The sequence below is a fragment of the Macrosteles quadrilineatus genome, unplaced genomic scaffold (assembly GCF_028750875.1).
Source record: "Macrosteles quadrilineatus isolate MER2022 unplaced genomic scaffold, UCM_ALF_1.0 Scaffold_5__1_contigs__length_97177068, whole genome shotgun sequence".
In the NCBI taxonomy this organism is placed as follows: Eukaryota; Metazoa; Arthropoda; class Insecta; order Hemiptera; family Cicadellidae; genus Macrosteles; species Macrosteles quadrilineatus.
In genome coordinates, this window is record NW_026542598.1 from 86,024,986 (window position 1) to 86,169,164 (window position 144,179).

The following is a 144,179-nucleotide window of genomic DNA, read 5'->3' on the forward strand; positions in this document are numbered from 1 at the left end:
TAGACAGTGCAATGTGCAGTTGGTGATAATATTTTGTGACGTGACTTTTGGACGCATTGTTGGAACAGGTGAGTTATAATTGTCAGCTGTGAATTAGAGGTGAATATTTAATTAGAATGATACTGCAAAAACGTGTTTCATATTGAAATCTATTGTGAGATTCGATCGTGGGACTAATTGATAAACATTGCGAAAACATAGGAAAGCGTAGTCTTTGTATTGGGGAATGTTGCGGAAGTTTGCATAATAATAGAGAAACTTGTTTCGCTATTTTCAAATATATTTAATGACATTCGATCAAGTAATATTAATTTATGAACATTGGGGAAAATATCAGGAAAATAAGTTTTCGTTGGAAATTTTAAGACATTTTTTATATTGTGATATGCGAAAACATGTTTGGCGGTTTTCGGATCCATTAAAATCTATTCGATCATGTACTGTATTGCAATACACTGTAGGAAAACATAATCTTTGTCTTGTTGGAAATGTTGAGGAAGTTTTTATAAGGTAAAATTAAAAAACGTGTTTCGCAGCTTTCAAAGCCCATTTAGAGAATTGATATTACTGTTCGTTTACATACAATGGATTAATAACAAAAAAAGAGAAACATAGAAACCGTGGTCTTTGTTTTGACGTGCCTAATAAAAGCATACTGTCGTTTGGTTGGAATACTGGAGTGAGGCAAAAGTAAAATGAGTGTGGCAAAAGTAAGTAAATTCAGCAATTAGCTACTTTTTGTGCTATAATCAGTACAAGAAAGCCCACTTTGGCAGGTAACTGTTGGAAAAAACAAATTTACTGTTTAGCGAGTTAGCAGCTGTATCGGAACGGTAATATAATTTGCTCCATGGCGCAACGTTGGCGAAGGAAACATTTCAAGTGCAAAACAAGACAAACATGTGTGTCGATTTGTGGATGTTGTTTTGTAAAAATCGCTTTGGATACAAAAATAATGTAAAAGGTAAAGTCCAAAATGTTCTAGGGGTACAAAAGAAACACTTGAAGATGTACCTTGCAATTCTAGATAATTTTCTGCACGATGTATTGGTTGGAAATCTCAACACTAGTATCTCAAAGTAGAGAACTAACGTATCTATTCAATATTTTTGTCATATAGCTTTGAATAACAGTATAGTAAGCAAATGGCCTTATAGACTTTCTCTTGCAGATACTGTATGTTGATGACAAACTAATGCAAGTTTCCATCAGGTGGCGGTATGTGCAGACGATTTCACCTTTACCATAAACTTTTAATTAATTACTAACCTTTACGTTTAAATAAAAAAATATGTTTGGATTGAAACTAGTATTTAAGCTATTTCCAGTAGTTTTTTTTTTTTTCAATTCGTAGGCTTTGGCTTTATTTTTTTATTCAAGTTCGTTAGCATGATAACTCGTGGTAAATTATTAGATGTTGATTAAATTCTGTACTAACTATTCGAACGAGCTCGCAAACCAGCATGATCAGACTATGGAAACGGGTTGTCATGGGTAGTTTTATGGGGTAAAAATGGGGTTTACCATTTTGAACTCAAAACATAACATTTTTCATATATATGTAATTAAAGATAAATTATTTAAAAAAATAGTATATTGAATCGTTGTACGCCTAATACCATAAAAACGGAACCTTTAAAAATTCCATGTTATTCTTAGGGATAATGAATACAAGTTTGCTTGTTTATGCACGTATTTTGATCAAATTTTGAAATTTATTTATTATTTTATGCTAAACTATTAAGATACGAAAAAAACACGTTATTGCCTTCCCTTTAGCAGCAAACCTAAGTACCCATTAAACTAATGTTATCTATATATATAATTAATATAACATTTTTGAGGAAATATTTGAGTTAAAATCCTATTTGACAAATTGATTGAAATTCACTAAGACGACAGGTTTGCTGCGGCGGGGAATCATTTAAATACCATTCCGTCCCTCCGCTAGCTTTAAAGTTACACCTCAATCGTAAACATAGGTTATGTAGGACAGGAGATATTGGATTTTACTAAGAAAATCCTTATTGCATTGAGTATGTAGATTAAAATAAAAAAAAAAACAAAACCCGCACACATACAACACAGTATACGACAACCACACAGACAAACACTCACACACAAAATACCACCACACTTTTAGTTAAAATATATTACAAATTTCAGCTGACTAAATGACAGAACCACCACACTTTCAGTGAAATATTTTACAAATTTCAGCCGACTAAATGACAGTACCACCACACTTCCAGTGAAATATATTACAAATTTCAACCGACTAAATGACAGTACCACCACACTTTCAGTGAAATATATTACAAATTTCAGCCGACTAAATGACAGAACCACCACACTTTCAGTGAAATATTTTACAAATTTCAGCCGACTAAATGACAGTACCACCACACTTCCAGTGAAATATATTACAAATTTCAACCGACTAAATGACAGTACCACCACACTTTCAGTGAAATATTTTACAAATTTCAGCCGACTAAATGACCCCTTCATTAGTAACTGAACCATTCATATTATCGCTGAACGAGCAACTTTTGCAAATTCTTTTGAAGACTATTCATAGCAGGTTTAAAACATCTGCTATACAGCAGTTTCACCGGGAAAAAGAGAGGTTTTCACCCCCCCTTCTGTCGTCGTGTCGTTAACAGCAAAAGCTCGCAGCCGAGAACTGTAAAAGAATACATTTTCATAATTGTTGTCCACGATTTGAATGTCTCTATAATGATTTATCGGAAACTGATTTTCGTTTTCGAAAATTTCCAGAATCATACAATCGGTAAAAGTTGTCAAGGAAAGTAAAGATTGACTACTGAGGACTAAACACTGATTTTTTTCAAAATCGTTTGGGCTGTTTTCGAGAAAATCGGGTTTTCCGTTATTTTATTGGTTTTTATGGGAAAATCACCATTAAAAATAAAAAAAATTAAAAAAAAACACCTGCATAAAATGGATTAGTACCTACGTACCAAATTTAATAAAATTTGGGCGACGGACCCCACGTTTTTTCGATATGTTGGTCTGTAGCTATCCACAAAAACATCACTGGAAACCGCTTTTTGGGTTCAGGGGGACCCAAAACGTATATATCCACTCAAAACTAAAACTCTAAAACTTTGACTAAAACAATACTTTCCCTATCGCGATACAATACTTTCTTACACCATATACTATGTGTAGGGGGGGGGGGAGTAAAAATGCAATTCCTTTGACATATTCCTTGCACTTTTTTAAAATTTGTTTTGAGCAAACAAAATTCTTTCAATGCTGTATTTTATGTTTCAGGTGAATAGAGATGTTTCATTCGTGCTTTTCTTCAAAACCCTGGTAAGTTTTATATCTCAATGTGCATCCTTACAATCTACTAGGCCTAAATTAAAACAAAACTATCCATACCGAAATCCAACTACTATTACAGAACAAAGAGTAGGTAGAGGCGTCACGCCGGGGGGGCACGGGGGGGCCCGTGCCCCCCCAACTTAAATAGCTATCTTTTTTTATTTTTAGAAAACCAACAATAAAAATCCAAATAAAATTTTTTTTCTAAAGTGGTACTCACAATAAGTTATTCATATAAAGAAAGAGTTAAGTTTTTTACCGTATTAATAGTTGGTTACAATCCTTTCCTTTCTGTTTTTATACTTAATCATTATTACATTAATTTCAATATTTGAAGTTCGGATTAAGTGTTGAAGTTACTTCAACACTTAATCCGAACTTCAAATATTGAAATTGAAGTTGTACATTCGTTGAATAGGCGGCGTCTTTTTATTCTTTGACTGGGCGAAGGTTGGTCAACCTGTGCACTGTGTATCTAATCTGTCATCCCCACCACTCCACACAGTACAGGCAGAGAGAGCAACCGTCAACTTATAGGTTATGCGTTTCGTCACTGCACCTGTTTTGCACAGTTTAACTTGAATGGTGACTGGACGTATCTATCTTTTACTGTTGACATGTCTAAACAATCTTAGGTGCTGTCTTTTTTTAAAAAAAGTGTTAAGTCAAGTGTAACTGTTGAGTCAAGTGAGCAAGGAGATAAACATTTAGCTCAAAGTAGTAGTGCTGATGACTGTGCCGGTAAGTCGCCATCTTTACCGCATAAACACAGCGATGCCAAGTTTCAAGGAGAGAGTAGAGACCCTTCACTAGGTGTTCGAACAGCAGACATTACAAAAGGTCCATTTCAGCCTGTTGATTGCTTCAAGGTAAGCAAAGTTAATTCTAAATCAAGGCAATTCAAAAAAACTTGGTACAATGAATTTTCTTGGGTTGAATACAGCCCTATTTTGGATGCTGCATTTTGTTATCCATGCCGATTGTTTTGCCACCATAAGTCTGGGCGGGGAGAGGAATCATTTACTAAAGTTGGTGTGAACAATTGGAAAAAGGCACTTGAAAAATTCAGAAAACATGAAAAAAGTGAAATGCATCTTAAGGCAGTGCAATTTCTTAATGAATACAGAAAACCAGGTCTAAGTGTTGCAGATGCGTTGTCCTCAGTGCACACTCAAAAAGTTCAGGCCAATCGGAAATATTTGAAATTTATTATTGAAACCATTTTATTTCTTGGCAAACAGAATCTCGCTTTAAGAGGACATGATGAGAGTATTAGGTCATTTAACAGGGGTAACTTCCTTGAACTGCTTGAACTAAGATCGCATGATATGGATGAAGACATTAAAACATTAATTAAATCACCAGTTCACTCATACAAAAGTGCCAAGGTTCAGAATGAGATTATTGAGTGCATAAAAAATGAAATGCTTCAAGACATCGTGCAAGAAGTGGGTGAGGCCTTGGCCTATTCAATAATTTGCGATGAAACAACTGATGTTTCATCACGCGAACAGCTAAGCATTTGCATTCGTTATGTCGCAAAGGTAGACGGCAGCATCCAAATCAAAGAGAGGTTTTTGGGATTCGTTGATGTAGTAGACACTACAGGCGAAAACTTGCATAATGTAATCAGAGGCTATCTACAGCAGTTAGGTATCAACATCAATAAAATGCGAGGCCAGGCATATGATGGTGCTAGTAACATGAGTGGAAAATTAAAAGGCGTAGCTGCAAGATTTCAAGAAGAAGAGCCTAGAGCATTGTATACACACTGTCATGCCCATTTACTTGATCTTGCTGTGATGCGATTTTGCGAGGAAATAAAACAGCTTCGGAATTGTTTGTATACTGTAAATAGTTTGTATAATGTAATAAATGCATCAGTTAGTAGGTTTTCTATTTTTGAGTCAATATGCAAGCAAAATGGAGAGACAAAAATCAAAAGACTGGTGAGCTTGTCACGGACTAGATGGACTGTTCGTCACAGAGCAATTAACTCCATTCTAGATCAGCTCCCACAAGTTTGTGACACTTTAGAGATTGTTGCAAATGACGCCTCTAATGCTAAAATAGCAGCTGATGCAGACGGATTACTAAAACAAGTAAGCACCTTTGAGTTTTTGTTCTGTCTAAAACTATTGTACACTGTTTTGAGTCAGACAGATGTTCTCTCCAAAGAGCTTCAGAGTGAAACACTGGACATCTCTAGGGTTTTTGCAAAGGTCGAAGCAGTGATAGACTGTTTTAAACTTGTAAGGAATGACGATGGATTTTCTCAGATATGGGAAGAAACAGAAGAACTATGCAAGGAATATGCCACCAAAGGACTGTGCATTGAAAGACCTTCACTTCCTCGCAAACGTAAGATTCCCAAAAAGCTTGAAAATAGTAACTTGCCTCAGTCTACATTCCATCATCAAACACCCGAACAATCCTTTAAAACTGAAGTTTACTTTGCTGGGCTAGACACAGTGATCACAAACCTACAATCACGTTTCTCGAAGAATGATTACGACAAAATCAACAGTATTGCTGAACTGCTATTCGATTGGAACACCATTAACAGCAATACTGTTCTACAAGTCCAAAAGTTTTATAACTTATCCTCAAGCTTCACTTCTCAGCTCAAGTTTTTTCACTGCTACACCAAGAATAATTTCGTCAAAACAGACAAAAAAACAGTGGGCATAACTTTTCAAGAACTGGCAGAATTTTTTGTCAAGAATTGCCTTGGAAACAATGCACCAGATGTTATGCAACTGTTAGAAATATCACTTTCGTGGCCTATCACAACCGCAAGCGCCGAAAGGTCATTCTCGACGCTACGAAGACTCAAGACATACCTAAGAAGCACAATGAGGGAAGAACGATTAAGTGGACTTGCACTGATGGCTATTGAACAGGAAATGACATCTAAGTACATGCAAGAAGAAAAACTAAATGCCTTAGTTGAACGATTTTCTAAAGTAACTGAAAGAAGGCTTATGCTCCATTAACTGAATATGCTCCCTTGTTCTTGTTATTAAACAAGCTAATATATATAATCTGTTTATTGTGAAAATATACATTTTTAAAAGTATAAAATATTATTTTATTTTGCAACCATTTAGAAAAAATACTGGTAGAGTATTAATTTTCTTGAAAGATATTATTGGTTTTTAACTTTCAGAATATAGGCTTAGGCCTATATACAAAAAAAACGAAAACAAAAATTACCATGTTAAATTTAAATACACTTATTTTTACGGTAATAACTTAAATAATACATTGTATGTTTTCATACAGTATTACATACATTAACTTTAACTGAACTATTTGTTACTAAATTGTATTCATAAGTTGATATTTTCTATTATAACAGCTGCAAAAGAGTGTGCTTTGTATATTCTCTATTCTCTATGACTACGGCCAATGCTATTTTAAATGCATTAGTTTTGAGGTAAATATAACAAAACGTTCTTTAACAGTCACGTCTCCAAAATAAAAATAAAATTTAATGGTAAAATTTAATGGGTCCTTCAAATTTACATTGAAAGTTGTAAAAAACACTCAGCTGTTTACCATGTGTATTTCATAGGATTTAAGGCTTACAGCAGCACTTTTAAGTACGAAAAATCAAAATTTTTCCGGGGGAGCACCCCCGGACCCCCCTTTTTACTGGGGGGTATTCCATACCCCCAGGCCCCCCGGATGGTGTCATATCAATGTGCCCCCCCAAATCTATGGTTCACGTGACGCCTCTGAGGGTCCAAGATGGACAGGGTCTTCTCTTTATTCTGTGCTACTTAACGGCGACATTTTGTTATAGATTGGCCCCTACATGGTGTTTTTTTTACTCAATCCTAATTACATGTATTGTGAGACACTGTTTACCGACAAAACAAGCTTATGTTGGTAATCCTGTTTTCTCTACTTAGTGCCAATCAGCCGATATTCATTGTTGCTTAGTTATCTATTAGGTTTAGCACTATCGGGAATTTCCTTAGATTTTTGGCAAGTAAATAAAAAGTGTATTTTTTTTGTTACCGGAATCACGCCTGGAAACTTAATTTAAAACTTTACTTGGTATACAATAAATTATTTAGTTTTTAACATTTTTTTCCACAATACACATTCTTTGAGCTTGCGTACCATGTTGAGTGTTATTTACAATAAAATTACCAAAAACAGTAAACCTCGTAAATAAATATGCAACCATGAAAACCAGCTGATTACTAATGAAGTGGAGAAAAAATAGGGATACCAACATGTTTTTTTTTTGTAAAAAGTGTCTAGCTGTTTAGTTGTTCAACAACTATCAGGTGTACATGTTTTAAGCACCCACTCAATAAAAACTATGCAATGATTAAAACTCGTTTACAAAGAGCCATAGGCCCCCTTGGTTAATTCAAATTCAAATTCCACGGGGCCGGGGCCGCAAGGTCGCTTCATATGTAAAACAATCCGCGGGTCAGGTGTCCGGGGCCCCCCGCCCGCCCCTGGTGTTTTTTGGTTCAGCAAGAACTATCAGATAACACCATGGTTGCGTGTTGTCCTCTGCTATTTCCTCTATCAACTAGAACTAGGGTACCAGCTGGGCTAGAATAGTCTGTTTCTCTTAAAATTCTCTTTGAAGTTCACAATTTCCTACGTTATAAAACATTAAATACTTCTATTGAATTATATTTGTGGTGAACGCGAGTTTATGTTTAATGGATTATTACGGACATTTTCATCAGATTGGTAAAACAAAGTTTTTTCGTCATTTCGACATCCCGTCCTAGGGCAATAAAGAATCTCAAATACAATAAATGGATAGATGAATGGATGGAAGATAAAATATTAGGGTTATTCAACTTCATCGTATATACAAATACTAGAAACAAAATTCACCTGCATTAATTGCAAGATAACAAACTACACTATAGTCTGTATGATGGAACATGACGGGTCTACCTGGGATAGCTTGGGTATAAAACCATTGGCCAGTCCTGGTAGATAGGGTCGGGAAACAGGTTCTACCATACAGACTATAGCACCTTAGCTTGCCAATGCAGCCAAGTATCTGAACAATTTAACAGTTGACAGTTCTGATTTATTTCTAGAGTAGTTTGTGGACAGATATTAGTCTACTATTGTTTTAATAGCCTAGATTTACAGTGCTTATGTTTGACTACTGGATAATTATGTTAACGATTTTAAATATGTGGATAAGCAGAAACCGGACGAAAATATCTACTAGTGAAGCAATAATTATATTAAAATTGATTTGCTGAATAATATTTAGTCTTGTCTTAGGCTAGCTAAGCCTTTTGATTTTTAATACGTTTGAGAGATGCAGTATCGGTAGTCTTCCAATAAATTCATAAATAGATATCTCGTCACAGCATACATTGCTCCTGCAGGGTTGTGTTTTATTGAAATATTGATAGCTTATGCAATGAACAAATTGTCAAAATAATTTGATTGAAATATATCCACAAACAAGCAAAATAGCCTACAAATCTTTATTTATCTAAATCTATAAAAGAGGAAGCAAGTATGATGTACCCTATGGACTCTGAAATCAATTAACAGATTGCAATGAAATTTTCAGGCATTATTAAGAATTATTCAAAGATGGTTTGTGTGAAGTTTGATGCAGATCCGTCTAAAGGGCTCCGCCCCAGTGGCTTTGGAGTTTCCCCAGTTAACCTTATGAGTACTCATATTAAAATGGATTTAAAGAATCTTAACAGCTGTTTCAACTAAACAATTTGATTCTGTGATGATCAACAGCATTGAAAGGTTACAAAGTTTACCAACAGGGTGCAGCACTATTAATTGTTTAAATTTATGACAACAGCTGCTAATTTCAACCACGCAGCTGTGATACAAAATTAGAACTGTCAAAGTGGAATTGTTTACAGTTATTTTTCTGTTTTTAATTTAATAAATAACAAGCTGCTATACCCGTGCTTTGCAACGGGAAGAAAATGTGACCTAGAGAGCTATTAAAAGTGGCGCTGATGTGTGTTTTAAAATACAGCAACTCTATGATTAATTTGAAAATAAAGCTGATTCAAAAAGCGTAAACCTACTTACTTTCAAACCCCTACTTTTGATGTTAATAGATCCCTAAGAATATGACAACATACCTCAGTGTTGTAATAGCATCAATTATTGCTTCATATAGATGCTTCATAAATGACATGTTTTACTAAATTTTCTTCAATTTTAGTCCAGCCTCTTCACATGTAGTTTAATATATAAATTAAAAAATGAAACTTTGAGCAATACTTTACAAAACATATACAACCTCACTTTTAAAACCAAACATAACCCTCCTCAATCTACGTAAAGTAAAACAAACATCTTATTCGAGTAAATAAACAAACACCAGTTCATTGTACTGACCAGCTGTTTCATTAACAAAATTAAATTAAATCATTTTAACATTTTGGAAGCCTGCCAGGCGTAGCCCTTTGGAAATCAGCCTGTGGGGCAGAGCCCTTAAGAAATTCGTCCATATCAATACTTTTCGGCATATCTACACACTCTAAGCTTCATTTTGATGTGCCATATGCCTATATTTTTATTTGGTAAATGACCGTAACCGTTTACATAAAATTTGATTGTATCACTTTAATAATATAATAGATGTTAGATAGTGTGTGAATAAGGCGTTGTGCTAAATATAAGTGTCCTTGACATTCTTTCATAAAATCGGTAATTTTTTATTAATTCAAGCTATAAAAATTGAAGTAGCTACCATTCTGAAACATAACAATATTTTATAATAAAATGTTTTCATAAAGACATATTTCATTAAGGTATCTTTGACAGCTTGTAGATACAAATTAAAAAATCGTGAATATGCCTACTTTTATAACAAGACGTTTTTGGGCGAAATGTAATTTGTTATTTTTGTTCTATTTCGTTTGAAAAAAACTTATTCTAAAATTGTTCGTACTTACTTAAGGAACACTCTGTATTACCTGTTTGATTGAGGGGGTGTGGCTGATCGAGTTTTTTTCAGGGGTTTGCGAACTTCAAAGCCCACTTTAAACTTGAGGTATCTGATTGTTATATATTATTATCTAAGAACAGAAGTATTGCGAAAAATTATCCCAGGTCTCTGAGTAACATAGTAGGGGTTTTAGTGAGTAGTCTGATCAGTTCAGGAGTCTCAACATTACAGGCTGGCTGTAGCAACATGTGCGCGTCAAAGCATTTCACCCCCTTTCCCTGCAAAATCTATTATCACCAGAGTTATTCCATTGGCAGGTTTTAGCCAATGGGTTCTTCGTTTTATATCCCCAATCACATCGTCAAACTATTTGAGTGTTTTCTCATTGACCGTGCGCTGTGGAGGCTCCTGTGATCTGTTTTAGTTTTCTCCTGTATAACGCATAATTATTGAGACACGTTTGAGATGGGTATGAAAGAGTTTACTTACTATGAGATGCAGAAGTCCTACTTATCTCCTAATTGCTCATGATATATCAGACACATGAGAGATTTCACTGACAGATTGTGATCCTAAAATGAATAAAGTTGAGATTGCGCTTGCCAATCCGACAGCCACTTCATTTTCTTCCCTTGAGAGCCCAGGAATCCAGCAGAGCATCATCCTTGTAGCATGTTCTAGCACTCATACAGCTGTGAAACAGTCAACTAACAGTCCCAGACCATCTTGAACTGAGAAGAACTCTTCAGCACCGCTTCAAATTATCCTCATTTCGGTAGAATCCTCAGCCACAGGTTCTTTCAAGCACACTTCACAATCGGAGTTATTTCTACGCGGAAATATGTTGAATGAACTTCGGTGGGGTTTCCATAGGTCATGAACTGCCCACCCCAATATACACCATGTACTTCAACATCCAAACTGAAAGAGACCAAGGCCACACTAAAAAAACCAAAATCTTTTGAAGATACCTGAGAACTCACGGTGATTTTTGAAAGTGGATTCTGAATTCTGGAATACTCATGATGAGATATTTTAGGTTCTAAGAGATTGTGTATTATTCCAGCTTCAAGAACGAATTATTAATAAATAGTGTTTTTAGTAATAAATTAGTAATAAATATTTGTAAATAGTGTTTGTGTTAAATAAATAGACTAATGTGACAAACTGTGCTCCTGACGATGCTACACATGTAGCGAAATGTACATCGAGCAAGATATCTACACATTTCAAGAATCTGGCAACCACAAGGTAAACTAGTTCTAAGAGACTCACAACTGTGTTGTATGAGGCATTTATGGATTCTAGAAATTCATTATGTGGTTTGAGAGGTGGTCAAGAGTTTTAAGAGACATGAGGGTAGTTGAAAGATGTTTAGCGTTCTAGAATAGTCATTATGAAGATTGCGATGTGTTGGTATGTTTTTAAGAGCCACAGTGGTAGTATAAAGATGTTTGAGTTTCTAGAAGAGTCGCTATGGCGATTAAGACATGCTTAAGGTTTTAGAAGAACCACATTGATGATAGAGATGTGTTTTTATATTTGAGAAGAAGCACAATCATAGCGGCGAGTTACGAAGATTAGGAGTCCGTAAGCTCTATGACCATGATGGTACACGATGAGTCACTATGGGGTTTTACGGGCTCTTTGCTCTACACAGTCTACGAGACTTACAGGCCACATCTAACCTGTTATCTTGCATACTTGGCAGCATTATGTAAGGTTTGTTGAATGGCAGAGAGGTCTCCTCGCCGTTGTTCTCACTGAAACGCTATCTTGCGGGCAGGAAGCAGACACCTGATCCACCAACACTGGTGTCGTGTTCCTTGCAACTCAAGCCGCACTCCCATGGTTTCTGGCCTCTGTCTAGGACTAACGTCTGGACACTGGAGGTTGGCATTTTAGTTGATTTTCGATATAATTTAGATTGTGAACTTCTGTCACCACTGTGTACAGATGTGCTTAAAGCTACGTACATAAACTGAGTTAAGATCCAATATTCATAAATCGTTTACAATCTCAATCATGCCTCTGGAAAGTCGCTGGATAAATGAGTGGTTATAGTGCTCGACTACGAATCAGAATATCGCCGTGCTACGGAACGGTTCAATGACGGGAAAATTTAGCTTTTGATGGTTCGAAACTATAGAAAGCTGTCTATGATCACTGGGCGTACAATGAAATGTCGTGGCTTACGAACTCAAAAACTGCTTGCCTTAGTCAGTAACAAAGCTCATCTCTCTAAGTTCACCCACTTTACATTCAAGAGTACCTGTTAAGTTTATTTCGATTGTAAAAGCAATGCAAAGGGGACTCACGTTTTATTTACAACCAATTTTGGATGTTATTATTGAACTAGCAGTGGAATTTCAATTTATTATGGACATTTTAAATTGAGTTGACGCCAGTGCATTCAAACGTAACCAACACGACAAATAGAAACACTCATCAACACTTGCTCTATTTTCCCCTATATCGAGTGATTACTGAATCAGATGTACAAGATTTTCAGTGTAATTGTTACTCAATAGTTCAACTAGTAGTACAACTGATGTTTTCCCTTCGTACTGTATTTTGTAATTTGCTAGTTTAGCGTGATTGGCTTGACATAAACAAAAAACACATGTTACAAGTCTTTTGTTTACTTTTTCCTTGTTATCAACATAATTACTTGGCAACTCATAAGGCCAATGTTAAATTTTTAAATTTTCAAATGAGTTGTGTAGCGAAATACGAATCTTTCTGTTGTGTTGATGTAAAAAAAAATGTTTCACTAAAATTTGAGGCCATAGTATATAATTTAAGATTTGTGATCTAAACTTTAAATATATCACCAGAAGACATGCAATAGTTTTCCTGATTCATAAGGGTTTCATATCTAAATATGTTATTCTATGGTGTGGTGTGCGTAAGATGTTCTACAAATATTTCATGAATGTTCAATTCATTTTTACCTTAAGATCTATGATTTATAATGTTAGTAAAAAGAGAAAAGATTAAAATTAGAGGATATTCTGGAAACCTTCTATGAATTATGTGCTGTGTGGATGTAGGAAAAAAAATGGTACTACCTAATATTGGTTGTATTCTGTGTTCAGTCAATGATAGTACTTGTATAATGCTATTGTACGTTGCGTCAAGAATCGTCGTTTGTCGGTAAAGCAGTTCGTAGTTAACTGCGACAACAACAGGTAGCGCTGCCTGTCACCCATAATACACCCACAACCCTACACTACACTGGATGTGTTTGTAATAAATAATTAAACAAAATCTAAACTTTCCTTAACGTCTATCTACAGTTAAAATCAATCCGAACAAGCTATTACTTCTGTCGATGAGCTAGTGTAACAGCTAGCCTTACTATAAACTGAAATATGTTCCAATCATTTGTTAAGTTCTCGCCAGCGTTTGTGCAATGAGATCCGTACTAATATCTCAAGAACACTGTTTACTGTCTAGTCTAGGTCTGCGCTCCAAGTCAATCATTAACGACAATTTTTAAAAAGCCGAAAGTCGTTTCTCTCAACTGAGTTCGACGATTGGCTTATCCACCAACAATGTTAGTAAGATATATCATACCAATACCAACACAACAAATAGAAATACGTCAGCCTTCAGTCAAACTGAAACTACCGGAATCGAATAGGAATCATGAATACAGCAAACACCAGTCAAATGAGATCATCCGGCCATGATAAAGTGGTTATTTACCGTACAATTTTACAAGTTATATTTACGGAGTAAATAGATTTTAATAACACTTGAAATATTTATATTTTCACTTATTGAGCGTAACGAGCTAAGCTCTTACGTAGACTCGTATGTGGCGTCATGAATGAATGAAAAGTGTTTTTATATACGATATACCCCCGCCGCAGCAAATCTGCCGACTAAGCGAATTCTCATTTGTCTGAATTGATTTTCAATCAAATGTATTCAAATAACATTAGGTTAAACGAGTGCCTATGTTTGCTGCTACAAAGACTAGTAAAGTGTGTTTTTTAGTAAAATATTAATAACAATAACTTGGGAATAAAATAAATAAATTAGCCAAGTTTAATCAAAATATATCCATAAACAAGCAAACTACAACATTTTACAATATTCTCCATAATAATAACATTTTTTTCCTAGGACGCTAGACACGAGCCCGGAATTGTTTTACACACTACTTCAGGCTAGACCTAGAGGCTGCGGCATTATCACAGATGCAATCTATTGGTGATTTGGTTTGGCGGGAATAATATACACACTTTAAGTGATAAATCCATCAGCTGTTTGCTATGATACTGCATTGATCTGATATAACCCAATACACTAGTGCCCTCTGGTGAGATAGTTCTGAACTTCATCTATTTTCTTGGCTTAAAATTTTTACATTTACAAAGGAAGTCCAGCAGCACATTTCGCATGTAAGCCAGCTGACGGTGTTTATTATATAATCTATTGCTATAGATTTGCTTAATTGTTTTAGTTTTGTTTTTGACATTTTAGCGAATTGTCCATAAAGGGAATAAGGAATAAGCTCAGTGACGTAGCCAGGGGGGGGTCCTGGGGGTCCGGACCCCCCCTTCCGGTCTTAAATATAATATTTTTTTGTTAAATTAAATGTAAAATTATATAATTATACTGTATTAACGTTGGGGTTGATTATTTTCAATGCCAAGAGAGCTAAAAAAAAAGACCGTTTTAGGGCCTATATTTTTAAAAATTTTCCCGGACCACCCTTTTACCCGGACCCCTGGTTGGTGGACCCCCCCTATTTTGAAATCCTGGCTACGTTACTGATAAGCTATTGCCGTAGGTCTCTTGGTAAGACCTATACCCGGGACCAATTATTTACTTTTTTATTTTAATATCGGCCATCAAGTAGACTGTAGGGATTAAAAATACGAACAATTTTGTGTAGTTGTACACCTAATAATTATGGGGCTACGAGGAAAATTCCAAAGTTATACATTTAAAGCTCCCATGTTATTCTTATAGAGAAAAAGAAAAATATTGTAGCCTACCTAGCTAAACCTAGTGTTATTTAAATGAGTAATAAATATGACTTAACCCAAAAATTGATGTTTGTGTAGTGTGTGTCTATGTGTGGGTGCACGGCCGACTCCAGGCCGCGGCCTTCAAAGTGGCAACGTAGCAAGTAGGGTTGTAAAACCTGTTTTATTTGGAAGCAGCTAGTATTTGTGTATTTACGAAAGCTTGGTTACTGGACTATGAAAATATTGACTCCGCTTTAAATGTAGCCTACAGATTTTAAATTCATATGGGTTTGGTTTTCAATTCTGTATGTTTTATTTTCAATATTTTAATAAATTTATGTTCATAAATTTAAATTTAAATCAATCAAGAGTGAATTAATGAGCTGATGTCACCTGTTTGCCATGTTATCTTATGGGACGTCTATCACTAAACAACCCTACTTTCGATGTTGCCAATTAGGTGGCCGTGGTCGGTGTGTGTGGGTTTATGTAGGTAACAAAAATTACAAGATCCCATCTCCAGATGTTTATTTTTTTGAAATTTGAATTTTTCTGGCGATTTTCAAAATACAGCTCAATTTTGATTAACATTTAAGTATGTTATGCCCCTTTTAACTCCAACCAAATATTACAGCCTCCAATGCTGTAAAAATTACGGTTCAAAAGTAAATTCACACTTTGGTGATTTTCCCCATAGTATAGTTACTTCACCGCTTACCCATTATAACGGGGTTTTTAAAAGCTAATGGGAGAAAGTATATGTCAGATTGCTGATGCCATATATTTTCATTCTTGTATGTAGACCACATATTGCCTTGTTCTACCCTATTGTAATCTTTCCTACCCAAGGAAGGGGCTCTAAATCCACACCTCAACCATAGCTGTTGTGCATAATCTCCACCATAACTCAAAGGCAACGCTTGTTTAGTGTTTACAAACATTGTATTGTTACCCATTGTAACCTGTATCCATTGCAGGGGTGGCTGGTCACCAAGGGGTGTAATGTTACTTGAAGCTGAGCCGCTGGACCATACAACACCTTATCGTGACCCGTGACAACCGCTACTTAAGAGCTACGTTTGTCCACGAAGCATTACTTGACATCCAGCTTCTTCTCCATACAGGTCAGTTGGGCTTAGACACTCATTTTATGGTTTCGAGTTCAAAAAGATTTTATATGGGTTAAGATTTTGAGTATTTTTCCTTTTGGGTAGTCTTTTAGACTTTTTTTTTGTTTGGTATACAAAATAATTTTTCCGAGTTGAGATTTTGGGCATTTCACTACTGTTTAGTAATTTGAACATTTTTTTTATTTCAACATAGTTTTTTAGGGTTGGGATTTTTTTTTGAAACAAGATTTTAAGCATTTTTGTTTTGTGGTATCAAGGCAATTTTCTCCAAATTCAACATTGTACATTTATTTCTTAGTTCTAGAACGTATCAGTTGATAGAAGATTGTTTCTTTGTTCCATAGTTTAAAGATGGTTTATGTTTTTGTGTGGTTTAAGATTTTAGTGAGATTAGATTTTAGTTTATATCCTCAAAGTATAATTTTCAGATATTTTACTGCTGGTTACTAATTCTTGCTTTATTTTGTATGGTTTAGAGTATTTTGTAAAAAAATAAGATTTTAGTCACCTACAAATGATAAGATCTTCATTCTTGGAAGTTCTATAAATTAAATTTTCATAAAATGATTTTGTAGTATTTTGTCATGCAAATGTTGGTAAATAAAAAAAGTCTTTATTTTATTTAGTACTGCAATTGTGATTAAAAAATAATTAGTTTTAAGTTCAAATACTATATTCTACAGTAATTTGTGTATATATCTCAAAAGAGACCGCTTATAACCACTTATGTAAAAGATCAAACTAAATTCAAAAACAAATTGTGTACAAGAGTAGAACCTCAATGGCAAAGCTCTAATGAAGATTATCATTACCTTAAAATAATGTCATAAACATACATAGTTTACAATAACAAGTGATTAGGGGTGATAAGAAATAAAGAGTACTTGAAAATGAAACTTGTTATCAAGGCTCTTGATGGCCTTCTTCTTGATGTTCTTCTTTATTAAAATTCTTTCTTTATATTTTATAATGAAATGGCGACCATTGCCAATCAAAGTAATAGCAAGATTCCTTTGGATATTTTACTCAGCTATGTGATGTCTATAGGTCTTTATAAAGATGATACCGGTAATTTGAATTTTTAATGTTAAAAGATGTTGATTTAGAAGGTGTTACCATTAGTTTTATCTTGAAAGCAACTAAGATGGATAGTATGTATGGAAAACTACTTTATATTATTTATTGTTAAACGCTTAATTTAGGAAATAAATTAGTACTAATAAGTGAAACGTGGAAGAAAAAAGAAGACAGCAGACATTGAAGACACCTAGGAAACCAAAATGGGTACTGATTTCATTTCGGTGAATAGATAAGAAAAGTTTACATTTCTAGCACCATTTGAAATTAGTACTTTAAATGGTTGGGCTCTTCAGAACGAGAATCGTCAACTTGGACTCGCTGATCTTCAATGTTTGTAATATCACTTATTTAACTGGGTGAAGTAAAACCTACTGGAAAATCAAAACCAAAACAACTATGTTGTGCCAAACGGTATAAAGAATTAAAATTGACTTTATAGAAGAACTGGCTAAAATAAATTTTTAGAAAAAGAATGGTAGCAGCAAGACCGCCTTTTGACCGCCTGTCAGCTCAAAATGTAAAATAGTATATTTTTCATCTTTCCCTCCCAACAACTATTTTCATCATACTGTGGAAATAACCTTCCAATCGTTACAAAATTACACCACATAATTTGAGGTTATACAAAGTCGTCATGAATGTTTACATTTCAGTTCTTTAAAAATGTAATTTAAAATATTGTGTGACAAGCAGGGTTTCCATAATGTACTAAAAAAAAATTGAAGTTATCGAACCGAAAAATTGTCCATATGTTTTTTCTGTTCCCTATTTACAGTAATCCGAAAACAATTTTTTTACAACAGTAATCCAAAAAATATTTTATGGACGATTTAGAAATCTAAAAACTGCTATATTCCCTACAGTATGAAGAAAAGTAATATTTTAAAACTCTTAGAGTAAATTTGTGTTTTCATCCATTACAAGCACAACTGGTTATTTATGGACAATTCTACATTAAGTAATTATACATGGTCAATTCTATAACAGTCCTAGGGTAACTAGTTTCAAAAAATTGTAGTTTCATTTTCAAGCCTTGTATTCTCAACACATTGTTGTCAAATGCCTTCAAATAATTGTACAAGAAACTATTATCTTTCAGAACTAGTTGCCTAAGACTGGAATGGAATTGAAGCTACTTAAACCTATGTATTATATGTCATAAATCAGTCCTGCAAGCAATGATGAAAAACAAAATCAAATAATGAGACTAAAAGTCTCTTCAATACTTACATACTTTTAATTGAAATGGTAATCTTACAAGTTAGGTGTTTTAAGCCAAAATGTTGGAATTTTATATGCAATTTAGAGAGATCACTATTAGAATAATCAACATCAAGCTACAAAGAGGTAAATAGTTATTAACAATAATGAATATTGACCATTAGGTGTAAAAAAAAAACAGTTTGAAAATAAACTTACCCTTTGATAGAAAAAAGTTAGCAACTACAAGAACTTTTCACACAATTATGAAGAATCTACGGTATTATCGCTTTTACTTTCACAAATGTTAACATGTTTGTCAAAAGTCTGTTTCCAATTGAAGGACAACCCACATCTGTTACAAATGTACTTGCCAACACTGTTGTGGACTCTACTGTGGGTTTTTAGGGTTACCCTCTGCTTGAAAGCCGCGCCACAAACATCACACTTGAAGGGTTTTTCATCCGAGTGGTTTCGAAGATGTCTCTTATAAATTTCTCTACTCTTGTATGTTTTCCCACAAATCTCACAGAACGCAACCTCAGGTGGCTGTTCCTCCTTCAAGTGCTTTCTCTTGTGATTTAGCAGTTTTGATGCGGTTTCAAATTGCTGGTCGCACCTGGTGCACGTGAACGGTTGTTTGGCATGTTTGTTTCTTGTGTGTCGTTCCATCGCTATTTTCCCTTTAACAGACTCACCACAAACCGTGCAAACGTACTCAGTGTCATCGTGTTTATCTAGAATGTGACGGCTCATGTAAGATTTGTTTGAGAATATTTTACCGCACGTCGGACATGCCATTTTATCCTCCTCTGATGGCTCAATATGAATCTTTTGGATGTGACGTCGCAATTTCATAGGTCCAAGAAATAATCTGTGGCAAGTGCTGCACTCCATGTACTCATAGGCAACGTGACATTTACTCAGGTGTGGCAATAGCAACTGAGAGCTTTTGAAAGTTCTTCGACATACAATGCACACTTCTTTTTTTTCAACGTTCTTATGAGTCCACATATGCAGCTTCAACACCGAGTTCTTCCGGAATCTTCTGCTACAAACTTCACAATCATAATATTTCAACTGGACGAGACACTTATCAGAGTCCCTGTGGCGGTAAAGATCTTTCTTAAAATAAAACACCTCATTGCAGGTCTCGCATGTGTACTGCGAATGATTGAAGAAGTGAATCTCGAGGTCAGAATGAGTATCGAACTTTGAAGTACATCGCCGACAGATGAATCCTATTCTATCTTTGTGTTCTTGCAAGAGTTCAACACTCCCACAGTCGACATAGCAGACTGAACAGAATGATTTATTTGTGGGTTTCTTCACATCTGATGGTCCACTCAAAACTTCTGATTCAGTTTCCATTCTGTCAGGGTCATCTAGTGCTTTAGCATCACTAAACTTTTTTGATTCATCAGAGGGAGCGGTATTTTCATCTTCCGTTCTTAGTTCGTTTTCAGCTTCAGAAACTACAGGTTTTGTTTTGGAGCCTTTATTCTTTTTGTTGACTGAACTACGTGTTTGAATTTTTCTGTTACTACTTAGAACGAAATTTGAATCCATCTTGCAAGCAGAACCCTCTTCATGACTTGAGTGAACTTTGACATTCAGGTTTAATCTAGCATCTCTGGTATGAGCGATATTAGATGGTTTTTGACAATTCATTGCTTCTGAAGTTTTTTCAATTGGTGAGATTATTTCCTCTGAATGGACAGACGATAATGTTTCGAAACTGAAAACAGGAGTAAATGGCAAATCGGTGAGAGGCAATGCTTGACTGATGTGGAACCAGCCTTGTCCCTCAGTCTGACTAGAACTGCCTTCGGGTAAATAAGAGTTTGTTCTTGAAGCTTTCCTTGAGATAACCTACAAACAAAAAACATCGGTTTAGTTGCAATCATTACTAATCATTTACTAAAGTTAAATTAACCTCTCAGCTTTTGCTACAAGCTCGAGCAGGAACTCTTGTTAAGAATGTAGAGAGAAAAATATACAAAACTCCTTCTAATAGTGGGAGAAAGACAAATTTAAAAGTTTAATTTAAAATTATACAGTTATCAATAACTCACTTTCACTTTGGTGTACTAAATGTTCATTCCCAAAATTGATGGATTATATCCATGGAATGATAAACCTTCTTTAAGTGTATAATATTAAAAATATGTACATAACCTAGCAATCGCTTAACTTAACTATGAATCACCCGATGTATTGTATTTTTATCTTAACAATCAATCCTCACAAAACATTTTCTCTTGCATTAATTGTGTCATTGACTAAAGACTGGATAATTTATTCTTACAGCACCATGAAGATGTTACAAACATTTTTCAACATTTTGGTTGTTTGTTTTACACCAAAGGAACTTTTAAAATTTGGTTTTGAGTTACCAGCCTAAATTATTCAGGTACACTTGCATGGTTTGTGCATTTATTCTTTCATTTTTGCCTTGAGCTTGTTTATTTTGCAATTGTTGATTGATTTTGATTTTTGCATGTTTTTATTTTGAATGTGATGAGCCTATTGAACTTATTGTATTTAATGGTAAATAAAGACTTTTGACTTAGCCAAAGCTGTGTTCTTGTGAATGTCTCAAATCAACCTTTAGTTAGATACCATCATTCACACGCCAATGACGAGGAGCATCTGGGTAATAATTAATACCCCTTAGGTTAAACTGGCAGCCTTTAGATCTGAAGGCGAGAACCTTCCAAATCCATTAGTCAATGGTGAGAAATATAACCATTCTGCTCAAACAATATTAAATTGTGATTGTTAATGACATTTTATACATTATTAAGTAAATAGATCTCTTTAATCAATTAATTTTGCAATGTTGTGTACCACAAATTCATAGTACTAGACCAAATTAACAGTAGAATTCAAGTTGACCTTCATATTATTTTCTAAATGGCCTTTGTGTTCATACGTAAGTTATTATAAAGTATTTACTTATGGTTTGATAAGAAATGAAAAATTGCTTAGATGGACCTAAGCTGGGTTAGAACAAAATACTCTCCCAGAACTTTGCCCCATTAGCTTTCAAAGTTCATAAGTTGATCAAAATTTCTCGTTCAAATACAGTAACCATTTTGGCCCCCCCCTGCCCCTGAACCCAAAAATGTTTTGCAAGTGATGAATGTGTCCAAGTTCGATGATTTTTTTTATGTGTGTACTAATCTATAGTATCTCCTGTTTTCCATTTTTTAAATATAGATTTTTAATGGTGGTTATCCTATAAAAACCCCATTAAATAACAGAAAATTGAGGTTTTTACAATACACCTGCAATGATTTTAATCAAAATTTAGTATGTTAATGTCCTCTAAAAAATGTGGTACAACCTCCAATGCTACATTACGGTTCAAAAGTTTTTTTATGGTTTTACCAAAGATTACATATGCTACGCAAAATTTTGCATAGCATATGTAATCTTTGGTTTTACCCATGAAATATCATATTTACTCACACCACTTACCCATTTTAAGGGTTGTTGACAAGCTAATGGAAGAAAATGTGTGTTAGTTGGTGATCTGTTTATTTTAATGTGGTTTATCATAAATAAAAATGTTGATTGTATTAATTTACACAACACCATTCTATAGATGGTTTGCGTTTTCTTCCAAAACAGCTGTAATGATGAAAGATTTCTACAATTTAATCAGCTGTTTTAGCAATTTTCCCATATAGGGAATAAGCTATTTTGTATTTGATTTAGACACATGGGCTAGGTAGACTTCTGTTGTTATCATCCAACCAGAATAAAATGTGTTTATCCAAGTTGCTTTGCTTGTACAAAATAAAAAAAAACAGTTGAACAGGCAATTACAGATACTTAACTAAAAATATTTACCTAACCCGCCATGTTAAACTTCCCTATCCCAAGCGTGATGTATATAACTTCGTTACTTCTCGAGTGATGTAAAGTTGAAAAAAAACTCACTCGGTGATGTAATGAAACCCATTAAAATAACATTGAGTGCTTAACTTAAAAAATATACCTCTATGGAGCCAACGTTGTAAATGAATGTTACTGTTAGAAGATGAGTGAAATGGATAATGAAAAATATTGTTCGTAACCTCCTGTATATTGTCGGGTCAGGTAAAATCTTGTACGTTACACGTTACGCAAGAGCGTGTTTACATCACTTCGGTAAATTATGCAACTCGCTTCCGCTCGTTGCACAACATTCACCTGCGTGATGTAAAAACGCTCTTACTACACTTGTAAGGTAAATAGCTATTAATTGCTAATTATTGAAATTTTTATACAGAGCTATCATTTTGTTAAACAAATTAAGAACTGTATGAGTAGGCTGCAGATTGGAGTAAGAGATGTAGAAAGAAACTACATGAATAAATTTATGTAATGTAGTTTATTTGATCAAAGCTATAAAGTGTATAAATGAAAAAAATATTTAAGTATATAATTTTTATTTACATAATACATTAATTTGAGCTCAAACATGTGATGTAAAATCTTAACTATAACTATAAACATTTGAAGGTTATTTGTAAAAATATAACATTTAACATTTTTTATATATATATACAACTTCTCCTATGATTGGGTGACACAATATGCTTGGAACTTTCAAAATATACAAATTAAAAACTGATTAATTTTACTTTAAAATTTCAAATTAGTTTTAAGTTGCTTAAGAGCTATAAAAATATTTAAAATGTAGTTAAGTAGAATTTTGAATAAACAATCAAATCATTGCGTTTCAAAATTGAATTTAAGTGTTGAATATAATCACACATAGCTTTGTAATCCCAATATCAAAACTAATAGATTTATAACATTTTTAGTTTCACATTATTGGTAGAATAAGTATTCAGAAATATCAGATAATCAATAATGTTTATAAAAATATACAATTTAAATTGCTAAGTAAAATGAAATTGAACAAAAACTATACACTTAATACAAACTGAACTTGGAGTTAAGAAATTACATGGGAGAGATATGCGATGTTGGACAAATTTTATTCATAACAAGGATGATGATGTTAATCAAAAACAAAAGGTAAAGCTTGCAATGGATGGGGATGAATTAATGTTTAACAATTAATAAGAAGCTAGAATCACATTTAAAAAAGACTAATTTACCGATTTTCAAACAGATTTTTTAAATACTTAAAGAAACAATAAATGAAGTTTCAGTTCGTCCAGAGCATGGTTTGGATCTTTTTGAATAATTCTCACTCAATTTCAATTTGATAAAAAATTTAACAATGCCACGAGGTTCTTTTTTGTAAGACCATGTTTACGTTGTAACCAGCCGGTGTTAGCAACAGGGCAATAAAGTAACAGGTGAGTAAACACTTAGTTAAGAAAACTTATTACTCACATGAGGTCAATAAACAATAATTAGAAAAAAATATCAATAAAACTTCTTTTAGCGAATTTCCCATATAGGGAAAAAGCTATTACCGTAGTACTCATGGTAAGACCTGGACGCGGGACTGATTTTTTTTTCGTTTTGAGGTCCCTATAGGCCAAAAACACCATCCGTTCAAATTCATATATATATATATATATATATGTCCGTTAGCACGATAACTCGAGTAAAAATTATCCGATTTTGATAAAATTTGGTACAAACGTGTAAACCTACGTTTATTCGAACAAGTTCGCGATCCAGCATGATCGGACCATGGGAACGGGGGTTTACATGTTTTATGGGGTAAAAAAAGTTTTTTTTTTCCATTTTTGACCCAAAAAACATAAAATTTAGCAATTTCTTTCCAAACCATTTTGTAGAGCTTGAAAAAACAAATAATTTAATATATTGAAGCGTTATTATGCGCCTAATGGTTACGGAGAAAATTCAAAAAAATTGTAAATTTAAAATTCCCATGTTATTCTTATGGAGAATAAGTAAACTGTTGTAGTTTGCTTGTTTATGAACATATTTTGATCAAATTTGGAAAACGTTTTTATTTCTTACTAACTATTAACATTTTACAAAAAAAAAACAGTTTTACCCTCCCTGATGCAGCAAACCTAAGTACTTGTTAAACTAATTCTATTTAAATCGGGAATAAATGTTATATTTTTAAGAAGACATTTCAGTGTAAATCAAATCAGTCAAATGGAAATTTGCTTAGTCTGCAGGTTTGCTGCGGCGGGGGTATTTATATGTTTATGTTCTCTTTGTCTGGATACCTACTGGATAAAATCATGGTGGAAGGAAAAAAACATAGGTGTGCTATTCCCGTAATATGCTGATGTCACCCAGATTGCATACAAAAATCACTTGATTGTATTGCCTTAAGTAATTGTTTTGATTTGATTGTTATTGTTTTTATATTTTTTTCTAAATGGTGAAATGGTGTTTGAAATCTGGGTGACGTCAGCATATGACGGGAATAGCACACCTATGTTTTTTCCTTCCATCATGGAATAACATCTGAGATTATATTGAGATGATAAAACGGAAACGCAATGATATTGTATAGTTGTTAATAGACATTTAACCTTCAGTTAAAGAAGTAGCAAAGCTAAAGTATTCAGGATAGAAGAAATAAAAGAAGATAATTATAAATGATTAAAATAGTTCAAACATCCTTTCCAATGTGCAAAAGGTTTTAGACAAAATATAATTCAATGCCTTACCCATAAACTTTCTTGGTAATTTTATAACTTAACTTAAAACTATAATACTCTTTTACAATAGCTTAAACTACATTTCTTAGGCATAAACTAAAAATACATAAACATTTTTTTAAATCATAATAGGATACAATAAGCTTTGTTGAAGGGCACTTTTCTTTCTAAGTGTATTAGTCAAAATGATGATCAATGAATAGTATTCAGTAGTCTCTTAACTTGTTCATGAGACACTCATAAATTTAGTTGTTAGAACAAATAAGAAATTAATTAATTATAAATCAATTTTAAATAATAAAGCAAGATTCTGGTGATGTTATATTTTGACCAGTTCTTTGTGTAACATTTATACCTTACTTGTTTACTGCAAATAAAACCAAAGATTAAAGAGCAGATTGTAAAATTTGGCTTTAAAAAAAAACCTTTAGTCAACATCAGTACACTCAACATAACCGAACTTGAATCTCTATCAAAACAAGATTCTACTTGCAGTATCCAAGGTTAATACATATGTACATATGTGTTACAATATAACACAGTAAAAAATATATGTGTAGTTTTTTATATAATCATATTAATTGTTCTCAAACATAAAATTGTTTTCAATTGATTCGTGTTCCAGCCTCATTCTGCGAGGACCCGCACTTCACAATATGTTTGTCAAAAGTCTGTTTCCACCTGAATGCCTCTCCACAATTTTTACAAGAGTATTTCCTCAAATCACTGTGCACTCTACTGTGAGTTTTGAGAACTGTTTTGCTTTTGAAAGCGGCGCCACAAAGACTACAAACGTAAGGTTTCTCATCAGAATGTGTCATCATATGATTCTTCAATATCTCCCTCGCCTTGAATTCTTTCCCGCATATTTCACAAATCGCAGGTTTTGGCGCAACATGCTTCTCCCTGTAGTGTCGGTTTTTCTCCAACAACGTGTTGAACACTATGTTGCAAAAGCTACACGAGTGTCGTCGGTTTTCGTGGTAGTAAATGTGCTGCTTGAACGTCGTTTTCCCCTTGATCACGGCTCCGCAGATGTAGCAAACCTTTTCCTCCCCGTTGTGAGTCTCCATGTGCAATTTGAAGGCCGTCTTACTCGCCATGACTTTGTTGCATATCTCGCAAACTTCAGACACAGATTGAATATGTGTACTTTTTACGTGTGTTTTCAAACTAGAAGGCCCTGGTAAAATCTTGTGACAAATGTCACATTCCATACTCTCATAAACCGTGTGACATGCTTTTAAATGATCTCTGAAGGTGCCAAGAATCTTAAAACTACTGTTACAAATATTACAGGCGAAAGGACGGGACTCTGCGTTAGGGTGTTTAGTTTTCATATGGGATTCAAGGTTGCTTTCATGCACGAATCTGTTATGGCAATATTTACATTTCAGCATTTCTGGCCTTTTACAACCCTGCACTGTGCCCTTGTGCCGTATAAGGTCCGACTTGACGTGAAAAACCTTTTTGCACACCTTACAAATGAACTTACGATGGCTGACAAAATGAGCTTCGAGTTCTTCATGGTTGTTGAATATAGTGGTACAAGATCTGCAGATGAATTCCTTTCCTTTCTTATGTTCATCCAGGATGTCTGGGAAGCCAAAATCTATATTGCACACTGGGCAAAAACATTCTTCTTCGGCTTCTACTTCTGCATTGGATGATTGGGGAGGGGATGAAGATTTCAAGGATTTTGTGCTTATAGGCTCTTTTACAGGTTTGTCTTCAAGGTTTCGGGGACCTCTGTTCTTCTTGCCAACCAAATTGGCATCATTTTTTGATGCTGGGCTATTAGGATCATCCGTAAATGGAACTAACAATCCAGCGTCGAATCCCAACTGATGTGGAATCAACACGAAACCTTGATCCGTCTCTTCCTTATTCTCCTTTGTAGGTTTACCATCAGCTTTACTACCTTGTAGTGATAAGTCTGATAAGACTTTTTGGTTCCCAGCAAATCCTATTTGTTGATCCCTTGTGCTGGTTCTTGAAGATCGTCGAATTGGTTCCTTCTGATTCTTTGTCTGAGCTTCTTCAGTTGATGTTGACATTAAGATAGACATTGGTTTTTGTCGTTGAACGGATCTGACCTACAAACAAACAAATCAGTAAGTATTCTACTGGTGGTAATTTGGTGCTGGAACAGAGTTTCAACTGATCCAAACAAACACAATACATTATCGTACTTTACATATCAATTTATGTTAACAAATAATTTCCACAATCTTCTAGATTGTTAAAACATAAAGAATGATTTTAAAAAAATTTTACATTAACATTACATAGTATTCAATTCAAATACATTAAAAATATTCAAACATTTTTATTCCAATGATAAGTTATAACTACCCTATAGATTTTCAAAGTAATTTGGAAATAAATAAAAAAATTATGTGGGTGATCAAGTTGCCCCGGTTAACAATCATAAATACCTTATAATTAGAGATCAATATTTTATTTAAAAGTCCTCTACTTCTATTTTATAACGAGTTACCCCGGAGGAAAAATCACCTGGTAAACAATGTCCTTTATTACCACATAAGAAGAAATCGCACAGTTTGATGGGGAAAAACAAGAAAGCCAATATGTTGACCAATCACATATCTGATAGTCAAAAATATCAATTTTAGGTCTCAATGTTTATTCAGCTGAACAAAACTGGCACCAATTATGAGTAAAAATTAACTTTATCATGTGACCGATCCAACCAACACGCATAGAACATTGTACATCAAAAAATAACAGCAATGTATGGCTTGGGAAATAAATTATTCCAATCTTTAGTGCAGACCCTGTATTTTTACTAGTGCAGGGGTGTACTGAGTGTTGAGTTTTATTGTAGAGATGTCCAATATGGACAAGCGTCTCGGGTTCCTGGTAAAAAACCGATTAAAACCCCTTTTGCGAAGGAGCGGGGGTGTGATGTCACTATCTTCTCTTGAGGGAACACCATTACCGATACGAAGTGCAGCCATCGGTATCGGTGTTCGTGGTGTAGTGGATAGAGTATTTCGCTGATGTCCAAGAGGTAACCAGATCGAATCCCACCGATGACACCTTTTTAAATACCTTTTTTGAATATAATTAAATCCCTTTATTTATTTATCCTGTTATTAAACGTAGCTCATAAACTAACCAAGTGTACTGCCTCAATGAGCTGCTATTACAAAAAGCTCTGGAAAAAGTTTACTCTGCTAGCAACTTCACATGCCACTCAACGGATTTTGAGCAAAATAGATCGTAACACCATTTAAGTCTACTCGCAGATGCTTGTGTACAAGGGAAAATTAGGATTAGTCTTGATATTGTCAGAGGAAGTAGGTTATAGCAGGCTACTTCATACTCACCAACAAGCCTGATTTTTTTGTCTCTAACTATTAGTTTTGACTATTGATACAACTAGACATTCAATTCCCATGTTAAAGTTATTGCCAGTTTTTGGATCAAAGTCTCCGTAGTTTGAGCCACTTGCAGATTGTGCTGATCTAAAGTACTAATTTTTGTCGAATACAAGAACTTTTTCATCAAGTCAACTTATAGAATGACTTGACTATAGCGACTGACCTACCAACTTGGTCAGCATATAAGGTGGAAAATAGACTATAGACACTAGCACATTCTGTGACTGGCTCACATATCTATGTTCTTTTTTAGTAAAAATTGGCAACAGCTGGTCCTTATAGATACAATGTCTACTTCAGGATCCAATAGTCAATGATACTATACTCTCCCAGTGTATCCAGCCTTTAGTTCTGACCTCAACACTCTTGACTTTGTAAACTGCAAGTCGATTTCAAATTCTATTTATAATCTGAAGTCTGTTTAAATTATATTTAATGCCGAGTATGCCTAATTCATGGCAAATTAAATGTTTCCTCTGCCTCAGAAGAAAGCTATACATTTTAGAAATAAATAGTTTTTTGTGGTTTAGATCAATGTAAAGTTAGTGGTTATTGAAGTTAAACTAAGGGAGAACTTCATCATTTACTACTTAATTGTCCTCCCACCAGGAGCTTGAACTCACTCTGAAACTGGGACGGGTGGCGTCGTCCTGTAATCCAGCTACTAGGAGGTCACGAATTGTGGATATTTATAGGCATGCACTGTGGATGCAATACTCCCTAGTGTGGATTAACGTCCGCACGAGTGAGTACTACGGCTATCCGCAGTACTTTCCTGATAAGTAGACCACTTCGAAATAAGACCAAGGCAAAAATGTGGATCGGATTCCACAATAAACTGTAGGTTCCTTAGTTGCCATTAGCTGTATGGGCTATTAATTAACAGCTGTGTCTAAGGGGAAATGTCGGCCTTAGTCACTAACAAGACTACAAGATTGCGCCACTCTTCCTACACTCATCTCCATTCATACTTGGCTTAAAATACCTACTTTGTATGGCCATCATTTAATAATAAAGTATTAAAACCGCCTACATGTTTTTGGCCAGAATACTATTTCCGCTGTATCTCTTTTTTACTTGCTTGAACCTAATATCCTAAAAGCACGGTAAGTTTTTCCATAGCTTTATTGAAAAGTAAAATGTATCGGTAAGTAACATAAATCCTTGCAGTGTTTTATTGTGGTTCTGATAACACTAAAAGTCTGTAAACAGTTACAGGGCGACACAGTATATACGATTTTTTTTCACCAAGCACACATAAGTGGCATTTTCTCAAATCTTCAGTTAAGGATTTTATTTTTACAAATTACACAAGAAATAGCTATCACATCAACTTCCGTAGCAACAATTTCTATAAAAAAATTTAAAATATTCTAGATTCATGGCTTAAATCAAAATCTTCTTACGTTCTAGATAAGTTCTTGTCCTTGGAGGTTTTAGCTATAAGTGTTTAAATAATGTAAGATCTAGGTTGTAAGCTTCTACAAATGTATTGCATCCCTTTGTTAAATATTTGTTTGTTTTAACGATAAAGTGACATGTTTATGAAATTGTTATATTTTGGACAATGCCAATTGCTTTGTGGCAGGAAGACAAAGAAGAGATTATGATTTTGATTAAAACTCAAAATCATGAATTACACTTCAACTGCTAATACTTTTCATAATCCGCCAAAAGCCTGAATTTGAATAATAAAGCAGCATACTTATCTGCACTTGCATGATTGTGACATAGTTATTTGCTTGTATATATAGGGATTGGCAAGGCTGCACTTGTAAACAAATTCTGATCTCCTGCTTCACATACATGAACGCTACTACAAATTGCATGGATCGAAAGAAGCTCTTGAGTTTTGTTTCATATCACTTAAGTTGCTCAAAGTGCTGCCGGTTTGCAGCGAAACATGTTTCCAGTCTATGTTGGAACTCTGCCCAAGCACTGGTAAGCATATTCTGGTTTACTGTCATTACTGCATCATAACCTTCTTGGAGCTTTGACAGGATTTGAGCTAATGGTGAAATGTATACTGTCCTTCACATAGCCAATAAAATCACAGAGTAAGAAATCCCATAGCCTACATTGAGGTTCGAGGAACTCACGCTGGATAGTTAGTAAGAAAAAAAAACTGTTATTCCATCTTAAGAAAAAGAAGGTTCCTTGCTTCAATTGTAGGTATTTTAAAAACAACTCAAGAAAGTAAACAATGAATTATGAACATAATTTGATATGTAATAATTAATAATGGCTGATATGTACATCGTAGTCCTTATGCAGTTCTATGGGCCGTCCCCTATTGGTGTCATACAAGTCTGGGTGTCCTCCCACAGAAAATGTTGAATTTAAAGCCTCCATGACAGTCTGGGGAAAACAACACACTCACAGAGCCCGCCACTCAAACATCAGCACTCATTGGGGAATGAGCTGGTCTAGTGGTAGAGCGCAGGGCTTCAGGGCCCGAGGTCCCTGGTTCAAATACCATCAATCCCAAATGGACTTTACCTTTGTGATAGTGCCACAACCATCTAGGACTGGCCTGAGGTAATGTGTAAAACAGTTCAGGCTAGAACTAGTGTCCTAGGTTGTGAAGGTGAGAAAAAAAGAAAAAAGACCACTCGAACATGCCAACCTGTGTTTAGTTTGAGTTTTCTGGTTTTTTTGTGTACAGTTTCTTTTTTTGTTATTAGGCTATACGTAAAATTTAATATGTAGGTAGGGAAAAATTATTATATTGATAGGTAGGTCTTTGAGTAACTAGGTAAATGTAGGTTTTAGGTCATGTGAAAATTAGACGTTGTGTAGTTAAAACATTTAGCTTAGAAAAACTTATCTTTATCTCAAATTAAAATATTTTAGGTACTTAAGTATTAAGAATTATTTGTGATATGCAATTTTTGTTCACTTTTTCCAGGAACAATAAGCTGATTACCTCTTCCTAGAATTAGAGAACTAGTTGGTACTAGTTCTATTAGAATGTATAGATATTTTGTAAAATTCTTGCAATGTATTTACAAAATACAACATTTTTTTTTTTTTTTTGGTATTTTAAGAACTACTCATGAGTTCTAATATACTCAGTTCGTAAAGTTTAGACGGCTTTAGGGGAAGAAACCTTTCCCCTCCACTTGACTGTAACCTTTGAAATACTGTAAGTGATAAAGTAAAATACATTAAGCACAACAAATAGTGGTAGAGAAACCCCCCCCCCCCCTTCAAACCACCTATACATTGTGAACAGAGTTTTAACCTGTATTGTTGCTATATAATACAAGAATGATTCATGGGTAAGATAAGTCTCAGCCTCATATGGAAAGTATATTATTCAAAAGAAAATAGTATGACATAATATGAAACACATTACTCAACACATTTGAAGTTAAAACATATCAGAGTCCTGCTAATATAAAGCGAGATTACATAAAATATTGAAACTATGCATCCCTAAATAATGTAAGTGTAATGGCCATTTATTGCTCCCCCATCACAACAACATTGGATAGTTTTCCAAGGTCATCATCATATTTATTCCCATCAACTACAAAATCGTGATAGTTTTCTGTAATTGTGTTCTGCTTCTTCACTGCTGTTGATGAATGTATTAGCCTATTTCACTTGACCACAGGCTATTGACAAGTGTTTTAAATTACCTAGTTCCATACAAAATTCAAGGAGAATTAGAATCTTTTTCACAGATGAGATTTCAAGTTTTCTTGCTCATGTCACCCTGGTTAGTATTTAAGAACACAAAGCATGGTTTTAAATTTAACTAAAATAAACTTTTCCCCCAACAGGTAGTTTGGAATAGCAGGACCCTGATGAATTGTTGAGTACTTAAAGAGAGATTTTATTCACTCCTAGAATCAGAACATGCAGCATTTGAAGATTCACACTTCAACATATGTTTATCGAAAGTCTGCTTCCATCTAAAGCCCTTCCCACATTTCTCACAAGAATACTTGTTAACATCACTATGTATCCTGCTATGAGTTCGGAGGGCGACTTCGACTTTGAAAGCGGCTCCACAGATATGACAAACAAAGTTTTTTTCATCAGAATGTACTGACATTTTATGAAACTTCAAAATCCTTGCAGACTTGTAGCTTTTTCCACATTCTTCACAAATGACTGGAGCTGAAGCTGGGTTTAACTTACCAATGTTGTGAACCAACTTGCAATGCTTGTTTCTTTCTGATTTATTTTTAAATGTCATCTTGCAAACACTACAAGTGTACAGCCTGCCTTTATGATTCATTTGATGACTGTAATAAGCATTTTTACCCTTCAAAATCTTTCCACAAGTTTCACATTCAATTTCCTTTCCGAAATGAAGCTCCATATGCACAGGTAGGTGGTTTTCATTGGCAAATGTTTTTGAACAGATAGGACAACATTGAGAACCTTTAACATGTGTATTTTGGACATGATTCTTCAATTGTAATGGTCCAGGTTCAATGATGTGGCAAATTTCACACTCCAAACTGATATAGACCATATGTGTTGCTCTCATATGATTATTGTAGTCACTTGAGGACTTGTAAATCTTTTTGCAAACAATGCAAGGATATGTGGTGGACTCCCCATTGGGATGCATTTGTCTGATATGTTGATCTAAAGATAATTTTTTCACATATTTTCTACTACAAAACCTGCACTTATACCCCTTATGAGTCCGCTGACCTTTACACAATGAATTTGTTTTTTTATGTCGGTGAAGATCAGATTTACAATAGAATGGTTTCTTACAATTTACACAAAGACACGTTTTATGGCTATAGAAGTGGTTTTCAAGTTCATTATGGTTTTTGAATGTCAATGAACAATTCCTGCATACAAAGTAGTTGCCGGCTTTGTGCTCGTCTAGCAATTCAGTCGTTCCACAATCGACACTACAAACTAAACAGAAACCCTCTGGTTCTTTGTCAAGGATTGGCTGAGGTGGAATGTCTTGATTATTGTCAATGCTGTCAGTAGAGGTGTTATTCTCATTCCCAGATCTGAATTTCTTAGTATTTGGAATTGCAGTGTTTTCACTCTCAATATTACCACAAGAGCTTGTGACAGTTGATTGATTGTCTGGAGACGTTGTTTCGATAGCTGAAAGTGTTAAGGTGTTTGGATAGGCTACAGCAGAAGGTAATATTGCACAGTCTAATTGTGTCCTTGTTTGAGGGAATGAATCAAAATTATGAAATGATGAGAAGTATCTTTGTAAAGGATAGATCAGTGATCTACTTTCTGGTGGATTCATAACTTGAGACAAATTAGAATATGTTTGTTCAGTTGGGAACCGTACAGGAAATTCTGATACTTGCTGGTTTGATGAAAAGTATTTTCCCTGAGAAGATATTCTTTCTGGTTGATTAACAGCTTGAGGCAAATGAGAATGTGTTTTTTCTGTTGTAAATTGCTCATAACATCCTGATACTTGCTGGTTCTGTTCTGCCATAACTCCCATTTGGTTATCTATGTTGTGACCTCTTGAGTTTAAATCTGATGTAGGCCTACAGAAAAATGTCCCTGCCAGTACAGGAATTCCAACCTACAAAGAAAATGTGTGTGAGTATTTGAAATGAGTAAGGAGATTGACAAACACAACAATATTGAATACCCAATTAAAATAAGAGAAGAATTCAAACAACCAAACATTTATCTTCTTAGCAGGACTAGGATTCTAACGTATTATTGTACACTTCAAGTGAGATTTTATTCACTCCTAGAATCAGAACATGCAGCATTTGAAGATTCACACTTCAACATATGTTTATCAAAAGTCTGCTTCCATTTAAAGCCCTTTCCACATTTCTCACAAGAATACTTGTTAACATCACTATGTATCCTACTATGAGTTCGGAGGGCGACTTTTAATTTGAAAGCGGCTCCACAGATATGACAAACAAAGTTTTTTTCATCAGAATGCACTGCAGTTCTATGAAACTTCAAAATCGCTTCAGACTTATAGCTTTTTCCACATATTTCACAGATGACTCGAGCTGGATCGGGTTCCAACTTTCTAATATTGTGAACCATTTCCTGATGCTTTTTTCTTTCCAATTTGTTTTGAAATGTAATATTGCAAACCCTACAGTTGAACTTTAAGCCTTTGTGATATATTTGATGTGATTTATAAGCAGTTTTACCCTTAAAAATTTTCCCGCAAATTTCACACGGCATTTCTTTTCCGTTGTGAAGCTCTGTATGAAGTTGTAGTGCGTTTTCAGAGCTAAATGTTTTTTTACACACAGAGCAATAATAACATTGAGAGTTAATATGGTTATTTCTGATATGATTTTTCAATTGTTCTGGTCCAAGTTCAATTTTGTGACATATTTCACAAACAAGACTAACATAGGCTGTATGTGTTTCTCGCATATGACGATAGCAGTTCTTAGAGGATTTCATAACCCTTTTGCAAACGATACAAGGATACGAGGAAGAATCCATGCTGAGATGCTTTTCCTTCATATGTAAAGCTAAAGTCCATTTAAATGCATATTTTTTTTCGCAAAACTTGCACTCGTGCCCTCGATCATGCCGCAGACCTTTACATGATAAATCTGTTTTTTTATGTCGGTAAAGATCAGATTTACAATAGAATGGTTTCTTACAATTTACACAAAGACACGTTTTATGGCTATAGAAGTGGTTTTCAAGATCATCATGGTTTTTAAATGTCAATGAACAATTCCTGCAGACAAAGTAGTTGCCGGCTTTGTGCTCGTCTAGCAATTCAGTCGTTCCACAATCGACACTACAAACTAAACAGAAACCTTCTGGTTCTTTGTCAAGGATTGGCTGAGGTGTAATGTCTTGATTATTGGCAATGCTGTCAGTAGAGGTGTTATTCTCATTCCCACTGAATTGCTTGGCATTAGAAATTGCAGTGTTTTCACTCTCAATATTACCACAAGAGCTTGTGACAGTCGATTGATTGTCTGGAGACGTTGTTTCGATAGCTGAAAGTGTTAAGGTGTTTGGATAAGCTACAACAGAAGGTAATATTCCACAGTTTATTTGTGTCCTTGTTTGAGGTAATGAACCAAAATTATGAAATGATGAGGGGTATCCTTGTAAAGGATAGCCTTGAGAAGATATATTTTGTAGTTGACTTACGACTTGAGGCAAATCAGAATGTGTTTGTTCAGTTGGGAATCGTACAGGAAATTCTGATACTTGCTGGTTTGATCCGTTAAATATAAAGTATTTTCCCTGAGAATATATAATTTCTGGTTTATTTACAACTTGAGGCAAAGGAGAATGTGTTTCTTTAGTTAGGAATTGTCCACAAAATTCCGATGCTTGCTGATTCGGGCCATGTAACCAAAGGTGCGATCCTTGTAAAGACCCATTATCTTGTAGATTCATAACTAGAGGAAAATGAGAATGTTTTTCTTCTGTTGTAAATTGCCCATAACATCCTGATACTTGCTGGTTCATTTCTACTTTAATTTCTATTTGATTATCTACATTGTGACCTCTTGAGTTTAAATCTGATGTAGGCCTACAGAAAAATGTCCCTGCCAGTACAGGAATGCCAACCTACAAAGAAAATGTGTGTAAGTATTTGAAATGAGTGAAGAGATTTACTAACACAAAAATATTTAACAATTAAAATAAAGAGAATTCAAACAACTGATCATTTATCATCTTGGTTTCTTTATTTAAATAGAACTCAAACTGAAGTGAAAATGTGTAAAAACCGGGAACTACTTTTTAAAGAATCCCAACAAAGTATTCAGCATTCAGCTAGAGCAATCAAGAAAGACCAAACAGTCATCAACAATAGGATCCTCATGTAAGATATAGGATTTGACAGAAAAATGATCTTGCAAACGAGAATAAAGAATAAGCTGACATGGTTAATTACAAATCATCAATGCCTACTTAGATGGTAAATAACAAACAGAATATTTTTGGTCAAGAGTTGGTAAAAGTAGAAATAAATAATACATCTCAATTATTGTGATGCTAACGGGATGTGAAGTTTTTTTGTCACCGTCTATTGTGATTAAATGGCTTGAATACAATCCCGAGATTTCAGGATATGAAGAAGCCGAACGTACATCCCATCTGCGATATGCATAGTTTTTCTGTTATATGGGTATGATTACTCTTTCTAAAAACTATGAGTAGATTAACAAGTGTTATTAGAATGTACAGCTGTATTACATAGTTCTAGCTGTTAGAGAATTTCCCATAGCGAATAATCTAATACCGTAGGTCTCATGATAAGACCTGAACCAGACGCGATTTACTTTTTTGTTTCGATGTCCCTAGATGCCAAAAACATCATCTGTTCTATTTCATGTATATAGACCTACATATTTATTTATGACCTATGTGTCAATTAGCAATCAATGTAAAATTATCTGATTTTGACAAAATTTGGTACAAACGTGTAAACCTACTTTTAAACGAGTTAGCGGACTAGTATAATCGGACTATGCAAACATACTTCAAAATGGAATTTCGCCACTATTGACCCTCAAAATTTTTAAACTTTGTAATTTATTTCTAAACCATTTTGAAGAGCTTAAAAAACTATTTAGAATATTTAAGTGTTGTTGTACACTGAATGGTTATGGAGGAAAGTTAAAACAAACCGTAAATTTAAGATTCTCATGTCATAAATGGAGAATAAGTAAACTGTTGTAGTTTGCTCTGTTATGGATATGTTTTGATCAAATTTAGGAAAAAATGCAGCTGAACAGCTGTTTTTAAGGCATACGTTGCAGGTCTAAAATAACATTTTTACTCCCTAGGGTAAAAATCAGCAATTGTCAGTTGTAAATATCAATTTTAAACAATTTATCGAAAGTACCGATATGAATAAATTGTTCAATCTTCTGTAGTTAATTGTTGCCCTATTGTAAATAGTTAGACAGATCAATAGTATAATGTACACTAATACAATCGTAATAGTTGAAACTGTTGAATCATTTAGTAAACAGCTGCTTGATTCTATTAGCAAATTAAATTAAAAACAAGTAAGAAGTAGTTTTAATTGGTTATCTGAAAACTGTTCTAGTTTTGTAACATAGTTTGTTCAAACAATGTGGGTTCACCCACATGATTCATCACATGGGGTAAAAGTGTCTTTTCAACTCTCGCTCATTTTCCGACCTCGGTGTTGATATTGGGTTGAAAAGAGTCACTTTCAGGCCTTAGAGATGAAATATACCATTATTTCATAGTAATTTATTGCCATTTTACTAAAAACACACTTTATTACATTCTCTGAAGCAGCAAAAATAATCCCTCACTAAACCTAATTTGATTTCAGAAGAAAACAAATCTGACATTTTATATTTTTCAAAGCTACTCAAAATTTCTACTACTAAACCACTACTATTTCACGTTTATCAGACAGGATATTATATTATTAAGTTTACATGTATTTTTATAATTATTTATTTTATCCATGCAATAGCAAGTAAGGTGTCTGTTTCACTGGAAGTTTATGTTTATATTTTATTCAGTTGAATAATAAAGTATATTTAGATTTTTTTTATATATTTTTCAGATTGGCGGGTAAAATACTAGGGTTGTTTTTTTTTTCAACCTCCGATAGGCTATGAACAAAAGACAAGTTCATATAAAACATTAAATTTATTACCAAAAGTTTGGTCCATTTATGGTTACTTTTTGACATAATCACCAAAGAGATTGAGACATTTGCTATATCTGTGCACCAGCTTTTTAATACCCTCTTCAAGAAAAGTGGCCGCCAGTACATAAAAAAAAAAAAAAAATTAAAAAAAAATGTCAAAAAAATAAAAAAAAGACTTTAAAATTTCTAGAAATTCAGTAAACAAAGCAATAATGGTGAATCTGTGGTTTATTTAACCATCCTGTCAAACTGTTGAACCAAGTCATCTGAAACGACAGTAATGAGCTGGTTCAACGAGTTGGCAGAATGGTTAAATAAACCACGGATTCACCATTATTGCTTTGTTTACTGAATTTCTAGAAATTTTAAAGTCCTTTTTTATTTTTTCTTGATTTTTTTATTTTTTTTACATTTTTTTGTTTTTTGATTTTTTTTGTGTTTTGGAATGTACTGGCGGCCACTTTTCTTGAAGAGAGTATTAAAAAGCTGGTGCACAGATATAGCAAATGTCTCAATCTCTTTGGTGATTATGTCAAAAAGTAACCATAAATGGACCAAACTTTTGGTAATAAATTTAATGTTTTATATGAACTTGTCTTTTGTTCATAGCCTATCGGAGGTTGAAAAAAAAAACAACCATCGTATTATAAAATTTATTTTTAAGGTTTTTCTAGTAGTTATTTCTAGGCTCAATATTGTAATCATTTTGTAATTACTTTTCTTCAAAGCAAATTTAAATATTTGCATCGGTACATGAAAAAATCCATTTTTTAAAGATTTATGAAAATAAAGTATTTTCCAAACATATCTTAGAAGCTTTTATATGAAAGTTAACTTAATTAGAGGCTTATAAATATTCAATATTTAAAAAAAAAAAAATATTTTTTTAATTTCTCATTTTAGCAACCAGTTAGTAAATAAAACACTAATAGAGTAGAAATTTTGTTTTATTGGTGTATATAATAATAAATACAACAATTAGGAAAAATTATAACTTTATATTAGGTTATGGACAAATAATTTCAAATTAAAACTGAATAAATATAAAAACTAATATAACAAATTCACTGACAAAAAAAGTACAGTACCTACATGAACAAGTTACAATTGATACTTGTTATAAGTACATTTAAATGTGAAGATTTAATTAAACTTCAAAGTAATAAGAGGTAAATACATTACCCTTGACTGTTTTTTAAAACTAGCCTTTTTAATTCAGTTCTTAGAATTGAAAGATTCACTTTACAGTATTGTTTTGTTACTTTATAGTACAATTTTTGACCACTGATGTTCAAGAATTGAGAGAAAAGAAGTAAAATTGTAATCCTCTGAACATCAACTTATCAGCTGTTAAGACAAATTTAATTGATTAAACAATGAGTGAGTGGTTGGGACAATAAGTCGGGGAAATTGTTTCAGTTTGGATTTTTTAGCGGCGTTGAGTCTTTCGCAGGCATTCTCTGCAGACCTTTTTGGCACATTCCAAACAAATTGGGACTCCGCACGTTTGGCATGGAAAACGGGTCTTACGCTTCAGTTTTGACGGACAGAAGGTACAAGTTCTCCGTTTTGTTAGCGTTGAAGGTATTTCTAGATTGTCTGGTAATGGTAACTTTTGAGACTTTCGCAGACATTCTCTGCAGATCTTTTTGGCACATTCCAAGCAAATTGGGATCCCGCACAATTGGCATGGATAACGGGTCTTGCGACTCAGTTTTGTTGGGCAGATAGCACAAGTTCTCCGTTTTGTTAGTGTTGAAGGTATTTCTCTATTGGATGGTAATGGTAACTTTACGATTCGCTTGACAGAGAGCGAAAGCTCTTGAGGAATATACTGGTTCTCAGCTGGCTTTACCTAAAATTAAAATACTTTGTACTAAAGAATTATTTATTGTATGAATAGTTATCCTGCTATAATGGGTAAAATTACTTTTCAAATCAAATCAAAATATACTTTATTAATTACATGCACATGTACATTAAATTGAACCGTCAATAATTTCCAAACTACAATAAAAAATAAAATAAAATAAACAACAAAAATAAAAACAAAATTTTAAAGCCTATTTAATTTGCTTCCTGAAAACTATGAGTTGATTACCATGTGCTATTAGAAAGTTCGTTTGATTATTTTTAGTTGAAAACAGAAATTTCAGCATCCTAGTAGAGTAGACTTTAATAGCAATTAGCAATACTCACCAACGCAACTTGTTATCAAAATACAGCATTGCACTCAAGCTACATTTCTCAAAATAAACGGAGGTCAATAATGAGAAAAATTTCTATATATGACCATTAAGAAAAAAGATAATAAACTTAGCTTCAGTATTAAATTTATAGAAAACCTACTTCAAGCCAAACAATATGCCATGTCATACCATCCTATATTTCAAAAAACTTGCCACTTACAATAGCTTAGTATACAGGCTAATGAAATTCCCGTTTTCAAATTATGATTACGGCAAAGAACGAAATATAAACTAAACATAGTGCAATTTCCAATGGTTAAAAACCATGTACAGAAGATGAAGATAAAATAGTACCAAAATTAAAAAGCCAAATCACAAGAAACTGTATGAATATGATAAGAAATGCATTTGCATAGAATACAACCACAAAGCTCCAAATTGGACTCTACAAAGTTTTAAAGAAACACCGGGTTCAATTAACCCTTAGAACCATAAGACTAAAAATTCCTTAACAAACATATAAAAATTGTGAGGAAAATAAGCTCAAAAAGTCTGACGTTTAAGCTAAAATGCATGGATTGTCCCAATTTTTATATTGAACAAACAGGCAGGACCTTTACCTAACGGCACAAAGAACACCGCCCTGACCCTAGGGCAGACAAACAAAAATCTACCTTTGTCCAGAATTTATTGGATAAAAGTCACACTGTGGATCTAATCAACGACAGCCTGGAAATTCTTTAAATTTGTAATTAAGGAAATTAAGAAATAAAACTGGATTCTCTAGAAAAATTTCAAATCATAAAAGCTTCCAAGACAGCCACACTAAAAACCATAAAATTTTGAATGACCAGCTAAACTTCAAATCACACTCTATTTAGGAACAGTTTGACCTTTGTAGTAGGTCTACAATTGATAACACAGAAGGGGTCGGTGTTCCATAATTCCAGCCAGTCTGGCTCCGTACCGCAACCAGTTAATAGTAGGCCTACTTTAAATGTTAAATTTGTTGTGTGTATGTCATTTGTGTATTTATTTGAAAGTTACTTGACGACTCTTAATGGATGAAGCATTCTTGATAGATCACCTGAAGATGCCTGAATAGGTGAAACATGTCGCAAGTTTGACTACCTACCAAACTTTAACTGTTGACATGAAGGTATGTACCTTATTACAATTAATTGTCTAGTTGCAGTTCAGGGGCTACGTTTTGAATTTTAATAATTTACAAAATTTAAGTGTTCTGGTACGTTAAACAGTTATGGGGAAAAGTAAAAAAAACTGTCATTTTAAATTCTTATGTTATCCTTATGATGAATAAGTGAACTGTTGTAATTTGCTCTGTTATGGAGATTTTGTGTACCTTCAAGGTTATTGCAGAATAATTCAAGGTTGCAGAGAAAATAAATAAAACCATAAATTTAAAATACTTGTTTTATTCTTATGGATGCATAGGAAACTGTTGTTAATTAACCGTTATGAATAAATATGTGATAAAATTTGGCTACTGTATTACGACAATTAAAAAATACACCTACCACAGGAAGCCTGCATACTAAGTGAATTTAATATTTAATACATCTGATTGGATTTGTACAAAATAGGACTAACAAAAAAAAATATTTATTCCCCAAGTGTACTTAATTAAATAACATTAACGGTTTATTCACAATTTACGATTTATCGTCTAACCTAGGTTTGCTGCTACGGTGAAGTTAAAAAGGGTTTTTATGACCAAATGTTATTAGCATAGGACAAAATAGATAAATTTGCCAAACCATTGACAAAACTAAGTAAGCAAACTAACAGTTTTCTTTTGAGATTCTTTTGTGCATTGTTTTATAGAACTTTAACAATGCTTCAATATAAACAATTATTTGTTTTTTTAAACTCCACAGTATGGTTGTTTTGAAAGAGTTCGCGAACCAGCAAGATCAGGTTATTTGTTGGTCTCCTTTCAAAAATTGTTTTTTCATATTTTCCCCTATGATTTAGGGGAAAAATATGAAAAAACAATTGGTTCGGAAACTCATTGGCAAGTACTGGTATTAAAAGTTATTTTAAATAAAATAAAAATACCGATTTTCAATTAGTTTTTGCTTTTGCACCAAGCATGGCCCATCTGAGGTGCAGAACCCTAAGCGGCCACACCTTTCGCACATATTTAAGGCTGGCTCTGAATCTAAGGTTATATAAATAGGGAATTAACCTGACATTTTGAAAAAAAAAAATAGATAAAACATCCAATCAGACAATTGGAAGTTTGTTTGGTCTACAGGTTTGCTATGGCAGGGGTATTAATTTAACTACAATATCTTCATTCTCCAACAGGTGGTTTGGTTTAGCGGAAACCCAATACATCAAGTGAGATTTTATTCACTCTCAGAATCAGAACCTGTATCATTTGAGGATTCACACTTTAGCACATGTTTATCAAAAGTTGGCTTCCATCTAAAGCCCTTTCCACATTTCTCACAAGAATACTTGCTTTCATCACTATGTACCCTACTATGTTTTCGGAGGGCGACTTTTAATTTGAAAGCGGCTCCACAGATTTGACACACAAAGTTCTTATCTTCAGAATGCAGTAGCATATGTTCCTTCAAAATCCTTGCAGACTTGTAGCTTTTTCCACATATTTCGCAAATGACTGGAGCTGAATCTCGCTTTTTCTTACTAATGTTGTGAACCAACTGACAATGATCGTTTTTTTCCGCTCTCTTTTTAAATTGAATCTTGCAAACTTCACAAGTGTACACCCTGCCTCTGTGACATAGTTGATGATGGTTATAAGCATTTCTACCCTTACAAATCTTTCCACAAGTTTCACACTCTATTTCCTTTCCGATATGAAGCTCCATATGCGCTTTTAGCATTCGTTCATTGGCAAATGTTTTCGTACACATTGGGCAACATTGAGAACCTTTAATATGCGTGTTTTGAATATGATTCTTCAACTGTTCTGGCCCATGTTCAATTTTGTGACAAATTTCACACTCAAAACTGATAGAGACAATATGTGTTGTTTTCATATGATAATTGTAGTCAGTTGAGGACTTTGAAATCTTTTTGCAAACGATGCAAGGATATGTGGTAGACTCCCCAGTGGGATGCTTCTGTCTCAAATGTTCATCTAAAGACAACTTTTTCACAAATTTACTTTTACAAAGCCTGCACTTGTACCCGGGATGAGCCCGCTTACCTTTACACAATGAGTTTGTTTTTTTATGTTGGTAAAGATCGTGTTTGCAATAGAATTGTTTCTTACAACTCACGCAAAGAAATGCTTCATGGCTAAAGAAGTGGTTCTCAAGATCATTGTGGTTTTTGAATGTCACTGAACAATTCCTGCAGACAAAGTAGTTGCCGGCTTTGTGCTCGTCTAGCAATTCAGTCGTTCCACAATCGACACTACAAACTAAACAGAAACCCTCTGGTTCTTTGTCAAAGATTGACTGAAATGAAGTGTCTTGATTAATGGCAATGCTGTCAGTAGAGGTGTTATTCTCATTCCCAGATCTGAATTTCTTAGTATTTGGAATTGCAGTGTTTCCACTCTCAATATTACCACTAGAACTCAAGTCAGTTGATTGATTGTCTGGAGACGTAGTTCTGCTCCTCGAAAGTGTTGTGGTGTTTGGATAGGCTACAGCAAAAGGATTCATATATAGAGGCAAATGAGAATAATTTTCTTCTGTTGGATATTCTTCAGAACATTCTGATTCTTCCAGGTTAGGTTCTACTTTAATTTCCATCACTTCTACAAAATGACCTCTTGAGTTGTAATCTGATGAATAATAATTTGTCCTTGCCAGTACAGGACTGCCAACCTATAAAGAAAAAGTGTGTAAGTATTTCAAGTGAAGAGACTGACAAATACAATCACAATAATTGATGACAATGAAGAGATGATTTCGTAATTATAGTCCCTTAGATGAAATATATCCAAAACTTCAGTGTAGATGTCTAAATATTGGGAACTTCTTTTTCAAGAACCCCAACAAAGTACTTAGCCTGATTCAATTGACGTAAAAATCAAAATTTCTAAAACGATTTTGTGCAAGGCACACAGAAATACTTGAAGAGCAGCTCCTCAAGAAATCACTGATGCCATCAATTTCCACTGTTTACAAGAGCCTCTCCCATACAGATATACTTCAATAGTGAACTCATCATGAATTACATAACAGACCTAGAACTGAGAGAGGATACAAATCATCGATGTACAGACAGTACTGTTTCCTGGCTGAAGAGACCTGACTTAACCAGCATGGCCATCAATCAGAAGAGATACAACATTGTTAGATTTTGATTTTATGTCAGTTTCCTATTCGATAAATCAGACCTTACATATCAAAGACTAAAGGTTAGGTGGTTATGTTGTAATCCTCTCACTAAACACTGCACAATAACTGATCTTACTAAGGCCGGGCGCACACCTGATGCGGCACGGCACGGCGCGACGTTTTGCCTTAAGACGCCTTATGCGACTAGATTTCTATTATTTCAAATGGGGGTGCCGCACACATCATCGGGCACGGCAAGGCAAGGCAAAACAGCGCCGTACGGCGCTTTGTTCTGCCTTTTCAATTTTCGTCTTTCGGGCAAAAGGCCTCAACAAAACGATGTGCGCATGCGCGAGGATCAACACCACGTTCAGCGCAGTGATAGCCCCTGTCAAAATCAGTGTGCACTTTCAACGATTAGTATTTAGTAATTATGATTTTTCCCGGATCTGCTCTAAGTTCTGCAATGAATGGTTTCAAGTTCCTTTTTTGGTTGATGGGATGCACCCACGATTCTCTGTTAGGGAGATCATCCATTACATTCATTAGGTACCATCATTGACTATATAAACACAACAGTCAATGGTACCATATAGCAGCGATGGCAGCAGCCTCTTCTTCGCCTTCTGCATCCATTCTCACAAAATGTGTAGTACAAAGTGTCACAAAATGTACAAACAACCTCATAACACACAATATCTCACTTTACTGAAACCATGGGATCGACCATGTGGGTGCTCAAGTCGCCTTGCCGTGCCGTGCCTCAAATCTCCATCGGGCACGGCAAGACGAGGCAAAGACGTCTCGCCTCGCCTTGCCATGCCCTGCTGTATCAGGTGTGCGGCCGGCCTAAACATGCTGGACCCTGGACCAGGTCTTACCATGAGACCTTCAGTAATAGCTTATTAATGGGAAGTTTTCTAAAAAAAGGATAGTAAAAATCAATCAAGGTGCTAAAAAAACTAGGTTACAATTGTAGAGTTTATATTTGAAAATATAAAATGTTTTAACACTTCACAAATATGAACCAGTTGACGTTGTTCCATCTCAATTTGAGATTTAACTCTTAATTTATAAAAAAGGGCTGTGTAATCATTTATTTTTGTGGCAAAGTGAACAAATATGACCAGCACCTCCAGTAATATTGCTGTTGAATAAGTACAATTTTCAATTGAGGATGCACGCAAAATAACCTGTTGAATGAAATGTTAACCAAATTGACCTGTTATAACATAGATTAGATATATAATATTTAGTTATGTTGACATTATAATAGTTACTTATACGATATTTAGTTAACCTATGTAAGAAATCTTTGAATTTAATAGGCTATAAAGGTTAATGAAAATTTGAAATGTCCTTTCACACTCATGAGTCAATTTTAATTTACTAGCTGATTATTTATTTGGCATGTTGTAGCAATTAGTTGTATTCACACTTAACATCTAGACTGTAGTGCGGTTTTGTCAGCTTTATATGCCTTTGGCTAAACATATGACCCCATTACATACTCTTTAGATGAGGCCATTGCGGACGGTCATACTAGGCCTATTGTTCAGTTTTGGTCTGGCAGTAAGTAACATTATGGAAAATATGCTGTACAGACATTTTAATCGATGAAATAAGCGTGTGTATATGAGATGGAACCCTTAAGGATTAAGTATATCCTCTAATGATGCAATAAAAATCCGAAACCTCGTGTATTTTTTAAAAGTAGAGCGTTGTCTTTATTTTATTAGCTCGACAAAGCTATGCTTATTCGTAAATACTACATATAATTTACAATTTTAAAGTACTTTTTCTTAAACAATGTTGTTAGGGTGTGATAAAAACGTTTCAGAGAATTCCCTTCATACCTCTGGTTCCTCATCCTTTTAAATATTAAATAAATAGCAACAGATTGCAGTAGACTGTGATAACATGATTAGATTGGACATCCAAAATTGGTTTAAGAAGAAATATATCCGTACCAAATTTATTCTGATTAGAAATATAAGTGCAATTCACAATGAATTTACTGATTCCGTCAATTGCCACCTGAGTCGTCCACAGACACTATTTGTTGTATACTACTCTTTTTATAGTGAAATTTATGGTTCTTTCCTAAATTTTTATGGATTTTAATAGTTTTTCCAAGTTTCCGCGTGAATATTTAGTAGTTAACTATATCCAATTCAAGGCCTACAGCTTAAGTTTGTTATAATATCACGTTCACAGATCTGTTCCAATGCTTAGTGAGCTAGTGTTGCAAGAATAATCCTTAATATCTTAACACTTTTACTGCTAAAGGAGATTTAAACAATTGAACCGTATTGCTAAAAAATTGTATTGCTGAATAACAATCCTTTATGTGTCCTTATTAAAATACAACATTACATAAAACAATCGGAATTGAATAAGACGTCATGAAGTATACATAGGTGTAATGAACCATCAAAAACCAGAGTCAGAAAAAATGGAAATGGCATTGAATACATTATATGTGTCACTAAAATATTTATTCTAAATATATATGTAAGTACAATATTATATCAAACAATCGGAAGTGAATATGACGTAATGACTCATCAGGAGCCAGAATCAGAAAATATGTAAATGTCACTGACTACATTATATGTCACTAAAATATAGGTTCTAAATATATGAATATGTAGTATTTTTCAACACAATACAGTATATAAATTGATTGGTATTGAATATAACTTAATGTGACGTCATATTCATCGGTCAGTACTGACCCACCATGAACCAGGGTCAGAATAAATGTAAATATGTAACAAAGATGAAAGATATAAATTAATATTACTGAAATAAAATAGTTTCAAAGTGTACTTAATAATATTCATGCTCAGTACCACTGAGTGTTTACCGCACCGTTAAGCATGGAACTTTTCGTAGCATGGTGTGGGGCACAACGCTGGTTCGCCTGGACACTGGGCACAAAAGAACAATGTTTTCTTCTCTCTCCCCTCACGATAACACACCTTGCACCTTCTTCTCTCAACCGGCTTCTTTGGATTTCTTGGTGTAATCTTTGACAAGACATGTTCCGTCGCACATCGCTTTGGTCGCTTGGGTGATGGATCCGTCATAGGGGGCAGAAGAGAATCGATTACCTGAAGTCTGAAATCATACAAACTCATGGTTTCGTTTGGATTAGCAAAATTATACAACTTCAATGAGTTGATTAGGAACATTTGAATGATGTGTATGAAGATTTTCTTATACCACCTAAGGGATTTGTGATCAATCGGATAATATGCCATTAGTTGGTCATATCTATCAACCCCTTTCATCTTCACGGTATGTTGGATTATTGGGACTGGCTTTTCTCTAAGCTGCTTGTTTTTATTTTGTGACATCGCCATTTCATTTCCAAATTCAGTTGACACGTATAGGACTTGGCGTTTGTCCATCCATTTGCCAACAAGCACCCCTTCAGCATATCGTTCGACCGTTTCCCCCTTCTTCAGTTTAGCTGCTGTGACTTCTTCAGGTAAATATTTTCTGTCACTCTTCAAGGTGCCGGTACAATATGTACTTCTTTTCAACAATTCACTGGCCAAGGGGAAAGAATTGTAGTAACTGTCCATATAAATACTGTGACCGGCATCCAACTTTCCCGACATCAAGTGCATCACAACTTTCATTCCGTGGTTTTTTCCCGAAAGTGGTCCATCTTTGCCAGAGAAGACTGTGAATCGAAGTACTAGGCCATCTGTTTCACACAGTGAGTACAATTTCACGCCATACTTATGGCGTTTGCCCTTGATATACTGGCCAAAGTGCAATCGGCCCCGCCATAAAACCATCCCTTCATCCAAGGATAAGTCTTTTCCTGGATAGTATATTCGCATCATTTGGTTGTTGAACCAATCGATAAGTTCCTGCACTTTATACAGTCTGTTGTCGGTCTCTTTTGCGTTGTCACAGAAGTGGAGGCATCTTAAAATTAATAGAAATCTGTCCCGAGCCATTTGCTCATGAAAAACTTTGAGGTCAAATAAACGATTGGTTTTCCAATAATCGTTGATCCGATTGAGCCGAATTGTTCCCATCTGGAGCAGCAAACCAATAAAGGTCTTAAGTTCAGGAACTGTAAGAGGTTTCCACCTATTGATTCTGGATGCAGGCGTCAATTGAGGACCAAAGAAAACCTCTTTAGCATACTTGTTGGTGTATTCCACAAAATTATTTAGTACAATGTCATCGTCAACCACAAGCAAAAACCAATCAATAGGTCTATTGTTACCTGGAATGTCCACCAGTAATTTGTTTTTACGTCTAAAATTAATCCTGCGCATGCCTTGATTTGTTGTGGACCAAATAGGGGCGTATCCTAAGTCTTCTTCTTCAAATACTTCTGCGAACTCATCAGCTGAATCTTCTTCCACTTCCGCTTCAGCGCCACTGGGCTCACTGTCATTGCTATTTTGACTTGTATCATCCTCACTGTCTTCTGTATAATTATAACTGTCCCGAGATGTGGAAGCCATTTTCTGAAATAAGAGCACTAACAATCACAAAGCAGACACACAAGTAGCACAGCGAGGGGTGTAACGTGGGTCAGTACCGACCCAGCCACCTGGAGGGAGCGTGATGCGGGAACCAACTGAACAGTGAATATATAGCAAGTCACACACTACACGCTAACATGGTATAAGTCTGCCTTCGACTGAGCCTAGGCTTGCACTGAGCAACAGATTGATGAACTACAGTATGGGTTAGTACTGAACCGGTTGCGTGAACGCTGCGATCGCTGTGGGTCAGTACTGACCCAACCGCAGTGAACGTGTTTAATATTGTGATCATTTTTACTATCAACACCTAAGGTCACAAACATTGTTTCCTGCAGTAGAGGCAAAATCCTGAATGTATCCATTATCATCAGAAACATTATCATGACATAATCCTGAAATCTGACCCATGGTTATCATCGTCATCAGCGATCACAGGAAAATCCATAATATCTCCCGTGGACACGGATACGTTATCATAGTCTTTCGCCATCACGGCAAAAGCCGAAATATCTCCCGCGGTCATGGAAACTTCATCACAGACTTCCGCGATCGGGGCAAAATCCTGGTCATCTCCCACGGATTATTATAGACATCATCGTCGACACATAACTTAAGTTTGGAAAGAGTCATAATTTTTTTTCTTAGATTAGATTTGTCTCTAGTTCCCTACATTAGCTTTTATTTTTATTTTAATCCAAAACATTTTTTTCATATAAAAAAAAACTCGTGAAAATTAATTTGTTATTTCAAATGTAGTTACATGTAGAGTTTAATGTACTGAAAGTAAAAATACAAGTCTTCTATAGAAATCACTCAAATGTATTAAATAATAAAAAGCTTAACAATTTCACTGTTCATTAGTTAAGTCTCAAGTCAACAATAAAATGACAAATTAATGTTCATGTACGCTTACATCACAATAGTAACCATTGAATATCACAAATAGCTCAGCCTGTGTCGAACTACAAGGAGTGTCGAACTATCGAAGGTTTACTGTATATAAAAATTTGAACAAATTGTGTTTTTGGCCTCTGGGGACATCGAAATGAAAAAGTATATCAGTCCTGGGCCTAGTTCTTACTGTACCACCTACGTTAATAGCTACTTTCCTATAGGAAATTCGCTAAATTGTATTTTTTTACACCCTGTTTACAAGAAGGTATCAAAATAAGTTGAAAACTGCACCATTTAATAAGCTTTCCAACCATATGATCCACTATTGAGGTTTAGATTATATGCTTTGTTTGTGTTAATAGTTTGAATACTAGAAAATAGGGAACTTTTTTACTGGTTCAAACCGAAACAAAAAATACAAGTTTTGCTTAATATATGCCAACTATCTATGTTTAAAATGTTAAAAACACTAAGTTTTGGAGTCTTCAAACCACTAAAGCGTACATAAGCTAACCTAAAGCTCAATAGAGTAGCATTTGTTTGGAAAGTTTATAAAATGGCACAGTTTTCAACATATTTTGCTACCTTATTGTATACAGAGAGTAGAAAAATGCAAGAGAAAAATGTTTTTTTTAATTTTTATCAAAGAAATTAAATTTTTATCTTTGGATCTATTTACAATGGAGTTTTTACTATTGATTCTCTATAATTTTCTATTATTCTTATTCAAAATTTAATGTAGAACACAGAAATTACATTATTTACTCAAATCTTTGAACACGTAATTAAGAGATTGCTATTTAAGATAAAAAACATGTTTTTTCATTCAAATCATTTTTGGGAAGCAAATTTTTAGTCTTGCAACCTTGTATATGCATCATTACACTTCATTTACTTCATGTACTTACACAAAAAAAATTGTGTCACACTGACTACCAATCACCCTGTATAAAATAAACAAAACATAAGAGCATCTGTTAGTGGCCATTTGATCTGCAAGATCCTCTTAGCGGCAATATAATTTTCCCGCTTACATTTTTTTTTGGAGAAATAATACTGGAAGTGAAATTGGAACTGGTTAAGTATAAAAACTGTATTTTATTTAAGATTAATATAACAAATGTGCTTTAATATACATCAAAATAACTGCAAATGATGTTCAAAAGAACATAATTTTTCATATAAATAAAAATACAACAGTGTTTTGGCTTGTATTCTATAGTGTATTAGGCTACAGTTTTTTGCATTTTTCCCTGTTCACTTAAGATTGTCACCCATTTGTCATAAATTCAATTGGTTTAATGTGTTTAAAAAAGGAATCTAAATGCTCCATGAAAACACTTGTTAAAATTAACCAAGCAATAGCTTAGGTGATGTATAAAATATATAAATATAAGACTATACACAAGAACAAGCATCTAACAACTAGAATAAGCAATATCAATCCATTTCCACTGCAGATTAGCTAATCTAATTGTAAATTTACAGTAAATATCTATGAACAATTCTACTAGATTTATTCACCTATAGAAATATTCGTAGAACTTTTAACAAGTATAAAAACAGTTTTCCTGCTCAATATTTCAGAGTCAATTATTTATATGTTACATATAAAGTAAGACACTATGTGCAAAAACTAACGTTTAAGCCTCGTTCACACGGTGCGAGTTTACAAGCTACTCGCCAGCGTGTAAGAAGCCGGCGAGTTGGCGAGTGTGCTTGTATTCGTTCACACGGAGCTTGTCCACTCGCCAACTCGCAGACGTGTGGAAAGACGCCGGCGAGTCGGCGAGTGCGCTTGTAGTTGTTCACACGATGCTTTTTCCACTCGCTCAGTAGCTGGCTTGAACCGAATCCCCCAACATCTTTGAGTAACAAGCGCACAAGCACAAGCAACTGTGTTCACACTGGGCTACTTTACACGCCTACTCGCTCAAAAGCTGGCGAGTTGGCGTGTAAAGTAGCGGCAGCGTCAACTTTTTCCAGAGCTTTTTTACAAGCAGCTTTTGAGCGAGTACGTCGTTCACACTGAGCTATTTTACTAGCTGCGTGTAAAAAAGCCGGCGTGTAGCTTGTAAACTCGCCCCGTGTGAACGGGGCTTTACAAATATAAAACAGAAAATTATTCTATGATCAAAAGTATATTATGTAGCAAAACAAAAAAAAAAAAACACATTGTTCTCAGGTAAAACAGTTTTAAAATAGGCAGATTCTATGCGTCCGGTAACCGAATGTGGATTAGGCGTCCGGCAGTTACTGTCATAACCTAACCTAACTAACCAAACTTACTGATAATTTTAACATGTTTAGCCTCTGGATCACGTAATTTACTAATAAAAAGGTTAAATACTTGTAGTACTTGTCAGTGATCCAGGATTTAGGTCATGACTCGCCTTTTGCCGGCTACACACACACGCAAAAAGTTAGTGTCACCAATGGGATTCGATCCAGATACCTCTTAGTCTTATACATTAGCCGAGCACTCTATCCACTACGAACACCGATGGCTGTACATCGTATCGTTGTTCTAATGGTGTTCCGGGCCCCACAATCCGGTGAGGTCACTACCGGACGAGTAATCCATGTTCGGTTACCACATAGACGCGTATCCTCTGCGTTTAAATAACATTACTAATAATGTTATGAATTAAAAAAAAATAATTAAATTTTCTACACACAAAAAACTGCACAAAATACTAGAAAAACTGCCAAGTATCTAAAAGTAATAGCAAGAAATTGTTTAACAAAAATTAAAAGCTCTAAAAAAATATACTTAATATACTCTTAATGGATCAGATTTAAGTGGTTTGAAATAACCATACAACACAGGCACTAGTAGTTTAACACGTTGACTGCGCGTGCCGACTTTAGTCGGCGTCGCCAACCAGACCAACAGAAATATATTGAGTCAGTGTGAGCTTAGCCTCAGACGGAGACGTTATAATCGTTGCTAGCCTGCCAGCTTGGAATGCGAGCTTTACTTTGGTGTAGGTTGGTACTAAAATTTCCCGTAAAATCCTGTCTGGCAATGCTTTTGTCCCGGTTTCGGGGATTTTTTCTCTTCAACCCACATTACAAAGACACTGGATACGGATCCGTGCAGTGCTGCTACCTTTGGGTGTTTCAGTGAACTACATCCACTCTCGGGGTAAAGCAGCACAGTCACCACTGCTCTTTTGTGATTCGTCAGACTGAAATATTTTTGAATGCCAATTGCGTTCGCTGATTCGGTTTCGCGCCGGGGCTTCGCCCGCCACTGGGGAGCGCCTGTAAAGTCGGCGCCCGCAGCCAACGTGTTAAACAAATTATAGGGGCTTAAATATTCATGAACTTTTTTTAGAACACAATGTATTTAACTCGCTGATAAAAAAACTGAAATAGTTTTTTTAATCTAAGTTTAAGACAAAATTTATAAAAAAAATATTTAACATTTACAGCATTACAGAAGTCATCTGTATAGTCAAAATTATGTTACCACTATTGCGAGATCACACTTATACCATCGTCATGAAAATATAATACGATTCCGTTTCAATTGGAACAGACTATCACTTTGTTGTTATGATATTACAAGAAACGGTAGTGGAATTTATATTTTGTTTGAGAGGGTCATCCTATACTCTAATACGAGCAAAGTCTGTTCGTCTGTAATATATATATCTCGAAATCCAGCGGAAGGAGTTTGACTAAGTTTGAAATAAAGAACTTGTAGCCTTAACGTGATTGACAACAGCCACTACACCTCAGGAAAATTCATATTTCAAAACTCAACATTGGCCTTATGAGTTGCTAAGTAACTATTTTGGTCAACAAAATAAAGTAAAAAGTAAAAAAAGACTTGTAACTGGGGGATATAACAAGCCATCCACAGTATACTATACTAGCAAATTATAAAATACAGTACAAAGTAATAAACATCAGTTTTGTAACTGTTGAGCTAATTAAAGATTACACCGGAGATTTACTCGATATAGGGAAAAATAGAGCAAGTCAGTGTTGATGAGTGTTTCATGTTGGTGCCAATTGAGTACACTGACGTCAAAAAAAAGTTTCACTCTTATTTAAAGGTAGACTTTACAATTTTTATGAACTCTTTTTTTCATAATTTACATAATTTTGGACAGCTGTATTCATAATAAATTGAAATTCCACTGGAGCTTAAATAATAAAAGCCAAAATTAGTTGTAAAAAAGGTGAGTTTCCTTTATATTGCTTTTACAATAGAAATAAACTATAACGAGCCATGGCTTGGTCCCCGGCACTGATTATATAAACCACTAAAAGGTTTGAAACTTGCAGCAAAAGTATAACATTAAGTTGAAGTAGTGCTTCACTGTCAGTTAATAGAAGTTCATTAATCGTGATATTTAGTAAATTTGGGCTTATCTAAAAGGGATGAGGGATAACCCCAAGGACAAACATAATTATGTACATTTTTCATCCATAAAAGCCTATACTGAAGGAATAATGTGCTAATTGTGATTTTTTAAATAGTATACAATACAACCTTAACTAAGCGACAGAGAAACTTTAAGTACTGTGCAAGCTTTTTCCCAATATCTTTGAAAATCATGTATAATTTGCTGCATTATGTTGTGGCTATTGTGCATAACTACAGCTGACATTGAAAAAATGGTTAGTTTACCTACAAATCAATATCAGTTCATAATTCTTAACGCTTTATACACAAAATTATACATTATACCTTATGAATACTAATAGAACTTCAGTACTAAAGTCAACGATTACACATAAACTCTCGTCAATTTGTCTTTTCAAAACAATACAGTTTTTAGGCTCATGCACATTGCATAATAAATGCAAGTAGTTTAAATTTAATTAAAATAACTTCAGTTTATGTGGATATGTTGCCATTCAAATAAGAATGCTGTCACTATTCCAGATTATAAAACAATGAATACATATGTAACATATAACAATATTTTCAAATCAAGAAATTCAAAAAATACCCCCGCCGCAGCAAACCTGCAAACTAAGCGAATTTACATTTGCCTGATTTTATTTTTAATTAAATCTATTCAATTAACATTAGGTTTAACAAGTACCTAGGTTTGCTGCCTATATATGAATTTGAATGGATGGTGTTTTTGGCCTCTGGGGACCTCAAAACAAAAAAGTAAATCGGTCCCGGGTCTAGGTCTTACCATGAGACCTACGGTGATAGCTTATTCCCTAAATGGGAAATTCGCTAAAATACAGTAATAGTAAACAATACAATAGTACGTTATTGTGTTTTTTTTTCAGATGTAGACCTACACACTATGTTAAATAACTATCTCCTGTATAAATAATATACGTATCTGTCCTCAAATCAGTCTATTAAAATAAAAACCTCGTTGAAGAGTTCAAAACCACATGGAACATCTTAAAAGTCCCATTGCTAAGACACTAAATCACAGAACTGTTCTTTACCAAAAATATGTAAAGTCTCAATAAAATATATAATGAATCCCACATCAGTCTTATAAATCACACTAATAATATTAAGACACTAGTTTTGCCTCGTTTAACTGTCAATATCACTAAAGGCTTTTTGAAACTGCTACATTAAACAGTTATATTCGTCGTCTTTGGGATATAGTTATTGCTCGCAACTACCAATATGGTCAAATAAATGTTGAACAAAGTGTTACAACTTTTTCACTCGGACATTGAACCTGGAAGATTCTCAAACTTAAATTGACAGCTTTTAATGTGCTTGTCAAAAGTCTGTTTCCACTTGAATGTCTTTCCGCAACTGATACAACAATATTGGCCGACGTTACTGTGTGTCCGATGATGATTTCTCAGAGAAACCTTCTGTTTAAACGTAGCGCCGCAAATATCACATTTGAACGGTCTCTCGTCAAAATGAATTCTGAGATGATTCTTCAAAACTTGTGTGCTAGTGAATTCCTTGCCGCATATTTCACAAATGGACGGTTTAGGTAGATATCTTCTGTTATGACTTTTCCTGTGTATCACCATTTTTCTTTTAGTATCGAACTTCATGTTGCACAGGTTACAGAAGAACGTCCCAGTCTGGTGCTTGTAGTCTACGTGGTTTTTCATCGCCACTTTCCCTCTGATTGACTCACCGCAGATTTCACACAGGTTTATCGAGAAGTCGTGACTCGGCATGTGACTCCTCAAAAGTGACTTCTTGTTGAAAACTTCTCCGCAATCAGGACACGGGAACTGTGAATCTTCGTTGTGACTTTTAAAGTGTGTCTTAAATCTCTCTGGTCCCAGACATAGAGTGTGACAAATTTTGCACTCTATGTACTCGTGAACAATATGGGAGTGCCTCAAGTGATTGGTCAACAAAAACGAGGTTTTGAATGATTTTCTACAAACAATGCATTCAAAATTGTCCACATTGTCACTGTGATATACAGATTTGTGTGATTTGAGATTCCTCTCGCGTGAAAATTTCTTACTACAAATTTCACACTCATACAAAACTTGCTTGTTGCACATTTCCGATGTTTTCTTGTGTTGGTACAAGTCTGTTTTGCATAAAAACATTTCACCACAGGTCTTACAGTTGTAGGATTGGTGGGTGGTGAAATGATTTTCCAGATCTGTATGACTGTCAAAAAAGGCAGCACAAACTCGACAGATGAACCCTCTTTTACCACGGTGTTCGTTCAGCAGATCGATGCATTCATAACTAACATTACACACGAGACAAAAAGGTTCGGATTTTTTAACATCTTCTGTACTCATAAAAGGCTTTTTAGGAGAGGCTGTTGATGACTGAGAGTCAGACTCTTCCGAGCTATTATAGTGTTCAGCAATTCTACTGTTATCGGCTTGACTCAAACTATCTGAGAACGACTCATAATTACAACTTTGTAAATTCAAAGTTTCAGATTTCTGCACAATCTTTTTCACTTTTGTTTTAGCTTTTGCAGGTTTCAAAACACATCCATTGTCAGTAACGATTTCATTGGACGAGCTTGGAGTGTGAGTCATCTCTTTAACTTCGTCTTTTAAAACTGCACTCGGCAGCATCGAGTCCATCCCGATATTGACGTTCCTCTCGCCAGGAGCTTCAGCCAAACTACGTTCTGATTTTGAACTTGCACCTCTCCTAACCTACAAAAAAACAGATGTGTATCAGCCTCTCGTTAGTGCGTTGTTAAAGTATTTTCACAATTTATATTTCTGTTTCATATGATATTAGATTATTGGATTGATTTTCATCATTGAATAATACTCTTATTGTATTTGATTTCCCTACAACCTTTTTGCCTTTTATCGGTGCTTAGTTTTCTCTGACTGAATCCTCTTCTTTGGTATCTTCAAATTGAGTTGATGCTCAAACCCATTCATTAATACTTTAGGGAGTTGAATACCCAATGGAGTTCCTCAAGGTTCCATTCTTGGACCTTGTTTATTCTTAATTTATGTTGATTTATGTAATGTTACAAAAATGGATACTTTTAAATATGCAGATGATACTGCTTTAATCTGCACCGAAGAAAAAACATTGGATTTCAAGCAAGACTTAATTACTAATGAGTTTCAACTCCTCGGGTACTGGTTCACAGTAAATGGTCTATCTATGAATGTGTCAAAGACACAACTTTTTCAGTTGCTAATGAGAATAGAGACATTGTTGTAAATTCAAACCAAACATCAATATATTCTTAGAACTCAGTCAATTACCTGGAAATTGATATAGACTGGCAACTAAATTGGCGAAAACACATTAATAAATTAATGAAAGAGACTCAGATCAGCTTAATTTGTTCTTCGGGTAAATTGAGATACTACAACTTTAGACACACAATTAGCAGTATACCACGCTTAATTTATTTTCCATCATGAATTACGGTTTAGCAGTATGCGGTTCTTCTAGTCCTGACAAACAAATGTTTATCCTCCAAAAAAGAGCAGTCAGTCTTGGGCAAAGTTTCTCAAATTACTCACTGTAAGGAGTTTTTCATTTAGTTTTAAATTAAATTCTTACTTTGTATTGTTCTTACATCTTCAAACCGGCTTTAATGGTTAAAAGTGATTTTGATACATTCATGGAAGATCAACATGTGCATCCTCATAACACTAGATTTAAAAACAATATAAACCAGTTCAACTCAGACTTAAAATCTTTTATTTATCTCCTCAATACATGGACCCAAAAATATGTATCAAATTGAAATTACCTTCTTCAATTAGGGACACTGATTCATTCCCTAAATTCAAAAAGGAGTTAAAAACTTTCTTTTGGGGAAGGCCTTTTACTCATTGGAGGAAGATGTTTAGGCTAAGCATATGAACTTTATTCTGATTTTAGCATAGAGACTAGAAAATATTTGAACAATGACGAATCACCTGTCTGAATATGATGTTATGTGATTATTGTAAAATAAATAAATAAATACATCACAATTTGATTCCTCTTACAAAATTCGACAATCGGTACAATATTTGGCTTAATCTATTACTATGGAGAATTTTGTTTTGTGTTGGTTAAGAGTTCACCCCACTGAATATTACACCATAATTTAAGGAATTAAAATTAAATTTTGACCAACCAATATTGCTGTACTTGTGAATTAAAACATGTACAAAACATAGACTAATTCTTGTGAAATTTGGCGAATCAATATATCATTTTATAGAGAAACCACGATATCAAATTGCCCTAGTTATATTGTAACGATATAGAAAATAACTAGACACTATTGGGCTCCCTAGTCCCATTTAGTGTAAAAATCGAGTAGCAATGGTAAAGAACCATCTGCCAAATTCCAAATTGATCAATATCTTGCTTAGGACAAGGGCCCAACTCTTGGATCCGTGGTTGCCTGTCTACAACAAAAGCTATTTTGTTTTTAAGCCTATGAACGAAACAAACTCAAGATGGATAAGATAACCTTTGTAGTTTTTTTGCTACCATGACCAGCTACAAAGTAGACACACATTAAGTTTCTTTATGTTTTACAATAGCTATCCTTGGATAAAGGAGAACACAAAATAATCGCTCGGCCACACAACTAATGTATGAAAGAGGACATTAATATATAATATATATAACTATGTCCGTTTTTCCTTTTCTTTTTGTGATGGACTTGCCCATATACTGATTAGGTGGGAAGAACAACAAAAGCAATTATAACTTCTGGGTAAAGTTTCCTTTAAATTCTAACTCTAATAAACAAACCTCCAAATATTCCAAAAACTTCTTTAAAAACATGATTCCAATAAAATACATACCGACGATAACTTTACCTTGAACATCAGTTGAGCAAAGCAAAAGCCTAATAACGATGGTGTCACAAGATGATAGGGGGGAAGATGAACAGTGCAACAATGAAACTAGAAAACATTCATAATATTCCAGTTCATAGATGGTCTATACTTAAGCAGCCAACACGGTAGATCCACCATACTCGACAACAATATTATTGACTTAAATGAGCGAACTACATCTTATCATGATCTCAAATTTACGCTGTTTCATCTTCAAATTTCGTAGGACTTTTAAAAAGTAATGTTTCAAGCTTGCTATAGTAATTGTTAACTTTTGGAATAGGATAGTTGCATAGGGTTGGGAAACATCTACATTAGGAGAGAAAGTCAACGGCGCTGGTCTTGCTTGCACGTCCGCTGGTTAATAATTTACGGTTAGCTTTTGTAAGTGTTTGTTGGATTATTCATTTCTGTTCATTACCTCATAAGTATTCAAACATTCATTTATTAATTCATTCACCAATAAATAAATATTGTATTTAGTACTTTTGGCACAAGTTGTACTAACAATTTCCAAATAAACCACCATGATACTCCATAGCGTAGAATTTGGTTTATGGTCAAAATTATTTTGATCGTTACATTCTATTCTACTCCGTTTCATTTGTGTTGTCCTCTAAATATTTAGGTCTAATATTTGATTGGATCTAAATTATGTACTAAAACAACTTCTTGGATCGAAACTGTCTTCAATACAGAAAGAATATGATAACCTAAATATTTAATTGACACATAAACATACCCTCCGAAAACAATAAATAAAATCTAATGTTGTGTATATTAAAACAAACACTAAACTATTTTTGGAACTGGGGTGTATAAATTAAAATTATTTTGAAAATCCAAAAGAGTGCATTGTTTATTGTAGCTCCAATATTCCTATATATTTTTCATAGCTTTGTATGAAAAACATTTCCACAATAAAAAGCTTCATTATAATGACGGTTATACGCATATGAACGGATAGCCTTTCAAAACACTTACAAAACACAGCTTTTTTTCATTGTTCATTTCAAATTATTGTCTTATGGGAAAGGAGGTTTTTATGGTACTCCATAATTGTATAATTATTTTAAAAATACAGAGATAAAATCTGGCAACATACTTATAAAAAAAAGCCATTGTAACTAATTTTTTTATGTTTTATATCAGAATATCAACAATCAGAACTGCCAAAAATAAAGTATAATGCAATAAAACAAGCAATATTTAAATTTGTAAAAATTAATAATAATAAAGAACCCGAATATTAAAGGCATACACTATTCTGTTAACCACATGTTATTTTTTTGTGAAAACTATTTTCATCGTCATTTGCAAATTTGAACCAAATTTCATTCTCTGTATTTGAATCACCAACGGAAGGTCATTTTGCCAATAACTGTATTTTTCAAAATTAATATTTTTAGTTTCTGGGACTTTAAAGGAACAAATAGTTTTGGAATTTTTAGTCACTATTTTTTTTATGAAGGGTTTGGTTTTGAGGGAATAAATCCATCCTCACTCATTATACTAGTTGCTTTTAATCTAATTTACGAATTTCATAATATTTTACAGATCATAATTCAATGATGTCTAAAAGTATATATTTTGAGTAAATTCGTTTCTAGTCACAAAGCTGGCACACGAGAACCTTTAATAAAAACAATATTTTAATATTTTAAGTCAAATCTGAGATTAAATCAAGTTTTATTTACACACCCCAGTTAGAATTCCGTCAAGTCAATCCAAGAATTACAAAAACAGAGATTAGTCAATGTATAAATACATGTTAAAATTAATCTTTACTCTTTATAGTGTTGTTTTTTTCACTTTGTCAATACTTTACCAAAAGCTGAGATAGAAATCCAAATTCTTTGATATAGGTAGTCTTTTTTACTTTGAAAATAGTATTATTGATTTGATAAACAACTTTGACAATCTCTGGTTTAGTAATTTTGAATTCCAGCGTAGATTAAAAAATGGAAACTTACCGATGAAGAAGGTCCAAAGGGATCAGGTTGATTACAATCAATATCCATTATATCAACCTCGCTTTCTTGCTTCATACATGCCTGAAAAAAACCATTGATTTACAAGAGGCTTAAGGAGCAATACATTTTGTACATAGCTAAATATAACATTATATAACAATAATATTTCGTCCTCAATGGATTTCTTCAAATGGTTTTTTTATACATTTTATCTCTAAAGAAATCTTGCTATACTGGGACGAGTTTTCAAGTGGTCTTTTTGTACTACGGTAAAAGCTCTGTAATCCGGCACTTTCAATAATCTGGCATCAGTCTAAACGTTTAACAAGTTTTCGTAATGCTGTTTTAAGCCATATTAACAAGTTCGACAGTCAAAAGCCATCAGCAGATGTCGATAGGAAAAAAATAATCTGGTAGCGATTGGCAAAAGCTTTAAAATTCATATTGTGTTCATTGGTGCTCTAAGTATGTTGTTTGACCATGTTGAGCAATTGAGAAGTTTTAATTCCTGATGGATGATGACTTTGAAGAAACTTATCGAGTCATTCACAACAAAGAAATTTAATATGTGTGTTTTATCCAGAACTATTTATTTAAAACCAATAAAGGCAGCTGGGTCCAGTTTTAAATTGTCACAAAGCTACTGACATTACTAAGGACCTCCAGTAGTTTGGCTCTTCTACCCGACCGATTTTCATAATGTTGGTCTTAAATAAAAGGTATGCACGTACAGATTTGCCATTAAGCATCATAATTCATTTATCTACAGTATTAGTAAAAAAAAAGATTTTGTTTTCCTTACTTTAATTAAAGATGTGTTTCGCCAGTTCTAAACATTATCCTATATGATTTGGTCTAAGAACCTTTAGTAAAATACCAGCTTTTATTTGAGATTTATTATTAAGATCAGAAGTACCTGGAGCACGCAGCTGAATCAGGAACCAACAATAATTATAATTATTTAAGGACTTACCTTTTTAATAATTATTTAAGTTCGAATGATATGCAACTTCATTTTTATTTGAGTTATTTAATATGTCTTGATCTGTAATATAAATACTCCTAGAAATCAAGGATTTCATTTGAGATATTGTTTGTATTACTAACAACCCAAATCTACAAAAAATTTAGTTATTTATCATCAATTGATAGTTTGAATTTATTTTGCTTGAAACCTTAACGGTAACAGTCGATTTCAAAGGGATTCACGTAGTTAAAACATTGGAATTAAACGGTAGTACAATCTACTTTTAAAAATCATCCAGAAAAATTTACCATTTTTCCATTTTGTACCATTTTTCCAATAATAATATATGAAAATATTTTTTTTAAATGTTATCTCGAGTTGAGAAAATCCCGAATCAAATGGCCTCGATGATCGGGGATATATTTTTACCAAAGATTTCCTGAGACTTCGGGACCCGTCCATCTCTAGTGTAATAAAATAAAATGTTTGTTAGTTAAACTTAAATTTGTTGCCCTCCATCTACGTATTGTGATATTAAAAGTATACTCACAAATTGATCCACGGACACTTCTTCAATTTTTGGCAGCGTTATTTGTGGCTGTTTGACCATAAGGTCTGTGTGGGCCTGGAATAAAAATAACAGTGTTATCAGGTATACAAATACAGAAAAATAATATTACAGGTTAATGATACAAATAGACAGTGCACCAAAATTGTGTACAAAAATTATGAAAGCATTGCCAGCTAAAATATTATGTAAATAATATAGGTACCTAGTGATTTTTAATAACTAGGACCTAAAGTTATGAAAACCAGTTGCTCTGCTCGTGCTTCGCTACGGGGTGAGAGTAATAATGCGATTTTTTATATCTAATATAAGTATCTGTTACCCCACACTTACACCCGGGATTAGAGGCAAAGCTTATTTGTACTTAATGCTTAAAATTCACACACAATTCCCCGATTTCCCGGAATTCCCGGTCACTGACAACCCTTTTTTTTAATGAATTTGAGACAGCTGATAATGAGATTGTTTTGTGAGCCAATGAGAGTACCGTATTTAGTACTACGATTCGTTTCCACTTGTCAGTTCTGCAGCAAAGTGCAGTTTAACATTGAATATGATTGATAACTGTTCCTTCTATACAATAGTTGTATGGAAAGTACAGTAGTGTAATGTGTGTACTTTAATAAAGAACAAAATATATTGTGCTAACACTTTGTAACGATGTATTCTACACCCGTTACAGTTTTACGTTTCCGAAGGTCGGTACGTCAAATCAGGAACGTACAGTAGTACCAGACACTCGCGCTCTCTATCTCTCCTCGGCGCTCTCACTCTAATGCACAACCAAACTCTGTCCTTACCGCCAGAGTAGGGACGACAGGAGAGGTAGGGGATTCGCGCATGCACACTGGCCACGGTCTGGACGAGGTCCACTGCAGTGGTTTGTAGTTTTATTCGACTCAATACCTCCGAACCGTGCAGTCGTCTCGAGCACGGTAACCTCGCTGGCTTAATAACGGAGCCATAAACCATCTCTGATCTCACGGTAGGCCTAATTAACTAGCACTGAGTGTGACTTTTGCTTTGGTTTCCATTCGAAGCTTCGATTCCTAGTATCGTTTTGTTGCCGCTGAGACAACCTGGGTGTATTTTATTGTGTGTTGTTTAACGTTGATATTTTATTTTTATTAAATCGTTCAATCCCAGTATCGTTTTTGCCGCTGAGGCAGCCTGGGAGTATTTTCTTTTGTGTGTTGTTTAACGTTGATATTATTAACTATTAACTCGTTCAATCCCAGAATCGTTTTGTTTTGTGTTGTTTCACGTCCATATTTTTATTTTATTAACTCGTTCCCTCCCAGTATTGTTTTGTTGCTGCTGAAGCAACCTGGGTGTGTTTTGTTGTGTGTTGTTTAACGTTGATATTATTAACTATTAACTCGTTCCATCCCAGTACCGTTTTGTTGCAGCTGAGGCAACCTGGGTGTATTTTGTTGTGTGTTGTTTAACGTTAATATTATTATTTTTATAACTAGTTCAAACCCAGTATCGTTTTGTTGCTGCTGAAGCAACCTGGGTGTGTTTTGTTGTGTGTTGTTTAACGTCGATATTTTTATTTTATTAACTCGTTCCATCCCAGTATCGTTTTGTTGCCGCTGAGGCAACCTGGGTGTATTTTATTGTGTGTTGTTTAACGTCCATATTTTATTTTATTAAATCCTTAAATCCCAGTATCGTTTTGTTGCTGCTGAAGCAACCTGGGTGTATTTTGTTTTGTGTGGTGTTTAACATTGATATTATTAACTATTAACTCTAGTGATGTAAAATACCCAGGTATTTAAAACTCAGGGTACCCTGGGTATTTACCCGGGTAAATACCCAAAATCCATAAATACCCGGGTATTTTGGTTATTTATGAAATCAATTGAAATTCATTTTATCCACCCCTAAATATGTTATTGTTATCATTACATGATAAATTAGGATAGTCTATAACACCTTTTACAGTAACTTGAAGCTTTGCTAGTACCTTTTATTTAAAGATTTAGCACTTTTTTTATGAAATCAAGACAACACCTCATCAAAAAATAGTGAACCTAAACCTACTTCTACTGTTATTAAATTATGATAGTTAACAAAATTTGTATTTTGTTAAATGGCTTGGAAGGCTAGACAGACCCAAGGCCTGATTGATATAGGCAGAATGGCAGAATACTGAAAGTACAGTAGACTCCCTCTTATCCAGACTCCTCGGGACCGAGGCTAGTCCAGATAACGGTTTTTCTGGTTAAACCGACGTCCCCAAAAACTTGTTAAAACGGAAACCGTGTACCGGTACTGTCCTATTCGACTTTAATTTAGGAGAGCATTGTATTTAGATACGTGATCACTGGTCTCAAATCTTTCCCACGAGAACAGTCGTTTCAGTACCGCTCACTTCTTGCCAATCTAGTCAGGTTAAACCAATGGGCTGGTAAAAATTGTCCAGTTAAAAGGTGTCTGGATAAGAGGGAGTCTACATTAAACTCTTCTGTGTTACCGCTTAGTTGGGAACAATAATATATTTGGATAAACCTACTAAAAAATTTATCTCCTGTTTTTTGGTCTAACTTTGATATATCTTTTTGAAAGATTTATTGTGCTATAGATTCAAATTTGTTGTATCACAAGTTTATGAAATTAGTTTTATTTTTATTTTGATACCAACAAAAGATCTAGAACAAAAATATTATTAAATCCTGCCATCCTACAGTTTGAATTTTAATTATTTTCTTAAGTTGTTTACACATAGGCCACTACTAGGTTAAATTTTCCTGTCTTTCTAAATAATAATTATTATTTTACAAATTATTTTTCTTCACTTTAAATAAAATAAATTCATCTATCTATCATAGAAATTAAAAAATCATAAGTAGTCAGGACCAGTGCAACCATGCGACAAGGGTATTTATGCCGATTATGCTTTATGCTCAGACCTGGGTATTTATGGTGATCATACCGAGAAGTAAAATGCTAGTAGTGACCATATTAAATTTTGTTTAACACATTTTATTATCATTTTGCTATCTTTACAAGGTAATAATTGCAAAAAAACATCTCAATCTTCTCTAACTTTAATACAAATGATAAATACCCAGTTTTTGGGTATTTACCCGGGCCTGGGGTAAATACCCAGGTAAATACCCAATTTATATTTACCTACCCACTGGGTATTTACCCGGCCCACATCACTAATTAACTCATTTCCTCCCAGTATCGTTTTGTTGCTGCTGAAGCAACCTGGATGTATTTTGTTTTGTGCGTTGTTTAGCGATAATATTATTATTTTATTAACTCGTTTCCTCCCAGTATCGTTTTGTTGCTGCTGAAGCAACCTGGGTGTATTTTATTGTGTGTTGTTTAACGTTGTTATTATTTTATTAACTCGTTACATTCCAGTATCGTTTTGTTGCTGCTGAATTAACCTGGATGTATTGTATTGTGTGTTGTTTAACGCCGATTTTATTAACTATTAACTCGTTTCCTCCCAGTATCATTTTGTTTTGTGTTGTGTTTAACGTCCATATTTTTATTTTATTAACTCGTTACATCCCAGTATCGTTTTGTTGCTGCTGAAACAACCTGGGTGTATTGTGTTTTGTGAGTTGTTTAACGCCGATATTATTAACTATTAACTCGTTCCATCCCAGTATCGTTTTGTTGGTGCTGAGGCAATTTGGGTGTGTTTTATTGTGTGTTGTTTAACGTCGATATTTTTATTTTATTAACTCGTTCCATCCCAGTATCGTTTTGTTGCCGCTGAGGCAACCTGGGTGTATTTTATTGTGTGTTGTTTAACGTCGATATTTTATTGTATTAACTCTTTCAATCCCAGTATCGTTTTGTTGCTGCTGAAGCAACCTGGGCTTTCGTGTTAATAATGTTTGTATTTAGTGTTTTATGAGTAGGTCCTTCAATACTTAGAATCGTTTTGTTACCGAATGAAAAGCATTGGTCTCTAATTAGACAAATATCTACCCCGTATTATTTCGACAGGATACAGACAATCCAGTAAATATTCTAAATTCACCCATGGCCGAACCTAAATTTCGTGTACCGAACATTTTGTAAGTAAACACGTCCCTTCCAGTATTCGTGTGTTGCTGTATAAGGCAACCTGGAAGAGCTCAATTGGCAATCTAAAACAGTGACAATGATGATAGTGAGATATTACCGAAATTAGGTATCTTGTCCGAGTCACTCAAAATTATTTTCGTATCTGCGATGACGAACCCTGGCATCCACTGAGCCATCCGAAAACCTAAATTAATATGTTGACTATTTTTCAATAAACCGAAAAACACGTCACAACTTTAATCTATAATTTATTCTTTTGATTGAGGTGATTGAGCTAGTTTACTGGAGAGTACAAGTGTTATTGAGGGCCGAGTATTCAAGGGACTACAGTATATAACCATCTAATACTTTCATAAATAGAAAATAGATTCTAGCTCAATAAGTTGACACATTTCAAAGGAATTTCCCTAAAGGGATTTAAATTTTCAAACAGGCATTTGGAGATGAAGAGCATATGATTAGTCTGTAATCAAACTTACAATAGGATCCTCAGCCATTTCAACAGCTTTCTCGTTTTCTTGAACAACTTGAACGTGGTTCTGAAAATAAAATTAGAAACAATATAGTCCAAATAATATATTTGTCATTATACTACACAATACTCTGTAGCCTTATTTAATGAGTTTATAAGCCTCTACTATGTACTTTCAGACATGATGGCTAAATTATACTCCATAATCAGTTATATATCTCGACCTTGAAATACTAACAATGAAGTAGGCCTATACTACTCATTGTACCTAGATTTGTGATCTTCGGGCGTCAACTGTGTCCAAATCAACGAAAACATTATTCTTTACACTTCTGTAAAACGTCAGCCCCACCAAACGTTTCTATTATGTCCAATTCCCAACCACTCAGATATACCATGCGACCTTGCCCAGCCAACACTAGATTTGTCAACTGTGCGGAAGTAAAGTAACCCTGGGCATGGCGCTCTGCATTGAGCCCATTGGTGAAGTAAATAGCGTTTTGTCGAGGTTGACACATGGCCATTGCCCGAAGACCACAGTTCTAAGATAAGTGTCTGTGGAAGCCTATTCAAGATAATGCTTCTCGTTGTAAACTGATACAATAATATTAGTACATTGTGGATAGTAGCCTCCGGATTGTCAAATAATATTAAACAGGTTTAAATAGGTAAGTTTAAATACCTGCTATCAAGCGATCCATTTTATTTTAAGTCCAAACTTACTGAGTCAGAGGTCTGGACTTAAACTCCGCCGGGTTAGCGTCGTCTGTTGTCGTATAACTGATCAGTAAATGTTACGTGTCCGTAACGTGTTTTGTGTCGTGTGTAAATTTTTATTTATTTTTACGTGTTAAATATGACGCTCTTCATGTGAAGAAAGAAGAAGTCCTTGTACCGCCTGATGATAACACCACATAGGAGTCTAAACTAGTTGTGACTGCAATTAATGGATTGCTTGATAGGAGGTATTTAAACCTTTTTAATAATATTAGCATTTTGGTGTCAATGCTTACCAGTGGATCAGGTGTGGCCTCTTCAGTTTCTTCGCTTATCCTCTGGGAGTCTTCAGGTTCCTAAAAAACAAAAACAAAGAGATACAGATGTTTGGATATTGAAACTAATGATTTAGGCTGAAGTAGACCAATAGCTCAAAAGTCAATAACAATGCTAAGGAATCTTGCAGGACATTAGCCACAAGGATGTTTCTGTCTCAATGATGAAATGATTGAATGTTTGCTTCTTTGGTTCTGTAAGGTTAAACTTAAAATCTAGTAAAGAAGTAACTGTATGTAAAAAACAATTTCTATTGGATATGAGTTAATGCCCAAAACACCTACTTTGTTTGAGGAATTTGGTTATGCCTTTGGTTGTTAACAAAAGTCACCTAAACCAACTTGATATAATTTCACTTGCCGCTTTATCCATAGCCTTAAAAATAACACATTTTTATGTAGCCCTGTTTCAATAGTAGAGATGTTATTAATGTATCCTAGGGTCAAGTATTGTCCTGTAGTTTACTAATTCTCCTCACATAACCTTATTGCGTGGTTGATGATTCAAACTTTTAAAATCAAACTTCCAATCTTAAGGCGATTTGTGCAAAAAGCTTAACATTTATTTACATGTAATGTTTCCTACAACTTCCACTTACATGTTCATTCTCTTCGTCCATACAAACAGAGTGTGTGTCATCTTCATTATCAGAACTATCCTCGTTAATGTAATTTTCCTCTTTGATTTTGTGTTCTTCTAAGTCAACCTGAAACATAGAGAACATTGAGCAAGTTCACTAACCATTGAACCATTGATTGATGGGAACAGAGTTTGTAATGTCAAAAATTTTAATGTCAGAAATTTCTTATAAATCAAAAACACTGTCATAGGTGTTCAGGAGGAAAGTTTTTAACAATTTTACTAAACCTTGCGCTTGATTTAACTACAAAAACTCAAGTTTAAAAGCACTAGGGGTAAAAAAGTATGTTTCATATGTTAACAAGTTTTTAGTAAATTGTGTGTGGTATTGTATTATCCTGTGATTGTATATAAATTCCTATATAGGAACTAAACTCGTATCAAAAATACTTCTTTTATTACATGGTGGGATGGCCTCTGGATCATCTGAATTAACTATATAGTGGTTTAAATTACCTTGTTACTGTCAAAACGATCCTTTGTAGTTAGTAAGACTACAGCTGTTTCATGCTTCGAATGGAGCACATCATCAGGTCAGAACTTGATGAGAGCAGGTGAGAGCACCTGATGATGTGCTCCATTTGAAGCATGAAACAGCTGTAGTCTTACTAACTACAAAGGATCGTTTTGACAGTAACAAGGTAATTTAAACCACTATATAGTTCTTTTATTATTTTAGCGTTTGTTTTATTTATTTACAACGTAAGAAATATGCCAGATTAAAAGAGATTAATGTGTTGGTACTTACAAATAATTTAACTATGTATTGGGTAAAACAGAGTCACTAAAATTACACTAATTTTCATACACAATACCTGAGCAAATTTGAGGCCTAAGCACTTTCGAAATTTCTTATCCGCAACTTGCACTTTAAGTCGAAACTCGTAGCACTTTTCAAGTTCTTTTTCACATTCTGCACAAATATTTTCAGGCAAACCATCTTCTTTCTCAACCTAAAAAAATTAAAATGGAACTGAAATCATGGTTTAGGCCTATAACAAAACATGAGTGTAAATATGTGTAAACCAAGCTGTTCTCCTAACTTCTTACTATGCAATTTTTATATTTGATACTGTTATAAGGAGTGCTATTATGGGGAGAAAAGCACCATCTTCGTCCTCAGCATTCAAATGGTAGAAGAAGGCTGTAAGATTAATAAATAGTCTGGAAAGTTTACTCAAACTTGTAAACAATTAAAAATAATGATAATAGGCCTACCATCTATTTTTATAATCAAGTTACATAAACTTTTTGCATGTAAATTAAAACCAACTCTCTTTTATGGACGGATCTTCAATACATAATACCTGTGATAACCAGAATCTAAATTTACCTCAAGTTAGGCTTAATAGATCAATTTAATAGCCATCATTACAAGAAGATTAATTTTTTCAATAAACTCCAACCTTGTTGAGAGCTTCAAAATTCACCTCACTTTAAAGAGAACTCTTAAAAGATTTTTCCAAGACAATATTTTTTACTCCCCCAAAGAATTCATGAGATTTGCTTTCCAGCTATACTTAGAAATCAGATACATTTTAGCGAATTTCCCATATAAGGAATAAGCTATTACTGTAGTACCACAGAAAACGTACTACTATAACCCAGAATGCCAACCGCATGGTAAAAAGCATTAAGCGTTTTGAGAGAGCTTTGCCTGTCAATCCGTAGGCAGCGCCACCAGCGTTGCCATGCACTCAGCATAGCAACGCTGGTGGCGCTGCCTACGGATTGACAGGCAAAGCTCTCTCAAAACGCTTAATGCTTTTTACCATGCAGTTGGCATTCTGGGTTATAGTAGTGTTTTCTGTGGTAGTACTCAGGTAGGACCTAGACCCGGGACCGATTTACTTTTTTGTTTTGAGGTCCCTGGAGGCCAAAAACACAATCCGTTCAATTCATATATACATTTATATGTGTCATTTACATTTTATGTGTGTGTTTCATATGGGTCCATTAGCATGATAACTCAAACTAAAATTGTCACGACTTTGATGAAACTTGGAACAAATGTGTAAACCTATGTTTGTTCAAACGAGTTCGCAAATCAGCGATATTAGACTATGAAATAGGGGTTTATGGGGGTTTTATGGGGTAAAAATTGGTTTTTCCCATTTTGACCCAAAAAACATAAAATTTAGCAACTTCTTTCCAAACAATTTTGTAGAGCTTAAAAAAAATAAAAAATAATTTAGTATATTGAAGTGTTATTACGCACCTAATGGTTAGGCTACAGAGAAAATTCAAAAAATTTGAAATTTGAAATTCCTATGTTAATCTTTATTGAGAAAATTTTAAACTGCTGTAGTTTGCTTGTTCATTGATCATATTTTGATCAAATTTGGAAAATGCATTCATTTCATACTAAACTATTAAAATTTTACAAAAAAAAACACCTTTTTACCCTCCCTGTTGCAGCAAACCTAAGTACTCGTTAAGCTAATGCTATTTAAATAGGGAATAAATGTGATATTTTTAAGGAGACATTTTAGTGTAAATCCAATCAGGCAATCAGAAATTCGCTTAGTCTGCAGGTTTGCTGCGGCGGGGGTATTTGTGTGTACCACTAGTTTGGCCTATTAACCTATTGGTATTGGTAAAGACAAAACTAATGTTATTGTTTTATTTCCCTGTTCAATTATTTCCTTAATATCAATTTGTATTTGTTTTATTTGCTCTTGGAATGGTTATAGCTTTGCGCGTCTGATATTGACATACAGTGGACTTCCTCTTATCTGGTCTCCTCGGGACCGAGGCCAGTCCGGATAGTGGGTTTTCCGGTTAAGCCGACGTCCCCAAAAACTCGTTAAAACGGACTGTTTACTGTGATATTCGACTTAAATTTAGGAGAGCATTGTATTTAGACACGTGATCACTGGTCTCAAATCTTTCCTATGAGAACAGTCATTTCAGTACCACCCACTTCCTGCCGATCTAGTCCATTTAACCCTTTGGGTGCTAGAAATTCATTTTGGTACTTTACGAAGGATGCCAGAGTTTTTTTACTGGGTATGTCCGAAAAGTGCCAGGCTTTCCATAGGGACGAAGCTTAGTGCGCAAGAATAAAAATCAGTAAAAGTATAAATTTTCATCCCAAAAGTGCCAAGGAACGATATATCATGCCTTGATCGTATGAGAAATCGATTCAAATCATCGTTGTTTTAAAATAACAACCAAGTCAACCAATATGCCCATTAAAACTCACATGATCGAAAGTAGCGCCGGCCAGATATATCGTTGAAATGTATTTTTCGGTAAGACTACCGACGACAATATATCGTTGTGAAGTATTTTTCAAATGTGTTGTGCAAAACGATATCTCGTTGCATGGCACTCAAAGGGTTAAACCAATGTGCTAATAAAAGCTATAAGTGAGGCTGCTAGCTCTGCCTCCTGATTGGATGTTGCCGAGGGACTTACAGTACATAACAAACCTAGGTTAGATGACTCAAAAGGTCGGTTAAAACGGGCAATCCCTACAAGGTAAAAAAAATGATGTGCTTATCATTCGGAATTATATTGAATTATTATTCTTAAGCCATGAATACATTTTACAAAATAAACTACACTTTCTTAACCTAAAACACGGTAAAGTCAAATATTTTCAGTAGAATAAATTATGGTTGTAGGGAAGAGCCAATACAAATTCTTCCAAATCTAACGTAATACAATACCGTACAGAACTTATTGTCGAAATTAAAGATACAAGCAAACATTTTGTTACGAGACATCCTGTAGAGTTTAGCGTATTGTTCACATTGCCGAGAGGTGTTTTTGGCCTCTAGGGACCTCAAAACGAAAAATTGAATCGGTCCCGGGTCCAGGTCTTACCATGAGTACTACGGTAATAGCTTATTCCCTATATGGAAAATTTGCTAAAATGGAATTTATTCTCGTAAATTTCAAGAAATAGAGTCTATGCCACTTCCACTTTAATAATAACATGACTGCCCTCACCTTAATCCTCAACGTCTGCTAACTAATGTACTAATAGTGCTTAATCTCACAGTGTCTTAAAGCAAAAAACGTGCTATAGTGCTTTCATGTATCAGCAACTAATTAATTATATTATAATAAGGAAACCCCAACAGTAAGAGATTCCATGCTTAGCCTAGTAAAACTATTTATTTTCTATAGGCCTAAGGCATATTGCAGCATGGAAGTTATTTACTGAATCCATTTTATATTAAGTCAGGCTCAGCTTAGCTAATATAACCTAACCTAACCTAACCCAACCCAACCTCACTCTTAATTTAATTGTCTTTATTCTTATATTTTTTTACAAAAATAAGGTAATTTTTGTGAAAATGTTTCACACAAACACGAGAATTGTTTGAAGGTATCCAATCTGACCGAAGAATAGCATGAAGCCATTGTTGCTTAAGCGGCGGATCATTTGGAATCATAATAAAACACTGAATGTATCCTTCAGTTTTAATTGAGCTTTCGTAATTACTCTTGCACCCAGGCACAATATTATTTACGACAGATCTGGCATGATGTAGTAACAAGTTCAATGTTATAACTAATTATTTAATGTAGTAGATCCTAAAGCGTGAATAAATAAGTCTGTACGGGACTCCTCCATTCATTGTAATGGTAATGCAATCATGCACTAAGACTCAGATGCGACGTTGGCAGTTCTCGCTCGCTGCGGCCTTGTGTACCAGAAAAGGCTATGGTTTCACCCACTATTTCAGTTGTGCTTGAGTCCAGCACCTCTTGGAGGATTGGTGCAAATTCTTCAATCTTCATTTTTCCCCCACTGTTCTCAATCCTCCACTGATCAACCCTCTTCTTCCATGATGTCTTGAGAGGGTGGAACACCGCCACATCCATAGGTTGGAGGATGTGAATCACATTCGGATATAGGGCAATCAGTTCTATCGAGTTCTTCCGACAGAACTCACTGAGGTGGAAAGTGATGTGAGATGTATGCCTGTCAATTAATAAAATGAAAGGGAGCTGAATTTGGTTGGTGATCAATCATGGGTGGAAAACATTCAAGATGTATTCGAAAAAGGCTTGCATCATTCAGCCAGAGTCGTGTTTTTCCCAAGAAGCTCCAGGTTGGTGGAATGGTTTTGGGAATGGCTGGTGGCATTCTCTGTACAGAATAGTAAATAGTTGTAATGATGACTTAGCCAATACAAATTGTACAATATTTTGTTAATTCTGGCTTAATTAACGATTTGATTTGATTTGATTTGAGAATATACAAGCATAGGTGGCCGAACTTGTCCTGCTGCATTGGCTGTAACCAATACCGTTGCACATTCCTTCTCGTCGTTTCCTGTCCTTTTGTAAACGGTTTGCGCTCCTTTTGCTACAAGAACTTTGCCACCTTTAGGGCTTCGATGAAATGCTGTTTTATCAGCATTATACACCCTGCTAGGTGTTTTTATGGCATCCATCAGGCCTTTAGCATCCAGATATTCACTAACTTCGTCAAACCATGCTGATATTTGGTTTTCTGTTATGTTCCCTCTTGATGCTACGACAGCTTGGGGTGCTCTCAAGCTTATGTCCGGATGCCTCTTAAGGAAGAGGGCCAACCACCTCTCTCCTGGAGCTTTATCGCAAAAGGTATTGGCTGTTGAGCTCTGCAAAAAGTTTGTCAGAACTGGCTAGAAGATGTTCCTTATTAACAGGAAACTTAGCCTTAGCCAAGTCTCTCACCCAGTTAACTAGACGATTTTCTTATTCTGGGCTGAGCATTGATTCCCCCCCCCCCCCCCCCCTAAAGAGCAAAGTTCCGCCGTTTTCCCCAAAATCTTGTCATGGAGCGTCATCTGGGGCACGCCAAATTCTTTTGCCGCTGTGCGGACAGATTTCCCGTTCTTTATGGCTTCAATTACCATAAGAAGTATCTTCCTTATATCGTCGTCTCTTCGGCGGCAGTGGTGTTGAAGGCATGACCTGCAAAGAAGTTCATAATTGAAATAAATGGTAGGTACTTTAAAACTTTAATTCATCACATTAGGATTAATTTTTGTAGGATTGATAAATCAGATCAGCGAGATGATTTTTAGTTATGATATCAGACATATCTATCTTATTATAAATCAACAAAGTTAGCCTAGAGAATTATAATGAATAAGGTTGAGAATAAGTGATATAGCCTATTCCAATTTAGCTGATAGGTAAAGACTAAATTTTGGCCGCCCATGACTCGAGGACTTTCGTGCTAAAATCCGGACACTTAAAAAAGTATTTTATTAGTATGTTAGAAATGTTCAGTTTTGGTTTTACTTTGTTTTATACGATTAGGCCTGATATAGGGCCTATATAAAGTATTAAGTATGGTACTGAAAAACATTAACTTAACCATGTTACCGGTACTTTTAACAGTTAACCCTAGCAGGGGCCAATGTTAGAAGTGGGGAATGGCCAACCCACTTTGGCGATTTTGCAGACATTTTTTAAAAAATCTGTCAAAATTACAAATATGGACTCAACCTATCAATGTTTGTAGGCCTATTCATTTTATTCAGAAAAAGCAGGAGAATCTGAATATATAAATAAAAACTGAATCTGAGTTGGTAACTTTTTTGCAAAATAAAAAAAAATCATAAAAAATTCAAAAATTCTGATTGAAATTTCAAAAGTAAAGTCTTGTTATTATTACAGTATAATTTTTAGACCAAAACCATTATATACATTTTGTAGTAAACTCAATTCCCTACATAGAAATGTATAACACATGGGGGAAATATTTTTTTTACAAATGTTATATGTAAGAAAATGAAGAAAAATCAAATTTTGTCGCATAAGACGAGTAATTGGTAACTCGGAGATAACTCATGTAAGGTAATTAGTGATAATAATACAGTACACATATTCTTGTAGGTCATAAACTAAGGAATACAAATATGTCACATTGTAGGCAGTAAAAAAATGTTGATTACCCGTTTATAATACAAAAAGCCAAAAATTTACCGTTTACATAGAAAAAAATTCAAAGACATTTTTGTAAAATTTTTTTACAGATTTTTGTAGGCCAAACAAATTATAACAATGTTATAGTACATTCAATTTTCTTTATATAAATGTATAACACATGGGGGAAATATTTTTATTTACATGAGTTATGTAAGAAAATACGAAAAATCGCAAGGTTTGTCACGTGAGACGAATAATTAGTAACTAGGAGATAAGATAACTCATGTAAGGTAATTAGTGATAATAATATAGTACACATATTCTTGTAAGTTATAAACTAAGGAATACAAATATGTCACATTGTAGGCAGTAACAAATTTTTTATTACCCGTTTATGATACAAAAAAACTAAAAATTTACCGTTTATGTACAAAGAAATTCAGATATTAGACTTTCCAGTTTATATTCATGCATAAAGATTAGGCCTACTGTTAGGCCTAAAACACATAGACATTACTAACAAAAAACACTACATAACTACAATATCCGAAATGAGAATGATTCCCCATGATTCCCAAGATATTCGCCGATCAATATTTACTTTCAAAACGAGTCAGCTGATCCGCACAAAACAAACAGAGTAACTTGGTCAGATGGCAATTTTCTTTTGTTGCTGACAGAACACGGAAATTACAGTGAGCAGGGCTGCCATTTCTCAACACTAAATTATTCTACGTTTCCTACGCTACAAAAGGATATTATATTTGAATAGTTATAAATATTCCATTATATATATATTTCGACTTTAGAAATGGTCCTTGCGGGACCATTGGCCATTTGTTAATTTTTGTAAAATTACGTGTTTTCTAAAAATCATATATGTTCTTTGCTATCAATGTAGGTATTGATAAAATAATCTATGCCAAAATATTCAGCAACCCTACTGCTATCTAGTGGTATAACTCGCATCCAGATAGGGAACAAACTAACCTAGCTATGATTTTCTAAACTTTATGTGTTTAGCGCTTACCGTACGCAACACTACAAGTGGAAGTAGATTCGCGCGTAAATTTTCATTCAAATTTAAATTGCAATTACGTTGACATATTGACGCTAGAAGGTTCGTTTATATAATAAAATGAAAGTTTAGAATGTCATCTTTCGAATGGTATATGAATTATCCACTTTAGAGATAGTTATCAATTAGTTTTTAGCGTTAAAAAATGTTTGGACATAAATGGTCTCGGCGGGACCATGGCCATTCTAAGGGTGCACGGTGAAATGGTCCCGCCAGGACCATTGGCCACTGCTAGGGTTAACTAGGCCTACACATTTTATCATTAGGGCACTTACCTTCGGTTCTTAGCAGAAATAATATCAGGCATAACAGTTAGCGGCCAAACTAGCGAGACGTGTAGATGGATCTGACGATCTACTTACAACTGCCGGTTTTATTTGGCCTAACGGTCGTTGCTTTTTCCGCCAAAAAACTTACCGTAGCTAAATGCTGAGACATAGATTAAACATCCATAGAGTAACAACAATGGGTAACCTTACTCAATATTTACGGTAGGCTTACCGGTACTGTTGAAGATTAAATGTCAGATTTTTAGTTAGTGGAAAAAGTTTGGTGGATTTACCGTAGGCCTACCTTAAATTATTGAATGAAATAACTTCATCTTAGGCTATCAAACAATATATTCATTAAGTTGTTTTTGGCCCCACTTGATATTCTAACCCCAATAAAGTATCACTTGATTCAATACAGAGACCGATAGCAATAAGTTAGGCTAGTAGGCCTATCGCAACGTCCCTATCCGCTCCAATGGTGCCAAGTTTCGGCGGGATTAGAACTCCCGCTTCGCGGACCAAACAAGTCAATAAATAATAGTTATGCTTATAGCCTAGAGGGTAATCTTAGGCTACGTCAAGGCCTAGGCTCAACCAAAAACTTACCTGAACATCAGCTAGTTCCATAACTTTCCTTGACAGGTCATTGAGAAATAAAGATACATATTGGTCTTTAGGGTTCATGCATATTCGACAAGCAACATTATTTTCAGCGGAATCCGGCATCACGAAAAACAAGAAAATTTGTGCTTACGCACTTGGTAGGTACAGGCTAACTCCTGTTTGGCCACCTTTGTATACAGCACTTAAGTTATGTTAACTTATACTTCCATTTCGAGGATGACAGTAGGCCTACAATCTAATTTAAATTCTATGATCAAGATTAAGGACTACTTTAATTTAAATTGTAATAACGACTAAATAATAAAGCAACATGATGGTTTTGAAGTACGAGCACAGGCACAAAAAGTAAAAACATAAAGAACCGTCTTCATTGCATTCTTTGATTCTTCACGCCTCCATTTTGATTTTGATTAATGTGTTAGTTAAAGTGTATGTGTATTCTTATTCTTTATTTCTTTCTTCTTTGGTAGGATTAGTTTGGTTTGGTATTTGTCTTTTTTAGTTCCTTTTTTTGTAGTCTCGTCTAGCGGTCCGAACACGATAACTTGAGTAATTTTTATCCGATTCTGATGAAATTTGGTTTTCCTACAGTCATCCGACAAAGTTGGCTTCCCTGTACTGTTTATAGTACAGAAAGCTGCTAATTGCTGCATATTTATACTTTGCCGTACGGTTTATACTTTGCCGCACGGTTTATACTTTGCCGCACATCAGGATTCCAACCAAACAACACAAAACAGCGTGGTTTTATTATGCACGTAATCCGTGTACGCTTGGAAATAGGTTGGCAACACTTAAAGATAATAATACTATGAACAGCTGATTGACTATTATAACTACGATTTAACCTGTCATTTCGTGTTTATAGTTTTGGTATTTCTGAACTTTCTGGACTTTTCTTTTAAACGTTTTTAAAACATTCCTACGGTCTTAATAAACAAGAAAATACCTTTAAAGCATTTTTTTTAGGCGCGGAAACCACTTCAAATTACAAAAACATACGGAACTATATTCTCAAAAGATGAAGCACATTTCTTGCCGAGGAAAAATAGCGGAGTGATACGGACCACGGGTACTACTTTCTCCAGGGCACCATTTGTGTAATTGTGTTGCTAGCTGAACCTAAAAACGTGTTGTATAGTGTTTGAAAGACTAATTATTTATGTTTTATAGTGACTGTAGGAAAAATATAATGTGTAACACGAGTGAAAAAGGCCTTTGCTGCGCTCGAGATCATTCGTAAACATTGCTCTCGTGTGCAGCAAAGTGCCACTTTCACCACTAGTTACACAAATAACTATTGAAAGTGTAAAGCTGGGTTTTCCTAGGCGCGGAGTCGGCTAGCGGGGCTAGCGGAGAGAGGAACGCGGAGAGCGGAATTGAAATTAACATGGCATTCCGCTCCGCTTCTAGGAAAATAGTAACATTAAATTGCCTAAAGCACGGGTCACACTAGGCTGGTATCAGCGGCGAATTGAAAGAAGCCGCGGCTGTCAGCTTAATGTGACCACAAAATTCGCAGCTGACACTGAGCTGACTCAGCCTGGATTGGTGAACCGGTGATGCTGGTGCCAGCTGCTGACCACCAGCGGCTGGTGAACAGCCTATAGTCCTCGCCACCCTAAGTTGAGGCAGCCAAAGGCCGCACTAGATATACACCGTGCGGCCTTTGGCTGCCTCAACTTAGGGTGGCGAGGACTATAGTGTGACCCGTGCTTTAGACAAGTGGAGTCCGCTCTCCGCGTTCCTCTCTCCGCTCGCCGATTCCGCGCCTAGGAAACCCCGGCTTAATTAAGGCGGGATAAACTTGAATGAGTTCACGATCCAGCATGATCGGACTATGGGAACAGGGTTTTATGGGGTAAAAATTGGGTTTTCTCACTTTTGACCCTCAAAACACAAAATTTCCCAATTTTTCTCTTAACCTTCTTAAAGAGCTTAAAAAACAAACAATTCAGTATATCAAAGTGTTGTTGTACGTTTATTGATTACGGAGAAAACTAAAAAAAAAATTGTAAATTTAAAATTCTCATGTTATTCTTATATAGAATATTGTAAAATGTTGTAGTTTGCTGGTTTATGGATATCTTTTGATCAAACTTGGCAAATATATTCATTAATACCATAGATAAAACATACTAATACCATAGACTAACCAACACAAGTTTTAGACTAAGGGAGTATGTTTTATCTATGCTAATACTAAGCAATAATTATTTTACTTAAAACACACACTTTATTAGATTCCTTGTAGCAGCAAACCTAGGTACTCGTTAAACCTAATGTTATTTAAATTTGATCAATTGAAAATCAATTCAGCCAAATGGAAATTCGCTTAGACGGCAGGTTTGCTGCGGTGGGGGTATTTTAATAATAATTCTGTACAAAACAACGAAACCTTCCCTGGAGGACTAAAACCCCCCACCATGGCGCTGTGCCGGGACAGCGGAAAAAAAATCGGAACGGAACGCCCGAACTGAGTGAGTGCCAGTGAAGCAGTGGAGTGGAGTGGAGTGAACTCAACTACGAACGACTACGAAACGAAACGAAGTCTACGAACGAACGACTGTCGACTACGGTGGTGGGTGGGTACCACGAATACGATTACTAGAAAAATACCGTGACCGTGACTGACTGGGTACCGTCGGTCAAGGTGGTAGGTGGTTGGGTAATTAACCCTTGCCGACAGACCGCCACCGTCCACCACTGCTCGAGCGAACACCATTACCGCAACGATACTGTCATTAGCCCTAGCCGTGTGTCTCGGTGGTCTAGTGGATAGCGCACCGGGCTGATGTTTTGGAGGTAGCCGGTTCGAAACCCACAGGAGGCATTAACTTTTTGACTCGATTTTTTCATTATCAGCAAGTTTGGTTGGTTTGGTTAGGTTATGATAGTTAAATTTTATATTTAAAAAATTATATAATTGATTTTGAGACATTTATAATTTTATTTCATGAACAGAGCTATTTTTGTTTTTAGTAAACTTTCTTTCATTCAAAATTTTCATTATCAGCAAGTTTGGTTAGTTTGGTTAGGTTATGACAGTTAAAATTAATTTAAATTTAACCTACAAACGACACGTTTTTACAGCGACAGTGATAGAGATAACAATTTCCCACGATCAGTTCGGCTAAGCACGGTGTTATGCGTTCTGCACGGCGCGGTGGTGGGCGGTGACGGTCTGACGGTAAGGTCTCGTGTAGGGTAGGTCACTTTTAAACTAAACCTAACCTAGACCTATCTATGGTGGTGCTTTCGAAGATAACGAGTTAACAAAACATTTAACATTTTAAAACAAGTAAAAAGCTACTCAATGAAAGGTAAACGTAAACAGATCGTGTTAATTGGGAGGAGGGCATAATAACCTTAAGGTGGGTTTATTGTTTATTTATATTAGGCCTAACTTAGTGTACCTAGATAATTCGACTTGTCTGCAACAACAAATCGCAAAATCTTGCCGGATATTGATTGAGCCGTGCTGCTAGTTAGATATTCCGTATTTTGAAACATCTCCGCATCGACATTAATTTGAGGTTTTCCATATTATTTGTACTCTAGTCTATAAGTTAATTGTATTAACCTTAACTTAATAGGTACCGGTAGATGAGTTAGGCTACTTATTGTGGTAGACTACTGGTCTATGTAAACTTATATTATGTGTTAAGCCTTTCAACAAGTGTGAAAACGAAAAGAAAACCTTAAGCACAAGAAGCTCTTGTATCAAGTTTAAAATTAGGGCTGCACTTTACTTTAGGTCCTAAACTCATTTGAATGAAAATAAATAAGGCTGCACTTTACTTGACGTCCTACACTCATTCGATTTTTTTTTTCGATTTGATATTTTCATTTGATATATTGTTTGGTTAGTTAGGTTAGGTTAACCTTACCTAACTAACCAAACGATATATCGAATGAAGCAATCAATATATCGATCGATATTTTCATTCAAATGAGTGTAGGATGTCAAGTAAAGTGCAGCCATAGATAATATCGAAATAATATATTAGGCTGCACTTTACTACACTAACACTAGGACTACTAGACGTCCTACACTCATTCGAATGAAAATATCGATCGATATATCGATTAATTGATTGCTTCATTCGATATATCGTTTGTTTAGTTAGGTAAGGTTAACCTAACCTAACTAACCAAACGATATATCGAATGAAACAATCGAATGAAAATATCGAATCGAAAAAACAATCGAATGAGTGTAGGACGTCAAGTAAAGTGTAGCCATAAATAACTTAACCCTAGATCTGGCGGTCATTTTATTTACCAGTGGCGGGTATATTTTGGCGCTTTTGTAGTGGTATCATATATTTTGCCACAGAACATTTATTTGTGAATATAAGTACACACATATATATATATACTGTTTCAGTGATAAATTTAGAATATAATAATATAAAAATATTTTTTTCTTAGCAATGCGTTTAGGCGTAGTAGCAAAAGGTTTGCAAATTTTTGGATTATGCAAATTTGAAATTTCAAAAGAAACCCACAAGAAAACTACAAAATAATTTTTTTACACATTTTATCTAAATGTAAAGGTTGCGTGAAATATGGTTCCCTACGTAGAAATACCAATGTTTTTTTTAGCGAATTTCCCATATAGGGAATAAGCTATTACCGTAGTACTCATGGTAAGACCTGGACACGAGACCGATTTTTTTTTTCGTTTTGAGGTCCCTAGAGGCCAAAAACACCATCCGTTCAAATTCATATATATATATATATATATATATATATGTCCGTCAGCACGATAACTCGAGCAAAAATGATCCGATTTTGATGAAATTTGGTACAAACGTGTAAACCTACGTTTATTCGAACGAGTTCGCGATCCAGCATGATCGGACCATGGGAACGGGGGTTTACGGGGGGTTTTATGGGGTAAAAATAGGTTTTTCCCATTTTTGACCCAAAAAACATAAAATTTAGCAATTTCTTTCCAAACCATTTTGTAGAGCTTAAAAAAACAAATAATTTAGAATATTGAAGCGTTATTATGCGCCTAATGGTTACGGAGAAATTTCTAAAAAATAGTAAATTTAAAATTCCCATGTTATTCTTATGGAGAATAAGTAAACTGTTGTAGTTTGCTTGTTTATGAACATATTTTGATCAAATTTGGAAAATGTTTTTATTTCTTACTAACTATTAAAATTTTACAAAAAAAAAAAACAGTTTTACCCTCCCTGATGCAGCAAACCTAAGTACTTGTTAAAATAATTATATTTAAATAGGGAATAAATGTTATATTTTTAAGTAGACATTTCAGTGTAAATCCAATCAGTCAAATGGAAATTCGCTTAGTCTGCAGGTTTGCTGCGGCGGGGGTATTTAAATACTCATAAAAATAAAATTATAAAAAAATAAATTCTACATACATATTTTCTTTTTTGAAAAACTACCAAATTTCTTTTAGTCACGTAGGAATTAATAGAATTCATCAAGAAAAAATAAAATGATACTGTATAATAGGTAATAAATGATCTTTTTGAAAATATATAGTTATATTTAGTTGAATTCTAAAATTTCAGAGAAATTTACGTTGAAATGTAAAATTTTGAAGATTTTTTTACAAAAACATAGTTTTTATGACATTTTTAAAAACAAATAAAATTTTTACAATCAACCTTATAGATTCAGAGGGAATTGTAGGGAATTTATTTTAGTTCCAGAATATGTACTAATAATATTGTATACAATTCAATTGACTAATATTGTATACAATTCAATTGACAATCACCAAAAACAGCTGTTTTTGTAGTCAGGTGACCAAAACTTTCCACCACCAAAATCTATTTTGAACTCTCTAGTTTTTCAAACTATGTTTCTTGTTACATAATACTCACTCAATAATGTTTTATGCATGAAAATGAATCCTCAGAATCTCATCTTTCTAATGGTATCAGATTTATTGTGTTTTAAAACGGCTTTCATATTTTAATAATAGAAAAACCCGACCCATGTCCTCTTGGTCTATAATAGACCAGCGCCACTGAGAACTCACGTTTTAGTGGTCGAAAATCGACCAGCGCCAGATAGAGGGTTAATATGAAAATAATATTGATCGATATTTTCATTCGAATGAGTGTAGGACCTAAAGTAAAGTGCAGCCAAAATTAGCTCTGAGAGAAACTCACGAGAAGCTTGACAGAGGTCTGACTGTTTTCTTATTAAAACCAAATTGCACATTGATACCAGTAACTTAAGGCACCCAGAACAACAAACACAAAGAAGACTAAAATCAGTCCAACTGCACAAAGTAATCTTCACATAACACTGCATGAAGCGAATATAAAAAACTAAAGTCCTATAGGCTGGAACAGGTGTCGATTTGTCTGACAGCCGTTTACACACACCAAACAGTCAGTACAACCTCAAAAAATTTATGGCGTTTTGCACCAACCTTTTAATCCACGACTCCAACACCAACAAGATAAAATGTCTTGTTGTTTAAACGATTTGTTGTTGCAGAAAAGTCATTGTTTTTCATCGTAGGTAGTGTGTTTAAACCGGCCTTAATGGTTTGTACTCGTTCACAGCCTCACAGGAGCAGTGTGAACTTTTTGTTCTTTACTGCCACTTTGCCACCCAACTGCACTCACACCTGTGAGCCCAACATGCTAATAGTGACAACTAATGATTAAGACTTAAACATTTAAACTAAAACAATGTGACAATGTTGTTTCACAAATTAGGTTAGTCAACGATTAGGCCTATATACATTCAATCCCGAGCACTTGTTGCGTTTAAATAGGCTTTGGTGTAAAAGATCCAACTTTAGGCTATCATTGGCTAGCCTAGTTTCATAACTGGGAAGGGTGGTGTCATCCTGTAATCCAGCTACTAGGAGATTACGAATCGTGGATATTTAAATAGGCATGCACTGTGGATGCGATACTCCCTGGTGTGGATAAATGTCCGCACGAGTGAATGCTACGACTACCCGCAGTACAATTAGACCAATTCGTATATAAGTTACCAAGGCTAAAATGTGGTTCGGATTCCACTAAAAACTGAAGGTCACTTAGTTGCCATTAGCTGTATGAGCTATTAATAAACAGCTGTGTCCAAGGAATAAGTCGGCCTTTAGTCACTAACAAGACTACAAGATCGCGCCACTCATCTCCATTCATACTTGGCTTAAAATACCTACTTTGTATGGTCGCCATTTCATTGAAAGTATTAAAGTATTAAGTTAACATGGTTTACAGACGAATTTGTAAGGCTTATTATATTATTAATATTATATCCCTATAATATTTCGCCATTTATCTTAACCTTACACCTAGATTCTGATATGCTTGATTTTGATAAGTTTATTAATTTTTGGGGTATTCCATACTTTTCCATAATCTTCCAGAGTCATCTTCTACTAATATGCTTTGGAGAAATCGATAAAAAGGCAGAGAAAGGTTTTATTGAATTCATAGTATTTGGCAATTGCCTCCTTCAGTATGAATATTTGATCGGTAGTTGATCTACCTCTTGTGAAGCCTGCTTGATGTTCACCTATTATATTTGATGTATACTCCTCCAATCTTTTTTGTAAAATCTTTGATAGTATTATTTAGGTGCAGAATATAAGTGTTTATTATTATGTAACTTATTATTTCCATAATGGAAGCAGGGATATTTTTACTGTGCTGGACTGTTATGGCCGATCAATGTATGGTCTTAAAAGTCCTTGGAGCCTAGACGTTCTAACTCATATAACAATTAAATAACTAGGCCTACAAATAAAATTTCTAATCTCACAGTAAACTAGATATTTAAATTACAATCACTTATAAAAAACATTTGACTAAATAACTCATCAGCAGCTGTTTGAAATTAACAAAATTAACATTGCTCTTATGGCGGGCAAATCAAAGATGCCTGTTAGCTTCCTTGAACTCCATTGAAGAACAATTCAAACAAAAATATTAAATCTCGCAGTATACTAGATATTTAAATTATATTTTTTTTATGTTTGAAAAAATACTTTTGGACAATAAATAACTTTTCAGCAGCTGTTTGAAATCATCCAAAATGGCCGCTAGCCTCCAAGGACTCTTAACTGTTAAATCAAAATATCTCTCTCGCTAGGTCGTGTGTGGGAAGTTTATCTGTTTGTGGCAGAGTTTTGTGGGAAAGGCTTACCTAAAGTACCAATTTGGACCTCTTAAATAAAAGGAGACAATCTTGAAATAGTTCTGCTTACCGGTACCTTACCATTTTTTTAATAAAGTTGAAAAGCATTCAACTTGCTTTCTTTTATTTACTCTAGCGGAATACCTTCAATACCACCTTTAGTGGTAGTCAGGTAGTGTGCATAAATCCCAATCATTCCAATGATATTGCTATTTATTCACATGAACTTAAATTCAAAACATATTATAACAAAATAATTTCTTTCTTCAAGGATAAAATACTTTAAATAATAGTTGGCTATATTCTACTCCAAAACAAAATAAATGGGTGGATCTTACTTTTACAAAACACTGCAATTCAATCAGTGGTTAGGCAGACCTGGGCTGTTCTTACTACTACTCATACTTGTTAACACCTCGCCATGGCAGTACATAAGACAATTATTACACCTTGAATCTTGTCTGAAACATTACCCAATATACAAATAAATTGTCTAAACAAGGTCTAACCTGAAAATAACACATGACTAGGTATTTAAATATTCACTCTTTAAACATTATTAAACATTAGTAAAATATTAATCGTTTGTAATACATTCAGACATCAAATAATTACAGTGATTCAGGAATTAATATAGCCACTTATTTAAATATTTCTCAAACAAAATAAAATCAGCAAAATTTAGAGTAAAATCGCTTGAGAACTCAACTGAATTAGGCCTATCACAATACGTTATAAGCCATTCATTGAGAACTAAAACTAAAATCTTTCTTTGACAGAACATAGTGGACCTGTAAAACAGAATTACAAAACATAATTTTCAGCAATACTTAAATATAAAATAAATTAAAATAATTTCGTACCTTGTCGACGAGTTCTCAACAAACTTAGCCCAGTGTTGACCTTCCACTGACCTATCTAAAGGCTAATTTTTAAATTATCAGTGGTACCACAATATAAGGCAAAATACTCTGCAATTCCCCCTCAGTCAACACTGCACTAATAAACTAAGTAAGAAATTAGTACAATATTTCCCTCTTGTGCATAAACAGTATATTGCTTCATTTTTATTTACTATATTTATTCCATGAATAGTACAACAGATTTTTGACTCCTCAGTATTCAAGCACATATAGCCGAGAAGGCTAGGGTGTGTGTCACTTGGCCAGTGGCATTCGTCTGCTCGGGTTCGATTCCCATCCTGTGTGGGAAATAATTGGTGACCTGTGTGTTTGTAGCGATATACTACAACCACTGAACCATAGTGAGGTGTTCATAATCCTTGGCTTAGACATACACCTCGAATCATTGGATTGGGCGAATCTTTTAGCTAAGTGGTTGTTAGTGTATCCAATGAACATGTAGGTCACCAATTGCTGTTATGCTACTTTTTGTTCAAATAACCTTCCTCTCTATATCCCTTAGAGATTTTTAAAAAGAAAGATATATCGTTGCATAGCACTAAAAGGATTAATCGCATGAAAACAAATTAAGATCGATGTTCAGGCATATCCAGATAATCCGAGATGTAATATGTGAAGAACAGTTCTAAACGGTTTCATAACCCTACAAAAAATTAACTAGCGGTAATTAATTTTTTGAAACCAGAATTTAAATTATGTTGAATATTTTTGTTGTAGGTTGAAACATTCAAAGGAATCAAAACAACAGAATATATTTATTTAAGAATTTATATAATACAATAAAATAATACAAAAAGACGAGAGAAAAAGACTTATCACTCAAGTATATTGAAAATAAGCACAGGCAAAGCAAGATTTGACTACGAGAAGATTTAATGTTGAATGAGAGAGGTATCATGTATCCTACAAACAATGTTACTATTTAAAATACATACAAACCACTCTGATTTGTTGAGTTTATTGATTAGTTACTAGATTTATGTGACAAACTACATGGAAATAAAAAGTGCAAGAGTAATAATGTTAACTCACACTAAACATTTTCCCAACTATTTCAAGTGTCCAATATGTGAGCAATACTGTTCAACTCTATCCGCAATGAAGGTTCATATATTATATCACACAGGAGAGCGGCCCTTTAAATGTTTAATATGTGAACAAACGTTTTTGAAACAATATCAAGTAAAGGAACATTCATTGATTCATACAGGAGAGAGACCTTACAAGTGCTCTACATGTGGAAAATCCTTTGCACAAATAAGCAGTATGAAGACACATTCATTGATTCATACAGGAGAGAGACCTTACAAGTGCTCTACATGTGGAAAATCCTTTGCACAAATAAGCAGTATGAAGACACATTCATTGATTCATACAGGAGAGAGACCTTACAAGTGCTCTACATGTGGGAAATCCTTTGCAGAAAAAGTCAATATGAAGACACATACATTGCTTCATACAGGAGAGAGACCTTACAAGTGCTCTACATGTGGAAAATCCTTTGCAGACAAAGGCAATATGAAGAGACATTTATTGCTTCATACAGGAGAGAGACCTTACAAGTGCTCTACATGTGGAAAATCCTTTGCAGACAAAGGCAATATGAAGACACATACATTGCTTCATACAGGAGAGAGACCTTACAAGTGCTCTACATGTGGAAAATCCTTTGCAGACAAAGGCAATATGAAGAGACATTTATTGGTTCATACAGGAGAGAGACCTTATAAGTGCTCTACTTGTGGAAAATCCTTTGCAGATAAAGGCAATATGAAGACACATACATTGGTTCATACAGGAGAGAGACCTTACAAGTGCTCTACATGTGGAAAATCCTTTGCAGATAAAGGCAGTATGAAGACACATACATTGGTTCATACAGGAGAGAGACATTACAAGTGCTCTACATGTGGAAAATCCTTTACAGATAAAGGCAGTATGAAGAGACATTCATTGGTTCATACAGTAGATGGACCTTACAACTGCTCTACATGTGGTAAAACCTTTGCAAACAAAGGCAATATGAAGAGACATTTATTGCTTCATACAGGAGAGAGACCTTACAAGTGCTCTACATGTGGTAAAACCTTTGCAAACAAAAATAATATGAAGAGACATTCATTGGTTCATACAGGAGAGAGGTTCCTTACAAGTGCTCTACATGTGGAAAATCGTTTACAAACAAACGCGATATGAAGAGACATACATTGGTTCATACAGTAGATAGACCTTACAAGTGCTCTACATGTGGTAAAACCTTTGCAACCAAACGCAATATGAAGAGACATTCATTGGTCCATACAGGAGAGAGCCCTTAAAAAGGTGCACTTCATGCAAAAAATCCTTTACAACCAAAAGCGATATGAAGTCACATTCATTGGTTCATACAGGAGAGATTACAAGTGCTCTACATGTGGAAAATCCTTTGCAGACAAAGGCAGTATGAAGACTCATACATTGGTTCATACAGGGGAGAGACCTTATAAGTTTACTAAATGTGAAATATCCTTTACATATAATGCTGTTTTAAAGAACCATATTGCAAGGGTCCATACAGGAGAGATACCTTATAAGTGCACCACATATAGAAAATCCTTTGCTACCAAAAACAAAACGAAGACACATTCATTAGTTCATACAAGGGAGAGACCTTATAAGTGCAATAATTGAATTAAATGAAAAATCCTTTACAACAAACGGCGAAATGAAGATGTGGATCTGGATTGCAATACTAAATATTGTTTTGTATGTTCATTAGAAAATGTACATATACATTGTGAATTCTTTCTGTTGCTCTGGGCTAGTAATTATATAATTTTACTATAGGATATATTGTTTATTTACAGGCTTTATACCTTATTGTAAAGAGGTATTACCATGGAAATCATCGAGTTATTTGGAAAAGTAAAGAAAATCATCAGAGTTGTTTGTTTTACATACCATAATTCACCTGCCAAAGAGGTGAATTGTGTTTTTTATAAGCATTAAGAAATGATAAAGGGACTTAAAAAATTAGTGTGCGGGGATATCAATTTAAATCTAATGAATAATCATTCTCTGTCGCTGACTAAGCTAATTTCCATTTGTAAACTACTGTAAATACTGTAAATACTGTAAACTACTTAAGAAATCATTTTATTAATATGTTAATACTATAGTACGGTATGAAATAAATATATTTTCCAAATTTAATCAAAACCGTCCATAAAAAACTTATCAGCACATATGTTATTCGGCCTGATGACGATTTGAGTAACAAAACGAAATCAATCACTACTACCATCTTTCATGTAATTACCATCTTGTAAAACGGTATTTAAGAATAAATATACATATTTCAAGTGTTATCATGTGTATTTTTATTTACTTTCCATATCCCTAAACAAGCAAATGGTAACAGTTTAATTTCTCTACATAATAACATTTTAAATAAACAGGTTATTTTTTAAATTTCTCTGTAGCCTGTGACTGGTAGAATATTTTAAAGAATAAGTAACAAGCTCTTACTGATCAGATTATGGTATAAATAATATAAAATTGTATAAACAAATAGGTAGAAAACGTAGATAGACCTTCTTCATTTGGGGGGGGGGGGGGGGTATCAGGGGGTCTGGAATAGCCTTCAGGAAATACCCGTCCAGGGGTCCTCCCCCAGAAAAATTAACTTCTCTAAACACTATCTTTAGTCATTTATACATACAATTCATATCTGGTATACTAATAAGCAATGCAATTGTTTAAATTTTTTATTTATGAAATTAGGTTGAGTGTTTCAGTTGTAGGAAGCTTAGTTTTTTATTACATTTGTTTACAAAATACAGTACATAGGCCTTCGATTTATAATCAAATTAATCTTTACGTTTTTTAATCCTTGGGTAAGCCGAGGAATGACCTCTACTGCCATAGCACAAAGACACCCACAATTATCCTGAGTCGCAAACAAGGGAGTCTAAAAATTCAGACAATCTAAATATCGGAACATATTCCTCAAGTTCTGCGGTCGCTGATCGAACCTAATCATCTAAAAATTACCTAAACTCAATTGCTTAGGAAATGTATTATAATGTTGTATTAATAGTCAAAGCTAATATTCGAACCTCAAGCTTTACCCCCTTTAAAGAGGTAAAAAAATCATTTTTCAGGCTAAGTCTAGTGGTTAAAAAAGTGATGTTTTCTCCGCAACGGGGGGTTCGGATTTAAAGGGGTTTGTATTTTTTAGCGGAATTTAATTTTCAATGTTGTGCATGCCGGCAAATCCCTGATTTTGAATGGTTATGATTTTCTTGAGCTTGTAGAAATGATTAAAGTACAGTAGAACTCCAATTATCCAAACTCCAATTAACCGAATCTCCAATTATCCGAATCGCTTATTTCAACAATTTTAAAAACGAAAAGCTACAGTAATAAGTTTTGCAAAATATCAAAGAATTGTCATTAAACACATTTAGCCAATTTTGGACTTTGATGGAACATTATTGACTTAATAACATGTATAGAACACTAGTACTATGAGCATTGTAAACTGTAAAATGTTCTGATTTAAATTATTACTAATTAAAAGTTCACTTAGTACCAAAAATCAGGATTTTCTTTAAAATTCCCGGAATTCCGGTAAAACTCCGATTATCCGAATTTTTGATTATCCGAATGGGGTCTGGTCCCTCATTGATTCGGATAATCGGAGTTCTACTGTATTGTAAATTAATTGTTTAACCCATGCGAACGGATAAATACATGTTTTTAATTAGGTATGATCTTTTCTTAAAAAAAATCTATTTTAATCGCATGAAAACAAATTAAGATTGATGTTTAGGCATAGCCAAATAATCCTAGATATGATACTTTGAAGAACCGTTCTAAATCGTTTCTTTCCCCTACGCAAAATTTATTAGTGGTAATTAATTTGTTCAAAAGTAGAATTTAAATTATATTGAATATTTTTGTTGTAGGTTGAGACAGTCAAAGGAATCAAAACAACAGAATATATTTATTTAAAAATCTATATAATACAATAGAAGAATACAAACACACGAGGGAAAAAGGATTATCACTCAAGTATATTGAAAATAAGCACAGACACAGCAAGATTTGACTACGAGAAGATTTAATGTTGAATGAGACAGGTAGCCTATCATGTATCCTACAGACAATGTTACTATTTAAAATACAACCAACCACTCTGATTTGTTGAGTTTATTGATTAGTTACTAGATTTATGTGATAAGTTACACGGAAATAAAAAGTGCAAGAGTAGAAATGTTAACGCACACTAAACTTTTTCCCAACTATTACAATTGTCCAATATGTGGGCAATGCTGTTCAACTCTATCCGTAATGAAGGTTCATATATTATATCACACGGGAGAGCGTCCCTTCAAATGTTTGATATGTGAAAAAACCTTTTTCAAACAATATCAAGTAAAGACACATTTATTGGTTCATACAGGAGAGAGACCTTACAAGTGCTCTACATGTGGAAAATCCTTTAAAACAAAATTTAAAATGAAGAGACATTCATTGGTTCATACAGAAGAGAGACCTTACGAGTGCCATACATGTGGCAAAACCTTTGCAACCAAAAGCTATAAGAATACACATTCATTAATTCATACAGAAAAGAGACCCTATAAGTGCCGTACATGTGGAAAATCCTTTCGTTGTAATGCAGTTATGAAGGAACATATTGCAATGGTTCATACCGAAGTGAGACCTTATAAGTGCACTACATGTGAAAAATGCTTTAAATCTAAAAGCAATATGAAGAGACATACATTTGTTCATACAGGAGGGAGATCATATAAGTGCTCTGAATGTGAAAAATCCTTTGCAGCTAAAGAAGAAATGAAGGTACATTCTTTTGTTCATACTGGAGAGAGACCTTACAAGTGCTTTTCATGTGAAAAATCCTTCAGATCAAAAACCAGTGTGAAGAGACATTCATTGGTTCATAGTGAAGAGAATCCTTTTAAGTGCACTACATGTGGAAAATGCTTTACATCTAATACAGGAATGAATAGACATGCATTGGTGCATACAGGGGAGAGACCTTACAAGTGTGCTACATGTGGAAAAACTTCTACAAACAAATACAATATGAAGAGGCATTTATTGCTTCATACATGAGATAGATCATATAAGTTCACCACTACTATTTTTTATATTTTAGAATAAATCTGTGAAATAATGTAATGAGGTCAACCCACACAATCTTAACCCAAAAGACAGTTACGTTTCATCGACTTTCCTCGCTAGTTTTACAAATATAAAGGTTATACTTCAACAATGCACTTCATGGGAAATATGGCTGTAGCCTGCCGAATGAGTAACTCATTCAGCTGTGATGTGAAAAAGTAATTTATAGTAAAAATAAAAGTTACCTAACTGTTGGTAAGTTAACCAACATCAACCAAGCTTTGCCTATCAAAATGCCTATCAATTTTTTTATAAGAATCTACAAGCTACTAGTTTTAAACTCGTGTCAGACAAATTCTTTAAAATGGTTTACATCTTGACCTGGGATTACATTAATTATTTTCCTTACAACACATATTTGTAGGTATTTGATGAAAAAGTACTAAATTAATTCAAGGGTCTCTGCAGGAATTCATTTTAACAGTAGGTTGGCAGTCCTGTAATGGAAATATTTAACACTAAGATTACAAATAGTTCATAATGCATTGGATATTAAATCCATTCAGATTACACTAGTGTTCCTCCAATCCAAACTTGATTAGCCTACACCATACCGAAAGCGGTAGACAACATTGTTTGGATTAGATGTTAATGAAGTAATGTGTTACACAATTTAAACAGTCTAGTAATTTTGTCTTAAAACTACAAGTCACTACAGGTCGCTTGTAGCTCCCACAATGATCACAATCATCTACCGTGATTGTTTCTTTTTACCATTCAACAACCTTTAACGAGAACCAACAGACCTGCTGTAATGAATGGACACTTGCCCATAGGCCTCGAGAGCATGAGCACTTGCAAGAGAGCGGTTATTAAAAATTTCCCAGCTCCAAAATAATGAACTTATTACAGCTTACCGTTCCTTATCTTCATAGTTCTCTTACAGTTCTCAGATTCTTAGTGGCTGGATGCCCTAAAGTTTAAGTTAGAGTGTTTCTTTTGTCTTAAATAGGCACAGCCAAGTTTTCTCCTCAACAGGGTGTTTGGATTTGAGGTTTTTGTATTGGTTTGCGGGATTTGATTTTCAAAGTTGTGCATGACGGCAAATCCCTGATTTTGAGTCATAATGATATTCTTGAGCTTGTAGAAATGATTAAAATATTGTAAATTAATTGTTTAATCCATGCGAACGGAATAATGCATGTTTTTTTATCAGGTATAATCTTTTTCAGAAGGGAAAATAGATGATTTCAGACCTATACAGTTATTATCATAGATATAGATTAGTTCTTATAAAAAATAATTTATTTTAATCGCATGAAAACAAATTAACCTCTTGAATCCCACGGGCGTTTATACGCGTCCGTGCAGTAGCCCCGCTGGGAACACACGGGCGCGTATACGCGTCCGCGTGCAGTTTGAATTTGCCGCGCTAACTACGACTGCAGGAAGAAGAATAATATGCCGTGTTTGACACCATTCTATTCGGGGAAAAACGCTGATTCTCGTGGTATATTTTGTTTTGCGCTAGCTCAACATGCATCACTGCTGCGATGTTTAGAAGTTAGAACTCAGCTTCAGCTGACGTTTTGTTGTGTGTTGTGCAATTACGTATGTTGCTAGTTTGTTTGAAAGTAATGAATAATCGTGTCGGAACGTCGTGTTCTCTTCAATATAATGAAATTAGTTTATACTTAGATAATCAAAGGTTGTGTGATATATCGGGAGTGGATTATTACGGCGATTTCAATGACAATATTAGTGTTCAGTGCAGTGATGGTGATGAAGGGTTAGGCCTAACAGTGTATGATGTTGGTATAACCTCAAAACCTGATTCCCGGGTAAGTGGTTCGATTATATTTCACATGATGACACAATAAATATTGATAGTACATGTATTATGTGTTTCTATGTAGGGAAATAAATTCTCTACAAACTGTATATAATGAGTAAGAGTTTTATTTGAATAATATAATTTTTATGATAGTTTAGTTTGAAATATGTTGTAACAATTTTACAAATTTTAACTTTTTTTACTTAAAATTTTTTTTATTCAATATTCTACAAATTTAGTTTGTTATATTATTGCTCTTCAGTTTGTTCTGAACAAAAAAAAATATATATATATATTTATATATATTATCTTAGTTTTTTAATATGTTATAATTTTTTTTAAAAAGGTACGAAAATTAGCAAAACATACCCGGGCTGGGGAAAGTAGCATGACCTAGCTTACTCGGGAGTCAAGAGGTTAAGAATTAAGATTGATGTTCAGGCAACTATCCAGATAATCCCTGATGTAATACTTTGAAGAACTGCTATAAATCGTTTCTTTCCCCTACGCAAAATTAATTAGTGGTAATTAATTTTTGAAACTAGGATTTAAATTATATTGAATATTTTTGTTGTAGGTTGAGACAGTCAAAGGAATCAAAACCACAGAATATATTTATTTAAGAATTTATATAAGACAATAGAAGAATACAAAAAGACAAGAGAAAAAGAATTATCACTCAAGTATATTGAGAATAAGCACAGGCACAGCAAGATTTGACTACGAGAATAAAAAGTGATAAAAAATAAATAAAAAGTGCAAGAGTAGAAATGTTAACTCACACTAAATATTTTCCCAACTATTACAATTGTCCAATATGTGAGCAATGCTTTTCATCTCTATCCGCAATGAAGGTTCATATATTATATCACACGGGAGAGCGGCCCTTTAAATGTTTGATATGTGAAAAAAAATTTTTGAAACAATATGATGTAAAGATACATTTATTGGTTCATACAGGGGAGAGACCTTACACGTGCTCTACATGTGGCAAAACCTTTGCAACCAAAGGTAATATAAAGAAACATTCAGTGGTTCATACAGGAGAGAAATCTTACAAGTGTTGTACATGTGGGAAATCATTTAGGCATAGTGGCACTATGAAGAAACATATTGCAACGGTTCATACTGTGGAGAGACCTTATAAGTGCACTACATGTGGAAAATCATATAAAAGAAAAGACAAACTGAAGATACATTTATTGGTTCATACAGGAGAGAAACCTTACAAGTGCTATACATGTGGAAATTCATTTACAACCAAAAGGGATATGAAGACACATTCATTGGTTCATACAGGACAGATACCCTATAAGTGCACATCATGTGAAAAATTATTCACTTCCAAAAACGGTATGAAAACGCATTCATTGGTTCATACCGGAGAGAGACCTTATAAGTGCACTTCATGTGAAAAATGCTTTAAAACCAAAAACAATATGAAGAGGCATTCATTTGTTCATACAGGAGAGAGACCTTACAAGTGCTCTGTTTGTGAAAAAACTTTTACAAACAAAAACAATATGAAGATACATTCATTGGTTCATACACTGGAGAGACCTTCTTATAAAGGCACTTCATGCGAAAAATCCTTTATAACTAAAGGCTATATGAAGAGGCATTCATTTGTTCATACAGAAGAGAGGCCTTTATAAGTGTACTTCATGGGAAAAAATGTTTACAGACAAAAGCAATGTGGTGAGACATTCATTAGTTTATAAAGAAGACAGACCTTTTAAGTGTACTTAATGTGAAAAAGCCTTTACTACCAAAGGCTAATTGAAGAAACATACAGGGGAGAGACCTTATTAGTGCACTACATGTGGATAATACTTAGCAACTAAAGGTGAAATGAATCAATCCAATCAATACCAACATCAATCAATAATAATCAAGATACAGATTTCAAGGGTTCATACAGGAGAGGAACTTTAAAGTGCAGTTGGTATTATTGAAAACCCACTTTGCATTGAAACACATATCAAGGTACAGTAAATACGGTCCAAATACTTAAGATAGGTCTTATAAGTGCACTACATCATTAAAAAAACTAAATTAAAGCACACAAAGGAAAATTATATTGTATTTAAAATAATTTTAATACATTATGTTGGTTTCTATCAGAGAGTGACCTACAAATTACCCTGATAAAATGGTACAACTGATTCAAGCTATATATGAATGACTGTGGAAAAAGTAATTTTTATGACTTTAATAACACATAATAGGAAAATGTTTCTTATAGCGAAACCATCAGAGGTTATTTGACTTAAAAACATTTTTTGAATGTTTGTCTAAAGATGAGTTTCTGTCCAACAAATACCCAAAGAACTTAACTATTACTTTTATTTCAATTTCTTAGTTTTAGTGAATATCCCATTTAGGGAGTTAGCTATTACCATTTACCGTAGGTTTTATGGTAAGACCTGAACCTCGGACCGAATTACATTTTCGTTTTGATGTCCCCAGAGGCCAAAGACACCATTTGATCAAATTTATTTGTGTCTATTAGCAGGATAACTCGTTTGTGAAAGTTATCAGATTTCAAAGAAATTTGGTACAACGTGTAAACTCACATTTTACGAGTTAGTCAACTAGTGTGATAAGATGATGAGGACAAGGGCTAAAAGGAGGGATTTCTCATTTTGTCCCCCAAACATTCTGCAACTTCTTTTTACACTTGTCTGTAGATCTATTAACATTTTATTCTTGATTTTCATTTTATTTTTAACCAAATTCCCGAAGCTTTGTACTAAGGGACACATTGTATATTTTTGAATTTGAACTGAGGGTGTTTTTGGCCTCTGAGAACCTCAGGTCTTGCCATCAGAGGGACCCACGGTAATAGTTTATTTCCTACATGAGATATCGTTAAAATGACAAATTAACTTGTTAATCATTATTCTGGTGTTCACTTTATTTTGTCTGTGCTTTGGTGCTATTTATTTATTGTTTTTGTATTATAATTTGTAACAATGTAGTAATTGGTTTTTTGTTTAAACCGTTTGTAGCTAATTCAACCTATATTTTATAATTAATACCATGAAATTAATAATTTTATGATCTGCCAACTTTTTTGTCCTAAGACTCTAGGTTCTAGAATGGATCTTCTGCCTACTGGTAGTGTCAAAGATGTAAATGTCCTTCAAGGATTTAATTTTATTTGATATAGTACATATTGTGTTATATATTTTATGATATTAAAGATCTAAGAATGTAGTATGACTTTGACTTGATAAATTGTTGATGTTGTCTTTTTCACATTTGCATAAAAATTGAGAGACAATAACTTATGTATCCTATCCTGGTTAGGAAATAAAAATGTAATTAGTTAACTAAAAAAAAATAGTTTGATTGCAATACTGAATATTGTTCTGTATGTTCATAATAAATCATTAATTGTGAATTCTTTCTGTTTATCTGGGCTAGTAATTGATTAATTTTACTATAGGATATATTGTTTATTTACAGGCTCTATACCTTGCTGTAAAGAGATTTTACCATGGGAATCATCATGCTAATTGGGAAAGTAAAGCCATCATCAGAGTTGTTTTTTTTTACATACCATAATTCACATGCCAATGAGGTGAATTGTGTTTTTTTATTCATTATAAAATGATAAAGGGACTTAAGAAATGAGTGTGTGGGGATTTTAATTTACAACTAATTAATAATAATTTTCTGCCACTGAGTAAGCTAATTTCCATTTGTCTGATTTGATTATTGTAAAATACTTCTGTCATAATTAGTCACTATTTAAGGATTTAGATTTGCTCAACAGAATAAGAAATAGTTTTACTAAAATAATAATACCAAAGTATGGTTTGAGTTTGAAATAAATATTCTTTCCAAATTTAATCAAAATCATCCATAAACAACTTATCAGCACATTATGTTATTTATTCCCCTATTGGTCTGATGACGATTTGAGTAAGCAATCGAAATCAATCACTACTATCATCTTTCATATATTTACCATCTTGTAAAACAGTAGGCCTATTTAAGTATAAATATATACATATTTCAAGTGTTATTAGGTGTATTTTTATTTACTTTCCATATCCCTAAACAAGCAAATAATAACAGTTTAATTTCTCCCCATAGTAAAACTTTATATATAGTCTACAGGTTATTTTTTAAATTTCTCTGTAGTCTTTGGCTGGTAGACTATTTTAAAGAATAAATAACAAACTTTAACAGATAAAATGACAATATAAATAATATACAATTTTATAAACAAATAGGTAGACGTAGATAGATCTTCGTCATTGGGGGGGATATCAGGGGGTCTGAAATAGCCCCCAGGAAGAACCCGTCCAGGGGTACTCCCCCGAAAAAAAATTGTTTAAAAAATAACTTCTCTAACGGATAGACGCACTAAAACAAATCATTCTAGTAAAAGGTTATTTAATTTACAGAGAATAGTTTAGTGTAATCCACTAGATTGAAATCAGAAAAAAACTATTATTACCTAGGTTGCTAGGATAACTAAAATAATAAACAAATGATTAAAATAAATACAGAACATATGGTGTTAGTCGGGGCATAGACATAAAGAATGAAATATAGACTGTCAGCCGTGCTGCGGTTGCCATGGTTACCATAGGTTCCGGCGCACACCGCTGTAGTTTACGTAGCGCGTACGCCGTAACTACGGTGGTGTTCCAAGCGGTGTGCGCCAGAACCTATGGTAACCACAGCACAGCTGACGGTCTATATTTAATTCTTTTTGTCCATGGTCGGGGTCACCATTTCTAGCGGATAGACCAAGGCCACACTAAAAAATCAAATTCATCTTTACGTTTTTTAATCCTTGGGTTGGCCGGTAGAATGACCTCTACTAGCACAATTATCCTGAGTCGTAAACAAGGGAGTCTAAAAATGGAAACAATCCAAATATCGAAACATATTCCTCAAGTTCTGTGGTCGCTGTTCTAACCTAATCACGTAAAAATTACCTAAACTCAATTGCTTAGGAAATGTATTCTTACTAGTTGCTCTACCCGTGCTTCGCTACGGGGTGAGGATACAGAAACGAATAATTCGGTTTTACTTTGAGATACTATAAGAAACAGTTACAACACACATACCAGGAAACATATAGGCAAAGGCTCAATCGTGCTTATTGATTATTCAAATGAAGATCTCTCAATGTATTACAATACTATCATTTTATATAGTGTATAGCATTTAAAATATATATGCTAAAGTATAATTCATTAACCACATGGAACCAAGAAACAATTCTCCTTGTAAACAAATTAAATTAAATAGCAGAACAGCATTTCTGACAACAGCTGAAGTTTCATAACAATGTTTGTTTCCCATGTTAATGTTATGGAGAAATATGAAACTTTAAAGGGCCCCAGGGCCTCATTCTTTAATTATTTAGCTAAAAAGAAAGTTTCCTGCACAACTTCACATTACGCTCTTTCCAATGACACCAAAATCATGTAAATCGGTTCAGTAGTTTCGGAGGAGTAATTGTCACAAAAAACTTGCTTGCGTATTAAATAAGTACTAGAGGTCGCCCAGTGGTCGAAACTCGACCAAAAATATGTAGGTAGGCCTACAGTTGGATTTTCTTTTAGCTAGAAGTGGTTGAGGTACCTATTTACATTCTTTCAAAATGTAAACATGGAAAATTTGCGCATGAGGCGTAGCCCAAGGGAAATATAAAAATTAAATGATATAATATTGCATTGTCATCCATTTGTGAGCTATGTTTCAAATTTCAAGTCTTTAGCTAATCAGGAACTTCATTTAAAATCGATATAAAAATTTTTTGAAAAGCGAGCATGTTTCAAGTTTCAAGTCTCTAGCTCATCGGGAAGTATCAAAATTTGCAAGAAAGCGAGATAATAAAAACAAGCCCATGGGGCGTAGCCCAAAGGAAATATGAAAATTGAATGATATAATGCATTGTCTTCCATTTGTGATTTTCAAGTCTCTAGCTCATCGGGAAGTTAGTATAAAATTGACTGCAACATTTGTACCGGACAAGAAAGCGAGCTAATAAAAACTCTTAAAATAAAAGTTACCTTACCTAACTGTTGGTTAAGTTAACCAACATCAACCAAGCTCTATTAATGTATATAATTTTTTTTATAAGAATCTACAAGCTACTAGTTTTAAACTCGTGTCAGACAAATTCTTTAAAATGGTTTACATCTTGACCTGTGATTACACTAATGATTTTCCCTACAATCCATATTGGTACCTGATGAAAAAGTACTGCATTGATTCAAGAGTCCCTGCAGGAATTCATTTTAACAGTGGGTGGCAGTCCTGTAATGAAAATATGTTACACTAAGGTTACAAATAATTGTTAATGCATTGTATATATTAGATCCATTCCGATTACACTAGTAGTAACCCTCCAATCCAAACTTGATTACACCAAACCCTAAGGGGTAGACAACATTGTTTGGATTAGCTGTTAATGAAGTAAAATCGCGTTAAACAATTTTAACAGTGTAGTAGGCCTACTCTGATGATCTGTTCTCAGATTTTCGTGTTCATGATATACGACAATTATTTGTAAAAACTCTTTTAGTCTTTATTAAGTCAAACAAAAACAACATTTTTACCAATTTGCAGCATAACTATTCTACAAGACATAGAATCAACTTTGGTTACCAATTTCCTAGATTAAATATAACCTCCCTAAAAAGTAACCCGTTTTTTATAGCCCATATCCTATATCGCAATCTTCTGCCACAAATCCTGCAGTAGGCTATGAGGAGAGCAGTGTTCTGGTGTACAAAAGAAAGGTGAGTACATGGCTTGCCAGCATTGGCCGGACAGCTGAATGAATGAATGAATGAAATAATATGTTTATTTTCCACATAATATACAGAATACAAAATACACACTTCTTAACGTTACAATTACAAAATATAAACTAAAACTACAATAAAAAGAAAAAGAAAAATTTCTGTACTAACATAATTGATTTTTCTTTTTAGAAAATCAGCAGACATAGGCAAGAGCTGCCTGTGCGTCCGCTGGGTTGCTAAAAAAAAATTAGTAAGGAAATCATAATGGAAACATTTGAAAATTAAATAATTGTTACTTAAAAAATATTAGTTTAGGGATATACGAATAATAAAATGCATTAAAAATATATAACAAAATGAAATAAAGTTTTAATCAGGTGGGGGCAACGGTTCCTGCTGGCCTAGGGTGGAGGGGGGGGGCAGGGTCGGGTCAAGCGCGCCGGTAATCAGCTGTGATGATAACGTCGGCCTCATCTATACCGAGCCTGAAGAGAAATTCCTTAACTCTTAGTTTGAAAACATTAAGGGAAGGCGATTCAAAAAGCTTATCGTTACTAAAATGAGAACATATATTTCGATAGAGTATATTAGAAATATAGAAAGAGTTCGTTTTAGAGAAAGTATAATTTATTTGAAGTGAAGATATGCCTACTCGTGTGGAGTAACGGGTACTATGAGAGTGAGTTTTTCCTTGAAATATATTAGTATGATTTTTAAAGATGTTTATTAATAAACTCTTAATGAATAACTGTCGAATAGTGAGAATAGACAATTCCTCAAACTACTTTTACAGCTACTGAGGCGCTGGTAAAATCTCCATATAATTAAGCTCATTAGAAGAAAAAAAACGTAAACATGTTAGTAAACTGCTGAGACAGTGGCATTGTAGCTACATCTTTCAGTTGCTAATTTGAATCTTTGGTTACATTTAGAAAATTCTACTCTTAAATTACTTATTGTGGTATTTTGTCCTAATTTGGTACATATTAACTTCTAAATGACGTTTTTATTTAATATTTACTTATTTTTAAGGTATATTCACCCAGAAAATTGTTATACATGTTTTAATTACACAAATAAAATTATTTTATATCCACAAAGTAACAGATATTGTTTTTTTTTACAGATTTAGAACTCTTTTTCCGCACACGGGCTTATGCCTATGCGGAAAAATATATTTCTTTATAATGTGTATCTGTGTATTGTATTGTTTAACTTATGGAAATAAACAATTTGACTTTGAGTATTTTTTTTTTAAATGGTCGCTTGTAGCTCCCATAATGATTACAGTCATCTACCGTGAACTGACACCGTGATTGTTTCATTTTACCATTCAACAACCTTTAAAGACAACCAAATGACTGCTGTTAACGAATGGACACTTGCCCATAGGCTGTTAGTGGTTATTCAAAATTTCCCAGTTCCAAAAAAATGAATGTATTTACAGCTTACAGACCTTTCCTTATCTTCATAGTTCTCTTACATTTCTCAGTTTCTTAGTGGCTGGACACCCTAAAGTTTTAGTTATAGGTGTAATCTTTGGTTATAGTGTTTCTTTGGTCTAAAATAGGCACAGCAAGTTTTCTCCGCGACAGGATACTCGGATTTGAGGTGTTTTCAAAGTTGTGCATGACGGAAAATCCCTGATTTTGAGTCATTTTGATATTCTTGAGCTTGTAGAAATGATTAAAATATTGTAAATTAATTGTTTAACCCATGTGAACGGATTAATACATGTTTTTAATTAGGTATGATCTTTTTCAGAAGAGAAAATAGATGATTTCAGACTTATACAGTTATTGTCATTGATATACATTAGTTCTTATAAAAAGAAATCTATTTTAATCGCATGAAATCAAATTAAGATTGATGTTCAGGCATATCCAGATAATCCCTGATACAATACTTTGAAGAACCGTTCTAAATCGTTTCTTTCCCCTACGCAAAATTAATTAGTGGTAATTAATTTGTTCAAAAGTAGAATTTAAATTATATTGAATATTTTTGTTGTAGGTTGAGACAGTCAAAGGAATCAAAACAACAGAATATATTTATTTAAAAATTTATATAGGACAATAGAAGAATACAAACACACGAGAGAAAAAAAGATTATCACTCAAGTATATTGAAAATAAGCACAGACACAGCAAGATTTGACTACGAGAAGATTCAATGTTGAATGAGAGAGGTATCATGTATCCTACAAACAATATTACTATTTAAAATACATACAAACCACTCTGATTTGTTGAGTTTATTGATTAGTTACTAGATTTATGTGATAAGTTACACGGAAATAAAAAGTGCAAGAGTAGAAATGTTAACTCACACTAAAAATTTTCCCAACTATTACAATTGTCCAATATGTGAGCAATCCTGTTCAACTCTATCCGCAATGAAGGTTCATATACTATATCACACGGGAGAGCGGCCCTTTAAATGTTTGATATGTGAAAAAACCTTTTTCAAACAATATAAAGTAAAGATACATTTATTGGTTCACACAGGAGAGAGACCTTATAAGTGTACTACATGTGGAAAATCCTTTACTTCTAACAGCGATATAAAGAGACATATTGCAAGTGTTCATACAGGAGAGAGACCTTATAAGTGCATTACATGTGGAAAATCCTTTGCAGACAAACGTAATATGAAGAAACATTTATTGCTTCATTCAGGAGAGATACCTTATAAGTGCATTACATGTGGAAAATCCTTTGCAGACAAAGGTAATATGAAGAAACATTCATTGGTTCATACAGGAGAGAGACCTTACAAGTGCTCTACATGTGGAAAATCTTTTACAACCTTAGGCAGTATGAAGACACATTCATTGGTTCATACAGGAGAGAGACCTTACAAGTGCTCTACATGTGGTAAAACCTTTGCATCCAAACGCAATATGAAGAGACATTCATTGGTCCATACAGGAGAGAACCCTGAATAAGGTGCACTTAATCAGTGGTGTAACAAACTTTTACGGGCCCCCCTGCAAACTTATTTTTTGGGCTCCCCTCTCATGAGTTATTTTTAGACCATCGATACAACATAATCAAACGCCCTCCCCCTCCTCCTAGAGTTATTTTTGGACCACCGATACAATGATCAAACAGATTAATCATAAAAAGAGTGGTAAGTAAATTATGAAAAAAATATTAAATTAAAAATTAAAACATTAAATTATGGGTTATGTCATGTCCATAAAGGGGTGTGTTAAGTATTTCAGTCGTGGTTTGATGAAAGTGTTACATCACTACATCATTATATACCTTATTTTCCATCCGTCTATCAGAATGTTTATATCAAGGAGGTTAAAAATTTTACATTTTATAAATTTTTATTACCCTGATAATTAGACTAATTCGTTAATTACAAGGAAAATGTGGTTCGAATTCCCCTGTTAACCCCCTTAGTTGCCTTTTGCTGTATTGGCTAGGCTATTAATTAACATCTGTGTCTATAAATGTCGGACTTAGTCCCTTTCAAAACTAAAAGGTTGGACTACTCATCCTACACTCATCTCCATTAATTCTTGGCTTAAAATACAGTACCTACATTGGTATGGTCGCCGTTTCAAAGTAAAGTATTAAAGTCAAACAATCAATTATTTAAGATGGGGACGCCACTAGTGTGTATTTTAACTCAAATATGACTGAAGGGTGGGAAAGTATTAATTAATTTATTAGGTTAGTTTAATCTTTAGTTATAATTAACTCATACACTAAAAGCTGGTTAATTTAATATATTGACGTACTTTTATCACTGGCTAAAATAGCCCATTGCATTTTTATTTTATCTTTGTATGGATGTCAAGCGTCTTATTACGTTGTAAGCGTTTATCTTAAAACACATGTCTTTAATAGTATGTTTTCTGTGGTATTGGTTAATTGTGAGGTAAAATAAGATATGGGTTAACAAACAAAGTCAGTAGAGTAGCAGTACATTGTATTTAACAACATGCAATCAATATTAGGACAAAACCAAAATGTAAAATAATACAATAATAAAAGCCCCAGCCAACGTTCATGACTCCAGGCTCCAAAGTAACAAAATGTTTGCAGACGACATAAGCAGTATTTCTCGGTGACGAAAGTAAGATTGCATAATAATCAAAGACCCACGTTATAACACGTTAAAATTTGTCACCCTAGTTCGTTATCACTGAAGAGGCCTAACAAAATTAAACGATAACTGATAACAACATATTATTAATAACATCAATGTTTTTACTTGTTCAATACAATTATTGAATTATTGATAATACATTTAAATAAGAATGAACTCCAATTTTTCGGCCCCACTCGTTTCACGGGCCTCTCTGCTCACTGTTTCCCGCCCACCGGTTTGCGGGCCCCCTCAGCTCCCGGGCCCCCCCGCATCGCGGGCCCTGCGGGCCCTTCTGTTACGCCACTGCACTTAATGCATAAACTCCTTTACAACCAAAAGCGATATGAAGACACATTCATTGGTTCATATAGGAGAGAGACCTTACAAGTGCTCTACATGTGGAAAATCCTTTACAACCTTAGACAGAATAAAGAAACATTCATTGGTTCATACAGAAGAGAGACCTTACAAGTGCTCTACATGTGGAAAATCCTTTACAACCTTAGACAGAATAAAGAAACATTCATTTGTTCATACAGGAGAGAGACCGCACAAGTGCTCTACATGTGGAAAATCCTTTACAACCTTAGACAGAATAAAGAAACATTCATTGGTTCATACAGGAGAGAGACCGCACAAGTGCTCTACATGTAGAAAATCCATTACAACCTTAGACAGAATAAAGAAACTTTCATTTGTTCATACAGGAGAGAGACCGCACAAGTGCTCTACATGTGGAAAATCCTTTACAACCTTAGACAGAATAAAGAAACATTCATTTGTTCATACAGGAGAGAGACCGCACAAGTGCTCTACATGTGGAAAATCCTTTACAACCTTAGACAGAATAAAGAAACATTCATTTGTTCATACAGGAGAGAGACCGCACAAGTGCTCTACATGTGGAAAATCCTTTACAACCTTAGACAGAATAAAGAAACATTCATTTGTTCATACAGGAGAGAGACCGCACAAGTGCTCTACATGTGGAAAATCCTTTACAACCTTAGACAGAATAAAGAAACATTCATTTGTTCATACAGGAGAGAGACCGCACAAGTGCTCTACATGTGGAAAATCCTTTACAACCGTAGACAGAATAAAGAAACATTCATTTGTTCATACAGGAGAGAGACCGCACAAGTGCTCTACATGTGGAAAATCCTTTACAACCTTAGACAGAATAAAGAAACATTCATTTGTTCATACAGGAGAGAGACCGCACAAGTGCTCTACATGTGGAAAATCCATTACAACCTTAGACAGAATAAAGAAACTTTCATTGGTTCATACAGGAGAGAGACCGCACAAGTGCTCTACATGTGGAAAGTCCTTTACAACCTTAGGAATTATGAAGAAACATTCATTGGTTCATACAGGAGAGAGACCTTACAAGTTCTCTACATGTGGAAAATCCTTTACAACCAAAAGCGATATGAAGACACATTCATTGGTTCATACAGGGGAGAGACCTTATAAGTTTACTAAATGTGAAATATCCTTTACATATATTGCTGGTATAAAGAGTCATATTGCAAGGGTCCTTACAGGAGAGAGACCTTATAAGTGCACCACATATGGAAAATCCTTTGCTACCAAAAACAAAACGAAGACACATTCATTGGTTCATACAAGGGAGAGACTTAGTGCAATAATTGAATTAAATGAAAAATCCTTTACAGCCAACGACCAAATGAAGATGTGGATGTGGATTGCAATACTGAATATTGTTTTGTATGTTCATTAGAAAATGTACATATACATTGTGAATTCTTTCTGTTGCTCTGGGCTAGTAATTATTTAATTTTACTATAGGATATATTGTTTATTTACAGGCTTTATACCTTATTGTAAAGACGTATTAACATGGAAATCATCGTGTTATTTGGGAAAGTAAAGAAAATCATCAGAGTTGTTTGTTTTACATACCATAATTCACCTGCCAAAGAGTGAATTGTGTTTTATATGCATTAAGAATTGATAAAGAGACTTAAAAAATTAGTGTGCGGGGATATCATTTTAAATCAAATAAATAATCATTCTCTGTCGCTGACTAAGTTAATTTCCATTTGTAAACTACTGTAAATACTGAAAATACTGTAAACTACTTGTACTTTGTGCATTTTAAACTACTTCATAAACTTGTCATAGGTAGTCCCTGAGTGAAAATTTAAAAACGTACGTTTTCATGTCCCTGGCCTTTTACTTCGTAGATACTGGATTTGTAGTTTATTATTATGTGTTTTAATATTTTTTGGGACGGGGGCAACATGTTACACACATTTATTTAGTTTTAAATAGGTTCTAGGTATTTTTTTCGTATTTTTAAAGTCTCGAAATTCACGACCATGACGTGTCCCTAGGGTACATTTTCCAACTTTCACGCTGTTTTTAGACTAATTATTCATGCCGAAATATATAAAGTCATATTTTTATGTTATCAATGGTTATTAAACTTACAAAAAAGGAGTATATTATAATTTTATTGTCATTGCAGACTGACTACCATGACAAAATAAGTCTGTCCCTCGATTTGGCGTCACGACCATTTGGGAAAATTTTTCAACTTTGGAGCAAGACAGTGGCAAGCCTGGCGTCGATGGAGTCAGTTGGTTTTAGAGACTAGTTCGGGGTGTACGTCAGGATTGTAGTGCCGGTCGTTTTGAGTTGAAAGGAGGAATTACAAGATTAATAAAGGAAAGATTGTGTTTTTTGTAATTTTGGTGTGTCCATGACCGTACGTAGTCATTCGATGAAGTAGACAAGGTGTTAATTTTTGTTTATAAGATATTTCAATTGCTAGATCAACCTAGAAGTCCACTTTGTATCCTCGAACATGAGGTGCAGGGCTACCGCCAGAACAGAGCCAAATAACACGTAATTTCACGACCAAAGTTTCACGACCATCGCGGTTTTTTTCACGACCAATCCAGCCTTATGGATTATAGTGAGTTTGGTCGTGACAATAACTTTAATATAATTGTAAATTGAACAGTTTAGTTCAATTGAAACACATAGTTTTACTATAACTAACAGTATAATTGAAGATTGTTTGGAAAGATTTAGATTATTCCAGACAATTCACGACCGTACCGCTTGTCCCTGACCATCACGTTTATGATTTCTATCATAAAAATTTCAAAAATTAAAATATCGTCATATTTCAATGTTTTATACACAAAAGAAGCACACCTCTATACAAACATAACGATTTTTCGGGTCTCAGGTAAGTTTTTTCGGAGTTATACAAACTTAAAAAGATTTTATTGGCTTTTTTCTATTTTTTGAGTTTTTTAAATTTTTTTCTAGAAAGACCAAATATACCAAAAGCTCAGTGACCTTTTTATTGTATAATGGTCATAAAAGTAAATTAGTTTATAGCAAAACATAGTTATAAAAATAATATTAACTATTTTTAATATTCATTTAAACGTCCGTTATGGTCGTGACAGGATTTTGTGTTTTTCTACTAAAGATGCTCTTTAAAAAGAAAACTACCAAAGATATTGCGTTACCATGGAAATTTTATGAAACTTAAAATGTTAATGAAATAAAAATAATAATAAAAGTTTTGAAAAAAGGGGAAAAAAATTTGCAAAGTGCTTTTCCTGAAAACGTACGTTTTTAAATTTTCACTCCCCTATTAAGAATTTAGGTTTCCTCAACAGAATAAGAAATCGTTTTATTAATATGTTAATACTATAGTATGGTATAAAATAAATACAGGGTGAGTTTTAAATGAGTTCCCCCCCCCCTACTTTTTTCTACATTTCTTAAGATATCATCTCCGGACCACGTCAGATCATCGTAGAGTAGTAAGTACTTCATTTTGACTGGGTATACATTTTTGGCCGCCATCTTGGATCCGCCATATTGGATACAAAGTTTTTTTTTCAAATGTAAAGGTAAGGTTGTGACCCATTATTTCAAACAAGAACTTTACTCTGATTACAATGCCGCAATTAGTTTTTAAATATATTGATCCGTTCAAAAGTTATGAGGACTCTTTATACCTTTATTTTTAGCCCATTTTAACATTGTGCATTTACAAACCAAGGCCATAATCTCAAAATTGTATTAGATAAAGATAAGTATACACCACCATTCGTTGTCGAACTATTTTCACTTGGTTATGACGGATATAATTTTTTCGGCCGCCATCTTGGATCCGCCATTTTGAAATGTGACAAATTAATCTAAATATGAAGGTGGTGTTGTGACCCATCATTTTGAGGTACTTTTTTATGCTGAACTCAATGCTGCAATAGGCTTTTCATTTGCATGTTTGGTTTTTGAAATATTGAAATTTTAAATAAGAGAATTTTAATATTTCATCAAGAAAGCTTGATAACCAAAAACGGATTGCGGCATTAAGCTCAGTACAAAAAAGTAGTTCAAAATGATGGGTCACAACACCACCTTCATATTTTAATTAATTGATCACTTTTCAAAATGGCGGATCCAAGATGGCGGCAGAAAAAATTACATCCGTCATAACCAAGTGAAAATAGGTTGCCACGAATGGTGGTGTATACTTATCTTTATCTAGCACTATTTTGAGATTATGGTCTTAGTTTGTAGATGCACAATGTTAAAATGGGCTAAAAATAAAGTTATAAAAAGTCCTCATAACTTAAGAACGGATCAATATTTTTAAAAACAAATTGCGGCATTGTAATCAGCGTAAAATTCTAGTTTTGAAATAATGGGTCACAACCCTACCTTTACATTTGAAAAAAAAAACTTTGTATCCAATATGGCGGATCTAAGATGGCGGCCAAAAATGTATACCCAGTCAAAATGAAGTACTTACTACTCTACATCTACAATGATCTGATGTGGTCCGGAGTTGATATCTTAAGAAATGTAGAAAAAGTAGGGGGGAAACTCATTTAAAACTCACCCTGTATATTTTCCAAATTTAATCAAAACCGTCCATAAAAAACTCATCAGCACATTACGTTATTCGGTCCAATGCCGATTTGAGTAACCAATTGAAATCAATCACTACTACCATCTTTCATGTATCATGTAAAAACGGTATTTAAGAATAAATATACATATTTCAAGGGTTATGATGTGTATTTTTATTTACTTTCCATATCCCTAAAAAGCAAATAGTAACAGTTTAATTTCTCTACATAAACAGGTTATTTTTTAATTTCTCTTTAGCCTGTAACTGGTAGAATATTTTAAAGAATAAGTAACAAGCTCTAACAGATCAAATTATGGTATAAATAATATAAAATTATATAAACAAATAGGTAGAAGACGTAGATAGACCTTCGTCATTGGGGGGGGGGGGGGGGGTATAAGGGCATCTGGCGTCCAGGGGTCCTCCCCTAGAAAAATTAACTTTTCTAAACACTATCTTTAATCATTTATACATAAAATTTATATCTGGTATTTATGAAATTAGATTGAGTGTTTCAGTTGTAGGAAGCTTAGTTTTTTATTACATTTATTTTTAAAATACTGTACATAGGCCTTCGATATATAATCAAATTAATCTTTACGTTTTTTAATCCTTGGGTTAGCCGAGGAATGACCTCTACTGCCATAGCACAAAGACACCCACAATTATCCTGAGTCACAAACAAGGGAGTCTAAAAATGCAGACAATCCAAATATCGGAACATATTTCTCAAGTTCTGTGGTCGCTGATCGAACCTAATCATCTAAAAATTACCTATACTCAATTGCTTATGTAAGGTATTGTTATGTTGTATTAATAGTCAAAGCTAATATTCGAACCTCGAGCTTTACCCCCTTTTATTTAAAGAGGTAAAAAAATCATTTTTCAGGCTATGTCTAGTGGTTAAAATAGTAAAGTTTTCTCCACAACGGGGGTTTCGGATTTGAGGGGTTTGTATTTGTATTGTATGTATTGCTCATGACTATTGGTTAGCGGTATTTAATTTTCAATGTTGTGCATGACGGCAAATCCCTGATTTTGAATCATTATGATTTTCTTGAGCTTGTAGAAATGATTTAAGTATTGTAAATTAACTGTTTAACCCATGCGAACGGATAAATACATGTTTTTAATTAGGTATGATATTTTCCTAAAAAAATATATTTTTAACGCATGAAAACAAATTAAGATTGATGTTCAGGCATATCCAGATAATCCCTGATATGATACTTTGAAGAACCGTTCTAAATCGTTTCTTTCCCCTACGCAAAATTAATTACTAGTAATTAATTTGTTCAAAAGTAGAATTTTAATTATATTGAATATTTTTGTTGTAGGTTGAGAAAGTCAAAGGAATCAAAACAACAGAATATATTTATTTAAAAATTTATATAGGACAATAGAAGAATACAAACACAAGAGAGAAAAAAAGATTATCACTCAAGTATATTGAAAATAAGCACAGACACAGCAAGATTTGACCACGAGAAGATTTAATGTTGAATGAGAGAGGTATCATGTATCCTACAAACAATGTTACTATTTAAAATACATACAAACCACTCTGATTTGTTGAGTTTATTGATTAGTTACTAGATTTTTGTGATAAGTTACACTGAAATAAAAAGTGCAAGACTAGAAATGTTAACTCACATTAAAAATTTTCCCAACTATTACAATTGTCCAATATGTGAGCAATCCTGTTCAACTCTATCCGCAATGAAGGTTCATATACTATATCACACAGGAGAGAGACCTTACAAGTGCTCTACATGTGGAAAATCCTTTACAGATAAAGGCAGTATGAAGAGACATTCATTGGTTCATACAGGAGAGAGACCTTACAAGTGCTCTACATGTGGTAAAACCTTTGCAAACAAAAATAATATGAAGAGACATTCATTGGTTCATTCAGGAGAGAGACCTTACAAGTGCTCTACATGTGGTAAAACCTTTGCAAACAAAAATAATATGAAGAGACATTCATTGGTTCATACAGAAGAGAGACCTTACAAGTGCTCTACATGTGGTAAAACCTTTGCAAACAAAAATAATATGAAGAGACATTCATTGGTTCATACAGGAGAGAGACCTTACAAGTGCTCTACATGTGGAAAATCCTTTACAGATAAAGGTAGTATGAAGAGACATTCATTGGTTCATACAGGAGAGAGACCTTACAAGTGCTCTACATGTGGTAAAACCTTTGCAACCAAACGCAATATGAATAGACATTCATTGGTCCATACTGGAGAGAGCCCTTAAAAAGGTGCACTTCATGCAAATATCCTTTACAACCAAAAGCGATATGAAGACACATTCATTGGTTCATACAGGGGAGAGACCTTGCAAGTGCTCTACATGTGGAAAATCCTTTGCAGATAAAGGCAGTATGAAGAGACATTCATTGGTTCATACAGGAGAGAGACCTTACAAGTGCTCTACTTGTGGAAAATCGTTTACAAACAAACGCGATATGAAGACACATTCATTGGTTCATACAGTAGATAGACCTTACAAGTGCTCTACATGTGGAAAATCCTTTACAACCTTAGCCAATATGAAGAGACATTCATTGGTTCATACAGGAGAGAGACCTTACAAGTGCTCTAAATGTGGAAAATCCTTTGCAGACAAAGGCAGTATGAAGACTCATACATTGGTTCATACAGGGGAGAGACCTTATAAGTTTACTAAATGTAAAATATCCTTTACATATAATGCTGTTTTAAAGAATCATATTGCAAGGGTCCATACAGGAGAGAGACCTTATAAGTGCATACAATCAAACGCGATATGAGGATACATTCATTGGTTCATACAATAGATAGACCTTACAAGTGCTCTACATGTGGTAAAACATTTGCAACCAAATGCAATATGAAGACACATTCATTCGTTCATACGGGAGAGAGACCTTACAAGTGCTCTACATATGGAAAATCCTTTGCTACCAAAAGCAAAACGAAGACACATTCATTGGTTCATACAAGGGAGAGACCTTATAAGTGCAATAATTAAATTAAATGAAAAATCCTTTACAACCAACGGCGAAATGAAGATGTGGATCTGGATTGCAATACTAAATATTGTTTTGTATGTTCATTAGAAAATGTACATATACATTGTGAATTCTTTCTGTTGCTCTGGGCTAGTAATTATATAATTTTACTATAGGATACTAGCTGACCCGGCGAACTTCGTATCGCCTAAGTTATAGGTTTCTCCTAAGACAGACCGACCCGGCAGACGTTGTCTTGCCTTTGACTATTTATAATTTAAGTACCGTTACGTTTAATTTTCAAGATGATCTCGTTCGCATCGCTCAATCACGTCCTGGTTGAAGTTCGTTCGCTACGCTCACTCACCTTTAGGTTGGAGCTCGTTCGCTACGCTCACTCACCTTTAGGTTGGAGCTCGTTCGCTGCGCTCACTTGCCTTCAGGTTAGATGTTCGCATCGCTCAATCACGTCCTGGTTGAAGTTCGTTCACTACGCTCACTCACCTTTGGATTGGAGCTCGTTCGCTACGCTCACTCACCTTTTGGTTGCAAATTAGCTGTTGTCATAAATGTAAAAGAAATAATAGTGCTGCACCCTGTTGGTAATCCTTGTAACTTTAATGCTATTGAACATCATAGAACAGAACCAACTTGTTTAATTGAAACAGCTGTTAAGATTCATTAATTCCATTTCTCATAAGGTTAACATGGGAAACTCCAGAGCCACTGGGGCGGAGCCCTTTTAAGAATTTCGAAACGGGAAATAGTTTACGTCCGATTCGCATACCTACAGAATTTACACACCAAATTTCATAACGATCGGTGAAGTCGTTCCGGAGGAGTTTGCAGACAAACACTGTGACACGAGAATTTTATATATTAGATATTGTTTATTTACAGACTTGATACCTTATTGTAAAGAGGTATTACCATGGAAATCATCAAGTTATTTGGAAAAGTAAAGAAAATCATCAGAGTTGTTTGTTTTACATACCATAATTCACCTGCCAAAGAGGTGAATTGTGTTTTTTATAAGCATTAAGAAATGATAAAGAGACTTAAAAAAATTGTGTGCGGGGATATCAATTTAAATCTAATGAATAATTATTCTCTGTCGCTGACTAAGCTAATTTCCATTTGTGAACTACTGTAAATACTGAAAATACTGTAAATACTGTAAACTACTAGTCACAGAGATAATGCTCTGTGACTACTTGTACTTTGTGCATTATAAACTACTTCAAAAACTTGTCATAGTTAGTCCCTATTAAGAATTTAGGTTTGCTCAACAGAATAAGAAATTGTTTTATTAATATATTAATACTATAGTATGGTATAAAATAAATATATTTTCAAAATTTAATCAAAACCTTCCATAAAAAACTCATCAGCACATTACGTTATTCGGCCTGATGACGATTTGAGTAACAAAACAAAATAAATCACTACTACCATCTTTCATGTATTTACCATCTTTTTAAAAAGTATGAGTTTAAATACATACATATTTCAAGTGTTATTAGGTGTATTTATATTTACTTTCCATATCCCTAAACAAGCAAATAATAACATTTTAGTTTCACTCCATAGTACATTTAATACACTATACCTTTAGATCCACAGGATCAACTGCAAAACGTAGGCTGTCCAAGGTCAGTGAGGACGCCGGAGAACGTGGAGTGAGTGCGACAAGCTGTGCTAACAAGCCCGCATTGTGTATCATGCACTTGCTCCACGTTCTCCGACGTCCTCACTGACCTTGGACGGCCTGTAGGCCTACGTTTTGCAGTTGATCCTGTGGATCTAAAGGTATCCACCCACAATTTGATGGTGTTTCGGGATGGGATAGGTTCCCCACCAGCCACATTAAAATACCTACGAAACTTACGTTGCGTATCAACAACAGAATCGCCACTTTTGAAATACGCCTCAACGACAAACGCGCGATGTATACCGGTCCACTGCTCAATGGCAACTGAAATGGGGGCACTTGGCCTTGAGAATGAGCCGCTGCCCACCCCTCCACTCGGCTGCCGGACTGTACTCGCTTGAAAACCGTCAGATATTTCTGCCGCTCCCTGTATATACAGTTTATTTTTTTAAAAATTTTGTAGCCTGTGACTGGTTCTTATTTTAAGGAATAAGAGCTAACAGATAAAATGACAGTATGAATAATATAAAATTATTTAAACAAATAGGTAGACGTAAATAGACCTTATTCATGAGGGGGTCTGGTTATCTGTCTGTAATAGCCTTCAGTAAAAACCCGTCCAGGGGTCCTCCCCCAGAAAAATTAACTTCTCTAAACACTATCTTTAAGCATTTATATATAAAATTTATATCTGGTATACTAATAATATGCAAAACAATTGTTTAATTTTTTTGTTTAAGAATTCAAGTTGAGTGTTTCAGTTGTTGGAAGCTTAGTTTTTTATTACATTTATTTACAAAATACATAGGTCTTCGATATATAATCAAATTCATCTTTACGTTTTTAATCCTTGGGTTGGCCGGGGGAATCGCCTTTACTGCCATAGCACAAAGACACCCAAAATTATCCTGAGTTGCAAACAAGGGAGTCTAAAATTGCAGACAATCCAAATATCGGAACATATTCCTCAAGTTCTGTGGTCGCTGATCGAACCTAATCATCTAAAAATTACCTAAACTCAATTGCTTATGAAAGGTATTGTTATGTTGTATTAATAGTCAAAGCTAATATTCGACCCTTGAGCTTTATCCCCTTTAAAGAGGTAAAAAAATCATTTTTCAGGCTATGTCTAGTGGTTAAAATAGTGAAGTTTTCTCCGCAACGGGGGTTTCGGATTTGAGGGGTTTGTATTGGTTAGCGGGATTTAATTTTCAATGTTGTGCATGACGGCAAATCCCTGATTTTGAATCATTATGATTTTCTTGAGCTTGTAGAAATGATTTAAGTGTTGTAAATTAACTGTTCAACCCATGCGAACGGATAAATACATGTTTTTAATTAAGTATGATATTTTCCTAAAAAAATATATTTTTAACGCATGAAAACAAATTAAGATTGATGTTCAGGCATATCCAGATAATCCCTGATATGATACTTTGAAGAACCGTTCTAAATCACTTCTTTCCCCTACGCAAAATTAATTACTGGTAATTAATTTGTTCAAACTAGAATTTAAATTATATTGAATATTTTTGTTGTAGGTTGAGACAGTCAAAGGAATCAAAACAACAGAAAATATTTATTTAAGAATTTATATAAGACAATAGAAGAATACAAAAAGACGAGAGAAAAAGAATTATCACTCAAGTGTATTGAAAATAAGCACAGGCACAGCAAGATTTGACTACGAGAAGATTTAATGTTGAATGAGAGATTAGCCTATCATGAGGTTAGCCTACAAACAATGTTACTATTTAAAATACATACAAACCACTCTGATTTGTTGAGTTTATTGATTAGTTACTAGATTTATGTGATAAACTGCATGGAAATAAAAAGTGCAAGAGTAGAAATGTTAACTCACACTAAACATTTTCTCAACTATTACAAGTGTCCAATATGTGAGCAACGCTGTACAACTCTATACACAATGAAGGTTCATATATTACATCACACAGGAGAGCGGCCCTTTAAATGTTTAATATGTGAAAAAACCTTTTTCAAACAAAATCAAGTAAAAGAACATTTATTGGTTCATACAGGAGAGAAACCTTACAAGTGCACTACATGTGGAAAATCCTTTGCACAAATGGGCACTATGAAGACACATACATTGATTCATACAGGAGAGAGACCTTACAAGTGCTCTACATGTGGAAAATCCTTTGCACAAATGGGCACTATGAAGACACATACATTGATTCATACAGGAGAGAGACCTTACAAGTGCTCTACATGTGGAAAATCCTTTGCACAAATGGGCACTATGAAGACACATACATTGATTCATACAGGAGAGAGACCTTACAAGTGCTCTACTTGTGGAAAATCCTTTACAATCAAACACGATATGAAGATACATTCATTGGTTCATACAAAAGATAGACCTTACAAGTGCTCTACATGTGGTAAAACCTTTGCAGTCAAAGGTAATATGAAGAAACATTTATTGGTTCATACAGGAGAGAGACCATACAAGTGCTCTACATGTGGAAAATCCTTTACACAAATAAGCAGTATGAAGACACATTCATTGATTCATACAGGAGAGAGACCTTACAAGTGCTCTACTTGTGGAAAATCCTTTACAATCAAACGCGATATGAAGATACATTCATTGGTTCATACAATAGATAGACCTTACAAGTGCACTACATGTGGAAAATCCTTTGCAGTCAAAGGTAATATGAAGAAACATTTATTGGTTCATACAGGAGAGAGACCTTACAAGTGCTCTACATGTGGTAAAACCTTTGCAGACAAAGGTAATATGAAGACACATTCATTCGTTCATACAGGAGTGAGACCTTATAAGTGCTCTACTTGTGGAAAATCCTTTACAATCAAACGTGATATGAGGATACATTCATTGGTTCATACAATAGATAGACCTTACAAGTGCTCTACATGTGGTAAAACATTTGCAACCAAATGCAATATGAAGAGACATTTATTGGTTCATACAGGAGAGAGACCTTACAAGTGCTCTACATGTGGAAAATCCTTTACAACTAAAAGCTATATGAAGACACATTCATTCGTTCATACGGGAGAGAGACCTTACAAGTGCTCTACATGTGGAAAATCCTTTACAACTAAAAGCTATATGAGGACACATTCATGGGTCCATACAGGAGAGAGGCCTTATAAGTGCAATAATTGAATTAAATGAAAAATCCTTTACAACCAACGGCGAAATGAAGATGTGGATCTGGATTGCATTACTGAATATTGTTTTGTATGTTCATTAGAAAATATACATATACATTGTGAATTCTTTCTGTTGCTCTGGGCTAGTAATTATATAATTTTATTTTACTATAGGATATATTGTTTATTTACAGGCTTTATACCTTATTGTAAAGAGGTATTTAAATGGAAATCATCGAGTTATTTGGAAAAGTAAAGAAAATCATCAGAGTTGTTTGTTTTACATACCATAATTCACCTGCCAAAGAAGTGAATTGTGTTTTTTATAAGCATTAAGAAATGATAAAGAGACTTAAAAAATTTGTGTGCGGGGATATCAATTTAAATCTAATAAATAATCATTCTCTGTCGCTGACTAAGCTAATTTCCATTTGTGAACTACTGTAAATACTGAAAATACTGTAAATACTGTAAACTACTAGTCACAGAGCATATGCTGTGTGACTACTTGTACTTTGTGCATTATAAACTACTTCATAAACTTGTCATAGTTAGTCCCTATCAAGAATTTAGGTTTCCTCAACAGAATAAGAAATCATTTTATTAATATGTTAATTACTATAGTATGGTATGAAATAAATATATTTTCAAATTTAATCAAAACCGTCAATAAAAAACTTATCAGCACATTACGTTATTCGGCCTGATGACGATTTGAGTAACAAAACAAAATCAATCACTACTACCATCTTTCATGTATTTACCATCTTGTTAAAAAGTATGAGTTTAAATACATACATATTTCAAGTGTTATTAGGTGTATTTATATTTACTTTCCATATCCCTAAACAAGCAAATAATAACATTTTAGTTTCACTCCATAGTACATTTAATACACTATACCTTTAGATCCATAGGATCAACTGCAAAACGTAGGCCGTCCAAGGTCAGTGAGGACGCCGGAGAACGTGGAGTGAGTGCGACAAGCTGTGCTAACAAGCCCGCATTGTGTATCATGCACTTGCTCCACGTTCTCCGACGTCCTCACTGACCTTGGACAGCCTGTAGGCCTACGTTTTGCAGTTGATCCTGTGGATCTAAAGGTATCCACCCACAATTTGATGGTGTTTCGGGATGGGATAGATTCCCCACCAGCCACATTAAAATACCTACGAAACTTACGTTGCGTATCAACAACAGAATCGCCACTTTTGAAATACGCCTCAACGACAAACGCGCGATGTATACCGGTCCACTGCTCAATGGCAACTGAAATGGGGGCACTTGGCCTTGAGAATGAGCCGCTGCCCACCCCTCCACTCAGGCTGCCGGACTGTACTCGCTTGAAAACCGTCAGATATTTCTGCCGCTCCCTGTATATACAGTTTATTTTTTTAAAAATTTTGTAGCCTGTGACTGGTTCTTATTTTAAGGAATAAGAGCTAACAGATAAAATGACAGTATGAATAATATAAAATTATTTAAACAAATAGGTAGACGTAAATAGACCTTATTCATGAGGGGGTCTGGTTATCTGTCTGTAATAGCCTTCAGTAAAAACCCGTCCAGGGGTCCTCCCCCAGAAAAATTAACTTCTCTAAACACTATCTTTAAGCATTTATATATAAAATTTATATCTGGTATACTAATAATATGCAATACAATTGTTTAATTTTTTTGTTTATGAATTCAAGTTGAGTGTTTCAGTTGTTGGAAGCTTAGTTTTTTATTACATTTATTTACAAAATACATAGGTCTTCGATATATAATCAAATTCATCTTTACGTTTTTAATCCTTGGGTTGGCCGGGGGAATCGCCTTTACTGCCATAGCACAAAGACACCCAAAATTATCCTGAGTTGCAAACAAGGGAGTCTAAAATTGCAGACAATCCAAATATCGGAACATATTCCTCAAGTTCTGTGGTCGCTGATCGAACCTAATCATCTAAAAATTACCTAAACTCAATTGCTTATGAAAGGTATTGTTATGTTGTATTAATAGTCAAAGCTAATATTCGACCCTTGAGCTTTATCCCCTTTAAAGAGGTAAAAAAATCATTTTTCAGGCTATGTCTAGTGGTTAAAATAGTGAAGTTTTCTCCGCAACGGGGGTTTCGGATTTGAGGGGTTTGTATTGGTTAGCGGGATTTAATTTTCAATGTTGTGCATGACGGCAAATCCCTGATTTTGAATCATTATGATTTTCTTGAGCTTGTAGAAATGATTTAAGTGTTGTAAATTAACTGTTCAACCCATGCGAACGGATAAATACATGTTTTTAATTAAGTATGATATTTTCCTAAAAAAATATATTTTTAACGCATGAAAACAAATTAAGATTGATGTTCAGGCATATCCAGATAATCCCTGATATGATACTTTGAAGAACCGTTCTAAATCACTTCTTTCCCCTACGCAAAATTAATTACTGGTAATTAATTTGTTCAAACTAGAATTTAAATTATATTGAATATTTTTGTTGTAGGTTGAGACAGTCAAAGGAATCAAAACAACAGAAAATATTTATTTAAGAATTTATATAAGACAATAGAAGAATACAAAAAGACAAGAGAAAAAGAATTATCACTCAAGTGTATTGAAAATAAGCACAGGCACAGCAAGATTTGACTACGAGAAGATTTAATGTTGAATGAGAGATTAGCCTATCATGAGGTTAGCCTACAAACAATGTTACTATTTAAAATACATACAAACCACTCTGATTTGTTGAGTTTATTGATTAGTTACTAGATTTATGTGATAAACTACATGGAAATAAAAAGTGCAAGAGTAGAAATGTTAACTCACACTAAACATTTTCTCAACTATTACAAGTGTCCAATATGTGAGCAACGCTGTACAACTCTATACACAATGAAGGTTCATATATTACATCACACAGGAGAGCGGCCCTTTAAATGTTTAATATGTGAAAAAACCTTTTTCAAACAATATCAAGTAAAGATACATTTATTGGTTCACACAGGAGAGAGACCTTACAAATGCTCTTCATGTGGTATAACCTCTGCAACCAAAGGTAATATAAAGAAACATTCATTGATTCATACAGGAGAGAGACCTTACAAGTGCTCTACATGTGGAAAATCCTTTGCACAAATAAGCTGTATGAAGACACATTCATTGCTTCATACAGGAGAGAGACCTTACAAGTGCTCTACATGTGGTAAAACCTTTGCATTCAAAAGAAATATGAAGAATCATTCATTGGTTCATACAGGAGAGAGACCTTACAAGTGTTCTACATGTGGAAAATCCTTTGCAGACAAAGGTAATATGAAGAAACATTTATTGATTCATACAGGAGAGAGGCGTTACAAGTGCTCTACATGTGGTAAAACCTTTGCATTCAAAAGAAATATGAAGAAACATTCATTGGTTCATACAGGAGAGAGACCTTACAAGTGCTCTACATGTGGAAAATCCTTTGCAGACAAATGTAATATGAAGAAACATTTATTGGTTCATACAGGAGAGAGGCGTTACAAATGCTCTACATGTGGAAAATCTGTTACAACCTTAGGCAGTATGAAGACACATTCATTGGTTCATACTGGAGAGAGACCTTACAAGTGCTCTTCATGTGGAAAATCCTTTACAACCTTATCTAATATGAAGAAACATTCATTGGTTCATACTGGAGAGAGACCTTACAAGTGCTCTTCATGTGGAAAATCCTTTACAGCCTTAGGTAATATGAAGAAACATTCATTGGTTCATACATGAGAGAGACCTTATAATTGCTCTACATGTGGATCATTAACAAACTTAGGCAGTATGAAGAGACATACATTGGTTCATACACGGGAGAGACCTTATAAGTGCTCTACATGTGGATCATTTACAACCTTAGGCAGTATGAAGAGACATACATTGGTTCATAGACGAGAGAGACCTTATAAGTGCTCTACATGTGGATCATTAACAACCTTAGGCTGTATGAAGAGACATACATTGGTTCATACAGGAGAAAGACCTTACAAGTGCTCTACATGTGGATCATTTACAACCTTAGGCAGTATGAAGAGACATACATTGGTTCATAGACGGGAGAGACCTTATAAGTGCTCTACATGTGGATCATTTACAACCTTAGGCTGTATGAAGAGACATACATTGGTTCATACAGGGGAGAGGCCTTACAAGTGCAAGAATTTAATTTAAAAAAATGAAAAACCCTTTACAACCAACGGCAAAATGAAGATGTGGATCTAGATTGCAATACTGAATATTGTTTCGTATTTTCATTACAATATGTACATAATATACTAGTTATTGTGAATTCATTCTGTTGCTCTGGGCTAGTAATTATCTTATATATTAAAAAAAATTGGTTTTTCTTTTCCGAGTTCGTTTGGCTCTTCTACCCGACCGATTTTCATGATTGAGGTTTCAAGTTGAAGGTATGCACGCACAGATTTGCCATCAAGCATCGGCGTTGAATTATCTTTAGTCTCACTCGGTTTATACGTAAACGAATATTGCTCTCTATGTGTTTCTTATGGGAGTTAAATTTGGTTTCTCTTTGCCGAGTTTGTTTAGCTCTTCTACCCGACCGATTTTCATGATTGAGGTCTCAAATTGAAGGTATGCACGCACAGATTTGCCATCAAGCATCGGCATATAATTATCTATAGTCTCACTCCAATAAGTCAAATTTAGTCGGGGTGCACTTCATTTTGCCTGATCTTACAACTAAAAAATGTTATAAATTTGGGTTATTTGTAGTCCTAGTCCTTGGTATGGTTTGATAGGGAATTACAAATGCTAATTTACAATTGACATTTTTTTATAAAATTATCCATTTTTGACTTATTTAAGCTACAAAAATTAAACGGCAGCCATTTTCAATTTTATAATCGGACCAACTTTTTTTTTATACTGTAATAGTTTTTGTGTACATTAACATTCTTACCAAGTATCATAATCATCGGGTGAAAAACTTCAAATATAAACAAATGACAGATATCTAGGTAAATATGCATTTTCTGATATAACTTCAAATAATAAACTTTTTTCTTCCTTTTAATATGAGGATTCATATCCCAAAGTCCTGAAACGTTTTTTATGGACACCTTGTATATATTTGAATTCCTTATTAAATTCTGAATCACTTGGTGCATTGCAAGTCCCATGCATCTATGATTTTTTTGCTTAAGTCATAGGACTTTGAAATTTTGTTATGAAAAAGGTTCATTTTGAGAAAAACAGAAAAACTATTCTGAAAATTACAAATATGCATTAAACAGTTTTTTCGTATTTAAGGAACGATTTTGGTATCAATAGAAAGCTTATAATGTCCTCTTTGGAGGCAATACTAATTTTTGTCTTAACTCACGGTAGTTTTTTATTTAAATAATTGTTTTATTGAAGCATGTTGTAAAAATCACATTTCAGAAAAGGGACCTCTTGTCAGCCCTATTTTATTTCTCCATAAGATAAAAAAAGGTACCTCTTGTCGGGACCGCAACATTTATGAGATATTTTGTTCTTCGTAAACTGAACTATGTTGTAGTTCTCTAAATTTCCAAAAGAATGCAGGACATTTCATTTTTTGGACTAAAGTCGGTTTATAAAGTGAATATTAGAAATGGGACCTCTTGTTATGGCGAAATAACATTGAGCGACAAGATGTACTTTTCTCAGACCATGCAGAGGCTAAACAAATTATTTATTTTGACCTTTTACATCTTCAATTCCATATTTTAACCGATACTGTCCTTGTCTATGTTAAATGAGGTATAACAATCGTTAAAAACCAGAGTTTTTATATTTTCTAACTTATATCGGCCGTACTGAAAATTTGACATCCCCTTTTTAGAAATCATATTTATTAACAAATACTTGTTTAGACAATTAATTATGTTGCTATGACATTTTAAGAAATAACCAATAGAATAACAATTAAAGTAAATTAATAAATAATCTTAATTTTTAACTAAAATGATTTCAAAAAGGGTGCTCAGTTATTCATTACAGTATGTGTTCTGATATATACACATATAAATATTATGTAGGTACAGTATGAATGTTTATGAATTTCAACGGATGGTGTTTTTAGCCTCTGGGGACATTGGTCCTGGGTACAGGCACAGATCATAGAATAAATATATAGAGTCACCACTCCTATACCTACAGCCCTACAGCTATACCAGTAGTGAAGCCGATTTCCGCCATCTTGGTAAGAGAGTACTTGGGCTTCGGTACTTGGAAAACACGGCGTCATTACCACTGTGTTATTCTATGCTACTTTATGAATTAGATGAAGCTACCGCTCCAAGAATACATATAGAACTATCCCCCTTCGATATTGACCTAGGACTCTGCCCCGCGGGCTTTCAAAGTTCTGAGGTGAGAGTTTTAAAAGTAAATATTGATTGGTGGTTTCCATGGTAACAATATAATGGTTTAAATGTAAATTCAGACCGGGCCGGCCGCCATCTTGGTGCGAGAAGCCTGCTTCACCCCAGACGGCAAGTGCTGCCTCTATATTTATTCTATGCTCTGTGGGTACAGGTCTTACTATGAGACCCATGGTAATAGCTTATGCCTTATATTCTCTAATTAGGGAAAATTCTTTAATTAGTAATGGTTAATTTCCTTAGAGATATATTACTTATAATAACCATTTATAATAATGGAATATAATCAACATTATGCAAAATTTGGGATATAGAGAGGGAAAGAAAACGACTCAATAACAATAAATATATTTGATTCAGTAATTAACAAGCCACTTGGCCTCCAAGCATAATGGTACTCCAGATCTAAAAAAATATCATATGGAACTAATGATCACAATATAGGTAGTTCAAAAATTTGTATTTAATCATACACCCAGGGCCGTCCCTAAGGTTTGCGGCGCCCGGAGCAAATGTGGTCGTGGCGCCCCCCCCCCCCCCAGTAGTAGTCGCATTCGCATGTTTTTATACTATGTTAATTAGGGGTGCACGGGATTGAACTTTTAATTCGGGACGGGACGGGATTTTTTCATGTGCATAAAAAGTCTTGAGTATTGCAGTTAGGTACCAAAAAAGACAAACGAAATCAATTTTACAATTTGTGGCACTGATCAAAAGCAAAAAAGGGTAAAAATTTACAGGTATAGAAACTTGTGACTCGCGGTCGAAATGTCTCGCCGTCACAGCGTTATCATCGGTATGACTCGCGGTCACAGCGTGATCGTCGGTATGACTCGCGGTCATGGCGAAATCGGCGGTATGACTCGCGGTTACGGCGCGAATGTCTGTTTGACTCCGCGGTCACAATGCAATCGTTGGTATGACTCCGTGGTCTCAGCGCGATCGTCCAAATGACTTGCGGTCACGGTGCGATCGTTGTAATGACTTTGGCTCCTGCGTTTGTGGAATTACCGTGAACATCTCTCGCGATAGCAGCGTCATTTTCACTCGCGAAGCGTCAAAATTGACGATGATCGGATCAAATCCCGTCCCGAAAATCGGGAATATTTTTTCCCGAAAATTCCCTGAAATTTCGGGACCTGTGCGTTGATACCTATGGCCGCTGCGCGGCGCCCCCTTAGCCAAGGCGCCCCCTCAGCCGCGGCGCCCGAGGCAACTTGCCCCGGTTGCCCCCCCCTTCGGACGGCCCTGCATACACCAAAAATCTGTACACAATCATCTCCTTGGACACATTTTTTTTACATTAATAAGTTTTTCTTACGATCTTTTGCCAATACAATGGTGTCAAATATTCGAGATTCATTCGTCCAAAATTCTGTGTTAACTTAAATCTCTCTCTGCAAATGATTGATTACGGAACCATGAAAACACAAACTATTTCCGTGTGATATAAGTGTACTGTACAATGTGTTGGAGTGGCCCCTTTTTCCCTTAAAGAAAGTTTGATGATAACAATTTCAAAGTAAATACTCTGTCTTTTAATTACAAAATGACTCCTTCAGTTTTTAAATACCGAGAAAAAAATGTATTAATAAAAATAAATACATCTGCCTTAAAAAAAGGTTGCCAATGACACAGAAAAAAATGCACACATAAAATATTGAAGGATTAATTTAACTGATGAAGGCAAGAATTATTATCATAGGAATATGATATATAAATATATAAATTGATTTTTATATTTGCATCATTGAAACTTATTGAAGATGTTTTACTGATTCTTTTTCAAGCAGAATGTGTTTTTAATTTAGGCTAAGCACAACAAGCATTTGAACAGATTATGTTACGCTTACAACTTCTCTCTGAACAAATTGCTGGTAATCTTTTCATACCCTTTTCCATCAAAGAGGAATACACAAAATATTGGAGAAACATGTTGATTTCAATCATAAATCACAAAGCAATTTCTGAAACTGTTCTATTAATTCCTTGTTTTCTGTCAGATGTTTTGAGACTCTGAAAAGAGAAAAACATGCGTTATTAATTTTTTAATGACTGTTGATAGGAAAAAATCAATTAAAGCTAAACCATGAAACATCTAAATTGTAAAACTCTTGCGGTCGCACAGAAATGATGAACATCTGTGGTGGTAATGAAATTGTGAACACCTTCTGTATAGGAGAGATTGTGAACAGCTCCTTTGGTCATGTTTGTCAGATTTTAACATAAACATTTTAGACAACAACAATGTAACTAGGGAATTTACTAATTTATTAAGAAACCATGGTTTTAGATACATGGTTGATTTTCCCACTAGGATATGTGACACTACTGCAACTGCAATTGACAACATAATTACTAACATCCCTCAGAATAAATTAAAGGTGTATGGGCTGATAACCGCTCTCTCTGATCACGATGCACAAGTTCTTGAAGTTTATTGGCCAGGGGCTGATGTAACAAAAAATAGTTATATAACACATTTCAAAAGAAAATACAATGATAAACAAAAATTCCTTAGTATGCTATCAACAGAAAGTTGGGATAATGTGTATAATGCTACAGTTGAATCCAAATTTAACACTTTTTTTGACATTTTCTTTTATTATTTTGATAGTTGTTTTCCCAAAACAAAATGTAGAGTATATAATAAGACTAATAAATGGTTTACATCTGATCTGTTTAAGGCTAAAGAGGAACTGATTAGTTTGACCAATCAACTTAGACAAGATAAATCTGATGTTAAATTAAAAAGTTTAATAAAGGAAAGAAAAAAAGATTTCACTGATCAGGTTATTAAGACTAAGAAAGATTTTTATAGTAATCTTATTTGCAATTCAAGCAATATCTGTAAAGCAACTTGGAATATTATTGGCAATGAAACTAAAATGAAAGAGAAAACAAAGTATGATAATATCAAGTTAAGACATGACGGATTGTTATTTGATAAACCTGAATATGTTGCCTCTATATTTAATGAATATTATACCACCTTGGTGGAATCTCAAATAGTACCTAATGCAAATCTATTGTCATCTGCAAATGGCTTACAACAAACCAAAAAAGTTAACAGCAAACTTGGTATTTTTGAAGCTATTACTGAAGAGGACTTTGAGAGTGTACTAAGATCATTTGACAATAAATATTCTGCTGGATATGACGACATACCTATGCCTATCATAAAACTTGCCTCTGTTTTTCTAAAGAAACCATTAACACATGTAATTAACTCGTCTTTCATTTCTGGCATTTTTCCTATTAAACTAAAAGTCTCAAAAATCACCCCACTTTGTAAATCAGGTGATGCACAAATTGCTTCTAACTACAGGCCACTATCTTTACTGTCATCCTTTTCCAAATTGTATGAGAGAGTCGTTGCACAGCAATTGACAAAATACTTGGAGTCTCACGAGATTATTTCCAATGAGCAACATGGCTTTAGACAAAACAAGTCAGTCATAAGTGCAAGCACAGATTTCATAGAATCAGTCATTGATTCTATAGATAAAGGCCGTAGGAATTTTCATCGACCTCAGCAAGGCATTTGATAGTGTTTGTCATACCAAATTATTAAGTATTCTTTCAAATTTTGGAATAAAAAATAAAGCTTATGATTGGATCAAATCTTATTTATGTAATCAAACTACTTTTGTTGAACTGAAATACGTAAACAAATATAATCAACTTATATCTTGCCGTTCCAGTAACAGTCCGTTGAAATATGGTGTACCACAAGGATCTATATTGGGACCTTTATTCTTTTTATGTTAAATCAATAGCTTAGCTAATTTCAGTGATCAAAGTAAAATCACTTTATATGCAGATGATGTAAATATAAAACTATCCGGATACCATGCAAATGATATAGAAATATCTTCTTTTATAAAACTTAATGCAATCCAACAACATTTAGCTGATTTAAACCTTTTATTAAATAAACAAAAAACTAAATATATTAATTTTTCCGCTTCAAATAGGAAAAGTGGGTCTGTGGTAAAGAATGTTTGTCTTAATGATTCCTTTATTGGTGAAGTTAAGGAAACAAAATTCCTTGGTTTAAGTGTTGATAGACTTCTTAGCTGGAACACTCATGTATCTCAAGTTTGTAAAAAAATGTCAACAGGTATTTTCATCCTTAGAAAATTATCACCATTTTGTGATATTAAAACCCTTAAAGCAGTTTATTTTGCTTTTGTGCACTCTCATGTCTCTTTTGGTTTGTCGGTTTATGGTAACACCTCTAATGAAAATTTAAACATGATACTTATATTACAAAAAAAAGCAATAAGAATAATAATGAAACTTAAGTGGTTTGAGTCAGCCAGAGAACATTTTTCAAATTTAGGAATAATGACAGTTTACAACCAATTAATCTATGATCTGATTCTGTGGATTAAAAAAAATCAAAATAGTCATTGTATGCTAGGTTTTAACCACAGATATGAAACTAGAAATAAAAATAATTTTTGTTTTAATAGACATAAGCTAACATTTTATGAGAAGAAGCCAACATATTCAGGCATCAAATTTTATAATTCATTACCAGAAAACATAAAATGTATAACTGATTTTGGATCCTTCAAAAAGAAATTGAAGTCATTTATTATTGTTAAACCTTTGTACAGTTTTAATGAATTTTTTTAAGCATATGTCGTCTGTAACAGTTAATTTAATTTCTTACAGTGATTATAATTTTAATTTATTATTGTATTATATATACTTGTACTTTCTAGTTTATAATAGTACTTGTTGACGCCATTCTGTACTCTATGTGTACATAATGAATAAAGAAAATTTTGATTTGATTTGATTTGATTTGTTAAAATAACGAGTGTCCCCTGCAGTGCGGTGAAATTTTAAATGTCTCCTGCAATCTCAGTAAAATCATTCATTTTTTATCACACAATCTTAACTGATACTTTAAGCGATGGAGAACCTGACTTAAGCATTAACATTTCATAGCTATAAGTAGAATACCTACAGCTTTTCTTTCAACTCCTCTTCTTCAGCATCTTTAGAATCTTCAATTTGACAAAGGAAGAGATCATTTTCATATGTCGGGAAATAGTATCTGAAAACATAAGATTATTGGCAACGTTAAAAAAAATTACTAAGGATGTTTTGAGCGCTAAGAGCTCATATCTTATGTGTTTAATTTTGTCCCTTATACAGAATTACAATAGCATAAAAGATAATGAATTCTATAATCCTACAAAAGAGAAGATATGCATATCTGTTTATTCAGAATGAATGCAAAAAATGCTGATCGAACTTAGCTAACATCGTACACAAAAATTGATCATGAACATTTAACATATGACCTACAAACTCCCTTGGGTTATTCCCAGTGGATGTTCAAAGGTTACTTTTATCACCTACTAGCAACACATCAAAATCAAATTCAAGGACAGTTCCAGGTGCCACTCAAAATAAGCAAATCCTACTCGTTTGTACCTGATAGTATATTGAAAACATTTAGACAGATTTTGTGATCATTTCTAGCGATCACAGCCACATTCCTGATCATAACTTCCGATCGGAACAAAATTCTTAATGATTTCCTATCATTGTGACAACAGCTATGATAAATTCTTGCGCTTGCGGCAAGGTCCCTGGTTTCGATATAGCTCCCCGTGATTGTGATTTTCAACTATAAAACTCATATTATACAATTCACAAATATTTCCTAGTTATCAAAATTTATGAATGCTACTATCCTGGTTTTCAGGTATGCTGCACACCCTGTTGTGTAATACCCTTCAAAATCAAGCAATGTGTTCAAAATTAGCACATTACAATGCTATTAAGCAATAATATCTGACATCACTATATAAATACCCCCACCGCAGCAAACCTGCCGTCTAAGCGAATTTCCATTTGGCCAAATTGATTTTCAATTGATCTATTTAAATAACATTAGGTTTAACGAATACCTAGGTTTACTGCTACAAGGAAACTAATAAAGTAGTGTGTTTTTAGTAAAATATTGATAGCTTACTATAAAATAAATAAACTTGCCAAGTTTGATCAAAATATATCCATAAACAAGCAAACTACAACATTTTACAATATTCTCCATAAGAATAACATGGGAATTTTAAATTTACAATTTTTTTAGTTTTCTCCGTAACCAATAATTGTACAAAAACACTTTGATATACTGAATTGTTTGTTTTTTTAAGCTCTTTAAGAAGGTTTAGAGAAAAATTGGGAAATTTTGTGTTTTGAGGGTAAAAAGTGAGAAAAACCAATTTTTACCCCATAAAACCCTGTTCCCATGGTCCGATCATGCTGGATCGCGAACTCATTCAAGTTTATCCCGCCTTACACCTTCAAACCAAATTTCATCAAAATCGGATAAAAATTACTCAAGTTATCGTGTTCACGGACACACATATATATATATAAATCTATATATATATATATATATATATATATATACATATATAAAAATTTGAACGAATGGTGTTTTTGGCCTCTGGGGACATTAAAATGAAAAAGTAAATCGGTCCCGGGCCTAAGTCTTACCATTGAGACCTACGGTAATAGCTACTTCCCTATAGGGAAATTCGCTAAAAGGTTGTTACTTGTTTCTGATGTGTCTATGGAATCATAACCACTCAGCATAAATAATATGTGCTACACAGACCGTATTAAGTCCTAAGAAAGCGTATTGAAAAAGAGAGTGTACATTGTATATCAACCCAATTTAATAGCTGGGCAGCTAATTGGGTTAGTGCTCACCTAACAATTAAAGTTGCTAGTTCGATCCTGATAAAAGTCAAGACTTTTTTTGATGGTTCGAAACTGGACTAAGCTGTCCTTGATCATTGGGCTTTTAGTAAATACTTTAATAATTCTCACTGAAATGTTGATCATACGAAGGTAGGTATTTTAAGCCAAGTATGAATGGAGATGAGTGGCACAATCTTGAAGTCTTGTAATTGACTAAGGCCGACATGTTCCTTAGACAGGACTGTTAATTAATAGCCCATACAACAAATGGCAACTAAGGGATCTACAGCTTATAGTGGAATCTGAACTACATTTTTGCCTTGTAATTGAAATGCCCCTTGAAATGGCCCTAGAGCTAATGAAACAGCTGATCATAGTCAGTAAAAAATAACTACAGTAGACCCCCTCTTAACCGACCATAATGGGACCGGATAACTCAAAAGGTTGGTTAAAAAGGGCAATCTCTAAAAACAACATAATGAAGAGCTATTCATTTGGAATTATATAATCATTATTTTGAAGTGGTACTTGCATTATTTATAAAATAAACTACACCTATCTCCTTTTGAATATATGTAGAAAAGTCACAAATTAACACAAAACACGGTTAAGTCAAATACTTTCAGTGGAATAAATTATAGTTGTAGGCAAGAGTCAATAAAAATTCTTATTTTAATAACTTTGGTACTGTAATATTAATTTACTAGGTGAAACCCGTTGAAATCAACAGTTACTTTCAAGGCCTAGGCTAATTTATCTTATTTCGATAGAGTGAAATTATATGTACAAATTTCGAGCATTTAGCATTGTTTAATGAGTTGAGCAATAAGTGTAAAAACAATAATGACTATTGGTATTATTGTGTTAGATACAAAATATGGTTGATCATTCAATGAATAAAATATTTCTCAAACCGTAAGTCATCGGTGTTATTATAACATTAACCGGTTTCTCTTCTTTTAAAAGAGCCTTTAAATAGTTTTAAAATCATATTGGTGCATCTTTTGTGGTAAACACTTCCGCGATCTATCAGTGTAATGCAGCCTTTCACTGGAGGTTCGAGTCACAAAAACAATCTTGACCTTGGAGTCGTTAACCCCTTCCTACAAGTTTCGCTGTTTGTGTCTAGTGATAAGATAATCAGTGATCAAAATTGTAACACACTTTACAATATGCACATCTTATTAACTCTTATTGACTCTTCCTGTGGAGGTAAGCGGGAAATGCAGAGATTCCTAGAAAGCGGCAGTTAAACCAAACTGCTGTAAAAGCAAGATCGGTTAAAACAAACTGTAATATTTTACGATCAAGGGTGGATAATCCAATAATCAGTTAATGTGACACTGTCGGTTAAGAGGGGGTCTACTGTACACAAGGCATCTCATGTCATTCTACACATCCTTCACTCATATTTGGGTAAAAAGCACGTAGGAGGTGTCCCCATCTCAATTGGTGGTATAGTACAATTGATTTATCCGTAAAAATAATAGTTACATAACATAACATGAAATACTACTATCTGCAACTCACTCAGGCTGATCCCATAGCAGACAATGAGGCAAAGTAAGATGGCCAGCCTGAGTCATGTGACTCAACAGTGACTCGGATGACTCAAACTTCTCATCACATATGATACAAGCTAGTCTGTGCACCTGTCGACGGATATAGTTCACTAACTTCACCTGAAACCATTATTCTATGATAAAATTTAAAAAAGAGGAACCTCATCATAGACTTACCGGCACTGCTTTGGATACTGAAGTATACATTACAACTTACAACTATTGCTAATTAGATGCCACATTCCATCTATATTGACTATACATATCTATATGCAGGGTGTCTACTACATTCTGGATCAAAAATTCATGGACAATTCCCGTACATTTAAGGACACTTTGTCGTAACCGTTGTCGCACCGATTACCGAATATATTTTCCTGATTTATCAAACTGTATTAATATTGTTCTTCACTGTTACAACTACAGTAGTTGTACCAGAGAGAAAAGTAAGTAATAATAGACAAGAGTTAAATTTCAAAATAGAAATTTATTGAAATGAGCAAAAATTTAAATTGGGTAAAGCTTTAGTGTAAAAGAGAAACCCAATCATCGTCTACCGCAATAGCGACAAAATCCTGAACATCTCGATCGGTCATGGAAACATTATCATATCATATCCGATCTATGTGGATTAGTTAGGCATGATTCGCCCTAGCACATTGTTAAGTTCTCGACTACTTTTGAAACAAATCTTTAATACATATATTGTACCTTGGTTCTCAATACAAAATCGGTATGGTAAGTGGCTACCAGTGAGCACAGAGAAAGATTATTGTCTTTTCATTTGCAAAGTTATTGGGATCAATTACATTTTTTAGTATATTCTACAGCTATTTCAAAGAATAAAAATACCCAGGCCTAGACCTAATTATTTAGGGGGGGCTATATCAACTGAGTAACTAACAATGAGGTTATAATAGCAGCAAAGTCACCATCATCATTCTAGTTCATAAGATTTAGATTGCTTAAAGCATATAACACAATAAATAAATATGGGAAACAAAAACATTGAAACCTGAACAGCCAACAATATAAGACAAAGATACAGAAAATGCAATGGTTACAATTAATGCAAACAACAATGCTTGTGGTTTTGTCAATTGAAAGTAATATCCATAAAAAAATGTTTTAACTTACAAAATAATACTGTAGAAACCATAAACAGTTTTATGACAGTAGGCAATGGCCAGGGGCAAATTGAATGTTCAAGAAGATAAAAGTACAAGTAAGAAGTGAAATTTAACAGCCATTATAATAAAACTATTATTTCCATGATTAAATAGGTTTGGGATCTCATAATAATTACCTAAGTAATAAATAATGGAAGTTGTAAAGGAATAAAAGTGATAAAACTTTTATGACCTAAGCTACTTTCACAATGGTTCTTGGAAGTACTTGACTTGACACTTGGTTGTGGTGATAAAATGTTAATGGGTTTGAGCTTCTAATAGTTTTTTACTACACAATTATCCTAGTAATAAATTTATGAAAATGTCAACTAAACAAACATCTGATAAACCTTAAATGTGCTCCTGACCAACTAGCGATTGATAAAATTTTGCCCATTAAAAATTTGTAAATATAATACAAATTATAACTTTGACTATGTCCTTAAAAAAATTTAAGGACATAGTCTGGCATTTAAGGACAATTCCGTACATTTCATGGCCAGTAAAAAATTAAGCTATTTTATCTTGACGCTCTACAACCTGAAGATGTGCCCCAGCGGCATGAAACAGCTGTAGTTATCACTTACTACACAAGGATCGTTCGACGCAAAAGGTAACCTAAACCATTTTATAAAAAATTAAGTACAATTCCCGGTTTTCCCGGATGGTAGACACCCTGTATATGACTATACAGTGTATATAGATGAGTAGCCTCCTTCCTAAATTTGGTCCTAAAGTTCCGCTGAACACTAACAACAGCATTAATATGAGCAAACTCTAAAACACTTAAAATGTCTTGTCTTGTTTTGTAGTAGCCATTTTGTTGACAGGCTTTGTAGTACTCAACTAAGCAACTGAGAAAAAACATAACCTTTTCAAAACAAACTTATAAACTCAATCTTTCTATGGAAAAAGACGTACCAGCATTTTAGTTATGTACCATTAATTTTAAATAACCCTGTATTGCAGGTACCATTTGCAATCATCAACACGATGTCAAGATTTATTCTGTAGTAACTTCTCCGGAAATTTGGCAACCCGGATTCAGATGTGGACTCTGCCAACTAATTTGGATTAACCGGACTTATAATTAACTTCAAATCAAATCAAATCCACATGATTAAGCAAAAAAACTTACTAACCGTATTCCATTTTCTTATTCTATACCAAAGCCACAAACAGTTTACAATTTACCAGCTGGTCGTTCTTTTTAGTTTAAGAACCATGAACGTTTCACAACACCTGTTGATAGAAGTCGAGCCCATTAGTGAGTTGTTCGTAGTTGAAGCCATGTGAGAGCATGTGGGTGTTGACATCGTCCCAGCTGTTGTCAGAGTGATGACATAACAGACACACGATGGCGTCTCCTGTGTCTTCTGTCCAGTCCGACCACTCTGCGTCCTCATTGCTCGACAAATCACGAGCCTCAACTCCCTGGTGTTCCTGAAAAAAAAAAACATTGCAAGTAGCAGTTTTAACCAACACCACAAGTAGACTTTCCATCCCAACACTTTCCAAGCTTGTTTTTCGTAACCATGTACAGTGACACTGCGCGCTAGTGTCGACAAAATTTTGTTTCACCCATTTTAGGGTTAATTTCTTGATTTGGGCTTTGCTGTTTGGTTATATGACTAAGGGACGAGTTATTGTTTATGATTAGATTGTATTATTTGGTTAATCGAGGTCTCAAATTACTGAAATAGCAAGGATCAAATTGTAAACAAAACACGTCCTCCACAGTACACTGTACAGAACTAACAATAAAATGTATCTTCGGCTGTTCCATAAGGATGAGAAAAAGTTCTTAAGTATGTGTTTGGTAGCACCTTATTTCTGAACTGTTTGGACCTCACAGTAGACCTAATCAAAAATATCAGTAGCATTGCTAACACTGTGGAGGAGATTCTACAAATTCAAAGACTTCGCAACTGCAAACCACTTTTTTATGTGACAGAAATTAACAATATTACCCTCCATGCAATAAACCTGCTGAGTAAGAGAATTTCTATTCACCTGATCGGATTTTCAAATAAAGTATCCATAAGGCACTCGCCAAGGCCTTATGATCGATTAAATTGTGTACCTTGAATTTCCTACTAGTATCATTAACACTATCTTTAAACGCAATTGTTGAGTAAACTACAAACATTTTATTTCTGCATTTTTAAAGAACTGTGTTTAGTATAGATGGGTTATATGTTATAACTGGGAAAATTCTTTGGATTTCAGAAAGAAATAGTTGATCAAAATGTGTATATTATGAATTATAATAGTGTACACTTTCGTATTGTTTCTAATACAAGTCAAGCCTCCTACCTCACTAACTTATAAACTAGGTCTACAGCAAAATCAGTAAGATAATTTATTACCTTCCATGTTTTCCCAGCTTCTAAATAATTCACAATGTAAAACCTGTCATATTCTTTGTTTTCAGGATTGATACGTTTGTGCCAGCTCTTTTTTCTCATGTGTTCTTTTAAGACGTTCCTATCCTTAAAAACTTTTTCACAATAGAAACACTGAAGCCTAAAAAAAGAGAAGATTAAGATATTCAAACAGTCCATTCCAGAAACAATGTTACAAACATAATAAAATTCCCTAGGGATGTTATTGATAAGTTTATGACTACTTATACCTAAGTTATATTGGCCTATTTATATGCTGTTTAAACCTAATCATCGGAGGTAGTACAAGGGGAATGAAAGCAAACAATCCAAATTCCTTCAAAACAGAGCTTAAATGACTTGTCAAAGTGACAACAAATGACAGCTAGGGTGAAAGTCTTATTGAAGAGACGTTATATTACTTTAGACAGCTCGGCCATTAATCAGACCTTTCCAACAACACTTGTTGGCAAAAACCCCAAACGTAGTAAACATGACACCCAGGTTTCACCACAACGTATAGTTTTCAGCCATTTCCGCTAAGTTATTCTCCATTAATGGCTGATATCAGCATTTGAGGCTCAATGAGTAAAGTGCAAATGTAACAAATACCAAGGTTTGACAAACATACCTTTCAATTTTCTCATGCAGTTTGTTTATAAGCTCGTCTATAAACACCAGGTTATGTGGATGGCCAAGTTGGAGGTTATGTTGAGAAGCCAGGTGGTCTAAATAAAGAGCCCTTGTACCACATATGTGGCTGGTGCAAAAAAGACAGCCCCTCGAGAAATTGTTGTCTTCCCTTTCCACCTTTTGTTGCTCTAACGCCCATTCCTGCAAGATTAAAATTGTATAATGTGTGTCAAGATAGCACTAAATCCAATTAAAGGAGCAAACTCACATAGATACAACTGACCTGTCACTGATGTAGTCATTGACAATAGGTAGTACTGGTCTCCAACAAATCAGCCATGAGCATCACAAACTCCCATTCAACAAGGCCGTCAGATTAAAAACACAAAACCTTAAAATGAATTGATGGTCTTCAGCAGGACACACCTAATGATGGCTCAAAATCTGAGGCTTAACTAGTTGCTTGGGCGTAATTCTATGACCGGTTTGAGAAGCAAAGAGAGATAGGTATTTACGCCATTTTAATATTTAATTGATACTCCGGAGGCAAAGACAACATCATGAACCATCATGATTATTAACTGCAACGTTCAATTGATTATAAGACAGTGTATTAACCCAAAACAACTTCTCTTCATTTAGTGGATTAAACACCTATCATTGTAATAATACTTTAGGCCTCTGAATGCATATAAAGACATCTAAGACAGGGCTACCACCTTTGGTTTTTAGGAAAAAATCAGGACGGGTTCCTTTCCCCCAGGATTAACACAAACATAAACACAGGCAAAAGGGACCATAGTCGGGCCTTTTCCAATATAATAGGGACAGATGTTAACCCTGATTTAAGGGTTTACAACATTCTACTCCATCCAAATGGTCTTTTTATTCAATTCTGACTTTACAATAAAACTTAACACAAAAGCAATCATTTTGAAAAAGCACCTACGGTACGCAAGTACTCACCAATCTTTGTTGTTGAAGACCTTCCCTTAGTTGTCTGTCCTCTGGTAAGACATCTGATAAGAGGAAATATTTTTCATTGGGGAAAATTTTACCTTCTTTCTCAACATCAACAAAGACTGTAGAGCAAAATTCTTTTAATGGGTTGTCTTTCATTCTCATTCTCCAATAGCTAACATATCTAGAACCAAGTGGCAAGCATAAGTAATGTATTCAACAATCTAACAGTGTATAAAAAAATGTCTCTCATATGAATATTGAGGAATGAGAGCCCCATTAAAAAAGCCTTAGGCCTAAGTTATGTATGCAAAGAACCACAATATACCATCAATTTACTCTCAGTATAAAAAAATTGTGTCACTTATTTAAGGCTTGTTAACATATTTGCGATATATCAAGTTTCCAATTATCTAAACCTGGTTTCTTATGTAACATTTTTTACTGTGGACAGAAATTGTGCCAACTTAGTCAAACCTCCTTTAATGAGTAAAAGAATTTAGGTTATTGATGTCATTTGGTATTTTATCAAACGCAAAGGATACGCGTCCAGTAACCGAACGTTGATTAGGTGTCCGGCAGTGACGTCACCGGGTTGTGGGGGCCCAGAACACCAGTAACACAACAATACGGTGGAATGCGGTCAGTGTTCGTGGTGTAGTGGATAGAGTACTCGGCTGATCTTCAAGAGGTACTTAGATCGAATTCCATCATCATCGGTGTCACTAACTTTTTGCCAAAGATTTTGCTTAGAATGCCATTTCGGTACTTTCCTGTTAAGGGGAACATTCATTATTATTAATGATTTTTTTCTTCGATATAGGCCTATCAATATTTTTGTTTTCCTTTACGATCATATTCCATCCGTCTTAATAAGTTTATCTTCAAACGCATTTTAATAACAGACAAACAGACATAGCAAATAAGTCTAAGTTATACTTGGTTCAATAACCGATTTATTGAGTTATAGCTCGCATTAGAGAATAGGATTAAGAACTAGGTAATCTTGTTTGGGATAAAATAATAGCCTATATATTGGATAAGAAATTAATCTATTATAAACTAACCGGTACTTTCCTGTTAAGGGGAACATTCATTATTGATGACTTCTTTTCGATATACCGTATCGACATTTTAGTTTTCCTTTACGATCCATATTCCATCTGTTTTAATATCTTCAAACGCATTTAAATTACAGACAGACAGACAAACAGACATAGTAAATATTTTTAAGTAGTTAAATAGGTACTTGGTCGAGCTCCTTATCAAGTTTGGAACCACGGGTGACTTCTGTCGAAAATAAAGTGGATTCCATATCCCAGAACCTGGCTAGAGCCTCCACAACGGTAGATACACATGGCGAACGATTAGCCAAGCTTGAAAGCCACTCCTCTTCTGATTCCTGTCTTGCCTCCACCATTGAAGAAATTAATGAAAGAAATCTCCGGGCCAAAAATGTAATGGTCTTTGGGTTGCGTGAGAGCACAAAGAGTACGGCCGAGGACAGAATGATGGATGATAAGGAACACCTGAAAGTCATTTTCACGGCAATTGAACCAAGTTTAAATGTGAACTCCTTCAAGTTCTTTCGTGTTGGGAAGGGGTCAAGAGGCAAACCCCGTCCAATCAAAGTTATTGTTGGCTGTGAGGGTTCTGTTCGTGTGATCACCAAGGTTGCTACTAAGGATTTTCTAAAAGGGCTTGGAGATAATTTCTCCAAAACTTCTATTAGCCGCGACCGAACTAATAATGAGGTTGAGCATCTAAAAAAACTTAGAGCTGAGCTGTCCCGTCGAACTGAGTCTGGTGAAGAAAATCTCACCATTAAATATAGTAATGGAATCCCAAAAATTGTCCAGTCAAAAAACGACTAAGCACCAACGGCATTGAACACTTTTCCTTCTTGTATGAAAATGTTAATGGGATTCGTTCCAAACTCTCGTCTTTGCATGCCCTTGTCCCTATCTCCATGCATAAAATTATTATATTTACCGAAACAAACTTGAATCCCACTATTACTTCTTCAGAGCTTGGCTTTGATGGATACGTTGTCTACCGAAAGGATCGTTCGCCCCAAACTAGTAGCAAGCAGGATGGTGGGGGTGTTTTGATTGCCGTCCACAAGACTATTTTTTCATCCGAAATCGTACAGCCCGATTTACCAGTGGAGGCACTATGTGTTCTTGTTAAACTTACAGCCAGCTGCAAGATAGTTGTCTGTGCTGCCTATATCCCTCCTCAAGCTCAAACAAGACTCTACTCTCTGTTTGCTGAGTCACTAGTGGAAGTATTGTCAGTCTACCACAACTATGACCACATACTGATTGCTGGTGACTTCAATCAACCAGGCTTCAACTGGATTCACCCCGAACTGTCAACTGCTACTCCACCGGTCAATATCATTTTGGACTTGGCTGCACATCTTGGTGTCAATCAGATCAGTGATGTGGTGAATGATAGAGGAGTTCAGCTGGACTTGATCTTTGGGTCATCCGACGTCTTTACCGTGTCACATGCTAATGACCCCCTCCTTGCCCAAGAACCCTGCCATCCTAGCTTGTGTGTTTCTGCAGATATTGAACCATCGATCGAGCGCCCAAAGCACCCTACTTTCATCAGGAACATTCGAAGATGTGACATTGAAAAGGTTAAAATTGACCTCCAGGACAGAGCCATTCAGCTCGACTATGATTGCAGCGATGTCAATCTTCAGTTTTCCACTTTTTGCAGTCAACTCAGCGAACTCATCAAATCTCACTCTCCTTGGAAGTCTGTCAGTCCCTCCGTCTTTCCAAAATGGTTCTCCAAAGAGCTTAGGGAACTTGTTATTCTGAAGAAGACGCTTCACAAGAAATATAAGATATCTCTCAACTTGATTGACTACCACAACTTTAGCGTCATTCGGGACCGATGCAGGGCTGTATCCAGGGATTGTCGTTTGAGCTACGTCAACCATGTTAATACTACCATTTCCACTAATGTCAAGATCTTCTGGAGTTTTGTGAAGAATCTCAATCGAACATCTTCCATGCCCTGCTCCCTTAAACATGGTCCAACTGAGGTTTCCCACCCACATGAGATGTGTGAACTGTTTGCCGAATATTTCTCGTCCGTATACTCTCATGCGTCCCTTGATGAGCTGCCAGTACCTTCATTTGATACTCCATTCACCATCTCAGATTGTGCTATCTCCCTAGAAGATATCAATAAGAAGCTTCTTCACTTGGACCCCACCAAGGGTAGTGGACCTGACAACATCACGCCTGGAGTACTCAAATTCTGCCACTCTGAGCTGGTGAATCAGCTCCATTTCCTATTTAACCTTAGTTTGTCTACAGGCACTTTTCCCTCCACACTGAAATATGGTTATGTGGTTCCAATCTTCAAATCCGGTGATCGTTGCGATGTTACAAATTACAGGCCCATAGTAATCCAGTCCGTCCTCAGTAAAATTTTTGAAGGGCTTATTTTAGACATCGTACAGCCTTTATTTAAACATATCATAATTGATGAGCAGCATGGCTTTACCTCTGGTCGCTCCACTGTGACGAATCTTTTATCTCTCCAGTGTCTGGTGTTGGAAGCCTTTGGTCGAAGAAATCAAGTTGATGCCATTTACATTGACTTTAGTAAAGCCTTTGACAAGATAAATCATAGTCATCTGCTTGCAAAGCTCCAAGGCTATGGGTTCACTGGAAGGATTCTACAATGGTTTAAGAGCTACCTTACCAATCGACGGCTTGCTGTACGCCTTGGTTCTGAAGTCTCTTCTTTCTTCGCTGCAAGTTCTGGTGTTCCTCAGGGGTCTCATCTTGGACCGTTCTTATTTTCCATCTTTATTAATGACATTAAGAAGGTCATCAAAGTCCCATTTCTTCTATTTGCGGATGACATTAAGCTACTCGTCGAAGTTGCATCACATCATGACTGCCAGTCCTTGCAGGACGCCCTCGATGACGTATTTGGCTGGTGCCTCTCCAATGACATGGCTGTGAATCCCACAAAAACCAAATTGATCACGTTCAGCAGGAAATTAAATACAGTGTTAGCTGACTACTCTCTTGATGGCAACCGGGTTGAGAGATGCAATACCATCAAGGATCTTGGTGTTCTAATTGACTCCTCATTCGAGTTTGGACCCCACATAAACCAAATCTGCACCAGGGCCTCTCATATGCTCGGTTTGGTATTCCGCTCTGCTAGACATGGTTTGAGCAACCATGCCTGTATTATCCTATACAAGTCTCTCATCCTGCAGCTTCTCGAGTATGCTTCCTTGGTTTGGTCACCATACCATCTTGGCCATATTTACCATCTTCAGTCGCTACAAAGACGCTTCATCAGGTTCCTGGGATGTCGTGCTGGACTTGACTTTCGTGACGTCCGGGTAGTTGAGCTCTCTAATATCTATGACATTCCGAGTCTTGAAAACAGAAGGCGAGTGGCTGATGTGACCTTTCTCTACAAACTGATAAATAACCAAGTCAACTGCCCCTTCTTGCTGGAAAGGATAAACTTCCATGTTCCTTCGAGAATCACGAGACATCAGCGTGTATTTGAACTGGACCATACTGGGACCAACTACGCCAGATCTAGTCCCATTCCCCGGATCATGCGCCTCGGGAATGTGATAAGCAGCTCTGTGGACCTTTTAACTGCCTCCTTGGGGGTGGTTCGGCGTTCTGCGGCTGACATCATCCTTGAGGGTACACCATAAAAGCATTGTTGTTGTTATTCCTTTGTTGTTGATTTTTCCCATGTTAATATTTGTGATCTATTTTGTTTGTATTCTTGTTATTGATATATTCATTGTTATGTTTTGTTATTGTTATATTTTTTATACATTGTTATATTTTTTTATGCATTGTTACTCCTCTCTGTTAATTATTATATCTTTATAATATTTTTTGTAACTACTTAATGTAAAATGGTGTTTGCCGTTGGTGTTTAATAAATAAATAAATAAATAAATAACCAAGTTATTGAGTTATAGAGAATAGGTTATTAGAGAATAGGTATTAGAGCATAGGAACTAGCCTAATCTTGTTCAGGCAAAAATAATTGCCTATAGCCTATATTGGATTAAGAAAAAATTCTGTTTGATAACAGAAAAGGCATATGGGGAATAGGCTATCAAACGGAATTTTTAAATGTTACAGCAAGTTTGGTTAGCTAAGTTAGTTTAGAACAGTTTCATTTCAATATATTTTCTTTTATTGGTTGTTGATAACGTACTGAACAATATTTACTCATCGTAGTTGTCGGCTGACAAGTTTCAATTTTTTTAGGCTGCACTTTACTTGACGTCCTACACTCATTCGAATGAAAATATCTATCGATTAATCGATTGCTTCATTCGATATATCGTTTGGTTAGTTAGGTAAGGTTAACCTAACCTTACTAACCAAACGATATATCGAATGAAACAATCGAATATATCGAATCGAAAAAACAATCGAATGAGTGTAGGACGTCAAGTAAAGTGCAGCCTTTTTTTATATTAATATATTGAATAAAAAGAAAGCACCGCCCATTCTTCTTAACTGTACATCTTTTGATAGAATTTGAGGCATTTATAATTTTATTTTATGAACAGAATTTAAACTTAATTAGATTTTTTCACTATCAGCAAGTTTGTTTGGTTATGACAGTAGCCTAACTGCCGGACACCT

At 34.5% G+C, this 144,179-nt stretch overlaps 3 protein-coding genes across 13 annotated transcripts in view; 1 reads left to right on the plus strand and 2 right to left on the minus strand.

Annotated features, from left to right (window-relative positions):
* Nucleotides 1–18,885: 18,885 nt before the first annotated feature.
* Nucleotides 18,886–78,427, minus strand: LOC128995951 (zinc finger protein 37-like). 5 transcript variants are annotated; one of them, XM_054421023.1, is made up of 8 exons: nt 78,022–78,427; nt 69,999–70,136; nt 69,143–69,250; nt 68,505–68,564; nt 67,499–67,558; nt 62,946–63,020; nt 61,429–61,509; nt 18,886–20,549 (listed from the first exon to the last, which is right to left on the minus strand). In XM_054421023.1, exons 1-8 carry the CDS (start codon nt 78,139–78,141, stop codon nt 18,942–18,944), a joined length of 2,250 nt encoding a protein of 749 aa, XP_054276998.1. In that variant the 5' UTR covers nt 78,142–78,427; the 3' UTR covers nt 18,886–18,941. The 5 variants fall into 5 exon arrangements, with proteins under 5 accessions (XP_054276998.1, XP_054276996.1, XP_054276999.1 ...); XM_054421021.1 differs by lacking the exon at nt 18,886–20,549 and adding an exon at nt 32,000–34,237; XM_054421024.1 differs by lacking the exon at nt 18,886–20,549 and adding an exon at nt 41,106–44,324.
* A 2,852-nt stretch (nt 78,428–81,279) lies between these two features.
* Nucleotides 81,280–119,335, plus strand: LOC128994088 (zinc finger protein 708-like). 7 transcript variants are annotated; one of them, XM_054418334.1, is made up of 7 exons: nt 81,280–81,413; nt 87,831–88,004; nt 92,063–92,236; nt 101,771–101,852; nt 103,872–104,046; nt 112,218–112,392; nt 117,074–119,335. In XM_054418334.1, exon 7 carries the CDS (start codon nt 117,358–117,360, stop codon nt 118,693–118,695), a length of 1,338 nt encoding a protein of 445 aa, XP_054274309.1. In that variant the 5' UTR covers nt 81,280–81,413; nt 87,831–88,004; nt 92,063–92,236; nt 101,771–101,852; nt 103,872–104,046; nt 112,218–112,392; nt 117,074–117,357; the 3' UTR covers nt 118,696–119,335. The 7 variants fall into 7 exon arrangements, with proteins under 7 accessions (XP_054274309.1, XP_054274308.1, XP_054274310.1 ...); XM_054418333.1 differs by lacking the exon at nt 101,771–101,852; XM_054418335.1 differs by lacking the exons at nt 101,771–101,852; nt 103,872–104,046.
* Nucleotides 119,336–125,396: 6,061 nt separating this feature from the next.
* The window catches only part of LOC128995028 (zinc finger protein 277-like), a 20,150-nt gene continuing 1,367 nt past the window's right edge, over nt 125,397–144,179 (minus strand). The window contains exons 2-8 of the mRNA XM_054419897.1: nt 138,514–138,691; nt 137,546–137,748; nt 136,900–137,056; nt 135,773–135,973; nt 133,330–133,481; nt 130,046–130,135; nt 125,397–127,080 (exon numbers count right to left, since the gene is read on the minus strand). Of these exons, the coding sequence (XP_054275872.1) occupies nt 127,011–127,080; nt 130,046–130,135; nt 133,330–133,481; nt 135,773–135,973; nt 136,900–137,056; nt 137,546–137,748; nt 138,514–138,691 (1,051 nt within the window). The 3' untranslated portion in view covers nt 125,397–127,010. The remainder of the gene's footprint in view (nt 127,081–130,045; nt 130,136–133,329; nt 133,482–135,772; nt 135,974–136,899; nt 137,057–137,545; nt 137,749–138,513; nt 138,692–144,179) is intronic.

Excerpts from the sequence above, each read along its gene's own strand:
- LOC128995951 (XM_054421021.1), bottom strand. The coding sequence starts at position 78,141 with ATGCCGGATTCCGCTGAAAATAATGTTGCTTGTCGAATATGCATGAAC. Across the intron at positions 70,137-78,021 it reads TGGAACTAGCTGATGTTCAG|GTTGAGAAAGAAGATGGTTT; the intron begins GTAAGTTTTTGG and ends TAATTTTTTTAG. Across the intron at positions 68,565-69,142 it reads TGGACGAAGAGAATGAACAT|GAACCTGAAGACTCCCAGAG; the intron begins GTAAGTGGAAGT and ends TTTGTTTTTTAG.
- LOC128994088 (XM_054418334.1), top strand. The coding sequence starts at position 117,358 with ATGGAAATAAAAAGTGCAAGAGTAGAAATGTTAACTCACACTAAACAT.